At 38.4% G+C, this 144,179-nt stretch overlaps 1 protein-coding gene and 2 long non-coding RNA genes across 9 annotated transcripts; 1 reads left to right on the plus strand and 2 right to left on the minus strand.

Moving 5' to 3' along the window:
- The first annotated feature begins 6,516 nt into the window (after positions 1-6,516).
- On the plus strand, positions 6,517-120,911 carry cd2ap (CD2-associated protein). Of its 4 annotated transcripts, none has more exons than XM_057822500.1 (19): positions 6,517-6,861; positions 37,825-37,982; positions 58,205-58,373; positions 63,380-63,480; positions 67,246-67,372; positions 74,620-74,795; positions 81,656-81,743; positions 81,824-81,912; positions 83,354-83,452; positions 86,307-86,360; positions 88,537-88,582; positions 90,701-90,763; positions 92,463-92,595; positions 94,702-94,811; positions 103,596-103,711; positions 105,748-105,831; positions 108,380-108,576; positions 115,665-115,728; positions 120,504-120,911. In XM_057822500.1, the coding sequence occupies exons 1-19, from the start codon at positions 6,858-6,860 to the stop codon at positions 120,543-120,545; spliced, it is 1,920 nt and encodes a 639-aa protein (XP_057678483.1). In that variant the 5' UTR covers positions 6,517-6,857; the 3' UTR covers positions 120,546-120,911. The 4 variants fall into 4 exon arrangements, with proteins under 4 accessions (XP_057678483.1, XP_057678484.1, XP_057678482.1 ...); XM_057822501.1 differs by having other exon boundaries at positions 74,620-74,753; positions 105,733-105,831; XM_057822499.1 differs by having other exon boundaries at positions 67,246-67,365; positions 74,619-74,795; positions 105,733-105,831.
- LOC130907433 (uncharacterized) lies at positions 26,837-27,801 on the minus strand. 3 transcript variants are annotated; one of them, XR_009061473.1, is made up of 5 exons: positions 27,707-27,801; positions 27,548-27,619; positions 27,298-27,384; positions 27,086-27,197; positions 26,837-26,988 (listed from the first exon to the last, which is right to left on the minus strand). It is a non-coding gene; the product is annotated as an uncharacterized LOC130907433 (long non-coding RNA). The 3 variants fall into 3 exon arrangements; XR_009061472.1 differs by having other exon boundaries at positions 27,298-27,619; positions 27,707-27,785; XR_009061471.1 differs by having other exon boundaries at positions 27,298-27,790.
- On the minus strand, positions 29,342-32,361 carry LOC130907432 (uncharacterized). 2 transcript variants are annotated; one of them, XR_009061470.1, is made up of 7 exons: positions 31,868-32,361; positions 31,055-31,181; positions 30,763-30,900; positions 30,586-30,661; positions 30,204-30,307; positions 30,074-30,128; positions 29,342-29,919 (listed from the first exon to the last, which is right to left on the minus strand). It is a non-coding gene; the product is annotated as an uncharacterized LOC130907432 (long non-coding RNA). The 2 variants fall into 2 exon arrangements; XR_009061469.1 differs by having other exon boundaries at positions 29,342-29,956; positions 31,868-32,356.
- Positions 120,912-144,179: the final 23,268 nt, after the last annotated feature.

Below are 144,179 nucleotides of genomic sequence, written 5' to 3' on the forward strand. Positions count from 1 at the left end.
TTTACCCGTCACTTACATTTGTAAAATAATAATAATGACATATTCAATAGTATTTAGTTTTCATTCATTTTTAATTAATATTCTGTCCGAACAAGCTTAACAAGAGGCAAACAGACAACGGAGTGCACCAATCAGCGACCGGCAGAAGTGCCGTTAGCAAAGCGACGAGGGCAGGACGAGGGACTTGGGCGAGGAAGTAAACATACGAGGAGAACGGAGTTTATTCAACATGGCTAGCGCGAGATAGACTGTTGTCAATGACTCGTGTCGATGTGTTTTAGCTCATTTAAAACTGAATTTACCGCGGATTGGAACATATTCTCTGCTCTCCCGTTCGCCATCCGTGTTGTTATAGAGACGACTTTCGGCGCGCAAGAGTGACATTGCTCGTGAAGAACACGTCACGCAAATAAACAAATCTGATTTGTCGATTGATTTTGTACCTACTCGAGAGGCTGTGTCCCAGACTTTTCTCTCAGTGTTTGAAAAATACAGGGAGAAAGTCTGGCCGTGCCAGGCAAACACTCAGTTGCCTTGACATTTTTCCGAGTAAGGCCAACGACGTCATGCATCAAGAGAGACAATAGCTAATTAATATGCTCACTCGCCACCCTGTGGTCTGGGGTGTGAATTGCAACCTGTCAAAATGACAGATGGACTTCAGTTTTTTCCGTCACCGTTTTAAAAAACCGGTCAACGGCGGAAAATATTCGGTTAACGCGACCCCTGCTAGATAACAGTAACTAAAAGCATGCCATGTTGTTTTTTGTTTTAATACAATAATATTTGCCATGTTGTTTTTTGTTTTAATACAATAATATTTTGGCAAAACGCATACGTCTACATTTGAAAATTGAATCTATATGCACATTTTTCACTGGGCCATTAATGTGTTTAACCTGATGTCTTTTGTAAAAATGAGATCCTCATAAACCTAAGGGATCATTCTGTTTGTTACCTTCACTAGGGTGCATAATTGTGTGATTGCCACCTTGCATATTGTTATTATTTTGTTATTATTGAGTGACAGTTTTGCACTAATCATTAATTTATGTAAGTAAGACCAGAGAGAAATGTGACAGCACATCACCCTGAGCCTGGCTGCCTATCTACTTCACCTGACTGACTTGATTGATTGACTGACTGATTGGCAGGCAAGCTGATTGGGAGATTGAGTTACTGACAATTTGGTTTACAAGCTTACTGAGTGACTACCTTTTTACATGTTTGATTTTGTTTCAAATGGTATATGCACAGGGGTGAAAGTGGGCCAGAACGGTCAGGAACGCAGTTCCAGTATAAGATTCAGGGCCAGAACGCAGTTCCAGTATAAGATTCAGGGCCGGAATGCTGTTCCGGTACATGGTGCTTTGATTTAAAAAATATGACGGCAACTGTCAAAGCGCTATGTAAAAAAAAAACAAAAAAAACTAAGCTGCCACACATGCATTTCATCTCCAAGAAGGAAACAATCAACCAACGTCAGATTTACATACACAAATGTTAACAGCAAGCATAATAAAGTGCTTGTGTAGCGTAATCCGTTTCCACCAATATTTATTATTTATTTTATTCCACGGACGGCATCCAGGTTTCCCCAGCTGCTGCAGTTATCTGAGTCTGACGATGATGAGTCACTTCAATGTGCGAATTTACGCAGCAAAGCGAAACGCCTGTACTCATTCATCCGTTCAATTGGCTGACATACTGACATGTGATCAGCAGAGATAGTTAGCTCTGATTAGTTCAAATGTGCATGTTTTCTGGAGCAGCAGGAAAAAAAAGAAAAAAAGGTTGTTGAATTGATGCGACAAAAAAAGGGCAACGCAACATAAAATGGATCAAATTTTTAAAAGCAAGGAAAGACTTGAGGAGGCTTATTTATCATATTTACTTTTATTTGCTTTGATGGGGAGGTTCAGAACATCTTAGCTGTCAACGTGCACTTTGGACTTATATTTGTTCATTTATGTTAGGCTACTTATTCATTTCCTTTTGATTTAGAAAAGTCAATGTTTGCGCCACCTTCAAAATATATTCCATTTAACTCTGCATAATATACATCATTTGTACTTATCTTTTCTGAATGTATGTTACTTATACCTTAATTATTTAAAAAAAAAAAAAAAAAGTAAATGTTTACATTAACTTCAATTTTAATATACATCCTTTGTTCTCAATCTTAAGTAGTTAAAATTGAGATTTGGCATTTAGTATGTGAGGAAATGAAGGAAAATAAAAATTAGGAGATGGAGTTTGGGGTTATTGCTGTTTTTTTTTTTTTTTTAAATTTTGCAAATCATTGAAAAAATACAATTTTGAATGAAAATCAGTTTTTGTATGTGTTATACAAATAACTGTGCTAAAACAGTTTTCTTTGCATTTCAGTAGTTTAAGAGGTTTGACCCCCCCACCCAAAAAAAAAAAAGAAAAAAAAAGAAAAGAACATTTCTGGCTCCGTGGCGACCTTCGTGTCGGGGAGTTCCGGCAAGAAATTCTAGCCACTTTCACCCCTGTATATGCATCTTCATTATCGCTTTAATAAAGACCAGAGCTGGAGTCTGTTGAATAAATAAAATATATTCTCTTAATCAGTTAAATTCACTGGCACTTTCAGTTCTAATAAAGAAAAAGTAAGTTTAAATAGAAGACATTCTGAATACTTTATTTGTCATTATCTTTTATTTTGCCAAGAAATCGAAATTGATGTTGGAAAATCGGGTTTGAGAGAAATTAATTGGGATTTTCTTTTTTGGCAAAATTGAACAGCCGTACATTGATAAGCCGCTTGATTTTTTTTTCTGCGAAAACGTGCTGAATATTGCCAACAATCATCCCGCTTTGTCAGTGTTACATCAGTAAACCAGCGAGCACTCTTAGCATCATTAAGGTAGCATACCAAGTTGGTCAATGCAAAATAACTCCACATCATAGCAAAGGAGCTGATACTGCCTGCAGTTAAAATAAAAACTGTTCTTCTGTCCAATGATAACTGTTGTTTTTGGTCTATTCATTTTTGTTATTTCGGTCAAATTGTTTGGCATTTCGTCCACATGAGTTACAGTAATGTTGCTAATCAATTTGAATTTATTATTATTACTTATTGATTTCAATACATTTTATTTTTCGGTATTAAATGGTAATGCAATGTACCTTGAGTGTATATTTGCAGTTTGGATGTGTCTTATTTATTTATTTTTTTAATTCAGGCAAAGGGATGCACTATAAGTCTTTTCTGTTACACACAAAACAATGTCAATAAAATTATACTTTACTGTAAATTGATCCATTGACTTCATAATGATATTGACCGGATTAAAAGACTAATTTCCTATCATCTGCGCTTTGCCAAATTGTTGTATATAGTCGAATTGTCCCAAAATATGACTAATTCACATAATAATGCTATTTAAGACTTTATTTTATCCTGTCGTACGCACTTTAAAGTGCGTATGACACAAAAAAGCATGTTTATTTCATATTTTACGCAGTGTTTTATGCTCCTGAATGAAATTGACCGCTTGGATGTGTGTGGAAGCGATCATTTTATATATTCTATATAGTCTTTTGAATCCCGCGCCATGAAAATGAGTGACTTCCGGCTCCAGTCTCGGGTTTAGGACAAATTCGAATGTGACGTCGCCCGGGTCAGCATCTCACAATACAGCATTGCTTTATAGCACGCAGATGGACTGCGGATTCAGCTGATTTTGTGGATTAATTCGTTTATTTTTTGCATCACGCTAGCCAAACGACTGCAGGCTTTTGTGGCTGCACCAGGAAGAGGCGTGTGAGCCTTTTTGGGTTTCAAAAAAGTTCCCGTTCACCCCGAGATTGGCCAAAACAAGTGTGCGACAACTGTGGGACCATTGCACTTAAGAGGAAGTGAGTAAGCATCGTGTTTTGTATCATGTCAAATACTGGGATTATTTTAATATGGAGGTGGCTTGCATTTTGTGGCTGACATGCTCCTTGTCCACTCGGCTGATGACCGGCAGCTTGCCGCACATCCCTCCACTGGGAGAGCACGATACTCGGCTTATTGTCCTCCGTTTGCCCGGTGTTCTGTCAAATTTTCAACCCCGTCAGAAATTGCAACTTTGTGTTAAAAATGGCCACGAATACAGCGATTACAAAATAAACACTACAAACTTTCTTTAAATTAAGGACTATTTACTTAGGTTTGATTATGGATGGGCATGTAGAAAAGCTCTTCTCAGACACATTCTGCCATGTTAGCTGCACAAGAACTGCAGCCGCTCTCGTATGACTCTCTCGCTGTTTACGCCTTCGCAGTGTAGTAAAGCACTATTTTACGCCACATTTGTGTTGACCATGTGGCTACGTGCTCCTTCGACGTCGGCTGGTTTGTCCGGCGGTCATTGTCCAGCTGCTTCCCCCCAAACGAGCCCTCTGCCCTCAGCAGGCAAACGACGAGCTCTAACCTGTTCGCTGCCGGGCAGGTTGTCGATCGGCCAAGACAATCGACAACCCCGCCGCCGTGTGAAATTCTCCGGACTAGTTTTGTGTCATTTTTCGCTTCGAAGACTTTGAAACATCACTCGGTTCGGGTTAGCATGTCGGCAAGCTGTCACGCCTCTTGGCTTGTTTACATTCTTCGAAGCCGGGGCAGGGAAATGACAAAAGCCTGACTAACTACGGTGGCATAAAATATCGTTCGGAGGTGCGACAGTAAAGGTGAAGTCGACAGTTTTGACCATTATGGAGTAATTTTGCCGTGTCGTACTAGCACAACACTGTTATTTGTCATGACCATACCATTTATTCACTATTGGGGAAAAATACTTGGATAAAAAGAATATCCTGTAAAAATATTGGAGTAGAGAGACTGAAACAATGACAAATGCTCTCTTCGTCGCATTTTCCACATTCTGAATAATTCCCCCTAATTGGGCTGAATTCTAAATCAGTTGAAACTAGGGTTGTTCTGATCATGTTTTTTTGCTCCCGATCCGATCCCAATCGTTTTAGTTTGAGTATCTGCCGATCCCGATATTTCCCGATCCGATTGCTTTTTTTTGCTCCCGATTCAATTCCAATCATTCCCGATAATTTTTTCCGATCATATACATTTTGGCAATGCATTAAGAAAAAAATGAATAAAACTCGGATGAATATATACATTCAACATACAGTACATTCAATATACAGTACTGTATTTGTTTATTATGACAAAAAATCCTCAAGATGGCATTTACATTATTAACATTCTTTCTGTGAGAGGGATCCACGGATAGAAAGACTTGTGACTTTGTATATTGTGACTAAATATTGCCATCTAGTGTATTTGTTGAGCTTTCAGTAAATGATACTGTAGGCATGCCCAAATGCATGATGGGAAGTGGAACCATGACTGTGCGTAGTGCTACCAATGGATATATTTTCTCAGCGTTGGGAAATAACATAAGGTGTTAAGAAAAAGATCATTTGCTACCTTGCTTCCCCACATTGCTTCCCATGATATTTCTAATCGTAGGGAGAGGGATTGTAAGGCTCCAGCAAATTAAAAAAAGGCTCTAAAGGCTGCCAAAATTCACTCTACTCATTTTATGCTGCCTTTTGTCTCTCTATATAGGTAAAACGGCGCCATTACAGATGGAGCGCGCCAATGCGTGAGTGAGTCGTGCAACGCATGCATTAACTGCGTTACATTTATTAACGTGATACATTTTTAAAAACATTAATTACTGCCGTTATCGGGATAAATTTGATAACCCTACCTTAAGCCTTAAACTAAAGACTAACGTTACAGACATATTATGTCTGTAACGTTAAATACAATTAGAAAACGATTTAATTAAAAAAATACATATATATTAAAAAAAGGCATGGCCGATATTTTTTTGCCGATTCCGATACTTTGAAAATGACGTGATCTGACCCGATCGGGACATCTCTAGTTGAAACCATGACCCTGCCGACTTCATCCTCCTGTTGGGGACGCTAGAGGCTTATATTGGTAGGCGTGGCTAAACGGTGCATTAAAAAACTAATTTCTCGCCATCTGCGTTTTGCCAAATTGTAGTATATAGTCGAATCGTCTCAAAATATGATTCTAATTCACATAATAATCCTATTTAAGACTTTTTTTTAATCCTGTCGTACGCACTTTAAATTAATTTATAGGAAAGTCAATTATATGCAATGCAATTTTCAGCCACCAGGGCGGCAATGCCTAACCGCCCGCCCCCCCCCCCCCCCCCCCCCCCCCTCGATCTCCGCCTATGAGTAAGAGTAGTGTTTCTTCTTCATAAATCTACTCAAGTAAATGTAAAAGTATGGCTTGGTAGATCTACTCTTAGTAGTACATTTTTCTCATAAAGTTACTCAAGTAAATGTAACGCATTACTACCCACTTATGTGTGTTAGTTTTTCCACCATTGAAATATACCTGACATAGCAGACGCGCGGAGTGATGACTGGGTTAATATGCTCAGTGGACCAATAATATGGCAGGGATCAAAATTCCACCCATTCCTCTCGCGGGACTTTCCCCCAGCTTCGAAACATCGCGAAGTTTAGTACTGTTTTGTATTTTGGTGGCTGGGCAGCCGCTGTTAAATTACCCAATGGAGGCAAGTCCAAGAAAGGTGGAGACTCCTGTTCAACTTCCTGCACAATAGTCTTGAAGCACTGCCAGGGGAGAAGAAGGGAAGCTGCCGCATGGCAAAGCGAATGGATACACGGCTGTCAACTTCTCCTTAATTCCTACAACATAGCAGTTGTTAACTGTTTCTACGCCCACCGATTTGGTGTGTTGCTTTGCTTTTAAGCCGCAAGCTTGCCGAATCAGGAATTTGCAACGTTTGATCGCAAAGGCGGCGCGAAGGACAGGAATGGGTGAGTTTTCCATGATGTGGCGCTTGTGTTATGTTGGCTTTTAAGCGCCATACGTTTCTGTTCGCAACGACGTACGCAAGTCTACTTCACGTAAAGCATTCGAGCCTTATGTCGGTGTCTTAAATCATGCTGTGAGCGTTTGACGAAAGGTTAAAGACAACAATCCACTTAGGTTAGCTTAGCTTGACTAGCGAGCTAGCAAAGTCAACCTATTACACACCTCGTTTTTTGAAGCGGGGTATTTCTTAATATGTTTACACAACTAAACAATCTTAAAGCTATCGCCATTGAATCGAAATTACGTACTGCTATGAAAACATATCTTGTCCAAGTTCAGCACTCAATTGTGTGTGAAGTTGGCTGTTTGTGTGAGTCAAACTAACTCTAATAGACAGCTAATTTAAGTTAATTTCGTTGTGTTTAAAATCCAAAAATCTTACCTGGATTTGAATTTGAGATGTGCTGTGCTGAATTGTTGCGTTTCCACCCAAGCTGTTGTCAGATGGTGCGTTTTTAGTGTGACTATTTACATGTCGGCAAGCCAATCAGCCTGTCAAAGTAATCGCTCTGGTGAGTAAAGTGAAACAGTTCATTCACATGTAGTTATGTGTATAAACTTTAAAAGATGATTTGATATCCATGAGACCAGCGTACAAGACTGATTTGATTGTATTGCAGTGATATAAGTCTAACTTTCAAGTCTTAAGTTGTGACTCTTGAACTCATTTAGTGGCAGACGTGTGTTTACGCCTTTTACCTTTTTGACGGGACGGGTGCAGGAATGTCAGACTGGTCTACTGGGAATTACACGTTTGTAAACAAGTTTGACTTATTGGCTGTTATTGACAGCGATAGACGTCCAATCCATTTGAACTGGGAGAGCAGTGTGAAAATCAGTGTGAGTGTGAGAATCAATTTTTGGTCAACTTCTCAATGGGTGTAGAAGATAAGTATCGGGGTTTTGTGTATTACATCAGAGTTTGACTTTCATAATTGTCATCCTTTCAAAAGGTAGGTGTTATTAAATCGTGCAGAACATAGACAGCATACAGTATAATAATGATGAACCTAGGGTGACCATATTTTGATTTCCAAAAAAGAGGACACTCGGCCCGGCCTCGAGATATTTAAATTTTACTCTAAGTCCACTCAAAGATGCCTATATAACTTTAATACATTTAAAGTGTGCCTCGTCCGTCTGGTTAGAAAAAATCAGTTTTATTTAAAAAAAAAAAAAAAAAAAAAAAAACAGGCCTATTGCCATATAGTATATATTATACACTATATGGGAAAATTTTTTACTCAACAGGCTTTATTCTTCCTAAAAAAATTTTTTTAAAAATCAAACCTTAAAAAAACAAAAACAAATAATGATTAAAAAAAAAAAAAAAAAAAATAAAAAAAAAAATATATATATATATATATATAATGCAGACCCATGGAAATTTAGTCCAGTCAATACGCACACACAGTAGGCAATGTGCCAACTCAACATTTTTATAAATTACTATCACGACAATTGTCGTTGACAAATTGTTATTCCCACTCAATTTTTATTCTCATTCAGTGTTCTAGATTGTATGCAAACAATAATCGAAATAAACTGAGAAGCTATTCAACCAGCATGTTTCCAAACGCAGCAGTTCAAAACTACATTGCCCATAATGCCTAGCGCGGCTGAGCGTACTGATAGCTACCCTGTTAGCGAGTACCGGGCGAGGCAAAATATAACTTTGCTATAAAAGTTTACAATCATTGGCAGCGCAACGATGCGACACACAACAGGATTTTACAGATTACGCCAGTGCAAATCTCCGACAGAAGTCAACAGTTGCCAATATATACGTATTTAACGTAAAAAACTCTCAACTGGGCAGGTGCTCCTATTTAAAATATACTAACATTCAACCAAATACACGAACACAGAACACTTAATACAAGACTAATACAATATACTGCATCTCTGTTTACACATAGGCTATAACCCAATATTCAACACACGTGATCGACATTAACAGGAGAGAAACCTACAGAAAGGTGTATGGAGCCACGTCTTAAAACTCCTTGCTGTAGTCTGATTTCTTGCCAAACTGTCAACCGTCGTTAGATGGTGGTAATTCCACATGAAACAAAGGGTAAACTGCCAACAAAAAACCAAGAAGAAGATGTACTCCTTCTCCCGTCCCTACTAGTCGGAGCCACATCAACGCAGGCAGGCGCTGCCTCCTAGCGGCCGGAGGGATTCTCTTCAAATTGGTCCCGTGAAAAATCATAAAAACCGGACATTTTCATGAATTTATGAAACCCGGCCGGACCTTCCGAAGAGCACGTAATAAGAGGACATGTCCGGGCAAAAGAGGACGTTTGGTCACCCTAGATGAACCTCAAAGCCGATGGTCAAGAGCCAAGCAGTTTGCAGATGGCGGTCAGCTATTTTGTGTTTTGATTTGTGTCTCAATTGTAAAGCACAAAAATAAGAGGAACTGGAAGAAATGAAACACTTCACTAACATTTCATTGTTATTTTCAGTCAAAATTGGATTTCAATTGGATGTCGGACTTGTCAGTAGAAATACACATATGTCTAGCAGTGACGTGCGGTGAGGTTCATGGCTGGTGAGACACTGACTCGTTTTGTGTCAGATTTACAAATATATAAACCAAAAAGGGTAGCTTATTCAATTGGCTACTGGTTCTTTAATATCTCATCAACATTCTTCACACAACAAGAACACATGGTACATATTACAGATACGTAAAAACTAAGAAAATAATATGCATTTGCTCTACACCCTCCATGTGTTGGCCGTCGCAATTCTATAATTCATGCAACATAAATGAGAGTAAAAAGTGGTGTACAAAACCACAGATTTCAATTTTCACCTTTAGTGAAATATTCAGTTGTCTTTAAAACTTTTAATTCTGATACTTGAATCATTTTAAAACAGGTTTCTCAACAAAAAGCATGAAAAGAAGAACAAAGAATATTTTATATTAGGCCAAAATTTAGTTTTTAAATATTCTATTGTATTTTTCTTAATCTAATCTCTTTCTTATAAGATTGAAATGAAAACTGTGGTCTTACCTTTATTTGTAGATGAAGTCCATGCGCCTGTCCTTCGCCACAAAAACCTCCTTACTTTGTTTTAATAGTCCTCCTTATTTTCCTTTAGTTTTAAAAGTCTAGCTGCCTCAAAGGAGATGATTGCTTCAATTAGATCGTTCTGTATTCTGTAATCTTTCTCAGCAAAAGCATGTAATAGTTCTACATAATTGTCACGACTAGAAGAGCTTGCCCTCTCATCGTTACCACAAAATGCTAACTCCTGTTTAGCTAGGAAGCAGGTTGCATTAATGAGGTTTTTCAAAATCGTTCGGTTTTCCTTTACCTTAGCATTGTGGATGCTAACGTTGAGCCTCCGCTGTTCGTTCAAAGCCAAATAGATCCTTGAGCTTCCAATTTTTTTTTTTAAAGCAATCTGGCTTTGAATGTGAGTCAGTGTCTCATGTTTGCTGAGATTTCGTGGTAAATTTTTCATGTCACTATATCCCGTGTTAGTCCAGACATTGGCACAAGTTGAGAACAAAAAGCAGGGAAAGCAGTTAAGGCGATTTTTCGAAGAACAGCCACATAGCCAGTCTTTTCGGATGTTCCACTCTCCGTTGGAAAAGAGCGAGTTATCTTCTAGTTTGAAGCAAACCTTTTAGCTCTGGCGTTGGTCTTACCAGTGTTAATCACGTCCCCTTTTGACTGAAAGTCCAATTTTGAGAAACTTATAATCCTCTTCCATTTTGGGAGTCCGACGTAGCAAAATACAAAACGGCTCGCAGCAGTGCACTTGACGCGCCTGGCGCCAAGTACCCGATAGCTCACGTATGCCCCCCTTCAGTGCGGCAGAGTACGATCTGCCGCAACCTGAGCCTTTTCACTGCGGTTTTATCTCCCATCAGCAAAACTAAATACGTCACAAACAAACATTAAACTTTAAGGGTTAAAGACATTAGCCAGACTGTGGAAAATCAGGTCAAATAAACGTAGCTGCAAACATTATAATGGTGACATGCAGATATACGGCAACCCGCACGCTCCAATTGCATGTGTCAACCCAGTTTGTGATGGATTGCGCATTCAGAGGTAGAGGTGGGAATCTTTGGGCACCTAACGATTCGATTACGATTCAGAGGCTCCGATTCGATTATAAAACGATTATTGATGCACCCCCCCTCCTTTTTTTTTTTTTTTTTTTTTTTTTTTTTTTTTTTTTTTAAATGTTTTGTACATTAGTTCCAAAATTGTTCAAAAATACTCTCAGGCTAAACCAAACTACTATTTCAGTATCAAGTTAACATATAGCAGTAAACAAATATACAAAAATAACAGTAAATAAAAAACTCCAGTCCCCATTCTGTATCAGCAGCTTTAAACTACATTCAATTAATTTAATGTTTGAATCAACCGTTAAAGTTGTTAAAATTGCTCCCGTTATTCCATAATTTCCCTTTTGTCTACTTTCGACATGTGAAAGTTTTAAAACTATTTTAAAGATAGATTCAAGTCAATATTTTACCGATTTGGGAGTATTTTAGATAAAAAGTTAATTAGGTTCGCTTGGAAGGTTCGCTACAACAGCCTTGCAGGAAAGTGTACTGCTTTAAGATGGCGGCCGTTTACTAACGCCCGCATCTAGCTTTTTGTAGATGTGCTGCTAACGCTATTGAATCTATATTGCATCTAGTCCTATATAAATGATATCTACCGTAACATTATGCAGATGTACTTTGTAGCAGCTTTTCGGCAGCAGTCAGGTATGTTGTTGTGTTTTTTATCTCGTGGCATGAGTTGAGCTAGAGCCGTGAGTTGAGCATTGGCATTACCCGAGGGGCCGGGTAATGAGAAGCATGATGTTTAGCTACTCTCGCTTCGTTCTTCATTGTGCCGAAGACCGCGCGGCGCGCTGAGTGTGTTGTACTTTCGCTTTACTTGGCATATTTCAATAATCGGAATTTGGATGTTTGTGAATCGTTCTCGAATCTTCCACGGCCGAATCGCGAATAATCTAAGACTCGGAAATTTTGCACACCTCTATTCAGAGGTGAGGCTTTACTCGTTGCTGCCGCACCTCTTCTCTCATGTCTTTATTTGAACAGAAAATAGGCAAATTCAGCAATTTTGACTATAAAAAATGTTCAAAATTAGTCATACATAAAGATCAGTGGACAAATATTAATATAAATTTGATGTTATAATTATTTTTTGTCATGATAACAGCTCAGGTTCTGCCTCCCCTGACCGCACGTCACTGAGTCTAGGGCTGCAGCTAAATATATATATTTTAGTAAACGAGTAATCGACTGAAAATTCTCTCGATTAATTGAGTAATCAGATAAAGCATTTTTTTTTTAGGTAAACAGAAATTATAAATGAAAAAAAAGACATTTAATCCAATATTGAACCATTTTCAGTCAATCAATGTCTTTATTTTCGATGTACATTGTTGAAAACAGCCAACAATTGCATCTCAAATGTGACTAGAAAAATTCACTGCTTTCACTCTAAAAACTTCTAGATCTTATAAAAAAAAAATATTTCTTACCTAAAAATGTAATTACGCTTGATAACACACATCACTTGAAAGCTACGTGTTTTTCCCATTGAATTTCCATTTGTGTCGAGCTATTTTTAAGTTCTAGTTAAGTTTTAAGTTAGTCTAAACTGTAAGTACTGATAGGATTTTGAGTTTTTGCAATGTTCAAAATAAATGTATGATAGCTGCTGTATTGGAGCATATTAGGGACCAGTGCTACTTGGTGTTTTATTCAGCAATGACTACTGAGTTAAAACTGACAGTTAGCTTTATTATGTTTTGATTTTACACTCTCATCACTCTTCAGCACTTCGTTTTTAAAGATTAAATAAAGCCTGTATGTAAGACACGTTAGCCACGCATCGACAGTGGAAACCTAGCCGTCTGAAGGGCTAACGTTACGTGTGCGAGTGACAGTAACGTAATATTTATTAGCGCTGAGAAGTCTACTGCTTAAAGATGGCGGCTGTTTACTAACGCTGCCCAGACGCGGCCAAGTCTGTCATTTCGCATCTAGTTTTAAATGCATGCGATATCTATGAGATACATCGGACACTACCTGCTACTACACTAGCATCATGCGGGCGTAGTTTTTAGTAACGTCGGCGTAGTTTGTAGCGGCTGTCGTCTGCAGTAAGGTTTTTTTTTAGTGATGCACGATAATACATTTTTCAACCGATATCGATAACCGATAATTTCCTGCCCCTTCCACCCGATAACCGATAATGTCACGCCGATAATTTTATTCAAATATATAAGTAAAATTTTAAAGTATACAAAGATCAAATGTTACTGTGCAAAAATGTAATTTAGTGCTATTTTTTTCCACATCAAATGTGAACAAGTAGTAAATTCCAACATCTAAACAATGGCAATGACATTGTGTAATGGTAAGCTTTTGGCAACAATTACTTCGAGAGTAAACACCCAAGTTGCACAAAAATGCCTTAAAACTAAGCCATCCCTAACATATATCACATTACTACACTGCAAAAACATCTACTTAAAACTAGCAGAATTGGACAAAACTGTTGATTGCGCACATTTGGAGGCTAAATCAAATTGTTGCTCCTCTGGGGTTCAGAGGGGCAAATTAGGTGAACCAATTGGACTTGTAGTGTGACTGTGATGACAGAGTAGAGGACATGAGTTGAGCTACAAGCTGTTTTTACTCCACAGCAAAGGAAAAGTAATTTCTTTTACAAACATATATGTACACAACAGAAGTTAACAAAAGAAATGGCCTCCAAAAGTCCAAAAAGTCCAAATGGCCATTAAAAATTTCAACCATTAGCATACACATTTTTTAAATATATAAATACACAATAAAATGTGTACCTTGCTTTTAAATTCAACATATGAAGCATATTTATACATTGGAGAATGGATATTCTTAATACATCTGTATGTAACAACCATTTTTAACATGTACCGACTGGTTTCCGCTAGGGTATGCTACATCATCATCTTCCTACGCTAGGCCGTTAGCTCCGCAGGTTAGCATACAACACCATCCCGTTTGACTCCAAAACGCTCAACAAACATCGTTTTTTTTGCTTTTCACACCGTATATTATTATCCCAAACCCTTTCTAACATTAATAATATATGCTAAACAGATGGATGCAGAGTTTTAACCAACCTGTGATGACAGAGTAGAGGACATGAGTTGAGCTACAAGCTGTTTTTACTCCACAGCAAAGGAAAAGTAATTTCTTCCTCTGTGGCGCCTCCACTCTTCGCCGTCAGAACGCAACATGCGCCATCCGCAGGCCAAAGTAGGAATTACATTTAACTCAAAAGAGTTTATGTTAGAATCAATTAAAATATTTCAAAGTATATAATTATCGGATTGCATTATCGGTTGAATTTGGTTTTATCTGGATTCTCAGTGTGACGTCGTAATTGCCATTATCGGCCGATAATTATCGGTGACCGATATTATCGTGCATCTCTTTTTTTAAATTTTTTTTATTGCCTCTTCCTCTACGAACGTGACGTCAGCGCGTTGTCCCGCATTAAAAGTAGTACGGGCAAAACGTGATACTTAGAGCTGGCAAAATGAAACGATTCCTCGAGGTGAATAAAATTACTCGGATCAGTTTTTAAACCCGAGTTACTCGAGTTGCTCGAGTATTCATTTCAGCTCTACATATGTCGTTAGAGTATGGTTTCAGTGTTTTGTTAAAAGACTCCTCTGAATATCAGCCGGTGATGCACCTTATAACTAAAAAAATCTAATTTTGTGTTTTCTTTACTGGTGTATTGTGCTAGTTTTTTTCCATTAAAAAACATGTAAAAATTGATCAAGTTGAACATGACACAGAAGAAAGAAATATTGCGTTAAAACAAAAGCAAGAATGGGCTATAGACAGGGGTGCACATAATTTTTTTGCCCAGGTTCTCAGAGGAGGACCTGGAGATGTGACTTGGTCCTCATTGAGCTTGAGAGCCAACCCGCCTGATGCGATAAATTTATGACAAGCTTTACTTAGAGCCAATTAACTTTAATTAATTATATTAACAATTAATGCTTGTTTAACATCAACTGGCACAACAAAATTACCATTACTTTGAAATGTAAAGAAATAAAAAGCACCAATTCAAAATAAAGGGCATTATGCGGCTCCCACATTAACTCCAAGCCTTTTTAAAAGTGGGATGTCCTCCTCATAAGACCTTATTGAACGTGCATGTTTAGCTTTGTAAAATGCGAGCAAAAACACGTTTGTCAGTGCATGTCGCTGTTCATTACCTTTGTTCCGCCACTTGTCCATAGGGCGAGCGGGGTCCTGTTTGACATCGATAGTTTGCTTAATTGCCACATGCTCTCTGTTTTTTTTCGTGCTTTTCAAAGTTTGGATGGCTGAAATTCTTTGACCCTACATAAAATGCGCTGCTCTTATCGGCGACATTGGGATTCTCACAGCACATTTTGTACCGCATTTCCGTGCGAGCATCATTTGCTTCTAGCCATGGTACCTCCTACTTTTCAGCAAAAGTCCTTTTTTTTCGGTAGCTCCGGTGACGTCTCTGTCGTCTGTCTGTCTTTTGACGGGGGTGGGGGAACACGGAAGTAATTACTCAGTGTGGCCTGCCTCTTTGACATTTTGAGAAGTTTTTTTCTCGTGTCCGCCGCAAATACGGTGGTCAGCCATCGGTACGCAAAAGCGTATTGAAGTCGTTGAGGGCCAGCGCGTTTGTCTATGTCCGGTACGCATGCGCGCATGCGGACCACTTATGTGCACCCCTGGCTATAGATGAATATGTGGAGACGTTTTGACACTCGCTTTCATAAAAGATAACTGAATATCAAATGGCTTTCACGGGTCTGACTTCATTGGATTTTGTTCTGATCTCACTAGATATGCGACTGCTCTATCACCTCAGACCAGGGGTTGGTGACCTTAAAGACATTTTGACAGGTCTATCTACTATAGAAAGCAAGTTCATAATGAACTATGAATGCCTGGCACCCAGCTTTAATAACTCATCAGCTCAGAGACAGTAAAAGCACAACCTAAGAGCACTCATGCCTTCTATTGACTAACTCGGAAACTACTGGGAACATTAAGTCCACAATTCATATATTTAATCAGCCCTACTGATTAGAGGTCGACTGATATATGGACTATTGTCCAAGATGATTTTCCAAAAAAAAAAAAAAAAAAAAAACGATTGAAAAAGGACTTTGATCATGCATCTGTGTGGTAAACTGTGGCCGCCACTGACTGATTGCATGAGAGAATATGCAATGTTGCTTTACCATTTTAAGGTGTTTACTGAGTGATGCTTACACTCTAAATGTAACTCTTAGTGTTAGCGTAGCATTAGCATTAGCTTTAACGTGGAAAGCATCCTCTCAAACACACTCACTTGTTTACATCTTTTTGTGACGTCCCTATGGGTTTAATTAATTGAAAGTAATGTACTGTTTTTGCTAATTGCGTATAATCACTGAAAGAAGTGCTGCGTTTCTTGGTTTGGTAGCACTAGACCAAATTAATGTTTTAAGTCTCAGGTCGTCATTGTAAATTTGAATATGTTGAAGCAATTTTTAAAAAGAAAATTGCCTTTACGTGCTTTAAAAAAAGAATATCAGTTTACAAAATTGGTTATGGATACAGGCAATCGGCTGATTTAAAAAAAAAATAAATTAATTAATTTTTTATTTTATGATATTCGCATCGGTATTTAAAAATGCCATATCAGCCTCTGCGTACGATCAGTCCACCAATATTGGTGGAGTAGCAATTTTAAGTCAACAATTAAGTAAGCAAATTAATCAGCTTTGAGACAAAAAAAAAAAAAGATCTGAAGATCGATCTGTATACATCCTTAGAATGTACTTGCCAAATTTAATTCTAATCAGTCTACGAATAACTGAGGAAGAGCAATTCTAGTTGGTATCCGCCCAAAGAAGAAGGAAAACAACGAGAACAAAGCAAGAGTTTTTGAGACCTCCCTCTGGGTGGTCTACTAACCCAGAGAAAGACACAAAACCCATATGGCATTTAAAGAGGGGAGACCAATGCATTTTTTTTTTTTTTTGTATGCATATAAACAGATTGTTTTTTTTTTTCATGTTTTAAGCTGAATACTGGGAATACAATAAAACAATGAAAACAACAATTATGCTTGATCCAGAGAGGAGCTCGCTGAATGGCCACTACAGACACCTAGACAGAATTGGATACACATCCAATGTAGTTTTTTGATTATAATGTTACAAAAGCAGATCCTCCCTGAAGAGAGTTGTTGTCAAAGTATACTACAGTGTTACCTATACTTACGAAATGAATTGGTTCTGGAAGTTGTTTCGTAAACTGAAAATTCTGTAAGTAGAGACGCATTTTCCAAATAAATGCCCTAATCCGTTCCAAGACCCCATTATTCAGACATTAATCTTTTATAAAGTATAAAATGCATCATAACATGTAACAAATACATCCAACAATTAAATGGTTGCACAATAACCATAAAATGAGAGTTGTGCATGATGTAAAAAACAAGGAATAAAGAATAAAAGTTAATACAAACACATAAAGCTGTCGGAACACCTCATGTCGAATGAAGAGGACGCTTGGATACACATATATACATACAGTAGAGGTCCCTCTTAGCCAATTGGTTGTCAGGAAGATGCTAGGCAATAGCCAATGGAAGAGCAGCTATAAGTATGTTACGTTCAGTAAACTCTGGGAGCTGCATTTAGCAGCCTGTACTGCCTTTCAAATCCTGAAGTTTTTTTCGTAACAAGAGGCAATATTTTCCCGTCAAGGCGTGTCGTAAGCTGAAAATTTTGTATGTAGAGAAGTTCGTAAGTAGAGGTACCACTGTGTGTGTATTTTTTGTTTTTGAAATTAGGGAGGTCCAATCACATTATAGCATTTGATTACATTTAGAAGACTTCCCCTTGTCAAAATGGCCATACTGTTGTGTTTTCAAATTACATGAACACCCACTTAATTTGGTGGCTAGTAGATTTTCATGTAGTTTGTGGGTGAGTCTTCTGCACTGAATTATGCAACCGTCTTGCTGCATCTCTTGAGACGTGTACGTGTGGAGTTGTGCTTGTGTGCAGTGTAGGAACTTGCTATGCTGCAAAACAGGTTCTAAACGTGGCATGGTTGAAACAAGGTATTTTTAAGAGATTACTGCTCTTCGTGTATCTTCTTGCATAACTTGTAAAATAATTTACCATGATGAATATACACAGAGCCTTTTGAAATCAGTTTAAAAACTGCTCTGAAGAATTGTGGTATCATTTCCTGCTAATGTCCGGTGAAGAGTGTGGTGACACTTAGCTGTGGTCACAAAAGTCTAGATTTCTTCGAGGAAAAAAAATAGTGTTATGATTATTGCATTTTTCCCCCCTCAATCTTCTACTCCTCCTACTACGACATCAACTGCTATAGTCCCCCCCCCCCCAAATTAATTAATACATTTCTTTATCTTCATAGCATTCTTTCTCATTAGATACTACACTTATGTAAATTGCCTTTAAATACTTGGAACTAGGGATGGGCGATATGACCTTAAGTACGTATCACGGTAAATTGAGCAGATTTACCTCGATAACGATAAGTGACGATAAATTCGCCCAAGCGGACTGTTATATAATTTGAAAATCTGAATTAATGCATTAAATACAAATTTACCGTTTCTCGTTAATTTATTTACCTGCTTTCAATTTAACATGCAACTGTACATGCAGTCTAAACATTAAGTATACAGTGGGCAAATAGGTATTTAGTCAACCACTAATTGTGCAAGTTCTCCCACTTGAAAATATTAGAGAGGCCTGTAATTGTCAACATTGGTAAACCTCAACCATGAGAGACTGAATGTGGGCAAAAAAACAGAAAATCACATTGTTTAATTTTTAAAGACTTTATTTGCAAATCATGGTGGAAAATAAGTACTTGGTCAATACCAAAAGTTCATCTCAATACTTTGTTATGTACCCTTTGTTGGCAATAGCGGAGGCCAAACGTTTCCTGTAACTCTTCACAAGCTTTTCACACACTGTTGCTGGTATTTTGGCCCATTCCTCCATGCAGATCTCCTCTAGAGCAGTGATGTTTTGGGGCTGTCGTTGGGCAACATGGACTTTCAAATGCCCACACAGATTTTCTATGGGGTTGAGATCTGGAGACTGGGTAGGCCACTCCAGCACCTTGAAATGCTTCTTATGAAGCCACTCCTTTGTTGCCCTGGCTGTGTGTTTGAGATAATTGTCATGCTAAAAGACCCAGCCCACTCTCATCTTCAATGCCCTTGCTGATGGAAGGAGATTTCCACTCAAAATCTCTCAATACATGGCCCCATTCATTCTTTCCTTTACACAGATCAGTCGTCCTGGTCCCTTTGCAGAAAAACAGCCCCAAAGCATGAGGTTTCCACCCCCATGCTTCACAGTGGGTATAGTGTTGTTCGTATGCAATTCAGTATTCTTTCTCCTCCAAACACGAGAACCTGTGTTTCTACTAGGCCTGAACAATATATCGTTTAAACATCGCCATCGCGATGTGCGCATGCGCAATAGTCCCATCGCAAGGACGTGCGATAGTTTTTTCATTTCATTTTTTTAAATCCACAAACGTTTGTTTTGAGGAAGGAGCGCGAAGGAGAGCGCACAGCCTCTCATCTCATTCCCTCCAACTCGCAGTCATTGGCTCCTCCCCCTCCCCTGCTACAGCGGAGTGGAGGGAGGAGGGGCCGAACAGCAGAGCGGAGGGAGGAGGGGCCGTTTTCAAAGTGAAAGCAAGCAACACGTTGAATAGGGAAGACTGTCTCCAAAAGGAGTTTTGGAAGTATTTTGGCTATCGACAAGAATATAAGGAACAAAAAACAGCCCTGTTGACAGTGCCTCGCCATGGTTGCCTCAACAAGAAGTAATCCGTCGAACATGTGGGACCATTTAAAACGCAGGTATCTATGCATTCCTGCTACGAGCTTCCCATCAGAGGCTTTTTAGTACAGGTGGGAACATTGTTACGTGCCAACGTTTTTGTCTCAAGCCTGCAATGGTGGATAAACTAGTAGTTTTGGCCAAAAACCTATGAGACCCAGTTGAGAATTGCTGAGCAAGGAAGGTGGACGATATGCAGACAAATACATAACACAGCTGCAGGAATGTCTTTTCTTCTTTTTATTCATGTGACAGCTAACAGGAAGGCAGGAAATTTGGGAGTTAAAATGGTTCTGTTATTCATCAGTTATTTGCTGTTATTCAGTTCAATTATTTACAAGTTCAATTGAGTTTCTGTTTCTTTTATATTTAAATTCATTGTAAATCGTATTTTTCAAATAACTATAGTACAGCTGCACATAAAGTTTTGATACTTAATATTTTTTAAATATTTTTACAACTTTGTTGCAGTTTTGCAGTTTTATATTGTTATATTTTGTGTAAACAACTCAGTGGACTAATGCACTTGCACTTTTATTTGACAGATTTAATATTTAAGTTCAAATATGTTGACAACTTTATTGTTTTACTGAGGTTTTTATTTATTGTTATAGTTTGTGAACAACTCTTATTTGTCATATTTAATATTTTTGTTCAACTATGTTTACAACTTTGTTGTTATTTTACAGAAGTTTTTATTTATTGTTATATTTTGTCAAAAACTTAGGGGACGAATGCACCTGCTCTTTTATTTGTCATTTAATGTATTTGCTGCTGTTGAAGTGTCAAATATTGTGTTCAATAAATTATCTATTTTGTGCAGACATTGCTTCCTGGATCCCTTCATAATAATACAGCAATCTTAATCATTCACAAATGAAACGGTATTATATGAATACACTGTGGTCACGGTGTGTCATGCAAAGTATTTCCAAACAGCTATTCAAGTCATCTAGTGAAAATTTCTTTAAAAAAAAAAAAAAAATGTATATATATATATATATATATATATAATTTTTTTTTTTACTATCGCAATATAATATCGCAATATATTGCACACCTCAAAAAAATCGCAACAATAGTTTTTTCCAATATCGTTCAGGCCTAGTTTCTACCAAAGAGTTCTATCTTGGTTTCATCTGACCATAACACATTCTCCCAGTCCTCTTGTGGATCATCCAAGTGCTCTCTAGGGAACCGCAGACGGGCCTGGACATTTACTTTCTTCAGCTGGGGGGACACGTCTGGCAGTGCAGGATTTGAGTCCCTGGCGGCGCATTGTGTTACTGATAGTAGCCTTTGTTACTGTGGTCCCAGGTCTCTGTAGCTCATTCACTAGGTCCCCCCGTGTGGTTCTGGGCTTTTTGCTCACCATTCTTGTTATCATTTTGATGCCACGGGGTGAGATCTTGCCCCAGATAGAGGGAGATGTCTTCCATTTTCTAATAATTGCTCCCACAGTTGATTTCTTTACACCAAGTGTTTTACCTATTGCAGATTCACTCTTCCCAGCCTGGTGCAGGTCTACAATTTTGTCTCAGGTGTCCTTCGACAGCTCTTTGGTCTTGGCCAAAGTGGAGTTTGGAGTGTGACTGACTGAGTTTGTGGACAGGTGTCTTTTATAACGATAATGAGTTAATACAGGTGCCATTAATACAGGCAACGAGTGAAGCCTCGTTAGACCTCGTTAGAAGAAGTTAGACCTTTTTGACAGCCAGAAATCTTGCTTGTTTGTAGGTGACCAAATACATATTTGCCCCGCTGTATAAAAATTTCCTGTAAACAATAAGAATTCAAAGATGAACTTTTATAATAGCTTGCATGACTTGAACAATGTACAACATTATAAAAATCAATACGTCTGTGCAAACATGTCATTGTAACTCAAATGACTTACAGCTTGAACAGTACACTTCAAACGGACAACTTATTGTTAATGGCTGCTGTGACATAATTACTCAACACAAGTGTTTACATCAAGGTTTCAGTTTTTTTTCTTTCCCCAGATCATTTTTTAATACATGCACGCACTAATGCACCCCCCACACAGACACAACCAGATTAACGCTATATTGCTCTTATGCAAATGAAACCGTTACGATTTTATGATGGCATTAATAACACTGAAAAAAGCAAGCACATACATAAAAATAGCTGTGGCCATTAAACAGTCATATTATAGGCTTCACTGTTGGATTATACTTTATGCTGAATGCTTTACCATCATAAAAGCTATCAGAGAAATCACACACACAGAGATACAAAATAACACGACATACAGATTGCTAGATGCAGTCTGTGCCCAATCCACTCTTTAAGTTCAACCGTTTTGACAAGGTTAGAGCCGCTATGCGACTTCCATCACGTTCATTTGTAGCATTAGCCGCTAGCGTTAGCCTGTGGCCAGGCCACCAATCTGAAGCGCTGAAAAAAACTCTCCTGAAATCGTGAGAACCAGGGAGGACAGCGGGTGAAAGCCCGTCTGGAGGTCTCAAAGAGTCTACTTAATATCGGGTGAAAGTTTGGCGAAGCTCCCTTAAGCCCGACTTCATCACGTTTGCTTGTAGCGTTAGCCGCTAACGTTAGCCTACCGGCTTCTGTTTGTTTGATTTCCTGATAACAGAGTGACTTCATACGTAAGCACCCTGACTGCTTTCTTAAAGGGGAATGAACATAGCTGAACCAAAGAGTCAAAGCGGGATGAAAAGACTATATTTTCATGTTTTATTAAATTACCGAATTTGTCGACATAGTCAAAATTACATCAGTCATTGTGAAGAAGGCCAGTAACATTAAATTTTCGGTATTCCGCCCAGCTCTACTTGGAACTTTGTTTTCTCATATAAATAGACCAAGCCCTTCCTTGGCATTCCAAACCGCTACACTAATTCTCAGCCATGGACTGTTTTTACATCCTTTTTTTATTTTTTTTATTATTCCTTTTTTAATGCAACACACCAGTCTGGGAAGAGGCTGAGGAAAGCAGACACATAACAAGACATTACAACCCTCTCCTCTTTTTTAATGCATCGCACACACACTTAACAATAATTAAATCAATTAGAGATGCTCATTCATCAACCAAGCTCAATATTGTGTTCACTTATCTATTATATAATTATTCTGTCTTATCACTGTAATGTCATACTGCATAATACGAAAAGATAGATTTCTCCTTGCGTGAAAATTCTCACATTGGTTGAAGAAAAAATGGTGTTATTCCTAATGCTGCTCTATTTCAGTTCTTTTTCAGTGCGGCAAGCTTTGTCATCAAAAAGCATCTCCAATAGCAGACGGGTTGGCAAGGGGATACCTTGCTATGTTGGCGAATATACTGTATATTTAAAAGTCACGGTCGAGGAACGCTTTATAAATGCTTTTTCTTACTGAGCTTTGGGACACTTGAAAAGGGGCTTACAAACACCTCCCTTGTAAAGCTAAATGATATAGATATCATCATCAAAGATCGGATGTTTGATATGGTAAATGCAAAACGGAAACAATAATAAACTCTTGATGTTGTCACTGAAACTCGTTGAGCCTTGGGCTGGGAAAACTCATTGAAAAAAGTATAACACTTTTTACAGGCTGAAGGTGTCACTCAAGTAGTTGTTGTTCTTGTGGAATCTGTAGCTTTGAAGTTCTACTCCTTAGTCATTCGTTAGCTTATCATCTTTAAAGTTTGTAGCTATTTAGCATGGGTCTATATCTATTGATTCTCTGTGCCCAATATATTATTTCTTTGTATCAGAGCTGATTAATTACTTATTGGTACCTGTGTTGCCTGTCGGTTACGAGCTAGCCAGTAGAAGGAATGCTTACACACTCCTGCTTGGTTTTCCCTTATTGTATGATCTCGATTCTTTTCCCGTTTTTTTTTTTTTTTTTGTTCTTTATCAATATTATTATTAGGCCTGCACAATATATCACTTGAACATTGCCATCACAGTGTGAGCATACGCAATAGTATGGGGTCAGATTAGTCTCATAAGTAGGAGTGGGAACCTCAGGGCACCTCACGATACGATACGATTCGCGATACAAGGCTCACGATAACGATTATATCACGATACAGCGATTATCGATATATTGGTCAGAAATTGGATACATGAAATTCTACGATACAACTGTTGAAACGAAAAGAAAAAAAAAAAGATATTGGAAAATAGAAAAAAATACTGTTTAAGTCATTTATTAAAAAGTGACACCTTTTCTGTGCAACATTGCTGTAAAATATAAATCTACTGCAAATTGTGCCCCTGCACATATAGAGGAAACCAACCACGACCACTGATATCGCTTGGAGAGATCACGATGAATGGCACCCTTAATTTCTTTAAAGTTTTAAATCTTTAAAAAAATAAATAAATAAAAAGTGCCGTAGGTGTCAGCAGTTGAGCTTGGAGTGGGGCAATGATAAAATTGGTGGGTCTTTTCTTCGTATATGAACTTTGTTGCTTGGTTTGAGCACTTCCGCTATCTGCTTCAGCATTTAAGATGTCAGACTTGCTCAGTCACAGTCTTCCTCACCTTAAGAACAACAAAATAAAACAAAAAATATTAGCTACTTCATAGCGTTTGAGTTGAAATCCTGATTTTTTTTTGTTTTGTGTTGGAAGTATTGAATTAAAAAAAATATTAACTGAATGTATAGAAATTAAAAATTCAATAATTACCTATTTTTAATATGTAGGCTACATTAATTATCATGCACATCACTTTATATATCTTGGAACCTATTCAAACCATTTTTATAGCTTATTGTATCAAAATGACAGTAATAACAGTTTGTGTAGTAAACTGGATGGAAATTGGTTCTCAAATAAATCGGTAAATTCTTGTGGGCTTGTTCGATATTCATTTTCATCCAGTTTAGGGTCCTGGTTTATTTTATATCATTCAACACCAAATGTCATCAAAATAATACTTGTAAATTAAAAAGTCAATTACATTGCAAAACTTTCTTACCTCAAGTGATGAAAGCAAAGCTCACAAACTCCAGTGTCCACTACGTCACCAGCTCCCAGTGAAACTTATTTTTCTTAGACAATTCTTGCATACAGCAAAGTCCTTGTTCACCTTACTTCCTTTCTTGTTGGTGTAAAATCTAAAGTGTGTCCCCATGTGTGATTTGTAGCAATATTTTTCTCATTTTTTCCCTCCACCGTTCTCACAGAGCTTTTTTATTTTTTCAACCCACTTGGAGCTTCTCTTCTTCTCTAGACAACTTGTGCGCACTTTACCCTCACCGCCACTCCCGAGCGCCCCTAGTGGACCGCCAAGGAATTGCTCAACAAACATTGAGCAGTTTACAGCATCCATACTCCATTGTATGGCCAATATGTTAAATAAAAGTATCGATTCTTGGCGGGAGCATATCGATAACCCATCGGGTTGCAAAATATCGCGATATATCGCTGTATCGAGATATTGTCACACTCTTACTCATAAGTACTCGTACATACATTGTGGGATTTGTAAACACATAGCACGCGAAACACACACACATTGTGGGATTCGTACACACATAGCATGCGAACCACACGCAATTGTGGGATTCGTACACACATAGCACGCGAACCACACACATTGTGGGATTCGTAAACACATAGTACGCGAAACACACACACATCGTGGGATTCGTAAACACATAGCACGCGAAACACAAACACATTCACCAAATGTGTGTGTGAATTGTTTTACGCGCATTTGCAACGTGCTTCCAATTACAAATTCCCACTTACGAATACAAATTCCCACTTACTAATGTGTGGATCGTTTTGATACCCGTCATGCGCAACTGAGAAGAACACATGCATTTTTTTAACTGGAGCCCGTCTTCAGCCAATCAGACGTCTTCTTCTTAAACAGCCAATCACAAGGGCTGGGCTGTTTCGTTACGTCACTGCTGTGCGCCTTCAAGTCCGGTGTACTGAGTGACAAGTGACAAATGGGGAGCTTTTGTAAAAGTAGGAGCCCCGTTTTTGACAGCTCAACTCGACCGCGGGGACTATCGATGCAAGGTGTCCCGTCGAACAAATGTAGCGTACGTGTAGCATACGTTTAACGGTTTTGCCTTTCTCTGTCATTGACAGCTGAAGACGTCCCATCCATTTTGAGTGGGAGGACCTCCCATGCACTTCAAATGTATTGGATGTCAACTGGTGAAAAACTCATTGAACCGCTCAGCAGAGGGATGATGAGAGCAAGATTAGATGTCTAATACTGTACTATATGTGGCACATTTTTAACAGGCTTTTTTTCCGCTAAATAAGTCTTTTTAAGATTACTTTCTCCATTTCAAGCCCATTTGAGAGTCATACTTGGGAAAATTCAGACTTCTTAATGTATGATTGTGATGTCTATGCTTAAACCAATTTAAGACCATTTTAAAAGGAAAAAAATAGACATTATAAGCCTGTTAAAAATGCTACCTACAGTGACAGTATTTAAAGGATGGTAGTCTATTACGGATATAAAAAAATATATTTTTTGAAAGACTTGGAGCAACAGAGCTTTCTTGCCAAATGAATCACATTTGATACACTTAGGATTTAGAACTCTTTCCTCAAAAAAAAAAAAAAAAAAAAAAAAAAGGATGCAAGTCAACTCATGCATCTGCATGTTCCATGAGAAAAACAGGATTTAACAAGGAAAATAGATATTAGAGCGCTTATTACACATTTTTCTTTACAAATTTGGAAAAAAAAAGGTTTAAGACCTTATTTTTCACATTTTGTGATTCTCTGACAATTGCTTCATATTGCAGGCATTAAGGGGTTAAGACCTGCCACATGAATTTTACTACCTTTTTAAACACTTTTTTTTATTGCGACAAACCTAATAAGTGATCAATGATGGCAAGAGAGGATAAAGCGCAGCAGCAAATCCTCAGATCTGTTCTTTGGATGCCTTTGAAAGTAAATAGTGACATTGAGAGCAATCAGGAGTTCAATTATGTGAGGTGAGGAGACCAAGTAAGTTTTGAGACATTTTTTTAATTTAAATAGACATCTCAGACTCCCAGCCTGTAGGAGGGCACAGGCTAGATCTCCTCGAGCCTTCAGAACTTCGGGAAGGTGGGTCTGGTTGTGCCTGAGATCTCCATTGGCCATATACTCTTCCGCAAACTGAAATGGCATTTTAGGCATTCTGTTACATATCAGTGCTAAACAACAACAGCAGCAAAGTTTTACTGCAGAGACTCCGAAATCTTAAAATCATTACCTTTAATGTGAAAACCCCACAGCTACTGTTGTTCTGCTGCTTGTTATGGGCCACAGTTTTGGTAGTCCAAGTTTCTATTTGGAACTCACGGCCCGCCAACCTCAAGAAGTTCCTAATTATTGTTTTATAAGCAAAACAATGAAGATGAACATTGAACTATTAACTTCCATATTAACATAATACTAGGAATTTAAACTTTCTGAAGCGGTTACCTCCAATTCCGCAAGATTTTGCTCATATTTGTCCTCGTTACTCAAGGGATCGTTGATCACCAGTGTTCTCTTAGAAATGTGGACAATCTATAAAAGGTTAGTTCCTTTGTGTAATTCTGCACAATGACAGATTTATGTAGTTAACTTACTAATGAAATTTAACTTCTGTATGGCATCAGCTAAATTAATAGCTATATATAATACATTCCAGAATCGGTAGGTCTTAAGAAAATATAAGAAACCCACTAACCACTAAAATCCAATGAGCGCATACAGGACAGGACAGGACAAATACACTTTTTTTTTCAACAGGGAATTTCCTCTGAAGAACATACAATACCAAATTATTGTTATTTTGGGTTACTGGCGTTAAAATAATATAGCTAAATATTGGCATGAAATGGATTACCTTTCTAACAGGCTGAAATTTTCCCAAAAGCAGACTCCCAGCTACCACAGCAGAGAGTTGGTGAATGGGCTCCTGTTAAAGGGGATGTTTCGGCAAAGGGGGTGTGAGACATCAATAGAACCGTTATGCGCCAAGATAACAAATATTGATAAAGTTAACAAAAAAATCAATCACATTAATGAGCAATTATCGAAAATAGATCGAAAATGACGAACACTACCGAAAGTGTTCCGGAAACAGCCGAATGGGGCGGCGACGTCACGACAAGTGATTGAAAGTCGAGGCGGAGCTAGGTGCCATTGTTTTTTAACGACGAGAGAGTAGCGTTGGGGTTTGTTTGACCAAAACATCACAACAATGGTTCAAAACTGCTGTGCTATGTGGTGTACAAATAGTTGTTTATCGGAATATAGTATCCATGAGTTCCTGAACGCGAAAAAAAAAGCTGGACTACACAGAAAATGGGTAAAGTTCGTCCGTGCAAAGAGGGCTAATTTTCTAGACACAGCCTCCGGCACGCTTTTCTGTGGTGCGCATTTTCCAACTGAAAGCTTCTCGAACTATGGACAAGAGAAATCGGGTTTTGCTAAAAGATTGCTGCTCAAAGGAGATGCGGTGCCGACCATAGATGCACAGCCACCTAAATGTCCCGAGATATCAAGAGAGAGACGATGACTGCTAAAGGAGGCTAAAGCTACGCAAAGAAGGGAGCAGCCAAGCTTGAAATGGCCAGAGTGAGTACTCTTTTATAATTAATAAAAAAAAATGTCACGCCTTTGGATACAGGACTCGACACATGTATAAATGATCGTTCGTAAAATATATAGAACAAATCCTCTGATCCCGTTCATATTTGTGTCTGTTGGCAGAGCGAAAAGCTATGATAGCGCAATAAATTATAATTATTCTATGCATTCCTTTATTTTGCAGTCACGGTGTATCAGCTTCACAAAAAGAAATGCTAAACAAATCATTGGTGTTTCCCACACGATCTGCTGCCGATGTTTCATCAGTGTCATTGCTCCCCTCAATGACCGTTTCATTACGCTGCATTGGCGTTCGTTTGGGCTCAAATTGGTCACCTATAACACCGATTAAAGCTTTGCAACTCTCCTCGTCACCATTAGATGAACATTCGTTACGTCCTTCTACGTCGGATTCGTCGCTGAAACTAGAAACGAAATTGTCTGCCATCATCGCCGCCATTCAGTATTAAAGCACTGAGCCTTTTTCTTGTTGAAGAAACAGCCCTCACTGCCAACTCTGAATTCTCTTTTATTGACAACGAGCGGTGTTTCTTCATGAGGGAACCTGGAATATGTGCAGGACGAACACAATGCATCAGCATAAACAGCTCAAAACACCCCTAATCCTCCCCACACTAGAAGGAATTATATTGATGCAGACAGGCGCTGCCCCCCTAGTGGCCGGTGGCACTCTCTTCACTTGACGTGACGTCACGCACACAATCTGCCAGATCTCGGGCGCCGGTCGTTTTAGCTTGACAATCGAGCCAAATTTCTCTCATTTTCTTGTGTGTAATTACACGAAGTGGCATGATATGAATACAAAAGGCATGCGTTTATGGATAAATGATGGAATATCAAAATTTTCCCAGGGCGCTACATCCCCTTTAAAAAAAGGGGTAACAACATTACAACTATACTCCGGCAAAAAATAAATGCATTGAGAAAAACTATATCCAGCACTTGGCTGCTGCCTTTCAATGAGGATATGCATGTATGCATCAAATACTTGCATAGCAAAATAAAAAAATTGGCAAAAGGCAAGAATCTTTGTTATTTGCTAAACACTTATTGCTCCCACTGACTTCATCAGACAGCCAGCCGTTGCCTTTTAGCGTATGAAAAGATGTGTCGTATAATTTATACGGTCCAACGACAGCCTCCACCTTGCCTTGATCCTCTGCAGCCCACAGTAATTTAACTGAAAACACAACATTGTTAAATCAAAAAAGTTATTATTTACGGCACTTGACCAGATGACCATCCGGTCAAAATTATCTACTGAATAGGCCAAACCACCAAACAAATCCTGTCGGTCGTTCACCAATTTTGTAAGAGCTGTACGAAGTAGAAGGGTACAATTAGATATACATTTTAGAACACCAACAACAACTTGCCGTTTTATGTTTGCTATTTGTCCTCTCATCCAGCCCATTCGTCTTAGGATGATATGCAGCTGTAACACTCCTTTCAATGCACAGGAGGCACAAAGGTTATCGTTGAGCTGAAAAATTGATACATTGTAAATAAATCCAATTAAAAAAATAAAAAATAAATAAAAAAGGGGGAAAACAACAATGCCAAAATCCCACTGTGAAAATAATTTAATGCATTCAGATACCTAATTGACAAATTCTCTTCCTTGGTCGGACAGGATTCTTTGGGGGCATCTGTGTCTATAAACAATTGAGCAGATACGTTATGCCACTTCTGATGCTGTTTTGGTTTTTAAAGGAAAGGCCTCAACACACTTGGAAAAATAATCGGTGGCAGTAAGAATGTACTGAAAGCCATCCTTGGTTTTTGGGAGAGGCCCAGTCAGGTCTATCCCAACCAACTCCCAAACAGCAGACACCTGTGAAAGGCAAATCCAATATTGAACATATCTCTTACAGCTATTCCTACAAAATCTGAAGAGCACCATGTTTTATCTTTGAAGTTTTTAACTTAATCTGGGTAGATGGCTCCCACCTTGATATGAAGGGAACACATAAAAACCTAATTTTCACGCATGTCCAAATATTAAATACATGCGTGACATTAGACAAAGCTGTTTCCAATTTTTCACGCATGTAATAAAAACCAGAAATACATTTCTTTATTTGATTACACACGGTCACTATGAAAATATACCTTAATGCTTTGTAATGGCTGTGTCACACACAGCCAAAGAGTTACCAGTCCTCTGACATCCGTCGCATTCAGAGACCTTAAAACAAATCGTCATGAGAAACGGGTCAGGTTAATAAGATCTGAAATAGCTCACCAAAATTAGTTAGTGACAAAATGCAGAAATAAACCATCACATACCCATCAGTCAATGTCCACCGTCATGCCATCCCAATAATTTCTGGAGTACATTGAGGATCTGGTTTTAACAGTGCCTGTGTGTGCACCAATTGAAGCCGAGTGTACTTCATTAAACAGTGATCGTGCTTCTGTTTGGGACTGGATCACATATAAACACAAATACACACAAATAACAATTATATAGCTGTATACACACACACGCACACACACACACACACACACACACACACACACACACACATATATATATGTTATAAATAACAGCAACATCACAAATACTTTGCCTACTCACCCTTCAGTTTGAGCTTCTGCATATATCTTCTTAAAGCACATTTCTGAGATTCACTATAAATTAGGGAATTCACCCCTAGACATAAAATTGAAATCTCCTGGAACCTCTTCTCCATGTTGTACACCAACTGTAAAGCACATGCACAGAAAGACAAATTTGAAAAATGACTTCCAAATACTTTATACATACACTCCCGAAAACAATGATTAGCAGTTAAGCTTTTTTGAAAAATTTTAATATATATAGGACTTAGCCTTCTCAAAATATAATGGCTTAATTGGGTCACTAGCCATTTGTAGATATGGTTAATTTCTGTATGATTTCAAGCACGAAACTCCATTAAAACCCAGGTGACCCAAATGTTTAATGCTTATATCATACAATGCTAACTTCCGTACGCTGTTAACCGGCTATAATGTAAAAAAATCTCTCTTGAACAATAACCGAATCGCCATTAAAACTTTGGCGACCAACATGTTTACTGCTTAGACGTTAACTTCATTACGCTTTTGTCTTGCAATATCATCAATATTCCAATTCAGTCTTTCGTGTATATGTATTTGCTTACAGGGGTTAGCGGACAAAACGCACTATACAATGAATATACTTTAGAAATATTACTCCCTTCCAACGACAACAATAGAAGCAAGGAAGCTAGTGTTTACTCCTTATCATGAGACGTTAACTTCGTTACGCTTTCGTCTTGCAATATCAACAATATTCCAATTAAGTATTTCGTGTATATGTAATTGCTTACATAGGTTAGTGGTCAAAAGGCACTATAAAAAGAAAATACTTTAGAAATTTACTTACCCGCACGACAACCGCATGAACTGCGTTGTAGTCTAAAAGGAATCTCCAGCCGGACTTGAAGGCGCACAGCAGTGACGTAACGAAACAGCCCAGCCCTTGTGATTGGCTGTTTAAGAAGAAGACGTCTGATTGGCTGAAGACGGGCTCCAGTTAAAAAAATGCATGTGTTCTTCTCAGTTGCGCATGACGGGTATCAAAACGATCCACACATTCGTAAGTGGGAATTTGTATTCGTAAGTGGGAATTTGTAATTGGAAGCACGTTACAAATGCGCGTAAAACAATTCACACACACATTTGGTGAATGTGTTTGTGTTTCGCGTGCTATGTGTTTACGAATCCCACGATGTGTGTGTGTTTCGCGTGCTATGTGTTTACGAATCCCACAATGTGTGTGGTTCGCGTGCTATGTGTGTACGAATCCCACGATGTGTGTGTGTTTCGCGTGCTATGTGTTTACGAATCCCACAATGTGTGTACGAATCCCACAATGTGTGTGTGTTTCGCATGCTATGTGTTTATGAATCCCACAATGTGTGTACGAGTACTTATGAGACTAATCTGACCCCATACAATAGTCACATAGCAGGACGTGTAATTTTTTTTTTTTTCTTTTTTCTAAAGACATTTTTTGTTTATAAAAGCAGCAAGTGTGTAGATCCTGGACCCCTTTTATATGCAGCAAGCCCGGGTTAAATGGCATTACATTTAGGGATGTCCTCGATCCGATCACGTGATCGGAACTCAGGCCGATCGCACCATTTTTCAGAGGATTGGAATCGGGTGGAAAGGATCGGGTTTTTAATTAAGAAAATATATTCATGTTTTTCTGCTTCATGCTCATACAGCGCCACAGCCTCTCACCCGCCCTCCTGCTAAGCATTGCGACCAAACTGTTTTTCTTGGTCACCAGTGCAGCTGTCGTTTGGTACTTAATCTTAACGATGATTGACAGTTTTGTGGCTTTGATCTGGCCAGAGAAGACTCTGTAGCTGTACGATCAAGGCACAAATGTGTTAATCATCGTTAAACTTGCAGCCCAGTCAGAAGTGTGATGTGCCAACTCACCCATTGTATAAGTAAGATGCTGTTCTCGGCAGCGTGAGCGAGTTAAATTACTCAATGAAGCATTTAATATAGAAGCATTTTTCTTTTTTACGTTATTGTTGTTTGAAAATAATTCCGATTAGGGTTTCCCCTAAGATTTTTTCAAGCTGTGTTGCTGGGCTGGATCGGAGTTGGACAGCCTCACCATGTCGTGCTACGGTGAAATTGCGTCATATCATGACAAATGAGTTTTTGTTTTCACGTTTTTTTTTTTTCCCAAGAAGAACCATAACAAAGATCTATTTGAAATATTTCATTAGCCAGGTTGACATAGTAGCTTTCAGCTATGGTACTTATACGTAAAATGCGTAGCTGATTACAGCTACATTACCCTACGTAAGAATATGAGTTTTCTTCTTGTAGCAATTGTAAGACTTACATCTCGTAGCCCTTCTTTTTCTCTTTATTTGGCCCTAATACGTACTACATTACCACAACAATAATAGTCCTTCTGTTAAGCGACCCATTTCAAGGAGTATGGGTACATTCTAATAGCGTTGGAAAGAGTTTTACTAGTTGTGGTGAGAGGTGAATGTTTTTTTTGTTGTTATTCGTGAACTACATTTCCACATAAACGCACATCGAGATACCATTTAGCTTAGCAAGGAGAGGTATGAGAGTCATTTTTCGAGTGTCCCAGAGCTTGCGAAACGTGGAAAAAAAAAAAAAAAAAAAAAAAGCGCATTTTATCAAGGGTTCATAAGCCGCGATTGTGTCTGCCGAAACAACCTGATAGCACAGATATAAGTACGCCTGCCTCTCTGCTATTGGATGCGTTGTTGATGCGGGGCCCAAATTAATTCAAACTTGTCGTTCCGTCCAAGATGGCCATCCACTGTTCACTTTCGCCAAAAAGTCCGATCCAAAATACTGTAATGTCCCGGATGGGGCAAAGAAGGAGAGGAGTGGGTATTGGCTTACCCACTTTATTCTGGCAACAATAATAAAGAAAAACAATAACAAAACTAGAAAGGCTATCTCTCGCCATCTTGGCCATTCTCCCATTCTTCCTACTCGCTTCCCTCTACGTTACAACTCCCTAGTCCGATCGTCACTTAAGGGCAACGCGCTAAAGTTACGGACATTGCAATAAACAATTAATAGATTACCGCTGAGCCCTGCACACTAGACTGCCGGTAGTTTAAAACGACCTTTAAAAAATAACATCTCTTTTGCAAGGCATTGCGGCTTTTATTTTGGTATGGCAGTGTGCCACAATCTTAGATTGCCGCTGAGCCCTTCACACTAGCCTGCCGCTAGTTTAAAACGGCCTTAAAAAAATAACATCTCTTTTGTAAGGCATTGCGGCTTTTATTTTGGTTTGGCAGTGTGCCACAATCTTTTATTGGTAGGGGAAACCCTGCACATCATGACGGCGAACACGGCCTTCACAATGTGTCTTCGCTGGGAATTTTTTCAACCATATCCCAAATTACTGGCGTAGCATGCATATTATGACTTTGTCTTCAGTTGATATACTGGATTGTGTGTATCGATCTTTTTGACAAAGTCATTTGACAACAAAACAAAAACTTAGTCTTTTATTACCACACCTTTTTTTGAAAAATGTTTTGTTAGTTTTGTTAGTCCTTCATTGCCCTCTCGATTCTAGGGACTATATTTCTCACCAAGGTATGCCTTTCCACAGTTTACAAATGGCTGAGGGTACCTCTGCTGTGTTTGAACATGTCGGTGATGTGTGTGACTCCTTAGTATTCTGTTTTCTCTTTCGCTCTTGGTCTCTGAACTCTGTGGTGGCTGCATACCCTGTACTGATGAGTGATACAAAGTGAATGAAGCTGCTTTGTTGCAGTTAAAGGAACAATAGCTTTGAATCTGACTGGGAAAGCAATCATAACACTAGTTGTATGCGGGCCCCCTCAAGTGGTATGTGGAAAATAATGTATTTGTTTTGCTATGTGTAATTGCGATTTATAATTGTACCTTCAGAATGTATGAAGGATTTAGCGTAGGTTTTTGGCCAAGTTTAAGCTGTGCGGTTTGTATATTGTTCTCGTTCTGACAGATTATCGTGTGTGAAAACAGGAGCTGAAGACTTCTGGATTTGTTAAAGAAAGTACGTGTGCATGATCTGAGGTCCTGTTTGGTTCATGGTGCACATCTCATGCAGTTTTCAGTTTCCGTGTTCATGATGACGTGATAGAGCGGGAGAGATCACAGTGTTTGACTCACATGTGTTTCCCGGAACATTTCCACTGCGCTCTTCCTTCCTCCTTCCGAAATACTTGCGAAATTCTCATTCACATTGAGCACAAGTCAACAAAAAGTCAATACAACACTTTGAATGTAAAACTTTATTCACAGAAAGGTAGTTGCAGGTGATATTGCGTCATTCTATTTTCGCATACACCTTTACCTTTAAGATTATAGAATCGTTTTACAACTCATGCAAGTTCTGCAGGACATTAAGTGTATATGCGTTCACTGATCATATTTTTTTTTTTTTTTTTTAGCCGATCACTGATTTTTAAAAACCCTGACCTGCCGAACTTGATTTTTGCCATTCACGATTTTTTTTCATAAACGACAGCATGCAACTTTAATATTCCAATTAATCTTCTTTTGCAGTAAAACATTCCCTGTGAACCAAGACTTATTTCCACTGCACATGCAGTAGTGCTATAAAAACACAATTGAAAAGTTGTAAACTTTCTTTCCAAACTAATATATATGTATTTTTTATATTAATGTCTTTTAATGCTGAAACAGTTTGAATGTGAGCCCTGCATTCACTAAACCGGTATTATCGGACTGAATTCTCTCACAAAGGGAAGGAGTATTGAGGCCATGAAGCGGCCGCAAAACAATTACCACACAGTGACTATGTGGAACGTCAATACAAATTTCACCCCTTGTAGGCATGTGCCGGTATGAGATTGATAACCTTAAGCAAAAATGCCGCGGTTTCACGTTATCACAGTATTGCAATTATAGCTCTAAAATGTATTATTTTGAGATGAATGGGTAAAAAAAAAAATCAATTGAACAGAACATTGACATTTTTATTTTTCACAACATATTTGCAAATTGGAACATCAACATGAATATAATTTTAAAATGCATAAAAACAAAAACAAAAAAACACAATTATTTTAAATAAAATTGAAATAAATACAATTTATTGACTAAACCCACTGCCACTGCTCAAGTTGCTAAACATTAGAACAAAAATAATTATTTTCCATAAAAGTAAAAACGCCTCAAACTGTAATGGAAAAAAACAAAAACAAAAAAACCCTTACCCTGTATAATATATAATAGCAGGCACTTCACTGAATTTAAAGCTCTATCTCAACATTTTTGAAACTTACTTCTACATATTTCTCTCTCAGTCCAAGTTATGATGCAGGAATGTGACTATGTTCACCTTTTCTGGGTTAATATGCCACTACTATTATTAATTAGTTATTAGTATTAATTAGAGACGGAGCGCATGTGTATGACTCGTATCATTATTTACACATTATACACCCCCACACACACCTTCTCTCAACACAGAAAGTCACCAGAGAGAATAAATACCACAGGATGTATTATGAAAACATTATTTTGAACAGATGTTTACAATAGCGGGAGACTTTACAAAAGTAGGCTAATGGATGGAGCAGAAACTAGTTAGCCGTACTACGGTATGACGTAAAATTTTAGTGGTTTTGAAACCGTGACGTTTTCATCCCAAGGTAAACCTTGAAACCGTAACCGGCACATGCCTGACCCCTTGCCATATTATTGTAGCAGAGATCGACAGGTGTTACAAATTGCTACTCCTCCATTATTTGTGCACTGATTTCATTGACATTTGGTAGGTATATTTAAGGAATGTATCAAATCGCTTCTCAGAGCCCAGTTTTTTGTTTCAAAGCTGATTAATGACATTAATTTCGGAGTTAAGATTGCTACTCAGTTATTTGTGCAGGGTTTAGAATTATCGTCAACAATACTCGGAGCCCTATTTTAGTGTTTGTTGTTGTCTCAGGGCTGAATGATTACATTCATTAATTGCAGACTTATTGTTGCCTGTAGTTTCTGAGTTATGAAGTAGAGGGCGGTTGTAGTTCATTTTAAACTTGATTATTGCTGTTTAAAATATATATATCTAGGATATATTTTTTATTGATGCTGATTACATTTTTTCCACCGACCGCAAACTGTATGAGCTGTTAAATTGTGGCGAGTAATCCGTGATACTGCTGTCTTGTTTATAGCACAACGAGCTACGCCATGTGCTGTTTTTGGTATAGGCGACCTTGTTTCTACTCCCATTTCTGATTGGCTACCAAAGCCAGGACCGCGATGCTAGACTCTGATTGGCGAATAGATTTGACACTCAAGTCAGTCAAATGCGACAGTAGTTTATAAAAACAAAAACAAAAAACCCTCCAGCTTCATGAGGTTATATTTATCGCAGTCGTAAAAACCTCAGTGTCGATGCGATGTAGGTTAATTGTTCAACTCTTAATACAAAGGTATATGTCTGCACAAATTCAGTTGATGACCTGTCACTGTTTTATCAAATCTTATGTTCTGCCATAATATGATAGATGTCAACAGAAGTGCGCCAGTAAATAACACACGCATACACATGTATGACACTTGCAAGGTCTCAGCCATAGTGGTAGTGAAAATACTAATATACTAGTACATTTGGAACATTAGTAACATTATTTTGGAATGAAAATGCAAAAAAAAAAAAAAAAAAAAAAAAATCAGTATTTTATTTCGTTATGTCTGTTAAATCTTTTTTCTTCTTCTTTTCTCACCTTCTCTCTCTGCATACCGTCTACTTCTGTTTTCCTCTCTATGACCTTCCTGCTGTTGTGTCCGGAACAGAGGTTGTGGTGGAGTATGACTATGAAGCACTCCATGAAGATGAGCTGACCTTGCGAAAAGGAGATCTCATAAAGAATGTATGCTGCATACAAGAGGATGGCTGGATGGAGGGAGATCTCAACGGGAAAAGGGGTCTCTTCCCTGACAATTTTGTTAAGGTGAGCGTAGATGCATTCTTGTTTGAAATTAATTGATATGTTCTGCTTTATTTTTTTGATAAACCATAAAGTATGGTAACAAAACACAGTTTGAAGCCAAATTGAAATGAGGTATTAAGCAGCTGCAAAGGTGAGCTAGGCCTGTGTGCTTACCCTGTTGGGGCCATTGTTGAGGGCACACCACCTTTGGCTCTGTACCCAGCTCTACTGTGGTCCCTGACAGGCCTCTGACAACTGAAAAAACAATAGTTAAACACAATTTCATGCAGTGGTACCTCTACTTACAAAATTAATTGGTTCTGGAAGTAGTTTCGTAACCATTAGTAGAGACACGTTATCCATTTAAATGCCCTAACCTGTTCCAAGCCCCCAAAATTCAGACATAATCTTGTATAATGCATAGAAATGCAACAAAACATATAGGAAAACAATGGTGTGCATAATGTATAAAAAAACAAGAGTAAAGAATAAAAGTTAATACACTCACATTAGGGCTGGGCGATATGGCTTTAAGCACGTATCACGGTAAATTGAGCAGATTTACCGCGATAACGATAAATGACGATAAATTCGCCCAAGCGGACTGTTCTATAATTTGAAAATCTGAATCGATGCATGAAATACAGATTAACTGTTTCTCGTTGATTTATTTACCAGCTTTCAATTTAATATATTTTACAATTGTACACGCAGTGTAATCATTAAAAATGTATTGTAAACAATAAGAATCCAAGTATGAACATTTACAACAGCTTGTATGGCTTGAACAATGTACATTGACAAAATCAACATGCCTGTGCAAACACGTCATTGTAACACAAAAGACTTATAGCTTGAACAGTACACTTCAAAAAGACGACTTGTTATTAATAGCTGCTGTGGCATAATTACTCAGCACAAGTGTTTACTTCAAGGTTTCAGGTTTTTTCCCAGTGCATTTTTTAATACATGCACGCACACATTAAAGCTATATTGATCTTCTGCAAATGAAACATTTAAGATTTTATGATGGCACTAATGACACAAAATTAAGCACATACAGAAAAATGGCTGGGGTTAATGATCATATTATGAATTTCACTTTTGGATTGTACTTTATGCTGAATGCTTTACCATCACAAAAGCTATCAGAGAAATCACACACAGACAGAGATACAAAATAACGCGACATACCAATTGCTAGATGCAGTCCGTGCCCAATCCACTCATTAAGTTCAGCCGTTTCAACAACGTTAGAGCTGCTATCTGACTCCATCACGTTCATTTTTAGCGTTAGCCTGTGGACTGGCTACCAGTAAGCACTGAAAGCACCATCTCCGGAAAACGTGAGAACAAGGGAGGACAGCGGGTGAAAGCCCGTCTGGATGCCGCCAAGAGTCTACTTAATGTCCGGCGAAAGTTTGGCGAACCTCCCTTAAGCCACACTCCATCATGTTTGCTTGTAGCGTTAGCCACAAGCGTTAGCCTACTGGGCTTCTGTTTGTTTGGCTTCCTGATAACCACGTGACTCCATACGTAAGCACACCGACTGCTTTCTTAAAGGGGAATGAGCATAGCCGAACAACGCAGTCAAAGCGGGATGAAAAGACTATATTTTCTTGTTTTTTTAAATTACCGAATTTACCGACATGGTCAAAATTACGTCGGTCATCGTGAAGAATTTTGGTAACGGTAAATTTTCGGTTTACCGCCCTGCTCTAACTCACATAGCATGAATATAAAATGCATATGAGATAGTCCTACAATTCAGGCAGTGCAAATAATCAATGTAGTGTTACCAGGATATGAGCCTCCTCTTTCAACAATCACATTTTCGCCTTTTTCTATGCCTTGCGTTTTTTTGGTCAGCTTCCTTGACTTGTACAAGTCCCTGTTCCTCGCCTTCTCCTTACTTCCCTCAACTTTGCTCCGTTTCCTGCCAGTCGGCTACTCCAAGGCCTTGTTCTTTCTCGCTTCTGAAGTCACATCCTTGGAGAAGTTCACAGCAAAACAGTTAAAGAGGGACCGCCAGGAAATCACACAGGTGCTCATGTGCTTCCTGCACATCAGGGAGTCCCAAAGCGACATTCCAAAGGACGCTATGTGGGCACTTGAGGAACACCCGGCCCATCTCCAGCTCTCCCTTGTCCTCTGGAACATCTCCAGGCCGTGTCCCTGTGTTCCTGCTTGCCCGTGGTCATGGTGAGGAGCCTCAGCCCAGCGACCATGTTGGGGTTGACGACTGCCAGGATGAGCCCAATGCTCTGCTTCTCGATCGAAAAGCACGCCAGCACCTGGATCAACTTGTAGCCGGCCTCTTAGGCTCCTAAAAAAACAAGTTTGTTTTAGAAAGATAGGTGTTTTAATTAATCTTTTTTATTAAGTGAATAATGCTGGCCACTGACTTCAGGCCCAGGACACCTGGGCAGCACCATACAGTCGTTGTTGTGGAAGCTGCCGTAGATTTTCTTCCAAAGATTCACGGGGTCAAAGTAGACAAAGATCTGCTTATTGCCATCAGCGTAGGGGTTGGTGTAGAACCAGGTGCCCTCCGGGAGCTCAAGGTTGGTGTAGTAGCATTCTTGCGGATAAATGCTTAAATCCCTGAATGAAAAAAAGGTCAGTTAGCAGTTTTCTTTACATAAATATGACGAATGTGCAGCTAGTTTAGTCACTGTGGTCGCCCCTTAGTACAACTAAGAGCTTTTTGTATTGAAAATTCTTGTGAATAAATCCTTAAATCTCTGAATTCTTTGTAAATATGGAAGTAAAACTGTCTCGATTCTTCTAGATTCTTGTTCAAAAGCGCAAAAAAAAAAAAAAAAACGGCAGTTAAGTTTTTTTTACGTAAATATGTCGAGAAAGTGCTGCTAGTTTAGTCCCTGTGGTCGCCCCCTTCATAACACAGAGCTTTTTGCGTGGACAATTCTTGTAAATAAATGCTTAAATCCCTGAATTCCTTATAGATATGGATGTAAAACAGTTTCGATTATTGGTTAAAAGCAAAAAAAAGTGGGCAGTTAGCAGTTTTTTTTTTTTTTTTTTCCCCACATAAATGTCGAATGTGTAGCTAGTTTAGTCACTGTGGTTGCCCCTTAGTACAACAAAGCTTTTTGCACTGAAAATGATTGTGAATAAATCCTTAAATCTCTGAATTCTTTGTAGATATGTAAGTAAAACTGTCTCGATTCTTCTCGATTCTTGTTTAAAAGTGGAAAAAAAAAAAAAAAAAACGGCAGTTAAGTTTTTTTCACGTAAATATGTCGAGAAAGTGCTGCTAGTTTAGTACCTGTGGTCGCCCCCTTAATAACACAGAGCTTTTTGCGTGGACAATTCTTGTAAATAAATGCTTAAATCCCTGAATTTCTTATAGATATGGATGTAAAACAGTCTCGATTATTGGTTAAAAGCAAAAAAAAGTGGGCAGTTAGCAGTTTTTTTTTTTTTCCACATAAATGTCGAATGTGTAGCTAGTTTAGTCACTGTGGTTGCCCCTTAGTACAACAAAGCTTTTTGCACTGAAAATTATTGTGAATAAATCCTTAAATCTCTGAATTCTTTGTAGAGCTAAGTAAAACCGTCTCGATTCTTCTCGATTCTTGTTTAAAAGTGCAAAAAAAAAAAACCCAAAACGGCAGTTACAGTGCCTTGCAAAAGTATTTGGCCCCCTTGAATCTTGCAACCTTTCGCCACAGTTCAGGCTTCAAACATAAAGATATGAAATTTAATTTTTTTGTCAAGAATCAACAACAAGTGGGACACAACCGTGAAGTGGAACAACATTTATTGGATAATTTAAACTTTTTTAACAAATACAAAACTGAAAAGTGGGGCGTGCAATATTATTCGGCCCCTTTACTTTCAGTGCAGCAAACTCACTCCAGAAGTTCAGCGAGGATCTCTGAATGACCCAATGTTGTCCTAAATGACCGGTGATGATAAATAGAATCCATCTGTGTGTAATCAAGTCTCCGTATAAATGCACCTGCTTTGTGATAGTCTCAGGGTTCTGTTTAAAGTGCAGAGAGCATTATGAAAAGGAAGGAACACACCAGGCAGGTCCGAGATACTGTTGTGGAGAGGTTTAAAGCCGGATTTGGATACAAAAAGATTTCCCAAGTTTTAAACAGCTCAAGAAGCACTGTGCAAGCCAACATATTGAAATGGAAGGAGCATCAGACCACTGCAAATCTACCAAAACCCGGCCGTCCTTCCAAACTTTCTTCTCAAACAAGGAGAAAACTGATCAGAGATGCAGCCAAGAGGCCCATGATCACACTGGATGAACTGCAGGGATCTACAGCTGAGGTGGGAGAGTCTGTCCATAGGACAACAATCAGTCGTACACTGCACAAATCTGGCCTTTATGGAAGAGTGGCAAGAAGAAAGCCATTTCTCAAAGATATCCATAAAAAGTCTCGTTTAAAGTTTGCCACAAGCCACCTGGGAGACACACCAAACATGTGGAAGAAGGTGCTCTGGTCAGATGAAACCAAAATTGAACTTTTTGGCCACAATGCAAAATGATATGTTTGGCGTAAAAGCAACACAGCTCATCACCTTGAACACACCATCCCCACTGTCAAACATGGTGGTGGCAGCATCATGGTTTGGGCCTGCTTTTCTTCAGCAGGGACAGGGAAGATGGTTAAAATTGACGGGAAGATGGATGCAGCCAAATACAGGAACATTCTGGAAGAAAACCTGTTGGTATCTGCACAAGACCTGAGACTGTGACGGAGATTTATCTTCCAACAGGACAATGATCCAAAACATAAAGCCAAATCTACAATGGAATGGTTCAAAAATAAACGTATCCAGGTGTTAGAATGGCCAAGTCAAAGTCCAGACCTGAATCCAATCGAGAATCTGTGAAAAGAGCTGAAGACTGCTGTTCACAAACACTCTCCATCCAACCTCACTGAGCTCGAGCTGTTTTGCAAGGAAGAATGGGCAAGAATGTCAGTCTCTCGATGTGCAAAACTGATAGAAACATACCCCAAGCGACTTGCAGCTGTAATTGAAGGAAAAGGTGGCGCTACAAAGTATTAACGCAAGGGGGCCGAATAATATTGCACGCCCCACTTTTCAGTTTTTTATTTGTTAAAACAGTTTAAATTATCCAATAAATTTTGTTCCACTTCACGAATGTGTCCCACTTGTTGTTGATTCTTGACAAAAAATTAAAATGTTATATCTTTATGTTTGAAGCCTGAAATGTGGCGAAAGGTTGCAAGGTTCAAGGGGGCCGAATACTTTGGCAAGGCACTGTAAGTTTTTTTTACATAAATATGTCGAGAAAGTGCTGCTAGTTTAGTGACTGTGGTTGCCCCCCTTCATAACACAAAGAGCTTTTTGTGTGGAAAATTCGTGTAAATAAATGCTTAAATCCCTGAATTCCTTATAGATATGGATGTAAAACAGTCTCGATTCTTGGTTAAAAGCAAAAAAAGCGGGCAGTTAAGTTTTTTTACGTAATTATTGCGATGTATAATGCCAATGCTGTAGCGGCTAATTTCTCCCATTGTTTTTTTTTTCACAGTGTTTCAAAATGCATGCATGGTACGAAAAATATAATAATTCCCTTGAATCCTCGAACAAATCACCCATGAGACAATTATTCCTGTTTGTATGCGGTACAGCTTTCGTACTTTTTCAAAAATCAAAGCTTGGGCTCGCAGCGTGTTCTGTCTTCGACTGACTATTAGTAAATAAAGCAGACTTTGGTAAAGCCCCCTACGGGAAGGCGTGACGCAAAGAATGACGAAGTGTCAGGTCAATAGATTTTTTTTTTTTTTCTAGTCTCTATTTTAAGTCTACACTCATGTAAAGCTGTCGGAACACGTGGGGTGAATGAAGGGGACGCTGTTATACACACATACACATACATTACAGGTCCCTCTTAGCCAATTGGATGCCAAGAACGCTGAGCAATAACCAACTCTGGGAGCTGCCATGCCTTTCATATCTTGAAATTTCTTTTGTAACAAGAGGCAATATTTTCCCATTGAGGCGTGTCTCAACCTGAAAATTCTGTATGTAGCAATGTTTGTAAGTAGAGGTACCACTGTACTTCTAATGTGTCATCAACGCAATTGCAGTAAACACTAATGGACTCAAACACAGGGCGAATGATTATAGCGAAAGGCACACACTCTGAGTTACCGTATTTTTAGCACTATAAGGCGCACCTAAAGGCCTTCAATTTTACCAAATGCAGACAGTGCTTTTGCAAAAGCCAGTAGTGCACGTTAAATTCTGATGCACCATATATCTGGATAAGTATTGGTCAATCATGGCATGATACTCCCTTAGCGCAGCTTCATTTAGTAGATGCACAGTGAAACCCCAACAACTACTACTACTGCGCCTTATAATGTGGTGCCCCCTTATAGTGCGGAAAATATGTTACTCTACGCGTTTAATATGGTACTGCCTTATTTTCCTTCTTTGTTTTTTTTTTTAGCATATTCGATATACAAAACAAATATGACAGTAATGTCTTGTATGTATCAGAATTAGGGCTGCGGCTATCGATTATTTTAGTAGTCGATTAATCAATGAACTACCGTAATTTCCCGAATATAAGGTGCACCCGTGTATAATGCGCACCCCAAATTTACTGACTGGTGAAACACAGCACAAGCATAGCACATTGGTAGTTCAAAACATTACCATAAACTGACAATATTTACGGTAATAATATGATTTGACAACTTCTCCAACCTACCAGAATCTAGGAGAAAACAAAACAGATGTGACTTTTCTTTTAAAGGCTACTGTATAACTTGCTCGTTTCATCATGATGAATGAATGGATTGATACGGAAAAATTAAAGTGAGAACAAAAGTCGGAAATCCGTGAGAGCTCATCGCTGTCAACACGACAGTAACAATAGGAACTATTGCTATTTTGGTTTGAGTTTCCCAAGGGACCGATATAGTTGACGGACACAGGAAGTGTGTGTGCTTACGTTTGTTATTGTCCGAGTTGCGGAGCTGCAATAAACGTTGATTCAAATGAGTTCAACAAACTAAATTCTGTGCTTTATGAAGAATGAAAAAAGCAGAATTTAACACACACGAAATCATTCGGCCGATTAGTGAAGTATTACAAAAACAAAATGGTGACGTCACGTACCGTAATGGTCGGCAACGAGTCGCCACATACGTTTCTTCAACACAACGTGGCCGTGTCAATTAAAAAAAAAAAAAAAAATCGGTTATATATATATATATATATATATATATATATTTCTGTCTCCATCCATGTACCCGTTTATAATGCGCACCATGATTTTACAAGTTGATTTTCGGGGGAAAAAAGGGCGCGTTATATTCGGGAAATTACAGTACTTAGTTTGAATAATCGAGTAATCGGATAAAGAACATAAAAAAATTAAACTACTTTAGCTGAGCTTCAAACGGTATAAAAATAAATAAGGATCTATGTACAACAAAAGAACAGTTGGCTAACTTACATAGCAAAAGTACGCTAGGTTAAATGCTATAAAATGCCGACTTAAAAAAAAAAAAATAATGCTCTTAACAAAAGGTTCAGACACATATGGCCACCAAAATTGGCTAAATATACCTTTAAACTAAATTACGAATGCATTAAAGGAAACATTAGCTCAAACAAAAACCTAATAGGGAGCAGCTGGATTCAGCCATGTGAAATGAGACAGACTGGGAGTCTGTGTAACCACCCAAATCAATAAAACTAAATGCAAACACTCTCAAAACAAACCATCACAACGCCACTTTAAATAAATGAATACTCGAAGCAGTGAAATGTAATTCAAATCTTTTTTTGTAATCGAATACTCGAGTTAATCGATTTATCGTTGCAGCACTAGAATTATTTCTCTATATCTGCATGGGACAATGGGAATTACTGACGTCATGAGAAAGGGCAGAAAAAACGGAATCACTTGTGTTTGAGAAAATGTCTGCTCCTTCTACGAGCGGCCATTTGTGGAAAATCCTGGCATTAGTTCCATTTTATTTCAAAATTTCACATCAGAAAAAAAAAACTTTTTTTTTTTTCAATTTACTTAACAATATTCTTGATTCTTGATGATAAATGTGTTGTCTTTGTGTATTACTACAATCCTAGTGTTGCCTTGACATCTTGCAGGTGTATAGTTCAAAGTTCAAATATCAACAATCATTCGATGCACATTTTAAATGTCTACATTTGACTGCGTTGGGGACATTTTATGACTTAATTACCGGAGGTACTTGCTGTAAGATATCCTCTGTCAATGAACCATAAATATGTCTTATTCATCCGTCTCTGCAGTCCCTTTACTGCTTTTCTCGAGTCTGCAAATCCGGGATAGTAATACAGTATATGTACCGTATTTTTCGGACTATAAGTCACAGTTTTTTTCATAGTTTAGCTGGGGGTGTGACTTATACTCTGGAGCGACTTATGTGTGAAATTATTGTCACATTATAATATCATTTCACATGTTATTTTGGTGTTTTGGAGTGACACTGATGGTTTGGTAAACTTTTTAGCATGTTCTTTAAGCTATAGTTATCTGAATAACTCTTAATAGCTATGTTACGTTAACATACCAGCCACGTTCGCATTTCGTTGTTCATGCATCATGTAATATTGTCATACTGTGCACTTACTCATCATTTTGTCCTCTTTTGTATTTTCATTTTAAATTGCCTTTCAAGATGACATATCTGTTCTACGCGTCGGGATTTTATCAAGTATATTTCCCCCAAAAATGCGACTTATACTCCAGTGCGACTTATATATGATTTTTTTTCTTCTTCGTTGGGCATTTTATGGCTGGTGCGACTTATACTCAGGTGCGATTTATAGTCCGAAAAATACGGTAGTTAATCTGGTAAGAAGACTGGATCTGTCACTGCAGTTAGATGGTTAATCCGCTGAGAAACAGTGATTAGCGGTTCTTGAACTTTCGGTAGGCTACAGCTAAACGGTTGTTGTTCTCCCTTTTTAATTGATATTACTACGACGGCAAAGGGACAAGAGAATACTAAAATGTAGTAAAATGTAGTAAAAATACTACATTTTGACCCGCCATGCCCATGACCAGGATTACCATAATTATCTGACTAAAAACCAGTCAGTTTTCAGTTTTTTATCAAGTTTTTTTTCCCTCCATTTGAACCATGCGGTTTATTCTCATCAACAACTGGATTTATGGTGCAGAGGTTTGTCAGCAACAAAATATACGAGGCAATATGGATTCCTGTTCAGAGCTATATGAGAGGCTATTCGTTAGTTGGCACTAGACATGCCAATATTTTACAAACTTTTGCTTTTTGTGGATTCTAGGTTGTTTTTTTCCCCCTCATTTAAACTGTATATAGACCCTACTCACATGACGTCACAACCACGCCTCCGCGCCATATTGTCCGTCTACTCGTCGTGTTGACGCATTACCGCTACGTAAATTCCTCCCATTATGGCGTGTTTTTCTGCTCGTTAACATTAATAATCAAAATGGTGAAGGCGTCTGTGGCGGTTGGTTGCAATAACAGAGAAGATAGACGGGGAGACTTGAAGTTCTACCGTATTCCGAGAGACCCGGAGAGGAGAGCGAGATGGACTGCTGCAATTCGACGAGAAAACTGGGCTCCAAACGATTACCACAGATTATGTAGTAGTCATTTTATATCTGGTAAGATGCATTTAATATATATTTAGAGGGTTTTGGGCTGGCAACCACAATTAAGATCATTGCGAGGCTAATCGCCGACAACATACAGTTTCAAATTCAAGATGCTTATTTCTTCCACCATCATTACATTTTGAATAATATTTAGCTGGTACCAAGTGAAAGAAGCTGGCCTCGTCTACGGATCATCAGTTAAACAGGGGTGTCCAAACCTTTTGCAAAGGGGGCCAGATTTGGTGTGGTAAAAATGCGGGGACTACCTTGGCTGATTTACATAGAACAATATATTTAAACACATTTTAGCAAGCCCTTCTGTGTGTCACATTTGCTTTATTATTTTTTTTAAATTCATAATTTCAACAGTCTCGTCTTTGTGGCGTTCTCTTTCGACACTCGGGCTCTTGAGAAATACTGCTGCTGTGAAATTAAACTAGCTTCAAGTTGCTATAATTTCTCGCTGCGTATCTTCCCTGTAATGTTGTCGTACATGTCAGCGTGTCTTGTTCGGTAATATCATTATCGCGTCACATTGAACTCTTTGAAAACAGCGACTGTCTCTTTGCAAATGAGGCAGACACAGTTGTTGCGTGTTTTATTGAAGAAATAGTCCAATATCCACCTATCCTTGAAGCGTCAGCCATCGCAGTCAACTTTTTTTTTTATTGATTGTCACCATTTTAGAAAATTGGAAGGGTCACACGGTGTAATGTTGCTTAGAGTGCTGCTCTTAAAGTTTTTCAAACTTGCGTGAGAATAGGGTGATTTTGTGTGGACAAGATAGTTGTAGATATCAGGGCAGCAGATGTCAGGCAGAGAGGGCGAAGACAGCGGGTCGAAAAATATCGATTTAGGCATCAAATATGGATCTGGCGAATGGATAGACTGAAGCTTTTCCACATATCGCTTTTTATGCAACGCATCCAATAAGTTTACAGTGTCTGAAAGCACCGGGGCTTCCATGAATTGCACTATAAATTGCACGACAAATTGAAACCATTGAGAATACGGATAAACAAAGACGGACAATATGGCGGCCGGATACAGCGACACGTCATTCTGTGACGTTGGTGAGTAGGGTCTATAGCTGAGCTTTTAAACTCAATTCATCTAGGGACTGCTGGAGATAGATTTCTTGAGCACTGTGCTTTGTATAGTATGTAAGAGCCGTCACCCTGTCTCCAACTTTTCCTGAAATTGTCTGTTTCGATCTTAATAACAGGTTTTGACAAAGATGTGACTATGATGCAACAGGATATATTTTCATAGGTTTTCTTCTGGTTTGACTCCAAAATTACATTACAACTAAGTGACTTTGGTTGCTTACATCTAAAATGCATGAGCTGTGGTAGGTACAGTACAGTAAGTGATGATTAAATAAAAAACTGCCCAAGCCAAAGACTGCAAAAACATGCATGCTGCATGATTAATAAACTCTGATGTCAAGCAGATGCTGTAAAATTATGTCCTACAAGCCTCAATTGGCCCATGGACCTCAACTTAAGGACGACTGATATATACAGTAGTAGTGACAAAGATGGCAAACAAGCCTGCATGCACGGACACCCGCACGTACGTACTAACTAAACTTCCTTCAAAGTGCAAAGTCAGCGTGTGTAAACCAGGAAGCGGATGGTCAACCCAGTCATTGTTTAGCTAAATAGAATGTTGCTGCACTGACACTGTGGTTATCAGATTTGCCTTCTAATGGAAATATTTTTCCTGTATGGTCCATAAATTGATTGATAGAAAATTAGTACATGGTTAGAGGTTCTCTCATTTTAGCCTTTTTTTGCCCGCATCTTTATTCACCTAAAGTGCTTATGGTTTCAAGATTGAAGATAACCCATTTTCACTAAGAAACTCACTTTATGTATTTGTTGTATATTTAAATGAAAATGGCATCTAGGGCTGTTACTAACGGTTATCTTAACTTACGAATATTTTCTTATAATCAATTAATTGAACGATTAATCGGATAGATGTCACTTTTTTTCAATTACCTTACCAATTTAACCTAAAGTTGTTTTAGAAATATTGTAAGTAACAGAGAAGACAAAATGAATTTGTATTTTCCATCGATTTAAACAGTATAATGAAATGAATGGCTATCTGAATAGATCATCAAGTACAGTAAAATTGTAATCTCAGGAGCACCATGAATTAATGTTCAAATACAGTAATTTTTGGAATAGTGGCACTTCACTAGAAACCTTGACCACCAAATTTGATACAAAAACTTTGTTTATATTTAAGCCACACTGGACTATAACTCAGGCATGAAAATCTCTCACCTTTTGGCAAAATTCGCCGTTTTGAAGTAAAAAAGGGTGACCTACGTGAATTTTGTATATCCAAGGAGAATTTTTTTTAAGGGGGCTGGAGGTTTCGGGAGATTTTTTTTTTTTTTATTGTCGGACGCTTGGTATGTAAGTGGGGAAAGCGGCACAAAGCCAAAAAAGCACACAAATGGACAAAACATTAACTTATTTCAACGAAACAAAAGGAAGGTACACTGTTGTGTCCGGTCTCTCGATGACAAGCTTGGCTGCACGTCGGCCGTGAATGGACATCTAAAGTGCCGTCACTCAGTTGTAATTTTAGAAGACGACAGGAGACAATTACTGTACAAGCTGGCAGATTGTAAATACATTTAACTAACTAACTAACTAAAGACTAGTTTTATTGAAGTTGCTAAGCCTGTGGCGATATGTAATGAGGCAGTAATTTTCACGGCTGTTTTGTCGTCGCATGTGTGCATACATTTGTGCGTGTGTGTACACGTGCGTGTTCATAGCATATGAGACTCCAGTTCTTTTCACAGATGTTATTTGTTCATTAAAACGCCGTAGAATTAAAGTTCAGACATACAAAATAAGGACACACATCTATATTAAACACTTTAAACGTTAGCACTGCTACATTGAGTCTAATGGTAAAAAAAGACAACCTACTTTAGCCTGCTATAAAACATTGGCATTTTCCAAAACGCAAACTTGTGGTTAAAGGGTGACATTTCGAACTTGAAAAATCGCTGCTTAACAGCATTTGCAAATGAAAAAAACATTTGATTGACACCACATGCAATGACAAAAAGCTTTTTTTGTGGAGTGTAAAGCTTACGGTTAGCGGTTTAGCGAACGTACTTCCGGTGAACATTTCAAAATAGTAGCACGTCATGTTTGTCATATAAATAACGATTTCTGGAGTTAATCCCACATACTTCAGACTTCAGATTCTACACTAAGAGTAGCTTTAAAATGACACCCTTTATTAAAAATCTGATTGGCAATAAATAATTATGATAATACTATTATACACTCACCGGCCACATTATTAGGTACACCATGCTAGTAATGGGTTGGACCCCTTTTGCCTTCAGAACTGCTTCAATTCTTCGTGGCATAGATTCAACAAGGTGCTGGAAGCATTCCTCAGAGTTTGGTCTATATTAACGTGATGGCATCACACATTTGGTGCAGATTTGTCGGCTGCACATCCTTGATGCGAATCTCACGTTCCACCACATCCCAAAGATGCTCTATTGGATCGAGATCTGGTGACTGTGGAGGCCATTTGAGTACAGTGAACTCATTGTCATGTTCAGGAAACCAGTCTGAGATGATTCCAGCTTTATGACATGGCGCATTATCCTGCTGAAAGTAGCCATCAGAAGTTGGGTACATTGTAGTCATAAAGGGATGGACACGGTCAGCAACAATATTCAGGTAGGCTGTGGCGTTCCAACGATGCTCAATTGGTACCAAGGGGCCCAAAGAGTGCCAAGAAAATATTCCCCACACCATTACACCACCACCACCAGCCTGAACTGTTGATACAAGGCAGGATGGATCCATGCTTTCAAGTTTTTGACGCCAAATTCTGACCCTACCATCCAAATGTCGCAGCAGAAATCGAGACTCATCAGACCAGGCAACGTTTTTCCAATCTTCTAATGTCCAATTTCGATAAGCTTGTGTAAATTGTAGCCTCAGTTTCCTGTTCTTAGCTGAAAGGAGTGGCACCTGGCGTGGTCTTCTGCTGCTGTAGCCCATCTGCCTCAAAGTTCGATGTACTGTGCGTTCAGAGATGCTCTTCTGCCTACCTTGGTTGTAACGGGTGGTTATTTGAGTCACTGTTGCCTTTCAATCAGCTCAAACCAGTCTGGCCATTCTTCTCTGACCTCTGGCATCAACAAGGCATTTCCACCCACAGAACTGCCGCTCACCGGATATTTTTTCTTTTTCGGACCATTTTCTGTAAACCCTAGAGATGGTTATGCGTGAAAATCAAATCCCAGTAGATCAGGAGTTTCTGAAATACTCAGACGAGCACTTCTGGCACCAACAACCATGCCACGGTCAAAGTCACTCAAATCACCTTTCGTCCCCATACTGATGCTCTGTTTGAACTGCAGGAGATTGTCTTAAACCATGTCTACATGCCTAAATGCACTGAGCTGCCGCCATGTGATTGGCTGATTAAAAATTACCGTAAGTGTTAACGGGCAGTTGGACAGGTGTACCTAATAAAGTGGCCGGTGAGTATATAGTAGTATACTATAATATTTATGCTCGATATTTTTTTAAGAATTGTTTTGAATCATGTTGGAAAGGCGAAGTCAGTGTTCTGAATCTGTTTACACTCCATTCTTTTGCACTAGTGAATGCTATGAGCATTTGACCTCATTGTTTATTTGAGATTTTTTTGTTTTTATTTACGTGTTTATTTGTACTTAGATTAGTCGACTAATCGTAAAAAAGTCAGCTGACTAAACAGGAGAAAATTTGTCGTTTCGGACAGCCCTAGTTGTACCGTGTACCGGAACATATTTCCTCCACACCCTTCTCCCCCTTTTTTCCAATTTTTTTTTTTACCCCTGACCCATTTTCATGCCTGATACCTGCAGGAATGGCTACTTACACCAAAACAGATGAGCCTGTAAAAAAATCCAAAATAACTACTATATTACATTTGTATCATAATCAAAATAACATTCGCTTCATGTTTAATATATATTCATCTCAGCAAAACAAAAAATATGAATGAATGTAAAATAACAAAATGGTGATAAAATGAATAAAAGAATTAACAAAAATCATTCAAGTAAACAAAAGTACTTCTATCCTTACATGGATGGCTAAATGTCTCCCTTATAGTAGCTTGTTTGTTGTAATACTGTAGTGCTTCTAAATAATAGACATATTTCATGTGTATTTCTAATATACTTGGTCAGTAAAAATGTTTCTGAAACAGAAATTGCATATAAAAATCTATAAAGGGATTTAACCATTACAGCTTAATTTTTTGAATGTCAGAATCGGGGGGGGGGGGGGGCAGATTTGTATAATTATATATTTCCTCTATATATACAGTAAATATCTGGGGGAAATTAAAAACAGTACCTTGTTATTTTCACTTCTGGAGCCTTGGGTTTGCTGCTCAGAAAGGTCTTATGTCTTATTCCCATCTAGTGGCAGAAAGCTATATTGTAACTGCATTTTAACTGCCATGTATTTGGTAACAAGCTGTTGTGAAAAACCCCTGCTAGATTGGGTTTGGGCCATGGGCACACTGTTAAGAATCAATGTGCTAAGACATTGCGAATTTATGAAGTTGTCATTGATTAAAATACTGTGTAGAATTTTGCTAGCCAGCAGTCATTCTAAGTATTAAAGAAGCTTCTCTCCCACAAAGCAGTACAAATGGCAAAGAATCTGCACTTATCATTGTGGTTATGATCCCCTTTCTCGCGATGCACAAAGTGAAAAAAAATGGTAGAGTTGCTCACCCATCAAAAAGAGTTAGCGTTCAAGTGTCAATTGATTTTTTTTCTCAAACTATTTATACCGTGTAAAATTAACAGACCGTGAATAAGACCTCCATGCTTCCTAATTGGCAGTGACACTGCCATATTTCTGGCTTTGTGAACTACGTATATGGGAACATTAAAAAATCTGCTAAATCCCAATAGAAAATAAGCCTGTAACAAGGACTCGTTTAAGAGAATATTTTATTTATTCATTGTATTTATACACTGCTGGCCAAAACTATTGGCACACCTGCAATTTTGTCAGATAAGGCTCAACTTCTCCCAGAAAATGATTGCAATTGCAAATGCTTTGGTAGTAATATCTTTATTTATTTTGCTTGCAAAGGGAAAAACACAAATAAGAATTAAAAATAAATAAATAAATACATCATTATCATTTTACACAAACCTCCAAAAATGGGCCGGACAAAAGTATTGGCACCCTCAGCCTAATACTTGGTAGCACAACCTTTAGACAAAATAACTGCGAACAACTGCTTCCGGTATCCATCACTGAGTTTCTTACAATGCTCTGCTGAAAATTTTCTGGAATTCTTCTTTGGCCAACTGCTCCAGGTCTGAGATTTGAAGTGTGCCTTCTCCAAACTTTTTTTTTCAGATTCCTCCCCATGTGTTCTATGGGATTCAGGTCTGGACTCATTGCTGGCCTCTTTAGAAGTCTCCAGTGCTTTCTCTCAAACCATTTTCTAGTGCTTTTTGAAGTGTGTTTTGGGTCATTGTCCTGCTGGAAGACCCATGACCTCTGAGGGAAACCCAGCTTTCTCACACTGGGCCCTACATTATGCTGCAAAACTTGTTGGTAGTCTTCAGACTTCATAATGCCATGCAAGCAGTCCAGTGCCAGAGTTAGCAAAACAACCCCAAAACATCAGGGAACCTCCGCCATGTTTGACTGTTTTCTTTGAAGGCCTTGTTTTCCCCCCCGTAAACTCTTATGTTTATGCATTTTCCCAAAAAGCTACTTGCATGCTGTCTCATGTGACCAGAGAACATTCTTCCAAAACGTTCTTGGCATTCTCAGGTAAGTTTTGGCAAACTCCAGCCTGGCTTTTTTATGCCTCTGGGTCAGAAGTGGGGTCTTCCTGGGTGTCATACCATAGAGTCCCTTTTCATTCAGACGCCGACGGATAGTACGGGTTGACACTGTTGTACACTCTGACTGCAGGACAGCTTGAACTTGTTTGGATGTTAGTCGAGGTTCTTTATCCACCATCCGCACAATCTTTTGTTGAAATCTCGTCAATTTTTCTTTTCCGTCCACATCTAGGGAGGTCAGCCACAGTGCCATGGACTTTACACTTATTGATGACACTGCGCACGGTTGACACAGGAACATTCAGGTCTTTGGAGATGGACTTGTAGCCTTGAGATTGCCCATGCTCTTCTCTCTTTTCTCCATGCTCAATGCGTTACACACAACGACACAGGACAGAGGTTGAGTTAACTTTAATCCATTTTAACTGCCTGCAAGTGTGATTTAGTTATTGCCACCACCTGTTATGTACCACAGGTAAGTAATAGGTGTTGTTAATTACACAAATTAGAGAAGCATCACATGATTTTTCAAAGGGGGCCAATACTTTTGTTCGGCCCATTTTTGGAGTTTTGTGTAAAATGATAATGATTTTATTTTTTCCCCATTCTCTTTTGCGTTTTTTTTTTTCCATTTCAAGCAAAATAAATGAAGCTATTTTTACCAAAGCATTTGTAATTGCAATAATTTTGTGGGAGAAATTGAGCATTATCTGACTGAATTGCAGGGGTGCCAATAATTTTGGCCAAGAGTGTATATTTATTCTGGCTTTGTGAGCTATATTGGAGGATTCAGAAATCGGCAAAAACCCAATAAAAAATTAGCCTGTAATCAGGACTAGTTTGAGTGTATATTTTATTTATTTTAAAATGATAAGCAACTACCCCTGCAGAAAACTTGTAAAGCCTGGTGGTAGAGAAGCCCACTGGTCTCCCACTATATTATTGAAAATAAATTAATAAATAAATGAAATAAATAAATCGTTTTAGCAACAAGCAGAAACTATATTAAGACTATATTATAAATAGTAATAAATCACTGACTATAAATTATTTTTTGCCAGAACTTGTAGTAAAATACAGCAAAATTGATATGGTTACTCATATTGTCTGAACTGTATGTGCGTCTTCATTGATTATTCAATGTCAAGCAGAACCTGTTTAGATCAGAACTAGTCATGACATTTTTTTAGGGCTTTTTTTCCCCCCCTTGTGAGGTTTGAAGCACGCTTCACTTCCTGCGTGCATTAAAACTTGTTTACTCCAATAACAGCGCATACTATAATGTGGTATGAGTTAACAGGGTAATCTGAAATACAGTAATTGTATTTTATTGGCTAAAATAGGACTGACATTTAAAAAAACAATTAGTAGCTAACTAATAACTATTTTCCGTACTATAAGGCGCACCCTCCATGAATGGCCTATTTAAAACTTCTTTCATATATAAGGTGCACCGCATTATAAGGCACACCGCATTAAAAGGCGAAGTAGTAGTGGTGGTGGTTGTTTGGGTTGTGTTATGTATTCACTAGATGGAGCTGTGCCAAAGGGAATGCCATGCCATGGACAACAAATACTGATCCATATAAAAGGCGCATCAGATTATAAAGTGCACTGTCTGCTTTTGAGAAAATTGTAGTATTTTAGCTATGCCATATAGTACGGAAAAAACAGTACTTCCTGGAAATATTGGCATCTTCAGTGGTACCTCTACATACTAATTTAATTCATTCCAGGACCTAAATTGTAAATCAAAATGATTGCATGTTGAGCGGGATTATAATTTCATTAATTCGTTCCACAGCCCAAATACCTATGCAAAATCTCGCCAAGCGCTACTGGGGCTTCAACTGGGGCTGTGTGCTTTGGTCAGATGAGACCAAGATTGAGCTTTTTGGCAACAAACACTCTAAGTGGGTCTGGCGTGCCACAAAAGATGCACATGCTGAAAAGCACCTCATACCCACTGTGAAGTATGGGGGTGGGTCAGTGATGCTGTGGCGCTGTTTCACTTCCAAAAGCCCTGGGAACCTTGTTAGGGTGCATGGCATCATGAATGCTTTGAAATACCAGGACATTTTAATTCAAAATCTGTTGCCCTCTGCCCGAAAGCTGAAGATGGGTCGTCACTGGGTCTTTCAGCAAGACAATGACCCTAAACATATGGCCAAATCTACACAGAAATGGTTCACCAGACACAAAATCAAGCTTGTGAAACATTATAAGAGAAGATTAGGTGCTGTTTTGTTGGCAAAAGGGGGTTGTACAAAGTATTAACACCAGGGGTACTAATAACTGTGACACACATTATTTGATGTCAAATAATTATTTCTTTATGTGGCATTCTTTCACCACTGAATAAATGCACTTGTATTGAAGGTTGGATTTTTCTTTCTCTCTTTTTTTTTTTTTCCATTAAGGTCCCATATTATTTGAAAAATAAAAAAAATATTAGAAGCTAAAAATCACATCTTAACCAGGGGTGCCAATAATTATGGAGGGCACTGTGTAAACAAAAATAGTATGTCTTTCTTTTTTTATTGCAGATATTGATCGCAATAAAACATTTGGACAACATGATTCCTTTTCTTGTTTTATTTAAAACAATTGGTGCATGTACAAAACAGGTCAATAAATCACAATTTATAAAATTATTAGAAAAATCGCATACAAGAATGTGATATCAGACATCAGAGCTGCGGAGCGGCTTAAGGGAGCCTCGCCAAACTTTGACCCGACATTACATAGACTCTCGGCCGCCTCCAGACGGGCTTTCTCCCGCTGTCCTCGGTAATTCCAGCTCCAATAGCGTGTCTTAAAGTTGCTGCAGTCAAAAGCTCGTAGATGGATCTCTGGATTGTGCTGACGGTCAGCCGCGAGGCGAGCCACAGTCTGTCCCAGCCCCTGCCTCTCTTGGCCGGCCCCCGAAATCAAGCCTTCCAACATTAAAGTAGAACGCACGTAGTCTCGATATATGTCTATCAACTTACAGTAAGTGTTGTTGTGAGGCACATCAACTTGTCTTCCCTTGCTTAACAGCGTTTTCCACCTGTAAACAAACAAACACAAAAAACTTGTAACACTTGCATTTATGCGTTTACATAATTGTGCTGTCCTACACGTACAGATTAGCAAAGGGCTAGCAGCAGATAGCATGCTAGCATCGTGATAATAATATCAAAGGCAAAAAGGCGTTTTGTGCGCAAGATTTTACCTTTAGTATTTTTTGAGCACCGGACACATGAAAATGTAGGGATAGGAAGAAAATACCTTTCATATCGCAGCGGCAACATGGTTACAAAAACACCCAGTCTTTGTGGGGGCACGAGCTTGGTTCCACATCTGCTTTCATGAACATGTTGTCCTCCCATTTCCCGATGATGGCAGATGGATACGATATTTCCAAATTGTCTTTTTGAGGCATTTGATGAGTAATGTTACTCCAGCTCTACTGTTGTTTTGGATGGAGAAAGTGTAAAACAGTCGCGAGCAGAAATGCGGAAGTAATGTGGAAGTACATCGGAAACTTGTCTATCTTTTCACTTTATTGTACACATTTTTTCCGCTGGGATGCACATTATCAAGATCTTCTCTCATATTTTTTTGCAACACAGAACATACTTTTTACAATTTTTTCGGTAACAAATATGAAGGGAGCGTCATCCTTTATTATTCATTTATCATTTTCTGTTAATTCTGTTGTTTTCAAAGGAAGTAAAGCAGGAGGACAAGGAAGCAAGAAGTGAACCAAAAGAGGAATCTGCTCAGCCTCTGAAGAGAGAGAAGTCTGTAGGCAATGTTGCCAACTTGGTTCAGAGGATGAGTACTATTGGTATCCCCACCGGTGGATTCCAGCCACGACCATCAACTATCACAAAGAGTAAGAAAATATATTTGCATATGTATAAATATTTATCACTTGCATTTATATTTCAAAGAATTATCAGTAAAGCTACACCTGACTTTTCTCTTTGGAGTTTACTCTCCGTGCGTATGAATGTTGTATCAGCCATCTTACTGTATTTCTCGATCGCTAGAACACTTTAACCCTGTTGTCCGAACCAAATGCTCAATGGCCTGAACCCAGTGATTCAATCAGTCACTCCTTTGGTGAACCCATGAACTCTTTTCACCTGTTTCAACACAACCTGTCAACACATTTTGATTGTGATACACCCGTGTAGCGTAACTGTGAGCGCAGGTTCCAAAAGTAATTAACACACGTAACTGGTTGAACAACAACAACTCAAAATTGATCACACTTATGGCTAACGGTGTAACAGAACATATATGTCATTTCAGTTGGTGAGGCACTAAAAAGGATAACGTTGGGAGAGGACGTGTCTGTGTGAGAATTGGTCAAGGTGGTCAGCGATGACAAAGAACTGTTAATAGATTAAAAAAAAATCAGTTGTTGTCCATAGTCTGACCATGAAGGAGGGCAGAAAACGGGTACAAGGGAATGCCTGCAGATTCGCTATGTCCACTACAATACAAAGATTTAGAGAACACTTACCTTTTTTGACACATGGTATGTAAATATTGACAGCAATTACTTAATGACTATACTACCTAGGGATGCAACAATACTCGATTTTGTATTGAACCATTTGATACGCCCTCTTCGATTCAATACGTAAAAACATTCGATCCAAATTAAAGATGCACGATAATATCGGTTACCGATAATTATTGGCTGATAATGGCAATTATGACGTCACATAGATAATCACAGGCTTGAGCCTATATCATGGCGGCTCTGTCACTAGTGTGGGTTGACTTTTCCGAGTGTGAAACAAACGACACTCTCGCTATCTGCAAAACCTGCACTGCCGAAGTTCCACGAGGCGGAAAGAAAGCGTCCTCATTCAACCATCCGATCAGCCATTTAAAACTGCATCACAGAGGCTGCTACTAGCGTGAATGCTAAAGCTAAACACCTAAACTAAGAAACTATGGGGCTTGTGACAATGGAGTCGGGTTGTTTGGGAATGCAGCCCGGGGAGGGGGGGGGGGTAAACTCCATCTAAGGCTAAACACCGGCACGAGATCGATAGTCGACAAGTAGCAGTCTTCCGACGGAGCCTGCTGCTCTGGCCTGTCCAGCAGGCCGCAACCGCGTCGCCCTAGTTCCCTGGTGGCGGGACAGCCGGTGAACATCCCGGTTTCTCAAGCGATCCCCCATGGCGTGCGGGACGCGAGTCGCCCGCCTCCGTCCGGAGCAGAGCCAGGCCCCCAATACGCCGCGGCGAGCGGATATCTGCCCCGGATAAAAAAAATAAATAATGCAGTTTATACGGCCATCATTCTTCGTGAGAAACATGCCGATCACATCAGTTTCACCACGGACATTTGGACAAGTGATGTCAAGTTAGCATGTTTATCATGACGGCATAGTGGTTAGATGATAATTTGAACATGCACCCAACCACACTCACAAAGAAGTCAGTAAGTCAATAATGCATTCAGTACGCTGTAAATTTATGACGTCTTAATTGGATCATTCGTCTTAAATCTAATAATAATTTAAATAATTTTCCCCATCTTGTTTTGAGTGTTGAAGACTTGTTAACAAATGAATGTGCCAGATTATTCCACTTACTTGAAGTAAATATTGCCATTGTTCTTATTAAGCCCATTCATCTAAAAAAAAAAAATTGTCATTTTTCACCTAAATCAAGAAAAAATTGCTTTCAAATAATGTTTTGAACCATACCTTTTCTTGAATAAAGAACATTTCTGACAAGTTTTTTTTTTTAGGATTAAGTATAATAATTTATTGCTTAAAATAAGGCTTTTAAGCTTATTTTCAGCTGCGCAGGCAGATCATTTCACTTATTTCCAACAGATTTACACTAAAAACAAGGGAATTTAACTAGTTTTAAGGAGGTGTGTTTTTGCAGTGTAGTAATTTTGTATGTTAGGAATGGCTTACTTTTAAAGGCATTTTTGTGCAACTTAGGTATTTACTTTGTAAGTAATTGTTGCCCAAGGTTTACCATTACACAATGTCAGATAATCTGTCTTTATTGAGATGTTAGAATTTACTACTTTTTCCACATGTAATGTTGAAAAAAAGCAATAAATTATATTTTTGCACAGTAATATTTTCTCTTGTGTATACTTTAAAATTTTACATAAATCTTTTAATAGGCTTACCGGCTTGACATTATCGGTTATCGATTGGAAGGAGGAGGAAATTATCGGTATCGGTTGAAAAATGTATTATCGTGCTTTACTAATCCAAATGAAAAGCTCCAAAAATATATTTTCCGAACGTTTTCTTGTGTGCGCTCGCTACTGTACCTTGGGAAAAAAAAACTCGGAGAAAGCTCCTCCCCTCAAGCAGCTATTCTCTTCTCCTCCCCAAAACTGCCTCGAGGGCAGGATCAACCACGCTGCTTCTCTCCTTTTGTTTTTAACAGACAAGAGGATCATGGCTAGCGAGAAAAGACAAAAGTTTGATCAAGCGTCTTCAACGTCGTACAGATCCCCTGTGTGGCAGCATTTTGGGTTTGCTGTTCATTACAATGATCAGGGGGGAAAAAAAACTATTGTCTTACAACAATACCGTAGATCCCGGGCAACACGACCATTATGACCACTCATCTCCGCCGCCATCACCCAGACAGTCATCTGCAAGCGGGGCAGAGGACAAGCCGGTAACGCAACCCAAGTCTCATAGCAGCATAGTGGACGCATCTCAAAGGAATTACACTTTCACCTTCAATAACATAAGAAAATCACACGTGCTGTTCGAACATTTGTTGACAAACCTTTGCAGCCTTGTTCTGTGGTTGAAAATGATAGCTTTTCGTACCTTATCAAAACTGTTGAGCCACAATATGCTATCCCCTCTGGTACTTATTTCACAAAGTAAGTCTTTTCGGATATTTTCAACGAAGTCCGCCAAAACATTGTTACCGACTTAGCTGCTACGAACAACCTCGCTTTGACAACAGACAGCTGGACACCCGGGACACTGAGAGCTACCTCACGGTAAGGTTACATTACATGATGAACATTGAGTGGCAAATTAAGAGCGCTGTTCTTGAAACTCGTCCTGTTTATGAAGTCGATTGTCATATGCTGGTGTTGTGCAGTAATGAGCAGACGTGACTTCTGTGGCGTGTGTTAACTTTTTTAATGATCCGACAACACTCGCACACTTCATACTCGTTATCACCAAATAGCAACCTAGATGTGCTGCGTCAGAGCCCCACAAAGTTATGCCATTGGCTGCGTGAGCCCAGGGGCATACACATTTAAGAATCAGTGCTCATTTGTACAAATTGCGCCGAACCCGTGCAACTTGACAGTTATGTTATATGGTAAACCTAGCTGCTAAGAGAGCTAGCAATCAACAGTGTGGCCTGCCCCACTTTACAAACAGTAAAATTGTTCTCAGCATTTTTTTTACAAAATATCTTTATCAGTAAGAATTAAGCAAATAAATATTCTGCACTGAAATGCATGTTTATATCATGAAGTTATTTTTGCTTGTTAGAAGGAAAAAAAAAAAAAAAGAACTAGTATTTTTTGTGTCAGAGCATTAAATGTATTGAATCGAACCGAAAATCGTGTCCCTCATATCGAAAATCGTACCAAACTCTGACTTAACTGTATCCTACCACAGTATACTCCAAATGTGCTTCTGTGCATCGCCTGTACCTGTAGCAATTATATTTTCTTTCTAGCGTACTCCCCTTTCCTGAATCTCATTACACGATTTTTCCCCTTCATGGTGGTGGAAGGTATATGACCATGGATCCTACACCATGGCAATTCCTCTGTAAGCCGTGGCACTAGCGTGTGGTGACATAGGTGTTGAGAATTGCCAAACCTAGATATTGATGGGATTTTTCTTCCGTTGCCTGGCCAGACAAAAATTGGCCTGTGACGTGAAAGAAGTTCTTTAAGCCTGACCCAATATGAAGAGATTAATTTTGGTAATTTGTATTCATGTAAGTTTAAAATGTTAAATGCACAAGATTTCAGTTTTTTTGGTTTATTTTTACTTTGTATACTACAAGTGTTAATAATGCACTGCTAATCTGAAAACATAGTTCAGTGTTAAGCACAGATTAAACAGTTTTAGGTAAATGTTTGGCTTTGCGAGAGTCTATGGTTTTGTCAATGTGAAAATCAGGTTTTATATTCACAGTTGAGAGAAGATTTCCAGAAATGTCTTAGCAATCTAGAAGCACACTGCTTGCCAAATGTATTGGCACCCCTGCAATTACAAATGCTTTGGTAGTAATATCTTCATTTATTTGGCTTGCAATGAACGCAAGTAGAGCTTTTTGGGAAAAGGCATCAATAATTTACAGGAAAAAAAAACGAGGCCTTCAAAGAAAAGAACACGGTCCCCACAGTCAAACATGGCGGAGGTTCCCTGATGTTTTGGGGTTGCTTTGCTGCCTCTGGCGCTGGACTGCTTGACCATGTGCATGGCATTATGAAGTCTGAAGACTACCAACAATTTTGGAAGCATAATTAGGACCTATTGTGAGAAAACTGGGTCTCCCTCTGAGAATCATTTTTGGGAGAAATTGAGCATTATCTGACAGAATTGCAGGGGTGCCAATACTTTTGGACAGCAGTGTACAGTAGTGAGTCAGTGATTAGGATAGGCTTCTACCTACCTGAAGAATTTTCAGGTGTCTCCCACTACAACATCCCAGATATAATGTCAAGATTTTCTTGATAGTGCTTTGGCTTTCTATATTTTAAAATTAACACTACTTGCTTTCCCCTCCCTATTTAAATTTTTTTATTTTTAAATTTTTTTTATAATGGTAGAAGCCCTGCACGTATGAACATGTCAAAAGCACACAACTGAAGTGACACAGCCAGTTTGTTTACTGCCCTACCTTGTTTTTGCAGAGGCGAAGAAGCGACAAGTCAAAGTGTTCTTTGAGTATCAACCACAGAACGAAGATGAGCTGGAATTAAAAGTTGGAGATATTGTTGACGTCGTTGATGAGGTATTTTCAGCTGTCTTTATTCTTTTCACAGTTGTTTGCAGGTTATTCAACTCTACTCTGTTGTCTAATATATTTGTTAATGCTGAAAGCAGAATAACAAAGGACAAATATACTGTTGTCTAATATATTTGTTAATGCTGAAAGCAGAATAACAAAGGACAAATAGTGTTTCACTTGATGTACTGTTGAACTGTTTTCATGATCGTACGTTATAAAAGATTTTTATTTAAACTTAGTTGCGCAAAGGAACAAGGTGTGGAGTTAAAGAGCATACAAGTTGTTGACATAAGACTTGTGTATCATGTTTTCACTTTTTGAACAACAGGTTTCTTAAAGTTTGTACTACAGTGGTATGAAATAGTATCCGTACCTTTTGGAATTTCTCAATTTATACTACAGTGGTATGAAAAAGTATCTGAACCTTTTGTAATTTCTCACATTTCTGCATAAAGTCACAATCAGATGTGATCTGATCTTTGTCAAAATCACACAGATGAAAATACAGTGTCTGCTTTAACTAAAACCACCCAAACATTCAAAATTTTATATTTTAATGAGGATAGCATGCAAACAATGACAGAAGGGGGCAAAATAAGTAAGTGAACCCTCTGCCTAAGGAGACTTAAAGTGCATGTGACATGAAAAAGCATGTTTATTTCATAATACATGCGGTATTTTATGCCCCTGAATGATATGGACTGCTTGGATGTGTGTGGAAGCGATCGCTGTATTTATTTAGTTTTTTTAATCCCGCGCCATGAAAATGAGTGACTTCCGGCTTCGGTCTTTTATTGAGGAGGAGGGCGCTGTGACGTGTACGGTAGAAGACGTCCTCTTCACTATACAGTGTACTGTTGTGTATGAGGACGAAGGATTCAGCTGATTTCGTGGATTAATACATATATTTTTCGCATCACGCCAGCCAAACGGCTGCAGAAAAATCATTCTGTGTGCGGCAGAGGCGTATGCACCTTTTTGGAGTTTCAGTTTCAGTTTGCCGATCCACGAAGACAATCGACAACCGGGTCGTCATGTCAAATAATCCAGGCTAGTTATGTGTGATTTTACGCTTCGAAGACTTTGAAACATCATTCGGTTCGGGTTAGCATGTCGGCTAGCTGTCGCTCCTTCTGGTTTGTTTACATTCTCCGAAGCCGGGGAAGGGAAATGACATATGTCCGATTTAGGTGTCATAAAATATCGTTCGGGAGGTGCGACAGTAAAGGTGAAGTCGACAGTTTTGACCATTTATGGAGTAATTTTGCCATGTCGTCTTGAATAAATGGATTTTTCTTTTGTCATATTCCATTTAGCACAAGACTGTTATTTGTCATGACCATGCCATTTATTTAGCAATTGGGGAAAATACTTGGATTAAAAGGAATATCCTGTAAAAATATTGAAGTGAAGAGACAGAAACAATGACATTTTGCCGCTCTCTTCGTCGCATTTTCCTCGTTGTGAGTAGTTCCCCTTCGACTGGCTGACTGGTCCTTCTCAAGCCATTTATATAGCTGTTGGGGAAAAATACTTGGATAAAAAAAATATCCTGTAAAAATATTGGAGTAGCGAGACTGAAACAATGACATTTTGTGGCTCTCTTCGTCGTGTTTTCCTCGTTCTGAACAATTCCCCCTCAATGGACTGAATAGTAAAACCGATGAGCCCAGTCTACCGCTGACGTCATCCAACTGTTGGGGACGCTAAAGCCCTATAATGGTAGGCGTGGCTAACCGGCAGATTAAAAGACTAATTTCTCGTCATCTGCGCTTTGCTAAATTGTTGTATATAGTCGAATCGTTTCAAAATATGATTCTAATTCACATAATAATGCCATTTAAGACTTTTTTTCTCGTGTCGTATGCTCTTTAAAGAGCAATTGAAACCAATTTTACCCAACATTTTAAGTCAGGTGTTTGCTTAATCACTGATGAGTTGTTTAAAGCTGCCCTGCCCACTATAAAACACGCTTGGTAAGAAATGTATTGATGGGAAGTTTTGTCTGATGTGCATCATGGCTCTGTCAAGAGCTTGTCTGGAGACTTGCGATCAAGGATTGTTGATTTGTATAAAGCTGGGAAAGGATACAAAACCATCTGTAAAAGTCTGGATGTTCATCAATCGACAGTCAGAGAAGTTGTCTACAAATGGAGAGAGGTTGGCACTGTTGCCCGCCCTTGAAGAAGTGGCCGTTCACCAAAGATCACGCCAAGAGTTCAGTGCATAATACCTCGCATAATACTCAGAGAAGTAAAAAAAAAAAAAAAAAAACAAGGGTGTCTGCTAAAGACTTACAGAAATACCTGGCAGAGTCCAATATCTCTGTGCACATATCAACTATATGTAAAACTATGACCAAGAATGGTGTTCATGGGAGGAAGCCACTGCTTTCTTAAAAAAAAATAAATAAAATAAAAAAAAAAAATAAAAAAAAACATTGTTGCTCGTTTAATGTTTGCAGAAAGGCACTTGGACACTCCACAGAAGTTTTGGAATATTTTGTGGACTGATGACTTTGTGGAGGAAAAAAGGAACAGCTCACCAACTTCAACACCTCATCCTCACTGTGAAACATGTAAGAGGGAGCATCGTGATTTGGGACTGTTTTGCTGCCTCAGGGCCTGGACAACTTGCAAACATTAATGGAAGAATGAATTCAAAGTTTATCAGGATGTTTTGCAGGGAAACCTGAGGCCGTCTGTCAGACAGTTGAAGCCAAAAAGAGAATAGATGCTGCAACAAGACAATGCTCCAAAACACACAAGTAAATCAACTTCAGAATGGTTTCAGAAGAACAAAATACAAATCAAAGACTAGACTTGAACCACATGCTGTGGCATGACCTAAAGACAGCAATTCATGCCAGACATCCCAGGAATCTGACTGAACTACAGCAGTTTTGTAGAGAGGAATGGGCCAAGATTAGTCCTGATCGATGTGCCAGATGTTCTGCAGCTACAGGAAGTGTCTTGTCAAAGTTATTGCTACCAAAGAGGGGGCCGCAAAATATTAAATGTGATGGTTCACTTATTTATTTTTTACCCTTCTGTCTTTGTTTGCATACTATCCTCATTAAAATATGAAAACCTATAAATGTTTGGGTGGTTTTAGTTAAAGCAGTTTTTTTCATCTGTGTGATTTTGACAAAGATCAGATCACATTCGATGGTGATTTTATGCAGAAATGTGAGAAATTCCAAAAGGTTCAGATACTTTATCATACCACTAGTTTCAATAATATTGAGGACTCCATAAGAAAGACCTGCCGTCCACATATGTGCACATCACATGTCATGTCATTTAGGCCACAGTAATATAACTGTCTACATGACCCACTTGTGATGTTTATATATTTTCCTGAATAATCATTTTTTTTAAAAATAGTTTTTTAAAAATGAATAAAAATAATTATAAATGAAAAAAAGTTAAAAAAAACAAAAAACAAAAAGAATAAAAACAGAAATACACTGTGGTTATGGCTCCAAATAACTCAAGTCGGTTTATTTAATTATTTTTTATGTCGTAGTATTTAACTCATTGCCTGACATTGGATTTTCTAAATGGTAATGGGATTTACACTTGTATAGCTCTTAGTATTGCGCTATATACTTGTATGGACTATATACTTGTATTGACTCCCACCCAAAATCAATTGGATTTATAGCTGTGTCAATAGCAACCAACGAGTGCTCTATAAAGTGTTAATGAACAGAAGTTCAGCGATCTGAGTACGCAACATTCCTAATTTATCTGCCTGTTTGTGCAGGTTGAAGAGGGCTGGTGGAGTGGCATAATTAACGGCAAGTCAGGGCTATTCCCGTCCAACTTTGTCAAAGAAGTAGATACCACGAAAGAAGACGGAGACTCAAATGACACTACACCAGATGAGGCTGGTATGTATAGAAGAGGATTCAGGCCAAGGAAATATTGCCTCTGTCACACCCTAAACGCATGCTCACCAATCGCAGAACTAACTCTTATTGAAATTCATACACTTTCTAGGAAGGGCTATATATTTTATATTAGAGGTCGACAGACATGAGATTTTCAAAGGCCGATACCGATATCTAAAAAATTTTCAGCCGATTTTGTAAGCCAATACAGGGTGACCCAAAAAAAAGTTTACACTGCCATAATACAACTTAAATGCCATGTTTATTCATCTTAGAATTAGAATTTAATCACAAATTATACATTATTGTAAAGAACATGTACAGTACACTCTATTTTTCAATGTGTCCTCCCTTAAGTGTCCTCCAGAAGTTTGTGGCTTCTTACAGGCACTGTCCTCCACAGTTGCCCATATGCTATAATCCAGGGGATTGAGATCTGGACTCTGGGGTGGCCACATATCACCTTGTCAATCAACTTTTTGGTCCGCACAAATCGGCACTTCCAGACCCAGGTTTTCGTGAGGCTGTTCCAGTATCTTTCAGCTTCTTTTTAACTTTGTAGACTGCACATCTGGATATTCTCAGATTTGCTGCAATCTCAGTAGGTGTCAGACCGGCACGCAGCAATTCAGGTACAGCTAAAGTTTTCTTCATTTTCAGCAGAAGCACAGGAATTGTAGAGACTAGAGATTACCAGCTGCATTGAGTGACCTTAATGAATCACTTAAGCATGACAGCCTATTTAGATATGTTTCGATGGCTTTTAAACAAGCAGTCAACTGAGTATAAACTTTTTTTTGGGTCACCCTGTATTTGAGGTTGGATGTGCAGTTACGAGGGCTGTCCTAAATAATCACTCAGTAAACACCTTAAAGGGCAAAAGCAACATTGCATATTTTCTCATGCAAGATGATTAATGTCTTATGTTAGACTTCATAACCTATTGACATGACACGGGAAACGGGCCCGATTCGTAAGGGGCCTATTTTCAAAAATTTCAAATTCAAATATTTTCAAAATCAAAGCTGCTACCGACCTAAAACCAAAACAGGCACCTACCTTAGCCATATATGAGTCTCCATGAGCAGCGGCACCAAAATATTCGAAGTCGTTCCCTTATAAAAGGATAGTATATATATAAATAGTATATTTAAGTATAACACAACTTAAAATGGTTAGAAAAGTCTCAGATTTTACACTAGATGCACAAAAATTTCCAAATGCAGAGATGATCACCTATATTTTCAGGATCAATAGCAATATTTAACATCTAAGATTTTACCTAAAATAGCAACTTAATTTTTTTAATTTACTGCGAGTTTTCAACAGCTGATAGATAACTCAATTTAACATCAGAAACTTGATACTTGAGGAAAACGAGCAGAATCAATAAATAATATGTAAATAGATTATTAATAAATTTTACATACAATCACAATTTATTATAGAATAGAATAGCCCTTTATTATCATTATCCACTATATACTGTTAGCGAATGAGGCTATCAGCTGCCTGACCAAAACAGAGCTTTTCTGTGAAAATTCTTGTGAATAAATGCCTAAATTCCCGAATTCTTCATAGATTTGGACGTAAAACAGTCTCGATTCTTGGTTAAAAGCAAAGAAACCATGCAGATAGCGTTTATTTTACGCATATGTCGCAGTACAATGCTACTCTGTTAGCGAATTAGGCTAGCGGCCTCTTGACGTGCACAGAGCTTTTCTGGCAAAAATTCTTATGCATAAATCCCTAAATTCTTTATAGATGTGGACGTAAAAGTCTCCATTCTTGGTTAAAAGCAAAAACATGTGCAGGTAGTATTTATTTCGTGTAGATGTTGCCAACTATGAGGCTAGTCAGTTACCAAAGTTTGCCGCCTCCATGTGGAAACAAAGAAGAAAATTCCTGCAAATACAGTGGGGAAAATAAGTGCAAGTTCTCCCACTTGAAAATATTAGGCCTTTAATTGTCAACATGGGTAAACCTCAACCATGAGAGAATGTGGGGAAAAAAAAAAAACAGTAAATCACATTGTTTTATTTTTAAAGAATTTATTTGCAAATCGTGGTGGATAATAAGTATTTGGTCAATACCAAAGTTCATCTCAATACTTGGTTATGTACCCTTTGTTGGCAATAACGGAGGCCAAATGCTTCATGTAACCCTTCACAAGCTTTTCACACACTGTTGCTGGTATTTTGGCCCATTCCTCCATGCAGATCTCCTCTAGAGCAGTGATGTTTTGGGGCTGTCGTTGGGCAACACAGACTTCCAACTCCCCACACAGATTTTCTATGGGGTTGAGATCTGGAGACTGGCTAGGACCTTGAAATGCTTCTTACGAAGCCACTCCTTTGTTGCCCTGGCTGTGTGTTTCGGATCATTGTCATGCTGAAAGACCCAGCCACGTCTCATCTTCAATGCCCTTGCTGATGGAAGGAGATTTTCACTCAAAATCTCTCGATACATGGCCCCATTCATTCTTTTCCTTTACACAGATCAGTCGTCCTGGTCCCTTTGCAGAAAAACAGCCCCAAAGTTGTTTTTCCACCCCCATGCTTCACAGTGGGTATGTTGTTCTTTGGATGGAATTCAGTATTCTTTCTCCTCCAAACACGAGAACCTGTGTTTCTACCAAAAAGTTCTATTTTGGTTGCATCTGACCATAACACATTCTCCCAGTCCTCTTCTGGATCATCCAAATGCTCTATAGCGAACCGCAGACGGGCCTGGACATGTACTGGCTTCAGCAGGGGGAGACGTCTGGCAGTGCAAGATTTGAGTCCCTGGCGGCGCATTGTGTTATTGATAGTAGCCGTTGTTACTGTGGTCCCAGCTCTCTGTAGGTCATTCACTAGGTCCCCCCGTGTGGTTCTGGGATTTTTGCTCGCCGTTCTTGTTATCATTTTGACGCCACGGAGTGAGATCTTGCATGGAGCCCCAGATAGAGGGAAATTTTCCGTGGTCTTTTATGTCTTCCATTTTCTAATAATTGCTCCCACAGTTGATTTCTTTACACCAAGCGTTTCACCTATTGCAGATCCAGTCTTGCCAGCCTGGTGCAGGGCTACAAGTTTGTCTCTGGTGTCCCTCGACAGCTCTTTGGTCTTGGCCGTAGTGGAGTTTGGAGTGTGACTAAGTTGTGGACAGGTGTCTTTTATACCGATTATGATTAAAACAGGTGCCATTAATACAGGTAACGAGTGGAGCCTCGTTAGACCTCGTTAGAATAAGTTAGACCTCTTTGACAGCCAGAAATCTTGCTTGTTTGTAAGTGACCAAATACTTATATTCCACTGTAATTTGGAAATAAATTCTTTAAAAATCAAACAATGTGATTTTCAGTTTTTTTTCCCACATTCTATCTCTCATGTTTGAGGTTTACCCATGTTTACCCAATTGTCATGTTACCCATGACAATTACAGGCCTCTCTAATCTTTTCAAGTAGAACATGCACAATTGGTGGTTGACGAAATATTTATTAGCCCCTCTGTAAATGCTTCAATCACTGAATTATTTGAAGATATGGACGTAAAACTGTCTTTGTTAAAAAAACAGAAAATTGGGCATTTACGCATCTGTTTTATGTATATATGTCGGAGCATGACGCCAATGCCGTAGCGATTCCCATTCTCCTATTGATTTTTTTTCACGTTTCAAAAGGCATGCATGGTACGAAAAATATATTTACCTTGAATCCTCGAACAAACCACTCCTGAGACAATCCTTCCTGTTTGTATGCGGTACAGCTTTCATAGTTCTTCAAAAATCCAAGCTTGAATCCAGCTTAGACATGAGCGTGTGCCGTCTTCGCCTGACTACTAAATGAAGCTCGGCCCCCCTGATAATGCGTGACGCAAAGAATGACGAAGTGTCACGTCACTAGTTAATGAAGTCTATGGTCTTATAATATTTAGAAAATAAGAAAGCCTGAAGCTTACCTGGAGCAGCCTGCCTTCAAGCTGCTGCAGGGTCCTTTTGGGGTCCTTAAGTCAATAAGTGGCACCCGCAGGTGCCCATACAGATGCCTGATTGATGGCCTTTGTTATCGGCCGATGTTGGAAAAAAGTCAATTTATCGGCCCAATATATCGGTCGGCTGATATATCGGTCAACCTGTATTTGATATATTTGACAGGTTTTCTCTACATCTTTGCTCCTTTACAAAACAGTCATTGTTTAAAGAATGCACTTCAGGCATCTGCAAAAATATTGTCTTGACTGAGGCATTCAGAGGTAATATTTTCCCCCAAAAATCAACGGAAAAAACTCCATGTTCTGGTTAAAGGTAATACTGAATAACAGCCATGTCTTTGTCCACGCCAAAGTAAACAATGTACTTGTGTTATGTTGGGCTTTTGGTGTTATAGAGGATGCAGAAGATAAACATTTCTGTAAAAGGATGGAAGAAAAGAAAAACAGGCATGGTATGACACTAAATAAAGCTATTACATTTTTGCTTTATATACTGTATATACTCCGGCGCAGTGGTTCTCAAACATATTACAGTAAAAACCACCTAAAAGAATACTTGGCTCTCAGAGTACCACCATTAGGACCAACATTAAAATACGTTAGCGTAGTCTGCCCAAAGGTTTATTTTTAATTATTTTGATTAGGGTCCCCCATCATTGTTCAAAACGGTATGCTTTTTGAGGTACTTTATTTTCATGCCTGATGTACTTTTCAAGTAGAACACACCACAGTGTTAAAACACTTGTTTAAGAGCACATATCATTCAGTTACAAGCTGATTGTTTCTAAGTGAATTACTTGTACCTACTGTATCTTTAGGATATAAAATGTCAATATTTACACAAAACAAATTAATGCTGTACTTGATTAATGTTCAGCAAAATCTGTTGCTAGAATAAGATACAGTGGTACCTCTACTTACGAAATTAATTAGTTCTGGAAGTAGTTTCGTAACTTTGAAATTCTGTAAGTACAGACATGTTTTCCATGCCTTAATCTGTTCCAAGCCCCCCCAAATTCATACATGAATCTTATAAAATGCATAGAAATGCATCAAAACATGTAAACAAATGCATGTTATAATTAGATCATTGCACAATAAACAAAAAATCAGAGTTGTGCAAAATGTAAAAACCCATAGACTTCATAATGTCTTGACAGGACATGAGTTACGGGGCCGATAAATAAATAGGGGGCCCGCATTGTTGGCGAGGGCGTCAAAGCTGACAGTGTGGAAGCACAGCCAAAGAGAAAATTCTTATGAATAAATGCTTAAATCCCTGAATTCTTTATAGATATGGACGTTAAACAGTCTCGATTTTTGGTTAAAAGAAAAAAAAAAGTGCAATAAGCATTTATTTTACGTAAATATGTCAAAGTACAATGCTAGTCTGTTAGCGAATGTAGCTCGTGGCTGCCTTATGTAAACAGAGCTTTTCTGGTGAAAATTCTTGTGTTGCTTAAATCCCCGAATTCTTTATAGATCTGAACGTAAAACACTTGATTCTTGGTTAAAAGCAAAAAAAAAAAAAAAAAAAAAAAAACCTGCAGTTAGCATTTATTTAAGGTAAGTATTGCGAACTATAATGCCAATGCTGTAAAGTTTTCTCCCATTGATTTTTTTTTTTCACGTTTCAAAATGCATGCATGATATGAAAATATTATGAGTACTTTGAATCCTCGAACAAATCACTCCTGTGACAATCCTTTCCGTTTGTACACGGTACAGCTTTCGTACTTTTTCAACAGAAATCCGGTGTTAGATAGCTGCGTGCGTGTGTTTGTGAATAGCTCCTCTTGATGTGGCCCAGGCCCCCTACTTGAAGGCAAGGGCAGTCCAAGACCAATCTGACCCGTCAATACCATTATGAAGTCTTTGTAAAAATCCAATCATCAAGAATATAAGTTAATACACTCATGTGAATGAAGATTACTCTGGGATACATATATACACATACAGTAGAGGTTCCTCTTAGCCAATCGGATGCCAGGAATGCTAGGCAATAGCCAATGGCCGAGCAGCTACAACCCCTAGCAAAAAGTATGGAATCACCAGCCTTGGACGAGCACTCACTCAGACATTTTATCATGTAGAACAAACTCTGATAAAAAGCTTGACAAAATAATGAATTAGTTCAAAAGTGCAACTCTTTAGCATTCAGGAAAATTAAAAGAAATGAATAAAAAACATTTTGGTGGTCAGTAAATGTTACTTTTATAGAGCAAGTGCAGGGAAATATATATATGGAATCAATCCATTCTGAGGGGAAAAAAATTGAATCAAGAAAAACAAACAAAGAAATAACAATCAAAACACATCTCTAGTATTTAGTAGCACCACCTCTGGCTTTTATGACAGTTTGCAGTCTCTGAGGCATGGACTTGATGAGTATTCTTCATCAATTTGGTGCTAACTCTGTTTGATTGAAGCTGCCAGATCATCCTTGCAGGTCGGAGCCTTGCTGTGGACCATTTTTTTCAATTTCCACCACAGGTTTTCAATAGGGTTGAGATCTGGGCTATTTGCAGGCCATGACATTGACTGGATGAGTCTTTCTCCAAGGAATGCTTTAACAGTTTTAGCTATGTGGCATGATGCATTGTCATCTTGGAAAATGACAAACATATTTTCAATTGAAGGGGTAAGAAAGCTGTCTAAAATTTCAATCTAAACTTGCTTATTTATTGAAGATTTAACCACAGCTTTCTCCCCAGTGCCATTGCCTGACATGCAGCCCCATATCATCAAGGACTGAGGGAATTTTGATGTTTTCTTCAGGCAGTCATCTTTGTAAATCTCACTGGAACAGCACCAAACAAAAGTTCCAGCATCATCACCTTGTCCAGTGCAGTGTTTGGTGCTGTTCCAGTGATATTTATAAAGATGACTGCCTGAGGAAAACATTAAAAATCCCTCAGTCCTTGATGATTTGGGGCTGCTCTCCATTTTCCTGCACTTGCTCTATAAAAGTAACATTTACTGACCACCCCTATGTTTTTTATTCATTTCTTTTAATGTTTCTTTTGTAACAAGAGCAAATATTTTCCCGTTGAGGCGTGTCTTAACCTGAAAATTCTGTATGTAGAGACATTCGTAAGTAGAGGCGCCACTGTATATAGTGTTTGTCTTTTTATCTGGAGTCTGTCATTACATAAACGTACAACATGCATTATTAGGAGTGGTGTGCTTGTAACAGGAGGGAGAGCAGGATGATGCTGTTGTATGCTTGTTGACTAAATTTCCTGTTTTTCGTTTTTGCAATTCCTCCACAGATGGGCATGGTGTAGAAAATACAACCCCATCATCGCCCACACCTACTTCTGGCAATGGAGCTATTGTCCAGCCCAAAAAAATCCCCCGCATCGGTTTTGGGGATATTTTCAAAGAAGGATCCATAAAATCAAAGGTTCGAATTCCCAACTTGGATACTGAAGAAAAAAAGGAAAATGTGAGCTTGATTACACTTTTAATTGTTGTTATTATTATTTTTCATGAGACAAAAAGGAACCACAAACAAATACAAACAAACAGTTACCTCAACATTTTTGTGACGTTGTGTAATGGTTTTGGACAGTGACACAAGACAACAGATAAAATCCATAAAGAGCTGCTTCAGATCAATGAGTACTGCTACTGCTACTACAAAAGTACTCCTTTGAACCTTTAGGATTCACAATCTTAGAGTTTTATGTAACATTATGACCAACTTATATGTTTAATCACCATTTGGTTGGCGATCACTTTATAGCCAGATGTGATCTTTTACCTTGTTGTGTTGAAATTGAGTTTTACTAGTGTATGATATTCAAGTCCTCTCTTTCTTATCCAGTTAAAAAAAAAAAAAATCTTGACAAATATGGTGATCTGCTCATTGGAAGAAAAACTGAGTGGATTGTGCCTTTAGGTTTTGATAGCTGGTGGACATTGGAACAGTTCTTTGCGGTATTAAAAAATGGAACAGTCTTTGTTATTGTCAAAGTCAGAAGACTGATATAATCTCCCTAAACATTATATTAAAAACATCAATATTCAGAAAATTTAGTAATATATTATATGTTGTTCTGAAACTTTGCCCTTTTTTCCTTTTCTCTCTCTGCATAGCTCATACTTATCGCTATTGCTCTTGTCACATCTTTCAATCATAAACGCAGCTTCTACAGTTTTGTGCTACTCACATACTGCTCCCCACCCTTACCCTACTAGCACATATCGTTTGGTTTTGAGCCTCTCTTTTGACAGTTATATGATACAGGCTTGCCCCCCAGAAACAGGCCCCAAATTTTATTTCCAAGGTGTTAACGATAGGCTCCAGCACCTCCGCGACCCTCGTGAGGAATAAGCGGCATGGAAAATGAATGAATGAATAATTAATGAAAAAGAACAGACTGCAGCAAAAACTTGTTGATTTTGTTCAGAACATGATATTAAAAATGATATTCATTGGCCTCCTTTTAAAAAAAAAAAAAAAAAATGTTTTTTAATTCTAGTGTTGTTTTTGAAAGCTGTTTAAATTTTCATCTTAGTCTGTCTTTTGGATGATAATACTTATTAGTCTTAGTCATATTTTAGTTATCTGAGTTTGTCTTTGTAGTTTTTGTCGACGAAAATTCAACTGATTTCGTCTGCTTTTATTCGACGTTAACTAAAAATGTTCTCATCTGTAAAATATAAGATTTTTACTCAAAAAATAAATAAATAAAGGTTTCCAACTATTTCGAATGACCCTTGACAGACAAGTATATATTGTGTCTACAAGGACAATGTCAACTTGGTGATAATACACACAACAAGAAAATATGGCGGACCAGGAGTGCAAAAATTAAATAAATAAATAAATACACAATTAAATAAATAATTCTGTAAAAGTGTCATTAAAATGCTTGTATTTCAATATTTAGTTCAACATTTATTTTTTCCAATATTTATTTCAATTTATATTATTTCAATTTTTTATTTTTTTCATCTTTTATTTTAATTTCAATTTTTATTTCCATTTTTATTTATTTATTTCAACATTATTTATTGAAAATTTTATTTATTTCATTATGTCATCATTAATTTATTTCACTTTTTATTTATTTCATTCTTCCAGTCTTGTTCCCCGTGTGGCCGCATGACATAATTTTATCTGTCATTGGCTCATCAAACATGGTGGGCGGGTGTGAACTAGGCGGGGTTTGAGTTGAGCAAGTCAAGCTACATGGCTGTAGAGTCAAGACAGTGCTCCTTTCTTCTCAACTGGGCAGCATGGCAGTGAATTCTGAGGTTCTGCATGAGCTCTCTCGCACGATAAACCGCTGTGTTTTGTAAGCCACACGCTCAGGGTCAGAATTTCCTGAGTCAACGTGTTCTGCTAAGTTTAACATGTCCGTTAGTAAATCCCGAGAAAGCTAATGCAGAACCTCAGCAATCGTTGCCATGTTGGGAAGGAGCATTATCATGACTCCAGAGCCATGTAGCTTGAGTCGCTCAACTCAAACCCCACCTAGTTCACACCCGCCCACAGAGTTTGATGAGCCAATGACATAAATTTATTTCAGGCGGCCACACTCGGAACAAGAGTGTAAATATAAAATGAATAAAACGTGAAATAAATAAATGTTGAAATAAATAATAAAATAAAAAAAATAAAAAATTGAAATAAATATAATATATATTGGAATAAAAAATGTTGAAATAAATAAAAATGGAAATAAAAATTGAAATAAATAAAAACTGAAATAAATAGTGAAATAGAAGCATTTTAACAACACTTGTAACTATTTATTTGTTAGAGGTGCACGATAATTATCGGTCTGATAATTATCGATCCGATAATAGGAATTATGACGTCATCCCAATAAATCTGCCAACAATATGTTATCGGGCCTATTAATTACCGTAATTTCCCGAATTTAACGCGCACTTTTTTTCCCCTGAATCAACTTGTGAAATCATGGTGCGCATTATAAACAGGTACTTGGATGGAGACAGAAATATATATATATATAATATATATATATATTATATATATATATATATATATATAAAATGATTTTTTTTTTTTTTTTTTTTTTTTTTTTTTTTTTTTTGACACGGCCACATTGTGTTGAAGAAACGTATGTGGCGACCCGTTGCCGACCATTACGGTACGTGACGTCACCATTTTGTTTCGGTAATACTTCACTCTAATCGGCCGAATGAGTTCGTCTGTGTTAAACTCTGCTTTTTTCACTCTTCATAGAGCACAGAATTTAGTTTCTTGAACTCATTTGAGTCAACGTTTAATGCAGCTCCGCAACTCGGACCATAACAAACGTAAGCACACAGACTTCCTGTGTCCGTCAACTATATCTGTCCCTCGGGAAACTCAAACCCAAATAACAATAGTTCCTATTGTTACTGTCGTGTTGACAGTGATGAGCTCTCACGCATTTCCGACTTACGTTCTCACTTTCATTTTACCGTATCAATCCATGGAAGAAACATTTATTCATCATGATGAAACAAGTTATAAAGAACCCTTTAAAAGAAAAGTCACATCTGTTTTGTTTTCTCCTAGATTCTGGTAAGTTGGAGAAGTTGTCAAATAATATTATTACCGTAAATATTGTCAGTTTAATGTAATGTTTTGAACTACCAATGTGCTATGCTTGTGCTATGTTTCACCAGTCAGTAAAATGACATTTCTGTATTGTACTCTTCTATTTATTGGGGCTGAAATTAGGGTGCGCATTATAAACGGGTACAATAATTTTCCCTAGATTTTACAAGTAAATTTGGGGTGCGCATTATACACGGGTGCGCTTTCTTTTCGGGAAATTACGGTATGTTTTTGGCACAGTGTTGGATTGGGATGTGTGCGTTTGTTTCCACTCCTGTTTTGCAAAGTTTTGTTACTGTTCTAGAGGCCGTATTTTTCCATCACTGAGTTATAAACCTTACTATAGCAATTAGCAAATATTCGCATTTTACAGTGTTATGTTTATAAGTATCTTGAGAGGCCTTTTGGTTATTGATAGGCTTGCTGTTCTATAATTGTCAGGTTAAGAAAGTTGTTTCATGGACCAAGACAAAAGTCTCCTCTCCTGTTGCACCAAATGTTTTATCTGCTGAGTAAGCACAATACCTGTTGGGTTTATGTTTGTTTTAGATCAGTGCTCATTGTTCAGGGGAACACATCGTCAATCATACTGACTGATTTATTGTGATTGACTCAAATAATATTAATTTGAAAAATATAATATTGGCACTTTATTTGGTATCAAAACTGTTCTTGTCTTTGTTTTGTTCATTTTAATAATATTCATGTCATCATGAAAATTCTGGTTCGGTCAAAGGCAAATCTATGCTGAATCAAGAACTAGTATTTATGATAGGCCTGTCGCGATAACAAATTTTAGTGTGCGATAATTATTCTCATAAATTATTGCGATATGCAATATTATTGCGCCCCCCCCCCCCCCCCCAATTTTTTAAACCAATTTACAATAACACAGTGCGAATACAGTATATATTAATAGATGAAGTACACCCATTTAAACGCGATATTTACTCTTAAATTCAAATATACTTTTTAAGAAATCACAACTAAAAACAATAGACCATACCTCTTAAGTAAAAAACAACAGTATTGATACCACACAGAAACACAGAATAAATAAAATGTGTTTAGGAAAAAAAAAATGCACTTAACTTCAGCATTTAGAAAAATGAAAACTTTTCCCGTCATAGCTTCTGCAATGGTGTTCCATAGGGATGCAATGATACAGTTAAGTCATGGTTCGGTACGAATTTTGATACGAGGGACACGATTTTCGATCCGATTCAATACATTTAATGCTCTGTAAAAAATATAACAATTGTATTTTTTTTTTTTTGTGTTTTTTTTTTTTTTTTTTGCTAACGAGCAAAAATTAAATTGCCATCATATAAACATGCATTTTAGTGCATAATATTTATGTGCTTACTTCTTACTGATATGAAAAAAAATTGTATAAAAGTGCTGAGAACAATCTTTACTGTTTGTAAAGTGAGGCAGGGCACACCGTTGATTGCTACAGCTCTCTTAGTAGCTAGGTTTACTACATGAGCAAGACATCCTATTTATGGTCCGAATCCATTTGTGTCACGTACTGAATTAACAATATTTGCAACATTATCTATAGTCACTGGTATGGATTGATTTGGCCTTCTTAACCTCATGTGACAAATGACAGTTTAGAATTCATTGATGTAGTTAGTATATGGACTACATGTCCCATCATCACTCTGGGCTCACGTAGCCAATGGCATGGGATGTAGCACAACTAGTTTGCCATTTCATGATATCTAGTTTGCCATTTCATGGTATCTAGTGTGTGCGCGCAACCGCGCATTAAAAAAGTTAGCAAGCGCCGCTGAAGTCACGTCTGCTCATTTCTACACAACACCAGCATATGAGGGCTTTCATATACAGGACGAGTTTGAAGCACAGCGCTCTTACCGGTAATTTCATTCAGCTGTTCGTTGTCAAAGTGAGGTTATTCGTAGCAGCCAAGTCGGTAACAATGTTTTGGCGGACTTCGTTGTAAATATCCAGCGTTGTGCCGAAAAATAGCCGCCCCGTGTGAAATGTCACTCCTGACGGGAGCGCCCACACGTCAACAACACCGGCGCGCCATAGATGGTCCACAGTCACTCCGGAGCACTGACGCGGCCGGTATACGTTGAACAATAGGATATAATGGGAACAATTGGCTCCGGCGCTAGTTTTTGGCGGACCTGGAACGAAGATGCATTTTGCGCAGTTGGTAACTAACTTTTAACAGCACGTCTGCCGCACGCGCACACACACTTGCACGCGAGGCAATAAATCGCAGCGGAAAAGTTACCGCCTTCATTTTTATATATCGCGCGATAAATGGAATTATTGCATATTGCGACAGGCTTAATTTATGACATACAGATGTTCAAAAACTCAGGTGAATATACATTAAAAAATTATTTATAAATTATCGGTCATCATACCGGTATCTGCCTTGAGGAGCAGGAAGTTATCGATATCGGTTTCAAAAAATGGATATAGTGCACCCCTATTATTTGTGTATTTATATATTTAATTTTTGCACTCCTGGTCCTCCATAGGAAAACAGTACATTATTTTCAATTGATTATACCTACCTGAACGGCACGAACTGTATGTAAGTAGTCTTTAAGAGTTTAAGAGGACACTCGCAGCTAGCATTAGCCTAACGCTAACAGGAATGCTCTGCTAATGCTGCGAGTTACAGTTAGTGTGTGATGATCACTCAGCGCAGACCTATAAAGACTCTAGCAACATTGCATATTCTGTCTGGCCAAGATAAGGAAACAAATCTTACCGTGTTTGCGTGGGTTTAAGGCTTGCGACTGGAGAGCACACTACGCTGGTGAGTGGGCGGGCGCAGCACGTCACAAGTGACACAACCGGACACTGCAACAATGCAGGCTAACGGCACATGAAATGTCACACAAAGTGAAAGTGATGGAAACTATTGCGCATTTTCACCTCGTTCTCGTCTTGTCAGATGAAAACTGGCATTGGGCTCGTCATTTTTTAGTCTCCCAAAACACATTTTTAGCTAGTTATCATCTCGTCATAGTCATGGAAAAAGTGTTTTTTGATGAAATATTTTCGTTATCGTCATTTTTTTACCCCGGGAATAATAAGAGGCAGTTAAAGAGCTAGATAAATAAGATTGTTAAATCGGTTGTCAACGCAATCAGTTTTTGAATTCGTCAATCCATTGATTTGCTATACCAATCATCCCATCCATCACCTGATTTAATAGGTACATTTGGGACTGATCAAGACTTGACTGACACCTAGTGATTTCTTTTCTCAACATTATATTAAAAGAAACAAAAATGCAAAGATTCTCCAATTTATATTTTTCATTTCTAATGGCTATTTACTACCGTATCTTCAAACTCCTTTGCCATTATTCATCGTTTGTTGGTTAGTCATCATTTTGACATCTGTTACTGTAGCTGGTCCTGTGATAGACTTTAAAACGTTGCTCCCTTCACCAGTTGCTGAATTTATTGCAATTTATCGTATGGGTGTTAAAGTCCCCCAAATCCCCCCAAAATTAAGACCATACAGAAAACAGATGTATTTCTGCACAAACCAAACAACAAATGTGTGCTTCTTTTCCTCGAACAACTAATATTGTCTATTTTATATTTCACACAACAATCACAACACCATTTATTTTATATTACATTAAATTTCCCTTATAAAGTCCCTTGTCCATTCATCTCCTGTAAATCAGTTCCATCTGTCATGTTTTGTTTGCTTCATTTTAGCCAATCCCTGCATTACCATCAGCTGCAAAGCCTGCCTTTTCCAATATGACAGAAATGCAGAAAGGCGATGGAGATAGCAACTCCAAAGGTAAAATACATTCCGACCTTTTGTGTATGTACTATTTATACAGTTCCCCTTTCGAATAACCACAACCTTTTCTATTAAAGAATTATGTAAGGTCACATTTGCTTTTGTGGCTACAAATGACGATGAACTGACTTTGCATGAGGACGACATAATCACCATTATAAGCAAGGTAAGATTTAGCTAACGGTCTTATTGTAAAAGTATACAAATGACCTATGCATGTTGTTTGTCGTCATACAGTGGTATGAAAAGGTATCTGAACCTTTTGGAATTGATCACATTTCTGCATGAAATGACCATCAAAATTGATCTGCTCTTGGTCAGAATCACATACGTAGATGTAAAAACAATGTCTTCTTTAACTACCCTTCCAAACATTTATACTGTAGGTTGTGGTATTTTAATGAGGATAGCATGCAAACAATGACAGAAGTACAGGTAAAGGTAAGTAACAGGTGCTGTTAAATACACAAATTACGGAAGCATCACATGATTTTTCAAAGGGTGCCAATACCTTTGTCCGGCCCATTTTCGGAGTTTTTGTGTAAAATGAGATTGATTTAATTTTTTTTTCCATTCTCTTTTGTGTTTTTTTCATTGCAAGCCAAATAATTGAAGAGATTACTACCAAAGCATTTGTAATTGCAGTCATTTTCTGGGATACATTGAGCATCATCTGGCAGCATCGCAAGGGTGCCAATACTTTTGACCAAGAGTGTATGCTAGCTATGACTTTAGTTCTAACTGTTGGGCTTTGATGCCTCTTTGTATGTTTGCAGGACATTTTTTTTTTTTTTAATTATTATTATTATTATTATTTTATTATTTTATTTTTTTTTTACAAAAATCTTTCTTTTGTCCTTAGGAACTAGCATGTTAATTAAATTGGACAAGCACCAAATTTGGCACAGAAACTTAGGACATACTGAGGAACAGTTTATTGGAAATTCAGTCAAAAATACAGACTTAAATGTGTATTATTTCCCTTTTAAAAATCATTCCGTAACATGTCATGAAGTAGTTCCATTCACATTTCTCTTTTAGTTGACTTGATTAATGCTTTGAGTTGTGCACATGCTTTAGAGTACTATGTACTTGCATTTCCACACAAGGACCTTAATGTGGCACACTGTCAGAAAACCCAAAGATCTGAGTTCAACTCCACTGCCCTTGACATATGACTTTTATTTCTCGGGTTTTGTGTGCTTAATAGGCAGTGGGTCGCTTCAAAGTCATTGCTAAGAATTTGTGTGTGAAAGTGCTGCCACCATGTGGAGCATTTTCACATGGCTCATTGCAGCAACAGTATTTTTTTTTCTTTCTTTTATACCTGCTCTGAATAGATTTGTACAATTTGAAAATTCTTTTTCACAATCACAAACTTTTCACTGGCATGAATTTGATCTAGGAAAAGGTCATACAGCATCTTCAAACAGGTGACGCCAGTGTCAAAGAATTTCAGTCCAAAAAGTTGTTTACCAAAAATGAATACTAGATGAAAGCGGTGGACCCAGAAAGTATTATGTGAATTTTCATTGCTTACAGATTTGTCATTGAGAGGAATGTCAATGTTGTGACATTTCCATCCACTCTCTGGTTGTCTCTAATAGGACACGGGAGAGCCTGGATGGTGGCGAGGGGAGGTTGGGGGCAAAGAAGGTGTCTTTCCTGACAACTTTGTAGAAATGATTTCTGATACAGAAAAAGAGGTAAGGTCAGATCTTAGTGCATTGTCGATGTTTTTTTCTTTTTAGAAAGACATTTTCAACAGTTCTGATTCAGTTCTGGACACAATATTTACTTGGTCACATGTGACCAAAAAAAGCTGTCTGTGAAAGCCTTGCTTGTTCAACACTGCTGAAAGCAATCCAACATGTGATTTACTTTTTTAAAACAAGATCCATGCATGCATGCATGCATCCATGTACAGGGCTCCAGACTGCCCCCAAATGGTTGCATTTTGCGATTAAAATTGGAGCCAGTGCGAGTATTTTTTTTTTTTTTTTTCATCTACTCACACATGCGCGACCAGTAAGATTGCGTTTTTTTGTTGTTGTTTTTTTGTTTGTTTGTTTGTTTGTTTTTGCTGACAAAGTCCTTCACAGTTAAATAGACTAGTTTGCAGTAATGTAATGAGCTGGTTTGCCAAGGGAAATACAACAGAAGAAAAAAGACTTCCGGGCCACTTCCAGGAGAGAGCGATACTCACTGAACGGCCTCTCCGAGAGGCTCCGCCTGCCTCGGCCACATTTACGAACATGTCCTCCTGGTCATCCCCAGTTTGGGTTCGCGCTTCGAGGAAATATACGCGGCGCCACACCATCTTTCTATTTGATATTTTCCAAGTGTTGAGTGCGATAGTAACATCCTACGTAACGATGTTAGACTTCGTTTTCTCAAGATTTATTTGAATCGCAACTCTGTGACTGCTTGTAATGGCAGCGCATAACTACGCTCTTCCTACCGTGTGATGCATGATGAAAGTTTATTTTTGTATTGATCCTTTAGCCTATCAAATAATTAGATTCATATTGGTGAGAAATGTAGCCCTGATCCCCGTTCACCTAATCTGTTTGGTTTTATTCATGTCCCGTCCCCAGCAAAAAGTGTACATGCAGGTTATGCTGTTATATTGTCTCTACCAATATTGAGAACAAACCTGCGCCCTTGTAATAGACCCATTTCAAGGAGTAGGAGGAAATTCTAATTGCCGTGTAAAGTGTTTTACTAGTTTCGGTGAGAAGGTGAATAGTTTTTTTTGTTGCTGTTCGTGAACTACATTTCCACACAAACGCACATTGAGGTACCAATTATCTCAGCAAGGAGAAGTATGAGAATCATTTTTCGAGTGTCCTAGAGCTAGCTAAACTTGGTTTAAAAAAATCGCTTTTATCAAGGTTTTGTCAGCCGTGACTGCGTGTATCCGTCTGCCGAAACAGCCTGATAGCACAGATATATGTACGCCTGCCCCTCTGCTATTGAGTGCTAGACATTAGTGCGGCGGCGCTCTGCCTGCCTCTCAGCGCAATTTCATTCAAACTTGCCGTTCCATCCAAGACGGCCGTCCACCGCTCACTTTAGCCGAAAAGTCGATCCAAAATACTGTAATGCCCCGGATGGGGGGAAGAAGTTTAGGAGTCTGTATTGGCTTACCCAATTTATTGTGCCAACAATAATAAAGAAAAAGAATAACAAAATAACAGTGGGCTTCCGCGACATACGACCGCTATCTCGCCCGTTCTCCTTCTCGCTTCCTTCTACGTTACAGCTCCCCGTCCGATCGTCTCTTAATGGGGGCTCGCATAGTTACGGACATTGCAATACACAGTGAATAGGTTGCTGCTGAACTTTTCACACTAGGCTGCCGCTAGTTTAAAAAAACGGCCTTTAAAAAAATAAATAAAAACGGCCTTTAAAAAAAAAAAAAATCTCTTTTGCACGGCGTGGCGGCTTTTATTTTGGTGTGGCGGTGCGCCACAATAATTAATTTGTAGGGGAAACCCTGGTTTATTGTAAAGAGGGGTGCAAGAGCAGAAACAGCTTTTCAGCGTTGTCTGTGTTTTCCGCCAAATATATTTATTCTTTGTCATGAATAGGACACTCTGCATCCATGTTACAGCAGGGTCTCCCTAAGAAAAAAATCCCATTTTCACCTAATTTGTAAGCAGTATACTGGTTGATGACAAAACTGATGGAGAATAAAATACAGATTCATAAGTTTGTAGTTTTATGCATTTATTATGAAAGTGTTTATCGGTTAAACAGTGAAAATTAGAGGAAAACTTAGCATGTCGATTTACAGTGTGCACCCCTGAATCATCTGATTGCGCCCCTAAAATTTTAAGTTAGGAGCCACTGTGCCCCTAGTAAAAAATGTTTGTCTGGAGCCCTGACTACCGGTAATTGTGTTTCAAGTAAATTGACGCTAAACGAACTAAACTTAGCAATAGCACCTCAATTTAGAAAGGTGCTTAAAAAATATGTATTGCATGGCTGTAGGAAAACATTGCAGACACTACAATATGCCAGCAATCCTATCCCATTAGTGATAAAGAAGCAGTTGCTAGTGTTAGTCTGAACATTTTTATTTACTCATGTAAAAAAATAAGTAACATTGGCGTCTCTATCAAACTTAGTGTGAAATTGGATTTTATTATCCAAAACCGGTTTGATGTCAAGTGTTCAAAGAACCCACTGCACATCATTCAATCAATGTTTGTTAAAAGCTCCATAGTCAAGACTGCGTGTGAAGGAAAAGTTGAAAAACAACACACATATATATAACAATTTTTCTCGTTCAATATTCCTACAGATAACAGGCAGGACCATTAAAACTGCATGTTAAATGCAACACGGTTGAAAATTTAGGTCCTCATAATTTTTGTGCTGGTCACCCAAAAAATAAAGTGCAACCTGTTAAAAAAAAACTTACCACCAACTATTTAAATTGATCACAAGTCGTAAAGGTCTTCTGTTAATCAATATGTATTGAAAATTTTTATTATTGCCTTTATTGTCAGAATTGTGTATTATACAACATTGATTTCACATAAATTTTTGCAGGTTTTCATTTCGAGAGGGTCACGTAAAACATCACAGAAACAAGACCCCGAGGAGGTAAGATTTCAGAAAAATATTAATAAACACATTGCTGAGCGAGTAACAGTATCTAAATACATTGTTAGAACAAATACCTAAAAGCATTTCCATACGGACCTTTCACACTAGGGCGCAAGTCTAGGCCAGCATGACCAAATATGGAATTGCTGACATAACAGTACAGGTAGTCCCCGAGTTACTAATGAGTTCCGTTCCTACGCTGGCAATGTAACCCGAATTTCCGCGTAAGTCTTAATTAATCCTTTAGGTACCCCTAAATCTCAAAATAACTATTCAAAAACATGTATTATGTCATTGTACTGTCCTCGCCAAGACGTTGGAGCTAAGTCCTTGCTAAACAGCTAAGCTCCGAAATAGGAGTGGGAACCTCACGATACGATACAATTCGCGATACAAGGCTCACGATAATGATTGTCACGATATCACGATACACCAATTATCGATATATTGGTCAGAAATTTGAAACATGATATTCTACGATACAACTGTTGATACGAGAAAAAAAATGTTTCAAAATAGAAATAAATATTGTTTAAGTCATTTATTAAACAGTGACACCTTTTCTGTGCAACATTGCTGTAAAATATAAATCTACTGCAACTTGTGTACCTGCACATATAGAGGAAACAAACCACGACCACTGATATCTCTTGGAGAGATCATGATGATAGCACCCTTAATTTCTTAAGTTTTAAATCATTAAAAAAAAAAAAAAATAACAGTGCTGTAGGTGTCAGTCAGCAGTGGGGCAATGATAAAATTGGTGGGACTTTCCTTCGTATATGACCTTTGTTGCCAAAAGCATTGGTTTGAGCACTTCCACCATCTGCTTCAGCATTTGAGATGTCGGACTCAGTCAGTCACATTCTTCCTCACCTTAAAAAAATAAATAAATAAAACAAAACATATTAGCCACTTAATAGCTTTTGAGTTGAAATCCTGATTTTTTTTTTTTTTTGTGTTGGAAGTATTGAGTGAATTAAAAAAAAAAAAAAAAAGAATGTATAGAAATGAAAAATGCAATAATTCCTATTTTTAATATGTAGGCTACATTAATTATCATGCACATCACCTTATGTATGTCTTGGAATCTATTCAATCCATTTTTATATTTTATAGCTTATTGTATCAAAATGGCAGTAGTAACAGTTAGTAAACTAGATGGAAAGTGGTTCTCAAATAATATCAAATAAATCAGTAAATTCGTGTTGGCTTGTTCAAAATTAATTTTCATCCAGTAAACAGTTTGCTGAAGACATGTCAACAAAGCACATGGATTAGTGGAACCATGTCCTATGGTCTGATGAGACGGACGGGCTTTCTTGTGTACCGTCTTCAGAAGAGGCATGACAGCCATGCACACCAATTTGATGTAGAGTGTGGCGTATGGTCTGAGCACTAACAGGCTGACCCCCCACCTCTTCAATTTCTGCAGCAATGCTGACAGCACTCCTGTAACAAGTCACATGACATTTTGGAGGGAAAATGACAAGCAGGACTCAATTTGGATATTTAGGGATGTACGTTGTTTCTATACGGTGTACTCTTGTTGCCAGGCCCCAGGGGTTTATATATTAATGGCTATTTTTTGAGTTATTTTGAGGGGAAAATAAATAACTTGTATTATATAAGCTACACATAAACTACTTTTAATTGTGTCAAAGTGTCATTTTGTCAGTGTTGTCCCATGAGAAGATATAAATATATGCAGAAATGTGAGGGGTGTACTCACTTTTGTGATACACTGTATGTGGTGGGAAAAAAATAACAGCTTAAAACCAAACTATATATTAACAATGGCATAAAAAAACTGAGGTTTGACTATGATGTGATTTCACAATTCAACGATGTCTTTCCAACATTGACTTTCCACGCGTTAATTTCCCTCAGAAATTTCCTTACTTCACTGATCAGGCACTTGAGGGTCCAGTTCATCCACGCTTGTTTTGACCCATGTTTTTTTCCACCGTGAACGATGCTGTAAAGTAAAACATTAAATTAGATTGCCCTTATTTAGACCAAATCTAATTTGATGTTCCTATCTACTGTACATGTTACTGCAATGGGATGTCTGTTTTTCTCGTAAGAATCTATCACTCTTAAAGAGTAACGGTACACTTTACACACAAAGGCCTACTTTTTTTTTTTTTTTTTAAACTAATTCTCATTTCAGAAACTAACGAAGCCACCTCCACCGTCAAAAGACTCAAAACACATAGGTAAGGACCTCTGACCTCTCATGACTCTTTAAAGTATCTCCTGGAGCAATATTCTACAATTTGAAAACTAGATAGTAGGGCTGTTTGATGAAAGGAGCTGCCAGCTTGCCTCCAGGAAGCTTCCACTTCCTATCCTTTTTCTTCTTTTACTGCTACTTCCTTTTGGCCAGTAGGTGGTGCATAATCACAAGTAACAAACATTGAAGATAACCTATTATGTCAGGTTTTTTTTTTTTTTTTGCTATTGAACAATGGCTGATCTTGAATTTTAAAAAAGTCCATATATCGACTTGATATATAGGCCAGCTGATATATCGGTCGATCTTTAGTATTTAGTACATAGTATTATGGCACAAATCTCAGCGACATTCAGTTGAAGTTGGCACACTGCCAAATGCAGTCATCCAAAGAGCCAAATCTGGCTCGCGAGATACAGGTTCACGAGCCCTGGTTTAAAGGAAGTTTTTTTTTTTTAAAATAAAAATACCCTTTTCATTAACAACACTTTATGTTGCCTGGAGGGAATACAAGGTGTGTTGACGTGTGTTTATTTTACTTTTTCAAAATTCCACAAATATATATAGCATTGGTTGAGGTAGGTATTGCAATTGGAGATTAACTAAAATTGAGGTAGGTCAATTCATCATGATTTTGATATTCACTAGTCACAACCTAAAGATAGGGCAAAGACCCCCCCCATTTCCTGACCCGGGAGTAAATGTAAGTGATTTTCCGTTCGTTACTTTGTTCCCACACACTTGTGTTGTGCTGAAGATCAGAAATCGCAGAGAACTAGACTTTTGCGATTCTAGACCAAGACAAAAACTTTTGGAAGTCAAAACCCAAGACCCTTAAAATATGGACTCGAGGCAAAGACCATGCTTGGAAGTTACAATAACACCACACACACACACAAAAACACCAATACTGTACATGCAATTTTTGTTTGTGAAAGTTTTTTTTTTTCTTCTCTCGCTTCCGTGGTATAGTGTAAAAATCAGTTGCATATAGTGTATATAAGCAGTGTTGTTTTTGGCATATTTTAGACATTTCAAAATGTGTTCGTCTTCGTCTAGTTTTAGTTGACGAAGTCTCATACAAATTTCGTCTAGTTTTCGTAGACAGTTACTGACAATGTTTTTAAAGTCTGTGAATTCAAAAGTTTTATTTCGAAAATAAAGGTTTCCAACAATTTCAAATGAGCATAGACAAACGAGCAAATACCGTACTGTAGTGTTAACAAGGACAACACCAACTAGGTGATGATAATACACACTCAGCAGGAAAAGTAGTACATCATTTTTAATTAAACCGGCCTGGAATAACCTGAAAATGTTGTCCAACATTTAACACTGGGAAGTCGTTTTTCTTAAGAGTCTGGTAATTCACAGTAATTGCTTATTTACCAAATAAAACGTCTAAAGTGGGCTATTAGCTAAATGCAGTTTCGCCAACTAGCTCTCCTCTAGATTTAATGACCAGAAAAGCCAAGTGGCTCTGCTATAGACTGGCCAGTGTTTTAAGAGGTCATTCACCATTCTGAAACTAGTGCTAACTTGAATGCTGCGCTAACGCTAGGATTTACAACCTTTGCGTCTGACGATCACTCAGCACAGACCTTTAAAGGCTAAAGCAGCATTACATATTCTCTTTTGACAAGAGAAGAAAACAAATCTTACCGTGTTTTCAAGCGAGCAAGATGGAGCGGAGCCTAGCTTTATCTTAAACTCCTGTGAAGAGAGTGAGGGAGAGACTCAGCACATCTCACATGAGTGACACGACCCAAGCAATGCTATGATGCAAGCTGACGTACTCCACGTACAATATGAAAGTGTCACACATTGTGAACATATGACAAAAACTGTCACATTTTCGTCTCGTTGTCGTCTCGTCAGACGAAAACTGGCATTTGTCACGTTATTTTCTAGTCTCCTAAGCCACTTTTTTAGCTGATCATCATCATGAAAAAATTGTTCGTTGATGAAATACTTCTTATCATCATTGTTGATGAAAACTACCCTGTTTATAAATCGTTTTTTTTTTTTCTGAATGGATTTGTGCTGTTGCGTCTTATGCTGCACTAAACAGGTATACTTTGACTTTATGATTTTTGAACAGCTCTTAAACCAGAAGTTCCCAGTGCTGACAAGAAGCCTCATGCCACCAGGCCAGATGACAAAGGTAAATTCTCTTCATTGACTTCATATTATTTGTCTAATAAGGTTCCCTATGACTGTTAATGCAATTGCTATGTTGGTGTCTGTAACTATGACAGTAATGAAAGGTGATGAAACATTGTGTGCTGTTGAATAATGAGTTGTTTTGTGGCGTCATTGTCCTTTTAATTAGCTGGAGACAATTATTATTAGTGCTGTGGCTGAAAATAATCATTGCGTCAAAAGGTGGTGCATCAAGCCATATTGTTAAGGGTTGCATCATGTTCTTGAGGCCAAATTCTTGTTGTGGTTGTTTTTTTCCCATTACTGTTTGACTACAAAAAGGGCAAATACTTAGTATTTATATAGTAATTGTTTTAGTTGCCATTATGACATTTTTTTCCCCTCGAAAACACAAGGAAAATAACAATAATATGTAGGTGTGTGATGTTCGGACTATAAGCTGCTACTTTTTACCCTCAATTTGAATCCTGCAGTTTATAGTCCAGTGTGGCTTATTTGTTGATTTATTTTTCGTTAATAGGAAACATTTTATTTGACACAAGACTGTCATAAGACCGTAATAATAATGAAATGACACTATCATGGGCATTACTGAATGCTTATGACAGGTGTCATTAAGTGACATCTGGCAAATTATGGCACTAGCTCCATTTATGTCCAGCTCAGATCTTTTATATCCATTCAAAAGTGAGCTCATTTGCCTGATGACACTAAATGACATCTGTTATTCATTATTGCTCATGACAGTGTCATGTCATGGTTATGATTCTCATATGACAGTCTTACGTCACCACTGTCAAATAGTCTTACCAAATACCAGAACTAGCAATTAATGAAACAAATGGAACAGTAACTGAAGAAATAATTAGCACTGAAGATGAATTTTGATCGTTATTTACATCTGTAGCGCTGCAGTGCATGCTAGGAGGCATGTTGAACGACAACAGTGTTGACAGCAGGTGGCAGCAGTGGTTGACGTCTCCCCCAATGGAGCAGTGATGGCCAAATGAAGCTTTGCATCCAATTGGTTCAAAGCTTCATGGTGGTTCATTTGGTTTTATGAAAGTCTTATGATGCCGCTGTCAAATAAAGTGTTACTGGTTCCATATCTTTTTGTGTAAATATTCCATAATACAGTGAGGACAGCTGCGGCTTCTAGTCCACTGCGGCTTATCTATGAACAAATGGCGTCTAAATTTAACTGCTGGCGGCTTATAGTCAGATGCGCCTTATAGTCCGAAAATTACGGTATTTGGAAATTAAAACTGGTTAAAACTTACTCTGTTTGAGTAAGGCATATATCTCCCAAATGATTACTTTAGGTTTTGGTCTGAATGTTTGATAAATGAGAGTAGACATACAGTGGGGAGAACAAGTATTTGATACACTGCCTTATAGGTTTTCCCATAGGCAGTGTATCAAATACTTGTTCTCCCCACTGTATGTTGGTTTCATATGATCAGGGTTTTATAATTACAGTTTTAAAATATAACATTTTAAAATGTTTGGGTAATTAATCTTCATTTATTAACATCAAATATGCTGCCATGAAACTTAATAGGTTTGTCTTTTACTGTCAGAAAACTGCTAACACTGAAGTAAGCTATTTATTTCAAACCTCATCTGACTCTGTATCTTTGCTCTTTCAGTATAATTTTCCTTTATTTAATACTTCTCCAACTTTCTTTGCTCCATCGCAGTTGATTCAAAACCAACCAAGCCAGGGGCACCTGTCCCACCCAAAAAACCAGCCCAACTTCCAGGCAAAGGCAAACAAGGAAGCCTCCCACCAAAGAGGCCAGACAAGCCTCTTACTCCATCACCAAATTTGAGGTATTTCTGATGCAGACTTTCATACTGCCCCAAAAGAATTTCACACAGTGCCAGTACATTTTTCATCTACTTGTGCATATGCGGCCCTGGAATTTGCAGTTTTTGAAGATTTGTTATTATTTTACTTTTATTTTAATATTCAACATTTCTTGTTGCTTTCAACTTGTTTTCACTTGTTAGCAGAATTTATCTCTTTAAATTATTCATCAGTATTCTAGTGAAAATCAGTGGAAATGTGAAGATGTACTTACAAGTCTAAATTTTTTCCTTGTGCCTGTATAAAGTAGGTTTTCTGCTAGGGACTTCCCGTTTAGACAACATGAAGTGCGGTTGAAGTAAGCAGTGTGTAGACAAAGCTAAAACTGCAAAATCAAACCTGAGGAATCCACAGAATCTCACGACGGATTCAGCATGACGTTGTAGATGAGGCTCCGGAACTTTCTGTGTTGTGCGTTTGTTCTTATCACTTCTGTCAGGGAAATTCAATTTTGAACTCCAAGACAAGTGTTACCTCAATAGCTCGATTAGAGAAATGAATACGACCCCAACCATGGATTGCTTTGCTTCGAAGGCTTTATAAACAAAAGCTCTCGGGTACAAAATGATGTGACCCAGCCAGGAGCTGTGATCACCCAGAATGTACGAAGAAGTACAATAGAGGCTGGACATTTATACTGTTGAAAGGGCGGTGCCGAAGCCCACCGTGAAATGAAACTTACTAAGAAACGAAACTCATCATCTCACAAACTTGGGTATTTTTCCATACAAAAACATCTTTGAGCTGAGGCCTTGAACACCGGTCCCTGCTAGAACGATGATAAGAAACCACAGTCCTCCCTTGTAATCATTCAGGGCATATTGAAAAACATAGGAACATAACAGTCCACATTTGGGCATATGGTGATACAGTCTACAATCGTCAAGGCCATGGGAAGGCACACTCAAACAGATTAACAATGACGCTCTTTGCTACAATGTTCATGACAAAGCATAACAAAATATGATGTGTAATGGTTGTGTTTTAAGCATAAATAAAATTCTCTCACAACTTCTTTGATCGTTCATGGACACAATTCTAACAATCCTTGCAGCCTGTGTTAAAATGAGTTATAGATTGATACGCCAGCCACTTGAGTGACCAAAATGCGGCAAAATTACAAATAATATTACAGAATGCAGAAGGGCTGACACAGATTTTGTTGCTACAATGAAATACTACAAGGTATTATTCACCTAGTTACATTATAGTTATGGTATTATGTAGGGCTGTCAAACGATTTGGGTTCTAATGTGGCGGTTGTGTTTTGCATACTGTTCCTGAACGCACCGTGTGACTGACGAGAGAGAATGAGATGTGCGGAAAAGTGGGAAGTTTTTAAGTTCTCGTTTCATTTCATGTTGTTTTTGTAGGTGTTGGCTACGGTGGACAGTAGCCGAGTTGTGTTGCACAAGTTCTGAAATAAATGATTAAAAATTTGTAAAAGCTGGCATCTTCCTTCCCGTTGAACGGAGGTCAGAGGAGGGCCGTCGAGATTGTAGACATATTCTGGCTGTATTGTTGAGCCAGTTCACTGACGCAAACAACACACTCATATTTTTCTATCATTTCCATCTTAATTTCAATGGTAAGCGTCACCTTTTTTCACCACCTGCACTAACCTTCTTGGAACCCATATTGATTTCTCCCACAAGACAATCTGCCTTGCTGCCATTTCGCGAAAAACAATGAAATTGCGACGCTGTTGTAAATCGGCCAATTTCGAGCATGTCGTCATATGGCGAGTCAAATTTTACGTCTGATGTCAAAAGGGTTGTATGTGGACGTGTTTATATGTCGAGATACTAGTGTATGCTGTATACTAGTATGTAACAAGACTATAAGTAGCACTATTTTGTAGTCAGGACTTCATTTACTCTTTGGAAGATGTACACCAATAGGGGAGAAAGACAAGGAAGGCAGGGCAAATGGGCAAGATTGGGAATCTGTCAATGTCTCGTGACATTACACCATGCTTCCTTTCCAAAGACAGTTGCAGGCCAATGGACTTTGGGGCATCTTGTTCCAAGCTTCTGAATCATAAATGTATTCATTTGTTTTTTCTCCAGACATAATGGAGAAGTGCATGCATCCCGTCCAAAGCCTGATTTGGACCATGTGCTTCCCCCGAAACCCAAAACACCTTCAGCGGAGACAGGGGACAAATCCATGGAACCATGTATGTATGATTTTGTTTTTATATATATACTAGTATATATACTGTATATCGTACACATGTTAAGGTTGGAGCAGTTCACATAATCCCAGGCGTTGAGAAATCCATTATCCGTTTCACTTTTTCTCACAAGTCTATCCCAGATGACTCGAAGCAGTACAAAATATATGTTCTGGCCAGTGTTGTTTTTGGCAGCTCTTTTAATTTTCGTCTTAGTCTTTTGGACGAGAATACGCATTGTTTTAATCATATTTTAGTCATCTTAAAATGTGTTTGTCTTGGTCTAGTTTTAGTTGCCGTGTACTAAAACTGTTTTTGTCTGTTAAATTAAACCATTTCACTCCATAAATAAATTAAAGGAAGGAGCACATATACAAGGACAAGGCCAACTTGGTGATGATACACACTCAGCAGGAAAACAGTAAATTATTTTCAATGAATTACACCCACCTGTATACTACGAACTGTAGGTTTAAAAAATAAAAATAAAAAAAAAAGTCAGAAGGCAATTAGCCTAAAGCGAATGCTGTGCTAACGCTACCAGTTACATTTATTGTGTGATGATCACTCAGCACAGACCTTTAAAGGCAAAAACAATATTGAATATTCTCTCTGGCCAAGATAAGAAAACAAACCTTACCGTTCAAGCTGGAGTGAATGGAGATGACAGTGGTGACTCGCGGTGGGCGCAACACGTCACGAGTGGCACAACCAGACACTGCTACGATGTTGGCTAACTACACAAAAGAATGTTACACAATGTGAACATGTGATGGAAACTATCGCACATTTTCATCTCATACTCGTCACATTAGACGAAAACTGGCATTTGTCTCGTTACGTTTTAGTCTTCGAAAACACATTGTTAGCTTGTTATTGTCTCGCCATTGTCATGAAAAAAGTGTTCGTCGAGGAAATATTTTCATTATCGTCATCGTTGACGAAAACAACAATGGTACTGGCAAAGTTAGAATAAACCTGTGTATCTCCACGTTGCTATCGGCTCTGTGTTTAACTGGAAAAACCCATATCTCACACTGAGTAAGTAAATAAATGGCCACAATATTTTTTTTCTTAGTGTGCGTACTTGTTTACGCTGACATTTTTCTCATGAAAAATACTAGGAGCCTTAGCTCCAAAAATGATCGAAAATATAAAATACCTAATCATTTCTCTCCTAAATAAAAGCTTCGGTTATTGAAAATATTTTGTATGATGTAAATAAACCGAGGTTTTTTTTTTTTTTTTTTTAAATTGAGGTAAATTCATATCCAATAGGGGTTGCGGAGTGATTATTAACTCATTGCCTGCCACTGACAACAATAGACATCCTACAGTGTATCACAAAAGTGAGTACACCCCTGCATTTCTGCAGGTATTTAGGTATATCTTTTCACGGGACAACACTGACAAAATGACAGTTTGACACAATGAAAAGTAGTCTGTGTGCAGCTTATATCATAGATTTCCCCTCAAAATAAAGCCATTAATATCTAAACCCCTGGCAACAAAAGTGAGTACACCCCTTAGAAACTACATCCCTAAATGTCCAAATTGAGTACTGCTTGTCATTTTCCCTCCAAAATGTCACGTGACTCGTTAGTGTTACTAGGTCCAGGTGTGCATAGGGACCAGGTGTCTTCAAATTTGTAGTGGAGCTCTCACACTCTCATACTGGTCACTGAAAGTTCCAACATGGCAAAAAACTCTCTGAGGATCTTAAAAGTTGCTACTTGAAGATGGCCAAGGATACAAGAGGATTGCCAACACCATGAAACTGAGCTGCAGCACAGTGGCTAAGATCATCCAGCGTTTTAAAAGAGCAGGGTCCACTCAGAACAGGCCTCGGGTTGGTCGACCAAAGTAGCTGAGCACAGGCAAAATATTGACAGTTGACATGTTGTATGTAAATATTGACAACTTTCACTAAGGAGTGTACTCACTTTTTTTGCCTGGGGTTTAGATATTAATGGCTATATTTTGTGTGGCGTATGGTCTGAGCACTAACAGGCTGACCCCCACCTCTTCAATCTCTGCAGCAATGCTGACAGCACTCCTGTAACAAGTCACATGACATTTTGGAGGGAAAATGACAAGCAGTACTCAATTTGGACATTTAGGGATGTACATAGTTTCTATACGGTGTACTCTTGTTGCCATGGGTTTATATATTAATGGCTATATTTTGAGTTATTTTTTAACTCTATTATCATTTACCATAAGCTGCACACATACTACTTTGCATTGTGTCAAAGTGTTATTTTGTCAGTGTTGTACCATTAAAAGATGTACTGAAATATCTGCAGAAATGCAAGGGGTGTACTCACTTTTGTGATACACTGTATTCATTTAAACAAGGAGGGTTGGTTGTGAATGTTCAGATTTCAATGTCATTGATGGACTAGACCCCCAATCCATTTTGACTGGGAGTCAGTCAAAATGGATTGAACGTCTAGCGCAGTCAGTGGCAGCCAATGAGTTAATTGTATGAAATTATAAATTATAATAAATAAGGCATAAATAACATCAGTAGCATGGAAACTGAAGTATAACCAAATGTATAGCATGAGGTATTGAAAACGCGCCAATAAGTTTAACCTCACCAATATACTGTATGTACAAATGGTAACCGGCAATATTCACTTGCCTTTTTTAATAATCAACAATGATAATTTTCAGGATTGGAGTGTGCAAACTCAGATTCTCTTTTTCACTCAGAAGCCAGGTCATGTCACCACAGAGTCATGCGCATGCGTATGTACTAGGAGTGCAATGGTTTGCAGTTCAAAGCCGAACCGTACGGTTCACCCTGTACGGTTCGATACGCTTTTATGAACCGCACCTTTTCGGTTTTGCAATTTATTTATTCCGAACGCTTGTGGAATGAATTGGTCGAGCTCTGTATGCGACGTGAAGCACAGCTGTGGAAAAATTCCCGCCCCGCCGCAAGTAAATGTCCGATTGCTGTTAAGCACCTGTGAAATAGAAGCCGAGTAACGCCCTCTCTCGCTTACGAGCGAAGTGAAAGTGAAACAAGAAAGAAAACAAAAAGCTATGGCGAGCGGAGAGGAGTGGAGAGACCGAATTTTGAGGAAACACTGGCTTCTTTCAAATCAGCGGTGTGGCAACATTTCGGTTTCCCCGTGGACTACAATGCGGTGGGAGAGAAAATAGGAGGGAGCGAAAATATTGGGGAAAAAGAAAAAATTTGCAAGCATTGCTCAGCGCTTGTTCCCTATGATAATGGCAACACTTATAACATAACTCCAGCACCTTAGCCGGCATCACCCACAGATATCACTTTCTCAGAGCAGGACAACCCCGGAGATGACACCAGTGAAAACACACGGCGGGCTTCGTTAATTTATTTGCAACGCTTGACCCGCGTTACGTTGTTCCCTCGCGGACATATTTCTCCAACAACGTATTCCCCGACATTTATGAAATGGCACGCAAAGCCATCGAAGATGACTTCGCTAAAGCACATAGTTTCGCCGTGACCACTGATAGTTGGACGTCCCGTGCGACAGAGTGCTACTACCTAACTGTGACGTTCCACTATAATTCATACCTGTCAAGTTGTACGGTCTCGGCGTAATTTGTGCAAGTGAGATTTTTAAATGTGCACGCCGTACGTTACGTTCAAATTCTGTACGTTTTTCGTGCATTACGTTTTTTTCCCCCCGTTTGTTAATACGTTGTTTGAATGACGCGACAAAAGTCAGAGGCACGGAGAGGGAAGAGTGTTTGTTGCGACGCTGTAGCAAACGCGATGCTAGGCTAGGTGGCTCCAATATTTCCTGGCTGTAGCAGACAGCCTACAACCTACGCCTAGATATCTCATGCATATAGAACTACATGCGAAATGACAGACTCGGTAGCGTTAGTAAACAGCCGCCATTTTAGAGCAGTAAACTTCTCAGAAAGGCTCTGTTGTAGTGAACCTTCCTAGTGAACCTAAGTAACTTTTTATCTAAAATACTCCTAAATTGGCAAAATCTTGACTTGAGTCTCTTTGATGAAACAGTTTTAAAATGTTCACGTCAAGAGTAGACAGAAGGGAACTAATGCAAAAACGGGAGCAATTTTATCAACTTTAGCGGTTGATTCAGAACATTAAATGACCTCCAAACATAGCAAAGGTTACTATATTTTTTTTGTTTTATTTTAACATGAAAGGTAACACAAGTTATTTTGCCAACTTTTTTACTACTGTGTGTGTATTTCAGTAGTCAGTCACTAAACTAGCCAAAGAGCTAAGAGGCATTTTAACAGTCGAACATGTTTACATTTTAAGTGTTTATTTCATTTTCCTAAAAGCAAAATAAAGGCAGATTAAAAAAAAAAAAAAAAAAGCGAAACGAACCGAAACGGTGATCCCAAAACCGAGGTTCAAACCGAACCGTGGGCTAACTGAACCGTTGCCCCCCTAGTATGTACGGTATATTCGGGTAGAATGGGTTACAAAATCGGTTCATATCCATTTATTAGTCCTGATTTGTGATTCTATTCGGTATGCGATTACTTTCCGGGAAAAAAAAAAAAAAAAATCTTTCGTGTAGTGTACGTGGGTTAAAAGTGAAAGTGTATGTTATTGTTCACAGCATTATTATGAATTTGTGCTATTTTATCTTTGGATGGGGGTGTGTGTTAACATGCCAGTGGTTTAGTGCTTGGCAAAACAATTTAATTGGATGGCAAAATCAGAAAGGTTCTGCTGTATTTGTTGTATATGGTTACTGGTTATCCTGGATCCAAAACCATCACGTTTTATTTCTTAGCAGGGAAACTGTATCCACATGTGTTGCCCTACATACAATAACAGAATCTTCAGGGGCTTGCATGAACTCTAGAAACTGTCTACACAAGTTCAAACCCATCTCTACTTAAGTGGAGAATGATGTTATTGTGAAACCCATTGAGATTGATTTAATGAGTTGGCCTGCTGTTCTCTATTGCCGGTTTTAGTGTTGGTGACACATGGTGGCAACGAGCTGCTAAAACTCCCCTCTGCTCAGCAAAAGCTTGTCTGACACATTGTCATGATACAAGAAAATGCAATCTTTTCTTCAGTTGCCACCATTAGAGCACCTAACTAAAGCAGTTTAGTGCGATGTAGGTGCAAAGTACTATTGCACAACAGTCACCCAAGTTTCATGTGTGGATGAGTCATTCTTTCCCCTGTTCTTAGTTGGGCTTATAACTACTTAACTGTGAAAAAATGACATTTCGTATCATTTTCGGGTCCAGCCAAAATACATACTTTAAATCCCATTTGCCTGCCATTTTACAACAACAAGCAGGCTGACAGCTGTGCATGAATGTCCTCTACTGGCTAACCGGTAACCTACCTGCAACAAAGGCACCAAAGAGCCAGCAATTAATTAATCTGCTCTGATACAAAATTTCAAATATCGGGCTTGAGGATCAGTTCACGAACGCTGCAGGAGTAGTAGTTCAAAATTAGATTCCTCAAGAGTTTCACGACTTAAATGTTGCCTTGACAGGCGTCCAGCCTGTAACACGCACGATTGTGCCACAACAAACTACTGGGAAAGGCTGTGTACACATGCGCTCGTTCTGGCTGACTTGTAACCTTTAGGCAAATCACGCACCATTAAGTCAGTAATTAATCACTCAGCCCTGATACAAAAAAATCTAAAGTTGTGCTCCGAGGATCGATGTACAGTATATATACCCTCCTGTGCTACAAAGTTTCAAGTTTTACGAATGACAGAGTAATAGGACGTTAAAATTGGATTCCACTAGAACAACAGCAAAAACAACTGGCGGCCATGGGGCCAAAGTCCAATGTTTAAACTTCTAGATGCCCTTATTATGAAGGTACGTCACCTGAATTAGTGCTGTAAAACATGATGTACTGACACCTGATGTATAAAACAGATAACTGACAGCTTGTTGACTAATCCGAGCAAAATGACCAGAAGTACCCCGTCCGCCATTGCTGAGGTGTGTCACCCGCAGTACACAGTAAACAGCAGCTAATGTTACTGTTTACATTGACTGACACATGGCTGCTATACAGTGGCATGTAAAAGTATCTTTTTGAAATTTCTCACATTTCTGCATAAAATCACCATCAAATGTGATCTGATCTTAGTCAAAATCACACAGATCTAAAAACACTGCTTTAACTAAAACTACCCAAATATTTGTAGGTTTTCAGATTTTAATGAGGATAACATGCAAACAATGACAGAAGGGGGAAATATAAGTAAGTGAACCGTCTGCCTAAGGATACCTAAAGAGCAATTGAAACCCATTTTTACCAAACAGTTTAAGCTAGGTGTGTGCCCAATCACTGATGAGTGGTTTAAACCTGCCCTTCCCACTATAAAACACACATTGGGTAAGAATTGTCTTAATGAGAAGCATTGTCTGATGTGCATCATGGCTCGGTCCAAACAGCTGTCTGAAGACCTGCGATCAAGGATTGTTGATTTGAATAAAGCTGGGAAAGGAATATTAAATGTAATGGTTCATTTACTTATTTTCCCGCCTTTTGTCATTGTTTGCATACTATCCTCATTAAAATATGAAAACCTATAAATGTTTTGGTGGTTTTAGTTAAAGCAGACATTGTTTTTTCATCCGTGTGATGTTGACAACGATCAGATCACATTCGATGGTCATTTTGAAATGTTGAAATTTGAGAAATTCCAAAAGGTTCAGATACTTTTTCATACCAGTGTAGGTGTTCAAACACCCCAGTAATGGTGGCCAACCACTAGAGGGCAACAGAACTGCTAAATGTGTAACTCGTATCAATTAGCGACTTGAACGTTGAAAATGTTCAGTGTGATTGACTCCTTTATTATGAGGCTCATTGTCCTATGTAAAAACAATGTGGAATACAAATTAGTCTCACCCAGGAAATTTCCAGCATTGCCTCCTTCGTGTATTCTAAAATAATTTGGTCAGGCTTCTTGCTTTGGTTTTGACAACATACTTTAGAGCAGGGGTCAGCAACCCTTTTGGTGTGGAGTGCCACTTTCAAATTTTCTTGTCAATCATTGTGCCACACCAAGATTAATGACGCACATCCAAATTTTTATATCCAACAGAGCTGTAATTTTACTCCAAGCAAAACAACATGGACATACATTGAAATCGTACAAATACCATTCTTCTTTATCAGTTAACTAAAAAATAAATGCATATTGTAGAAAATATCAAAACTTGAAAAAAAGTGCAACAGTAATAACAGCTGTACAGCGGCATCATTTTATGTAAACATATTGCGCACAAACACACCCCAGCAGGAAAAGGGGAACAGCTGTGATTCTCAGTGCAGGTCACAGTACAGAGTGGGCTGTTTTAACCGTCAAAGTCAGAACAGCCGACTCTTACATTTTGTCTTGTTCAGCAACTTAAAACAGTGAATTATATGCACAATTTTAGATTTCATATTACAAATATAAAGGCTGCCTACCTTAATGTAATCCCTTGCCCTGTTTTCCATGAATTTTCACGTTTTGTCTAGTTGTGGCGTTTGACACTTGTTGTGCAACACACAACGCACAAACAGAGCTAGGGGAAGTAACGAGCCAAACAGTTGTTACCGGCATCCCCAAGGGGCCGCTATCCCCAACAAAATGACCGGCTGACTAGCTAAGCGTAGAAGAAGTAGGCGTGTGGGTGAGGAAAAGGGAGAAAGTGAAGCAAGGTGTTGAGACTGAGAGAGTTGCGCGGAGAGCGCCGTGAAAAGTGGCTGTGTCCTCTGCTGGTTTTTGTTTTGCTAATAAAAGTCTCAAGCAAAAAGCCATCCAACGCGTCACTGTGTTTTTATACACATCACCACCTCTCCGAAGTAAGCACCGGATGAATCGACGACGAGCCACATTAATCGCCGGTCCACTCCACTCAACGGCGCGGAGATGAAAGCACCGCAATTACCAGAAGTGCAGATTGGTAACACAGTGTACTTCCGCCAGCTCTCTGGTTGGTTGGCTTCGTGACACGTTAGTAGCCTGTGCTGAATTGAGCGCGTGGAGAAAAAAGAACGCGGAGCGCAGAGTTGAGAAATTGAGGGCTGGAGGTGTGCTCGAACTCCATTATTGCTCATATATAACGCCATAGGCAGAGGGAGTCAGAGGGGTGCTCCTGTAAAGCCCCTAAGTAACAGGGCGCGCAACTGAAAATGTCTTAATTTCAGGTAAAAAGGGTTCCTTTCTTTAAAATTTTGCCATGCACTCATGTGCCACTGGTTAACCCTTCGCGTGCCAGTGCTGATACGCGTGTCATAGGTTGTCGACCCCTGCTTTAGAGCATGTTGCTACTCCAAAACAATTCAAAGAAACTGACAAGACTTCTGATTGCGCCTTAGTCGTCAGTGTTAACAGTGACAAATTAGCTAAAGCCTTGAGTGGACATTTGTCAACAACATCAAATATCTGCAAATAACAATTTCACAAATTCGAAAATGGCATAAGCGCAAGTTGATACAAATTTACTGACACTGGTTTAAATTTTAGAAGTGGAATTTGACTGTAAAAGGGCAGCCTGGAGCACAGGTACTCAGTAATCATGCTGTTTACTGGGTGTCTTGATTTACCACATCTTTGAGGTTGATGGATTATCTTTTACCTATAGAGAAACATGCTTTTCGTGTGTATTGATAAAGACAGAGAGCTTCGAGGTTCAGTAATGGAAAATAGGAGGAAAAACAAAACATTGTCCCCTGTATGGAACTACACATAAATTGCCCTAACATTGCTCTCTTGTTATAGTTTGATCTTTTTCACTTTAGTCTTACTTTCTCAACAGCTCTAATCAGTTTTGATGAGGTCTCATCAAGCCCAGAAAAGCTGTCTCATCCCACGGCTAACAGACCAAAGATCACCGGCCGTAGGTTGCCTGCCCAATTTGCTGGAGGACAATCGGTAAGCACTGAGTACCAGCTATTGATTGTTTGTAATTGTTTTAAAAACTTTATATGATGTATATGTTTTGCTGGTGCAGTTTGTACATGCTCCAGGGGTGTACAGTATCTCTCATTACACGGACCTACAATTATCACATTGACATTCAGTCTTGCCCCCATGTGGTGAAACACATTTAATTGTGGTCATCTGTCCTGCTGAGGACACCCACCAGTTTTCTCCTCTCCAATAATCGTTCAGAGCTGATGCTTGTGTCAAGACATTTGTGGACTGTTTGATTTTAGTTTGCAGATAAAGTATATCTGGCAACATTTGGTCATAACACATCTTAGTTTTAATATGTATATACAGTGGGGCAAATAAGTATTTAGTCAACCACTAATTGTGCAAGTTCTCCCGTTTGAAAATATTAGAGAGGCCTGTAATTGTCAATAAGGGTAAACCTCAACCATGAGAGACAGAATGTGGAAAAAAAAAACAACACAGAATCACATTGTTTGATTGTTGAAGAATTTATTTGCAAATCAAGGTGGGAAATAATTATTTGGTCAATACCAAAAGTTCACCCCAATACTTTGTTATGTACACTTTGTTGGAAATAACGGAGGCCAAACATTTTCTCTAAATCTTTACAAGCTTTTCACACACTGTTGCTGGTATTTTGGCCCATTCCTCCATGCAGATCTCCTCTAGAGCACTGATGTTTTGGGGCTGTCGTTGGGCAACACGGACTTTCAACTCCCCACACAGATTTTCTATGGGGTTGAGATCTGGAGAGTGGCTACGCCACTCCAGGACCTTGAAATGCTTCTTACGAAGCCACTCCTTTGTTGCCCTGGCTGTGTGTTTGGGATCATTGTCATGCTGAAAGACCCAGCCACGTCTCATCTTCAATCCCCTTGCTGATGGAAGGAAATTTTCACGCACAATCTCTCGATACATGGCCCCATTCATTCTTTCCTTTACACAGATTAGTCGTCCTGGTCCCTTTGCAGAAAAACAGTCCCAAAGCATGATGTTTCCACCCCCATGCTTCACAGTGGGTATGGTGTTCTTCGGATGCAATTCAGTATTCTTTCTCCTCCAAACACGAGAACCTGTGTTTCTACCAAAAAGTTCTATTTTGGTTTCATCTGACCATAACACATTCTCCCAGTCCTCTTCTGGATCATCCAAATGCTCTCTAGCGAACCGCAGACGGGCCTGGACGTGTACTTTCTTCAGCAGGGGAACAATTCTGGCAGTGCAGGATTTGAGTCCCTGGCGGCGCATTGTGTTACTGATAATAGCCTTTGTTACTGTGGTCCCAGCTATCTGTAGGTCATTCGCTAGGTCCACCCGTGTGGTTTTGGGATTTTTGCTCACCGTTCTTGTTATCATTTTGACGCCACGGGGTGAGATCTTGCATGGAGACCCAGATCGAGGGAGATTATCAGTGGTCTTGTATGTCTTCCATTTTCTAATAATTGCTCCCACAGTTGATTTCTTTACACCAAGCGTTTTACTTATTGCAGATTCAGTCTTCCCAGCCTGGTGCAGGTCAACAATTATGTCTCTGGTGTCGTTTGACAGCTCTTTGGTCTTGGCCATAGTGGAGTTTGGAGTGTGACTGACTGAGGTTGTGGACAGGTGTATTTTATAGCGATAATGAGTTAAAACGGGTGCCATTAATACAGGTAACTAGTGGAGTCTCGTTAGACCTCGTTAGAAGAAGTTAGACCTCTTTGACAGCCAGAAATCTTGCTTGTTTGTAGGTGACCAAATACTTATTTTGCACTCTAATTTGGAAATAAAATCTTTAAAAATCAAACAATGTGATTTTCTGTTATTTTTTTTCCACATTCAGTGTCTCATGGTTGAGGTTTACCCATGTTGACAATTACAGGCCTCTCTAATCTTTTCAAATAGGAGAACTTGCAAAATTGGTGGTTGACTAAATACTTATTTGCCCCATTGTATATGTATACTTTCTTTTATTCATAGTAGTAATGACTGTAGTGTTGTTTTTCATTTTTAATCAGAAACCTCCGTTGCAGCCCAACAAGGACAGTCTTGTGGAGAAATCCTTCAAGATGGATGAGGAGGATGGTGCTAAACTAAAGCCAGTAGAACTAAGAAAGGTAATTTTATATTGTGTTTATCTGGTCTAATGCTTCAAAATACGTCACAGTAATGTTATTTATGTCACTAGCTAATGTTGCTCTGTCTTGTCAGTCCTAATTTAATTTGTGGAAGTAGGGCAGATTGGGACTGCAATGAAGTCACTTGCTTAGATTGTTATCTACCCCTTACCATGTTCACTAGATCACTTTGTGTTATTTCATGGTACTGACTTTATCAAATAATCAAAGGGGCAATTTTTCTGACATTTGTCACTGCTGAAAGGCATGCCTCGTCCGTGACAGATGCTCCCTGATGGTAAAAAGGCAAGTTATAGCTGTTGTTTTTCATTATTGCCCACCAGTAGTTGTCAAGTTTGTTCATATCAGCGTTAGTATAAATGTTTCTCAGGGCATTGTTGACCGGGTTTAGGTGTAAACCTTATCTACGTTAATAGAAATGTAATTTTTGATTAAATGCTTGGGTTAGCCTGCTATAATTTTGCTCTCACGATGTACATAAAATACTGTTTTTATATTTTTTAAAGAAAAATGGCAAACAATACCTGTTACCAAAGGAGTTCAAATAAGTCATGAACCACGCATGTCTGCTTCCATGGACTGTTTTGCACCAAAATAAAATCAGCTATTACATCACTGTATATGTTGAATGGGCTTTTACTTTTAAAGTTTTTTTCTACTGTCAGGGTTCTCAAAGCAGTGTAACACTCGTTAAGTTTACATGCAGCCATTTTTCGGGTTCAGGTTGGTATCTTTTTAATTAAATTCTCACTTTTGTTTTTCAAGCGAAAGCCAGAATGCCTACTTGTTGCGTACATAATTTCCAAGGATTGTTTTTGTATGTGGGTGTGTGTGTGTGTGTGTGTGTGTGGGGGGGGGGGGGGGGGGGATTTGTTGAGATTTAGGAGGACCACCTGCTGTAAAGCTAGTGGACATTTTATTAATTGGCCAAGATAATAATCTTATATGAATTAGTCACGGTTAACCGCAATTAATTACTTTCACACCCAGACTGCCTGCAGTTAAAGTAATGAGAAGACCACCGTATGTTGTAATTTCAGCAGCAATGCACTAACTGTGCGCCAGAAGTCATGGATCAGCCCGAGCCTTAAGCCTGAGTTATGCTCCCGCGTTGCGGTGACGGCGCAGCGACTACGGCATCATTCGATGGTTCTCCGGCCAGGTGACGCGTTGCTCTGTAATTCACCGCCAAGCCACTAGAGGGGTGTTGTGTTATGTTTGTACGCTTTTGAGGCATGCTTGTTGACTTCCTCTTGTCTAGTTTAACGGGGAAAAAAATAAACAGTGCAAAATGGAACGCTTGAATTTGGATCTTCAGCATTGAATAAATGTTTATCATACAAATATTGAGGTGCAGGCGACGCAGAAGACTGTTTCGAGGCAGTCCGTCCAACTTTTGATGCCGCATAGATTTCTTCTAGCCTTGGGTGAAAACCAGCTAGCTGTGGCAGCTAGCTTTCAAACTGGCGTCGAGCACTGTGTCCAGTGTTTTGTCCGAGGTCTGCAAAGCCCTCCAGCCCGATTTGTTTGCCGTATCCCAAAACCAGCCAGTGGGAAGCCAAAGCAGATTTCTGGCGTCTATGGAACTTCCCAAACTGCGTTGGAAGCCTTGATGTTAACGTTATCATAAAAATCACCAAGGCACTCTCAATCAGTGATGATGTATCATGTGTGAACTGTCTGTTATTGAAAATTAACTCTTTTGACACCAAACCTGTGCTTTATTCTTCATATACTTGAAGTGTGACATGTAAATCAGTCACAGACTCACAGCAAACATATGTACACAATAAATGATGAAGTGCATCAACCAAAGATACAACATAAAGTGATAAAAAGCTGGCAGTTTTTGCCCGACTGGGTCACCGCTTCGTGTGGCCACTCAATTCCGAACACACACGTCTTGGTGGTTCTTCCATTTTTTTATTCAAGCGCTGACCTTGCCATTTGGCAAACTTTATGATGTCTTGACGAGACTTGCTCTTACTCCCGTCGGCTTGGTCCATTTTTGCGTCTAGAAAAATAATGTTTTAGAATGGCAGTGATTTCGTGGTGAACCAGAATAAACAGTCTGGGCGAACCAATCAGTCCATTTCCGCCACGTCATATGCGTTGACGTGACGCTAGGGTTTGAAAAATCAATAGGACCGCGTCAGGCTACGGCGCAGGGTCGTAAATCGGGTCTTCCTTGACGGCGCAGGTCTGACTTGGCCTTTAATGTTAACAGGTTTACAGTTTCATTCATACAGTGTTTCATACAGACTGGGAACAAAATGCAAAGCAATAAAACAGCTAATGTGTCAAACAAACAAATTTTATATCCGTCTCCCTTAAAAATGAAACTGCTGAGCGCAAGGTGGCTTTGACTGTTTTTTCCCTTTAATCATTGTTTAGAAACTTTATTTTATGATTATTATTATCATTGTTGTTTTCAAACAGAAGTGGGGGGGGGGGAATCAGAATGGCGAATATATTTTTTTTCACGTCACTGTAAATAACGTACATTTCTTGTGTCCGTTTCCCACAGCCTTCTACACATAACCTATCCCCTTCGCCATCATTCCATAAACCCAGTGACGAGGCCAAGCCCAGCCCAGCAGTTCCAAACTCAAACTCGGACAGCAGTTCTCTTGGAACAGATGATCCCAAATCCCAGATGGAAGAGCTCAGAAATCAGATGAAGGATCTCTTGCTGTCAGTGGAGCTGTTCAAGGCCCAACAAATGTAATTATTACACAATTTAAGAACACAAAACTACTGAGCATGTTGAAATAATTTACCAAATGTAGATATAAATTTTTCTTTTATATGTATTGCAAGAGTTTAGGGCTGCAGCTATCGAATATTTTAGTCATTGAGTATTCGACTGAAAATTCTATTGATTAATCGAGTAATCGGATAAAACATTTTTTTTTAGGTAAAGAGCAATTATAAATCCGAGTCCTTCTAAAAATATTAGCGTATTGTGATAAAGTTCATTATTTTCTGTAATGCACTGATTAATATTAGACTTTCATATATTTTCGATTCATTACACACAACTGAATTAGTTCAAGCCTTTTAATATTGATGATTTTGGCAAAAAAGTTAAAAAATATTTTAAAAATCCTTATCTCAAAAAATTTGCATATTTCATCCGACTAATACAAAAAAGTGTTTTTTTAATACAAAAAAGTCAACCTTCAATTAACTATATCAGCTATGCACTCAATACTTGGTCGGGAATCCTTTTGCAGAAATGACTGCTTCAATGCGGCGTGGCATGGAGGCAATCAGCCTGTGGCAGTGCTGAGGTGTTATGGAGGCCCAGGATGCTTCGACAGCGGCCTTAAGCTCATCCAGCTAGAGACCTCGTTAATGCGCGTGCCACTGCCATGTTGCATGCATTGACCGTTATTCTCGTTCCTTAACACATCGTGGATTACCATATTACCACTCATTTACAAGCCCCATTTTGGCGGCGTAAATAACCGGTTATCTGACAACTTGCATCGCTCAGTATGACAAACAAAACAACACAGAAGAAGCGACCAGATCTGTCACCTCGGTACCAACGATTCTTCGGCTGTTGCAGAAAAGGCAGTACGGTCAAATTTTCAGAATCTGAATTGTGCCATTTTTCACAGGATCTCAACTGGGTGAAAAGAATTGTTTTTAATTAAAAAAAAAAAAAAATTTTAAACGTTAAAAAGCAACAAAATAATCCAGAAATACAATGGCATTGCCAAAAGAAACAAAAATATACAGTGATCCCTTGTTTTTCGCAGGCACCATAACCTGCCGCGATAAGTGAAAAACCACGAAGTAGCGCCCCCCTCCCCCAAAACAAAACAAAAAAAGTGTGTTCAATGTATTTATTCAGATTTAGCACTGGAAAGTGATATATATATATATATATATATATATATATATATATGACATGTTTTTTCACTTTTTTCCCCAAAGTATAATTTAAAAAATAAAAAGTTTTATGTATATATTTTAATTATTTTTTTTTTAAACATGATAAAACATGTTCCTGTCCCACCGAATTATTTCTAAGCAAGAATAGATCAGAAGAATGCTTGGCTTTATTGATTGCTCCATTGAGTTAGTCCACTCAAATCTGCTCAAGCTGCTCACTTACACACAGCGTTGTCACAGCAACTGTTTAACAAGTTAAACGATGATTTACGCATGCGGCGCTTTGAAGCTCGCTTCCCTGGCAACATCAAACATCAGCGTCTGTCAATCATTGTTAACTTTAATAAGCAACTGACCAACAAAGAGCAGGGAGAGGGAGGGAGGGAGACTACGCAATCGGCTCGGGACAGCTCATCCGTTTTTTGAAGAAAAAAAAGAAAAAAAAATCTGCGATGGACTGAGGGCGTTAAGTAACGAGGGATCAATGTATATGTTTTATACTCAGCAACACTCCCAGTAAAAGCGGAAGTACTATAAACATCCCTAATAGCAGAACGTTCTAGAAGTTACCAGGGGAACTTAATGGGTAGCTGCCAGAGTAGTAATATCTGCTGTGTGGAAATATTTTGCCATCAAACAGAGAGATATTGCAGCAGCGACTTGCAATGTGTGCAAAGTGGGCATTTTGCATGGTGGAAAGGATACACATTCATTTCGGGCAGGGATGTCCAAGTCCAGTCCTTGAGAGCCCCTATCTAGCTTGTTTTCCATGTGTCCCTCCTCCAATATACCTGAATCAAATAATCAGGATCGTTATCAGGTTTCCTGCAGCGCTTGCTAATGAGTTGATCATTTGATTCTGGTGTGTTAAAGGAGGGAGACATTAAAAACAAATAGAATAGGGGCTCTCGAGGACCAGACTTATGAAACTAATTGGTCCTGAAAGTAGTTTCGTAAACTGAAAAATCCGTAAGTAAAGACTCGTTTTCCATGTAAATGCCCTAATCTGTTCCAAGTCCCCCCCCCAAATTCAGACAAAAATCTTTTATAAAGCATAAAAAGGCTTCAAAACAGGTAACAAATACATGTTCCAATTATGTTATTGCACATTAAAATTACAATCTGAGGAGTAGTGCACAATATTAAAAAAAACTCACGTAAAGCTGTTAGAACACCTCATGGCCCAAGGAGCGAATGAAGAGGAGGCTGGGATACACACGTACACATGCAGTAGATGCAGACTTGGCCAATTGGATGCTAGGAAGATGCTTAGTAAAAGCCAGTGTTAGGGCAGCTATAGATATGTTACGTTCAGTAAACTCTGGTAGCAGCCCATAATGAATTTTTGCCTTTCCTATCCTAAGATTCCTTTCTTAACAAGAGGGAATATTTTCCCGTTGAGCCATGTCGTAACCTGAAAAATCCGTATGCAGAGACGTTCATAAGTAAATGCACCGCTGTATAGGGCGGGGGTCAGCAACCTGCGGCTCTAGAGCCACATGTGGTTTTCTTAGCGCTTCCCTAATTGCTCCCTAGTGTTTTTTCAAAGATGTTTGAAAATGAAAAAGATGGTGGACGGAAATATATTTTTTGTTTTGATATGGTTTCTGTCGGAGGACAATCACGACATAAATGTTGTTGTTCTTCCTCTGGCCTTCTAAATCATTAATATTGTAGTGAAGTTAAACCTGAGGCGGCATCATCTACGGTATGAAATTCTGACTATATGATAACCTTAACACTAGCAGTACCGTGGGGTTGTGGTGCTCCCTAATATTACCAAGTGTATTATTCTAAAAGCTGATGACCAGTATTATCTACTCTCAATGTGCTTTCGTCAGTCAGAAAAACAATAGTTAAAAAAGATTAATCACGATAAAAAGTGCACTAATTAGGGGTGTAATAAATAAAAAATTGACACCACTAATTGTAATGTTAATTTAATGTTCTTGTGTTTCTTCATTTGTATACATTTTGTTTTGTTTTTCAGTTTTGCTAAACGGACAAGTGCACTTAGTGCACTTTTTATCGTTGCTTTTGTTTACGTAACAACTGGCCGAACAGACTTATGACGTACGTGAGTGTAAAGAGGGGTCCCAATTCGTAGGGCTGACGTTTCAAGCCCTACTCCTTATTGCTTCATTTGAAGGGCCAAGGGGTTGGGGAAGAAAAATAGAAATGGGATGCGGCCGGTGGTGCATAAGTAATGGCCCCATTTATAAAACAAAGGCTAGGCTCGGCTTGGGGGTGGATCCCAAGGTGTCCCAAAATAGGACACCTTTGGGGATGAACCCAGGTACTTCTAGTGTTAAGCCCAAATATCAGTTTCACGGTATCACGGTATTGCAACTGCAGCTCTGTTACTTATATCTGGGTTCAAAAAAATCCATTGAACAGGATTTTTATTTTTCAAAACATATTAGCAAATTGGAGCATAAGTACAATATAAGTTAAAATAAAAATTAAAAAAAAAAATAATAATAAATGAAATATTCTAAATAAAATAAAATAAATGCAGTGCTTTAGGTGAGCCTAAACTCGTAGCAACATCTCAATATTATCACCATCAGAGAAAAATAATTGAGTTATCTTCCATAAAACGCACGTGTGTATGACTTGTATCCTGTTTACATTATACACACACACTCTTTCTCAACAGTGTTGCCAGAGAGCAAAAAAAAAAAAAAAACACATTTTACCACCGCTAGACACACTAAACACGCTGGAGTTAACTCTTGTAGCTGGTGGGAAACATTCATAACATTGTTTACTAGCCTTTAGTTTTGTATAAATGCAAAATCATATTGGGGGTATTGCCTCCTGGGGGCCCACCCTCAACAAACATGTTTTACATGTCAGTGGGCCCTCCTCCTCTAAGCCACAGCCGTCTGTAACTTTTCTGTTGCCGAAGTATTCCCAAACCAGCTATTTCGATTTCTTTGTTGGGGGAAAAAGTTCAGGAGTTTCACCTCCTCCAGCCATCGTGTAGCACAGCTGACTCATTGAAATTGAGTAACTACCGTGGGGGAGGGTTGAGCCTTGCAGCTGCAAGGGAGGGATTCATTAAGGCTCATTATGTATTTGTAGCAAACTTAGTCATTTTGATAGTAGACTTATACAGCTAATATAGATACAGTGGGGCAAATAAGTATTTAGTCAACCACCAATTGTGCAAGTTCTCCTACTTGAAAAGATTAGAGAGGCCTGTAATTATCAACATGGGTAAACCTCAACCATGAGAGACAGAATATGGAGGAAAAAAAAAAACAGAAAATCACATTGTTTGATTTTTTAAAAAAATTGTTTCCAAATTAGAGTGGAAAATAAGTATTTGGTCACAGACAAACAAGCAAGATTTCTGGCTGTCAAAGAGGTCTAACTTCTTCTAACGAGGTCTAACGAGGCTCCACTCGTTACCTGTATCAATAGCACCTGTTTTAATTCATTATCAGTATAAAAGACACCTGTCCACAACCTCAGTCAGTCGCACTCCAAACTCCACTATGGCCAAGACCAAAGAGCTGTCGAAGGACACCAGAGACAAAATTGTAGACCTGCACCAGGCTGGAAAGATTGAACCTGCAATAGCTAAAGCGCTTGGTGTAGAGAAATCAACTGTGGGAGCAATTATTAGAAAATGGAAGACATACAAGACTACTGATCATCTCCCTCGATCTGGGGCTCCATGCAAGATCTCACGCCGTGGCGTCAAAATGATAACAAGAACGGTGAGCAAAAATCCCAGAACCACACAGGGGGACCTAGTGAATGACCTACAGGGAGCTGGGACCACAGTAACAAAGGGTACTAACAGTAACACAATGCGCCGCCATGGACTCAAATCCTACACTGCCAGACGTGTCCCCCTGCTGAAGCCAGTACACGTCCAGGCCCGTCTGCGGTTCGCTAGAGAGCATTTGGATGATCCAGAAGAGGACTGGGAGAATGTGTTGTGGTCAGATGAAACCAAAATAGTTTTTGGTAGAAACACATGTTCTCGTGTTTGAAGGAGAAAGAATACCGAATTGCATCCGAACAACACCATACCCACTGTGAAGCATGAGGGTGCAAACATCATGCTTTAGGGCGGTTTTCTGCAAAGGGACCAGGACGACTGATCTGTGTAAAGGAAAGTATGAATGGGGCCATGTATCGAGAGATTTTGAGTGAAAATCTCCCTCCATCAGCAAGGGCATTGAAGATGAGACGTGGCTGGGTCTTTCAGCATGACAATGATCCCAAACACACAGCCAGGGCAACAAATGAGTGGCTAAGTAAGAAGCCTTTAAAGGTCCTGGACTGGCCTAGTCAGTCTCCAGATCTCAACCGCATAGAAAATCTGTGGAGGGAGTTGAAAGTCCGTGTTGCCCAACGACCACCTCAAAACATCACTGCTCTTGATGTGGGAAAATATTACTATTATTATTATGCTTTTGTGATGTATGATTGCTTCTGTGACATCGATTGTAACAACTTCTATTTTCACTTTGTTCCCATAGTTAGGAGACACGCTTGAGAATCTCACGAGATAACTTGTTTTCCACCATAGTATTGTTTTACTACACGCCTGGGTCCCATAGTTACACGCCTGGGTCCCATAGAGATAACTTGTTTTGCACTCATAATGTTTACCATTTGTTGGCATCTGTTGCAGCACAGCTCATTTGTCCCATGTGAAAAGCCCTGAAAAGAGTTTTCAAGGGGGCTGAACTAAAAGTAGCTTAAATGTTTCGCCGCTCGCGGGTGGAAGTTGGCCTCTCCACCTCCGAGGAGTGCGTCCTTACAAACCGGACATTTCCAGGCGACCCGTGATGTCCACCAGCGGGTCACGTACAGATCGCCTGGCTTTTGTCCTTTTGACGCTTTACTGGAGTGTTGTTGGCTTCCCACTCGTTTGTCACGGTAAGCGATTTTCATTTCTAAGGGACAACTCATTGTGCTGTAACGTAACACGGGGATTCTGAGATTGACAAACCCAAATCTAGCATCACGTTACCATTTGTTTGCTTGTTTTTGATATGTTTGCTTGCTTTTGTGGGATTGTAATCAATAAATCTCATTTATTCTGCATTTTCTAACCAATAAACATCGTCTATTGAGCAAAAGTGTGTTTGTTACTGATTCACCGTGAACCTAGAAATTTCGGAAAACAACTCTAGAGGAGATCTGCAAGGAGGAATGGGCCAAAATACCAGCACGGTGTGTGAAAAGCTTGTGAAGAGTTACAGAAAACATTTGGCCTCCATTATTGCCAACAATGGGTACATAACAAAGTATTGAGATGAACTTTTGGTATTGACCAAATACTTATTTTCCACCATGATTTGCAAATACATTCTTTAAAAATCAAACAATGTGATTTTCTCTTTTTTTTTTCCCCCACATTCTGTCTCATGGTTGAGGTTCACCCATGTTGACAATTACAGGCCTCTCTAATATTTTCAAGTGGGAGAACTTGCACAATTAGTGGTTGACAAAATACTTATTTGCCCCACTGTACATACAGAAAGTGTTGCCTTCATTATAAGGCTTATATTAGGCTTTTAATTTTTTGCGGTTCCAGACATTTTTGTTATTTTGGTCCTATTTGTCTGTTTCAACATTTTGGGTTGCCGACCCCTTGTATAGGGCAAAAAAGATTTTTTATGCCGTATCATATATATAACAAATCAGGTGACTCTGGTGCAATGATATGCGATCAGGACATCCCTAATTTTTACATATACTTAGCAATGTTATTTATTAACTAAAATTTGGCAGGTTTGTTCACAAGACTGTTCGTTGGCCTAATCAATTTTTGATTTTCCATTTTACAAAGTAATTCTGAGTCTCATTAATTCATCAATCTACAAGTTTGAAAACTCAGCTAGTGTGTTCATTTGCTAAATGATGTTTGTGCATCTTTTTAGGAAAGAAATAACAGAGCTGCGTGGCGAGCTTGATGAAGAAAGACTTAAGCGTGTGGCGCTGCAGGTAATATTGATCCCCATAACAACACATGCTGAGTTGTCTACATTCATTAAGCGCTTGAGCTCAAGCCAAATATTGATGCATTCTTTAACATACACACATTATATGAACCTGATTAAACTTGTTTAGCTATCAATGTGTTCAAACATAACAAGCAGTAGGTCACTCCTTGTTTTCATCGTTCTTCTCCTCTCTCTCCTTCCCCTACAAAATACCCCTAAAATTATCCCCTAAAATTAAGTAGAGGCAGATTCCTTCAAATTTCAGATACAGGATGCAGCTCTTAGATTTCGCTTTTCTTTGGGTACGTTGTCATGTCCCATGAATGTGTCGTTTGAGTTTAGCTCACATTGACTGGAAATATGAAATGATGGAGGGAGGGATATGTTAATTGTCAATGGCAAGGCCCTAACCTGCAGATAAGCTGGAAACCGCAATCAGGGAAGTGGAAGCCACATTGATGAAAAACATTGTTCATCCCTGGAAAAATCCGTGCTTCACAGGCTTTTAGAAAAGCTAAAGGTGGTACTTCAATGTACTAGTGGTTGATTGGGTTTTTCCAATTATTTTTTTTACAGGAATTGGTGATTTCATATTTTTTGCACTTTATCAAACAAGTTCAAAAAAACTAATACTGCCTGATGAAACGCATTCCAGCTAATGCTACGTGATCCGCGCACTAATATGTCACAAGGTGTACATCACCCAACTTCCGTCCCACGCGACGGTTGTAAAATAAAAAATGGGGCTCAGAGCATCCATACACATTCTGTAATACGTAGAATGTTCCAACTGAGTTTTATTCCGATCCGCCCAGGACAAATGGAGGAGTAGGAAGTTTTGGTACTGTTCTCAAGAGTACAAAGAATGTGACCTTTTGATTCCCCCGGGCGGTCTAAAAACATGTGCCTGACTACAACAATTTTCTTAAGGCCTTTATAAACGAGTGGTAGCAGTGCGCAGTTTGCCGCAGACAAATTCATTGTGATGTTAGTGTCTTGTGCGTAGCCGGCTCAAAGGATCTTTGGTCGGGTCTGGGTCACTCAAGCACATTCAGAGTTGTCCTGAAGAAACTCCTTTGTTGTTGGCTTGTGTGGGTCTGTGTAGCATGTTTGTCAGCTAATATGTACATTGTACATACAGTACAGGCCAAAAGTTTGGACACACGTCATTCATTGCAACACAAATGAAGGCCCTAACACCGTGGATAAAGAAATAAATTCCACTAATTAACCCTGAAAAGCATACCTGTGAAGTCAAGAACCATATTAGGTGACTCGCTCTTGAAACTCACCAAGAGAATGGCAAGAGTGTGCCAAAAAGTAATCAGAGCAAAGGGTTGTTACTTTGAAAATACTAGAATATTACACGTTTATAGTTATTTCACCCTTTTTTGCTGAGTACATAATTCCACATGTGTTCATTCATAGTTTTATTTCCTTCAGTGAGAATTTTCAATGTAAATAGTCATGAAAATAAAGAAAATGCACGAATGAGAAGGCGTGTCCAAACCCTTGGCCTGTACTGTACAGTGGTATGAAAAAGTATCTTTTGGAATTTCTCACATTTCTGCATAAAATCACCATCAAATGTTATCTGATCTTTGTCAAAATCACACAGATGAAAAAAGTGTCTAAGTTAAACCACCCAAACATTTAAAGGTTTTCATATTTTAATGAGGATAGTATACAAAAAATGACAGAAGGGGAAAAAATAAGTAAGTGACCATCGCATTTAATATTTGCGCCCCCCCCCCCTTTTTTTTTTTTTTTTTTTTTTTTTCTTCCAGCAGTAATTTCAACCAGACGCTACCTGCAGCTGCAGATCAGTCTGGCACATCGCTCAGGACTAGTCTTGGCCCGTTCTTCTCACAAAACTGCTGTCGTTCAGTCAGATTGCGGGTTGTCTGGCATGAATTGTTGTCTTTAGGTCATGCCACAGCATCTCAATGGGGTTCAAGTCTGGACTTTGACTTGGCCACTCCAGAACGTGTATTTTGTTCTTCTGAAACCATTCTGAAGTTGATTTACTTCTGTATTTTGGATCATTGTTTTGTTGAAGCATCCAACCTCTTTTTAGCTTCAACTGTCTGACAGATGGCCTCAGGTTTTCCTGCAAAAAAATCCTGATAAACTTTAGAATTCATTCTTCAACAGTCAGAGAAGTTGTCTACAAATGAAGAGAGTTTGGCACTGTTGCTTCTCTCCCAAGGAGTGGCCGTCCACCAAAGATGACGCCAAGGGTTCAGCGCAGAATGCTCAGAGAGGTGCAAAAAGAACCCTAGAGCATCTGCTAAAGACAGAAATCACTGGCACAGTCCAATATCTCTGTACACACATCAACTATATGGAAAACTATGGCCAAGAATTGTGTTCATAGGAGGACTCCATGGAAGAAGCCACTGCTGTCTAAAAAAAAAAAAAACATTGTTGCTAATTTAATGTTTGCGTAAAACACACTTGGACACTCCGCAGACGTTTTGGCAAAATATTTTGTGGACTGATGAAACCAAACTTAGTTGAATTGTTTGGGAGTAACACACGTCAATTGTGGAGGTAAAATGGAACAGCTCACCAACATCAACAACTTATTTCCACCGTGAAGCATGGTGGAGGGAGCATCATGATTTGGCATTCTGAGACAGCAAAACATTCTCAGGGCCTGGACAGCTTGCAAATAATAATGGAAGAATGAATTTAAAAGTTTAACAGGATGTTTTGCAGGAAAACCTGAGGCAGTCTGTCAGAAAGTTGAAGCTAAAAAAGAGGATGGATGCTGCAGCAAGACAATGATCCAAAACACAGAAGTAAATCAACTTCAGAATGGTGTCAGAAGAACAAAATACACGTTCTGGAGTGGCCAAGTCAAAGTGACCCCATTTGAACTTGAACCCCATTGAGATGTGGCATGACCTAAAGACAGCGATTCATGCCAGACATCCCAGGAATCTGACTGAACTATAGCAGTTTTGTAAAGAAGAATGGGCCAAGATTAGTCCTGATCAATGTGCCAGACTGATCTGCAGCTACTGGAAGCATCTGGTTGAAGTCATTGCTGCCAAAAGGGGGGCTACAAAATATTAAAGGCGATGTTTCACCCATTTATTTTTCCCCCTTTTGTCAGTGTTTGCATGCTATCCTCATTAAAATATGAAAACCTATAGATGTTTGGATGTTTTTGGTTAAAGCAGAGACTTTTGTTTCATCTGTGTGATTTTGACAAAGATCAGATCACATTTGATGGTGATTTTATGCAGAAATCTGAGAAATTCCAAAAGGTTCAGATACTTTTTCATTCCACTGTATGTTAAGTCCACGACAGCGTAATCAGTATCGGTGTGATATCGGTATCGGATTTTTTGAGTTGGTCAATATCAGGGCATCAGTTATCGGTTAAAAAGTAATGATCAGCCCAAAAAACAATATAACTCTTGACACGTTGTAATACTATTGATTTAGCAACCCAACAGAAGCAGCATTTGCAGCAGTGAACTCTCTCTCTCATCACTGGTTCACGCGGAGCGTCATTTTACACACAAGCAAGGACCCAAATGGGACATAACTGCCAGCAAAAATAGATTATGAAATTAGTGTGCAACTAATTAATTAATCAAATGAATTTAATCAATTTAATTACCGTATTTTTCGGACTATAAGTCGCGGTTTTTTTCATATTTTGGCTGGGGGTGCGACTTATACTCAGGAGCGACTTATGTGTGGAATTATTAACACATTATAATATAATTTCACATGTTATTTTGGTGTTTTGCAGTGACACTGATGGTTTTGTAAAGTTGTTAGCATGTTCTTATGCTATAGTTATCTAAATAACTTTTTATAGCTATGGCCACGTTCGTGTTCTGCCTTTGGCTGTGTATGTTCAATTGTATTATTGACTTTTTTATCTTGAAATGGATGCATTTAGTTTGTGGCGCTTTCACGCCCACGTGAGGGCGCACTCGCGCTTGTTTACGTGACACGCCAGAAGAAGACGGACAGCTACGTAGCTCTGAGTGAGTTGAGTGGGCGAGTTAGCTAGAGAGAATAGACGGCTGCGAACCTACTTTCATTGTTTATGCTTTTAAATCATCTCTACAGAGGCAACGCCTGCGTGTATCATCTTTTCTGTTGTTGTTGTGTGTTTTCCACCCGTGATCGGACACTTAGAGCCAGTTGTGTGGTTGTTTGAATGATGTGCTAATGATAGCGAACGCATGCTAACCTGTTACTTATTACTAATAGTACCTAATTATCATTTATTTACGTTGATGCGAACCTGTTTTCTATCGAGGACCAAATTGATTCAGCAAATTATACGGACGTCCAGCATTGTCTTTTGGGAGTTCGCTGTATAGCCACGACCGAGCCTTAACGTAGGACAGTATATTCACATTTCGTTGTTCATACACTACACTGTACATTTATTTAGCATGTTGTTCTCTATTGTATTTTTATATTAAATTGCCTTTCAAGATGACATGTCTGTTCTATGTGTTGGATTTTATCAAGTAAATTTCCCCCAAAAAATCGACTTATACTCCGGTGCGACTTGTATATGTTTTTTTTCTCTTCGTTGGGCATTTTATGGCTGGATCGACTTATACTCAGGAGCGACTTGTAGTCCGAAAAATACGGTAATTAGTTGTTGCAGCCTTAATGTGAAGCACTGTGAAAACTTTCCAGATGTGCTGTAATTTGAAAACCAATTAATTGTATGCAATAAATTAAGTTTTGGTGTAACCTTAGATCTCCATTTTTTTTTTTATTCTGTCCTGTCAGATGGAGCTAGATAAACTAAAGATGGCTGTCCAATCAACGTGAAGCTGAGTCCAGGACATCAATCTATGTCTAGCTGCTAGCCTGGCATCGAACTTGAGAGCCAGTTTGGGTGATGACTGCAGCAGAGGACAACCAACAGACAGTTGAATGGGTGCAAAGAGGGTGCAATTATTTCTACATCTACAATTTAACTCCCCATAATTTTAAGATTTTAATTTTTGCACATTTTATTTTCAGGCTTGATGTAATTAAATTACAGATGTATATGATTTTTTTTTTTTTTTTTTGCCAACACAAAAACGAGGCCTTACTTCAAACTACTGTTATAATTTGCATGTCATTGTCTCACTCACTTCCCTTCATTCTTGCGCTCATCAAACGCTTCACGCCAGAGAGTCGCTCTCATTACTACTGACTATATACAAAGGGGATATACAGGAGATTCTTGTTTGTTCAGCTAATTTTCTCGCTCATGTTTTAAGCACAACTTTTACCTTTTTTTCAATTTTTGACTTATTTTGCAAAAATAATTCCCTTTCCTCTTAACAAGGCGTCCACTGCAGCTGTAATTTAATATTTCCTATGCTCATTCTTTGTATTTTTCTGCTCTTTTTGTATACATTTTCTACCATTCCTATCCAGGGAAACACTACTGTGCCTGTCAAAAAAGTTCTATTAATTGTTGTTATGGGAGCTTAACATTTAACACAATGGTGTCTGAAAATATTGCATTTCGATATTGTGTATCTTATCTATAGTATATTTTTCAACTCTACTGACATACTCTTAAGGGCCTCATCCATGTTGTGAACATTCTCTGAAATTTAACTGCAACCAGCATGAAAATCTAAAGCGACAATAACAGAACAATATATTCCATGTTTCAATTTCAAAAGCATGTTTTGAAGAAAGCCAGACTCCGCAGCTTGCTTATTGTTCTACTCAAGCGACCATATAATTCCAGGTAGTCGATTCTACCTCTTCCTATTATCTATGCCATGTTTGTGTTTCAAAGTGAGAAACAAAATGGACGTCTCGCTGTTTTTGTGGTGATGCGTAAAGCCTGTTCATTGCTTATCAATTACTCTTTTTATACAAAAGATGGGACCACATTGAAAAAAATTATAAGGAAACAAATCGCCTTTTTGTAAACTTGATAGAATCAAATCATTTGAATGAATTTGAAGACTTTTAAAATATTGATTGAAGACAAAAAAAAAAAAAAACTACGTGTTGATTATTAACTTTCTTCAAAGCTCTCCTGTGATGATTATACAAAATTAAACCAAAACATTCTCTCACCGATTTTTGCTAACTTAAAGTGATGTCCTTAACAGCCACGCAGTCTTTATAGTTGTAACATTGTAAGTTTATTCCCATCGAAATGTGACAAATCGTCTGTGTAAGTATAGATGTATATTCTCGTGTAACCACCTGCCCCACACCAGAGTTCACATTCCAAGTTTATGTAAAAAAAACAACACACACAAAGAACTCAAGAACACAGCAGTAACTAGCAATAACATTGGAAACATTACTTTTCTCTGGTAAATTTCCATTAGTTTTATGCCATTTGTACTATTTTGGTAAAGACAATCCTTCCACATTGGCTTTCCAATTTGAAGTAACAAATCAGCCGGTTGTTTGCTGTGCGCACCACCGATCTGGAGTGTAAACAATGATTCAGATGTACGTGCATGGCCTTACGTATAGAAATCCTGTCCTGTTGCTCCTCATAAAACATGAGCTAACAAATTTTTTCCAAAATTACGTTCGTACTGTTCTGAAAATTTGGAAGCCAACAATGTTTCCTGTGTTTGACATTCCATCGGTAAATTCCAAAGTCAGAATGATTTGCCTCTGATTGTTCTGAACATGTTAGCAAGCTGCCTCTTAGCCACATTGGAATCTACGCTAAGCTATAAGCTAATGAAGCTGGGCACTAATAAAAGGAAGATCAGTAGCACGATGGCACTCTGCACCTCTTGCAAATGTTTAAACCACATGCAAGTCCTGATTACTATCTTTATTATTCCTGTTTATGCTAAAAATCTCACCAGTGTCTTAAAAAAGTTAATACAAATCATCCTCATGCTTTTTTTTTTTGTCTGATCAGCTTGCACACTTAAAAGGGCGTAAACAATATTAATTTTTGTTTTCATCTGAATGCTTTGACAAGGTGGTCAGTGTCTGTCTGACCTTTGAAAATGACAGTCGCGCATTGTTCCTGTGCCTGAATTTTTTATAAAATCCCTCCCTTTTAGCCTTTAGACGACATGGCTGCTCTATTTAATAATCATTTTGTGGGGAAAGGGATCAGGGATAGCTGTTGATGTAATAGCTGTACTGTGGCTTTACTTTTATACTGTACATTCCAGAGATTGACACCAAGAAAAAAAATCTGCACATTTATGATATTAATTTCTAAATTTTGTTTACAAGAGTTGTATCCTTGCATGAGCTGAGATTCTTTAAAAAAATAAATATTTACTGTCAAACACGTATTGCTTTTGTATTTATAGAACCATGAAATGTAATCTACATTCTTCCATTCACAACCGCAAAACAATGCTGGCATGCCTGTCTCATGCTTGAGTTTTTACTTGAAATATTGACCGGAAAATATTAATGTGGCGGAGACATCATTTCTGAGGAAATGCAGGAGACCATATTATATTCCAGTGACTGACTCAAGTTTGTGTAGGCTTGGGTGATGAGGTATTTCCAAATCAGTTTAGATTCTACATGATTAAATATCAATTGGCGTGACAGCTGATTAATATCTTAATCTGTGTGAAATACATTTTAGAATTGCAGTTGCCAGTGCAGTTGGATCATATTCAGGAAATGGCTTCTTTTACTTGGCGTGCCACAAAAGCACTGAGGTCGTGGATTTCTCCTGTTTTGTTATGACTAGAGGTGGGTAGAGTAGCCAAAATGTTTACTCAAGTAAGAGTAGCGTTACTTCAAAATAGTATTACCATAATTTTCAGACTATAAGGCGCACCTGACTACCGCTACCCACCGAATTTGGCACGAAAATGGCATTTGTTCATAGATAAGCCGCACCGGACTATAAGCCGCAGCTGTCCTCACTGTATTATGGGATATTTGCATCAAAAGATATTAACCGGTAACGCTTTATTTAACAGCGGCACTATAAGAATGTCATAAAACTGTCATGACAGGACACTGTCGTGAGCATTAATGAATGCGTATGACATGTCATTTAGTGTCATCCGGCAAATTATCTCTTTTGAATGGATGTAAAAGAGCCGAGCTGGACATTAATGGAGTAAGTGACAAAATTTGCCGGATGACACTTAAGGGATCCACGGATAGAAAGACAAGTAGTTCCTAAAAGATAAATGTTAGCACAAGTTATAATAACTTTATATTAAAACTAGGGCTAAATTATCGTGTTAATGGGCGGTAATTAATTTTTTAAATTAATCACGTTAAAATATTTGACGCAATTAAAGCACATGCCCCGCTCAAACAGATTAAAATGACAGCACAGTGTCATGCCCACTTGTTACTTGTGTTTTTTGTCTCCCTCTGCTGGTGCTTTGGTGCGATTGATTTTATGGGTTTAAGCACCGTGAGCATCGTGTATTTAATGACATCAACAATGGCGAGCTACTAGTTTATTTTTTGATTTTATTAAAACGAAAACACTAAGAGGGGTTTTAATATAAAATTTCTATAACTTGTACTAACATTTATCTTTTAAGAACAAGTCTTTCTATCCATGGATCGCCTTAACAGAATGTTAATGTTAATGCCATCTTGTTGATTTGTTATAATTAACAAATACAGTACTTATGTTCAGTATGTTGAATGTATATATCAGTCTTGTCTTTCCATTTCAACAATAATTTACAGAAAAATATGGCATATTTTATAGATGGTTTGAATTGATTAATTACGATTAATTTTTAAGCTGTGATTAACTCGATTAAAATTTTTAATCGTTTGACAGTCCTAATTAAAACCCCTCTTAATGTTTTTGTTTCAATAATTGTAAAATTATTTTTACTAATACGTCGCCATTGTTGTTGACGTCACTGTGCGCTTCAATCTGTATTAATGAGGCCCTAATATCACACAGTTAAACAACAATGCAAAGAACTGGCATTCATAAATTCACAATCAAAATATATATGCATAATATGCATAAAACCTACTCAGATTTCGGTCAAATTCTATTTTAACATTTTAGTAACTCGTTTAGCTCAACAAATACACTGGATGGCAATATTTAGTCACATTATACAAACTGATGCTGGGAGCGATTGTCAGACGTCTTGTTTGTTGTGACTGACTCTACTACGGTGTCTGTCAAGGGACAAAATGCACTCATTGTCTTGAGCTCTTATTAATTTAAAACTCGCCAATGACACCTTGTGGTTTATTTAAATCACTACCTTACATAGTTAAAGAGTGACATTGTGAAGTATGGTAGCGTGGCCATGTGAAGTCACTGGCGTGCGACGTCAACAACAATGGCGAGCAACTAGTTTATTTTTTTTTTAATTTTATTAAAAGGTTTAAGGTTTAAGCTTTAAAGGTACCCTTTAAAGACATCTGTCATAAGCATTCATTAATACCCATGACAGTGTAATGTCTTAATTATGACTGTCTTATGACGCCGCTATTAAATAGTGTTACCTATTAACCCAAATAAATCAACAAATTAGCCGCAGGATTCAAAATAAAAGGGAAAAGTCCGAAAAAGTAAAGTAGCCATCCCAAAATATTACCGTATTGGCCTGAATATAAGACTGTGTCTTTTGCATTGCAATAAGCCTGAAAAAAGTGGGGGTTGTCTTATATTTGCAGTCTAGACATTATACCCATTCATGTGTCTTTTGCATTGCAATAAGCCTGAAAAAAGTGGGGGTTGTCTTATATTTGCAGTCTAGACATTATACCCATTCACGATGCTAGATGGCGCCAGATATCATTGAAGCGATGATCTGTCGTGACAAATCTCAGCTACTAGTTCAACCAGTTTGCATTATTTTATTGCAATTCATTTCCTTATTCAGATTTGTTTCAAGACTACAGTTACAGTTAGACTTCACTTTAATGGTTAATGCAGTTATTGCAATTTTGTTGTTTTATCACAATAGATTGGTTTATTTACAATTCAAAAACCAGAAGCCATTCATTTACGAATGTGATTGCACTTTAGTTTACATATTTAAATGTTCAAATATTAAGATTTGAATGAGGCAAAATAACATGCTTTTTTCTTAAATATATGATTATAATCATTTGTTTCAGATGTGCTGTAATTGTTTTCTGTATAAAAAATAATTTGGTGTTCAAAAAGTCTTTTTAATAATCAGGGCTGTCTTATATTCAGGCCAATTCGGTACTCAAGTCCAAGTATAAAAAGAAGAGGAAAAAGAATACTCAAATAATGAGTAACTTGTTACAATGGCTGATATTCACTCACCGTCCACTTTATTAGGTACACCTGTCCAACTGCTTGTTAACACTTTAATTTTAATCAGCCAATCACATGGCGGCAACTCAGCGCATTTAGGCATGTAGACATGGTTTAAGACAATCTCCTCCAGTTCAAACCAAGCATCAGTATGGGAAGAAGGGTGATTTGAGTGACTTTGAACGTGGCAAGGTTGTTGGTGCCAGAAGGGCTGGTCTGAGTATTTCAGAAACTGCTGATCTCCTGGGATTTTCACGCACAACCCTCTCTAGGGTTTACAGAGAATGGTCCGAAAAAGAAAAAATATACAGTGAGCGGCAGTTCTGTGGGCGGAAATGCCTTGTTGATGCCAGAGGTCAGAGGAGAATGGCCAGACTGGTTCGAGCTGATAGAGAGGCAACAATGACTCAAATAACCACCCGTTACAACCAAGGTAGGCAGAAGAGCATATCTGAACGCACAGTACGTCGAACTTTGAGGCAGATAGGCTACAGCAGCAGAAGACCACGCCGGGTGCCACTCCTTTCAGCTAAGAACAGGAAACTCAGGCTACAATTTGCACAAGCTCATTGAAATTGGACAATAAAGGATTGGAAAAACGTTGCCTGGTCTGATGAGTCTCGATTTCTGCTGCGACATTCGGATGGTAGTGTCAGAATTTGGCGTCAACAACATAAAACCATGGATCCATCCTGCCTTGTATCAACAGTTCAGGCTGGTGATGGTGGTGTAATGGTGTGGGGAATATTTTTTGGGCATTCTTTGGGCCCCTTGGTACCAATTGAGCATCGTTGAAACGCCACAGCCTACCTGGTTATTGTTGCTGAACATGTCCATCCCTTTAAGACCACAATGTACCCAACTTCCGATGGCTATTTTCAGCAGGATAATGCGCCATGTCATAAAGCTGGAATCATCTCAGATTGGTTTCATGACAATGAGTTCACTGTACTCAAATGGCCTCCACAGTCACAAGATCTCAATCCAATAGAGCATGTTTGGGATGTGGTGGAACGGGAGATTCGCATCATGGATGTGCAGCTGACAAATCTGCAACATCTGTGTGATGCCATCATGTCAATATGGACCAATCTCTCTGAGGAATGCTTCGAGCACCTGGTTGAATATATGCCACGAAGAATTGAGGCAGTTCTCGAGGCAAAAGGGGGTCCAACCCGTTACTCGCATGGTGTACCTAATAAAGTGGCCGGTGAGTGTTTACATATTTTTTATAGTATTTTTTTCTCAGCACTTCATCTCTATGAACTGATAGGTTATAGTCGGGGTGCACATAATTTTTTTGCACAGGTTCTCAGAGGAGGACCTGGAGATGTGACTTGGTCCTCATTGAGCTTGAGAGCCTACCCGCCTGATGCGATAAATTTATGACAAGCTTTACTTAGAGCCAATTAACTTTAATTAATTATATTAACAATTAATGCTTGATTAACATCAACTGTCACAACAAAATTGCCATTACTTTGAAGTGAAATGTAAAGAAATAAGAAGCACCAATTCAAAATAAAGGGCATTATGTGGCTCCCACATTAACTCCAAGCCTTTTTAAAAGTGGGATATCCTCCTCATAAGACCTCATTGAACGTGCATGTTTCGCTTTGTAAAATGCGAGCAAAAACACGTTTGTCAGTGCATGTCGCTGTTCATTACCTTTATTCCGCCACTTGTCCATAGGGCGAGTGGGGTCCTGTTTGACATCGATAGTTTGCTTAATTGCCACATGCTCTCTGTTTTTTTCGTGCTTTTCAAAGTTTGGATGGCTGAAATTCTTTGACCCTACATAAAATGCGCTGCTCTTATCGGCGACATTGGGATTCTCACGGCACATTTTGTACCGCATTTCCGTGCGAGCATCATTTGCTTCTAGCCATGGTACCTACTGTAGCCACTTTTTAGCAAAAGTCCTTTTTTTCGGTAGCTCCGGTGACGTCTCTGTCGTCTGTCTGTCTTTTGACGGGGGTGGGGGAAGACGGAAGTAATTTAGTGATGGCCAAATGAAGCCTCATGAAGCAATGAAGCTTTGCAGCCAATTGGTTTGCACATGTAGCAAAGCTTCATGGTGCTTCATTTACCCTATGGCGCCATCAAGTGGTCTAGAAGCCCAAGAGGTCAACATTGTTAAGAATTCAATGGCTATTTGCTTAAGACAAAGATATGAATGTGCTTGTGTTAGTAATTTAGTATGTGAACAAAATACAACAAGTGCTAAGGGTAATTTGTTATCCATTTTTATTTAGAAATAATAGCTTTCCCACAGTGGCTGGCTTTAAACAGTTTCTTTTTTTTTGGAAAATATTTCACCAGCTTTAGAAAATATTCTTTCACAAGGCACAGATGAAGCTGGGGTGCAGAAAAATGTGAGTGCCAGTTTATATAAATTTGGGTAGGTATTCTTTTGTGCCTCCCAGTACACTAATGGATTGTTCATTCTGTTGATGTTTGGTTCAGATAGGTACACACACACACACTCACATTTATATTAAAGTAGTTTTTCTCCCTTACCTTATTGAAAGCAATCAAATCAAAATGTTCCCATACAGGGGAGGATCGCTCTTTTCGCGCAGGTTCCATCACAAGCAAAGGACAAGGCTCGAAAAAAGGATTGCGCTGGTTGCACTGTTGCGCACAGATGTAACAAGTACAGGAGCCTGAAATCCACAAAATGTGAGATAACAGGCGATCGCCATCGCGTTTTGCAACCAATTTATACCGTAGTCTGTCCTGTTTTTGCAATGTGCGCCAAACGTTGGATCACTTCCGAAGCACTCACGAGATTCAACCGGCCGCCGGCGAGGCTTCCCACATCATCATTTCCGGGTTTTGACGAAATGAAGCGCGCCTCGCTACAAGCTTCGTGGAAACCCCCCTCCCATTACTCGACACAAGCTTCGGAACCTCGGCTCATTTCGTCCCATCACTAAAGTAATTACTCAGTGTGGCCTGCCTCTTCAAAATTTTGAGAAGTTATTTTCTCGTGTCCGCCGCAAATACAGTGGTCAGCCATCGGTACGCAAAAGCGTATGGAAGCCGTTGAGGGCCAGCGCATTTGTCTACGTCCAGTACGCATGCGCGCATGCGGACCACTTATGTGCACCCCTGGTTATAGTATAGTATAGGATAGTATTACATGAGGGTATAGTGTAGTATAGAATAATATTACATGACCATACTAGGCCAAAATAATCTTCAGAAATAAAACATTTCTTGTCCAAAGAGCATGAGTGCCCTCTAGTAGAGAAAACATATTTCCTACCATGATATTCAAATAATTATATCTCCGGTTGTTGGTGGTCTATTGGTGCTAAATAAAAACGGAGAGTGGTTGAAATCCACACTTTTGAGTAACGTTGATTTTATGTCACATACTGTAGGTTATTTTTTACGGTGCTTTAAAGACCCCTGATTGAACAGGCAGGCATAATCATAGGACTTCCGACTGCATTGTTATATCTGATTGGTCTAATGGAGTCATGTGATTATTGTTGCAATGTCTTATTGGTGAAACTGGGACAGCCGCTGTCTGCATATCTGGCAAAAACAAAGTAAAATCTTATCCAGTGGTGATTCCTCAATTATTACGTGTAAAGTGAAAAACCACAAATTATTGTCACCCACCCCCCACCCCCCATTTTAAACATTTTTGGTGTATATACAGTGGCTTGCAAAAGTATTCGGCCCCCTTGAACCTTGCAACCTTTCGCCACATTTCAGGCTTCAAACATAAAGATATAAAATTTTAATTTTTTGTCAAGAATCAACAACAAGTGGGACACAATCGTGAAGTGGAACAAAATTTATTGGATAATTTAAACTTTTTTAACAAATAAAAAACTGAAAAGTGGGGCGTGCAATATTATTTGGCCCCCTTGCGTTAATACTTTGTAGCGCCACCTTTTGCTCCAATTACAGCTGCAAGTCGCTTGGGGTATGTTTCTATCAGTTTTGCACATTGAGAGACTGACATTCTTGCCCATTCTTCCTTGCAAAACAGCTCGAGCTCAGTGAGGTTGGATGGAGAGTGTTTGTGAACAGCAGTCTTCAGCTCTTTCCACAGATTCTCGATTGGATTCAGGTCTGGACTTTGACTTGGCCATTCTAACACCTGGATACGTTTATTTTTGAACCATTCCATTGTAGATTTGGCTTTATGTTTTGGATCATTGTCCTGTTGGAAGATAAATCTCCGTCCCAGTCTCAGGTCTTGTGCAGATACCAACAGCTTTTCTTCCAGAATGTTCCTGTATTTGGCTGCATCCATCTTCCCGTCAATTTTAACCATCTTCCCTGTCCCTGCTGAAGAAAAGCAGGCCCAAACCATGATGCTGCCACCACCATGTTTGACAGTGGGGATGGTGTGTTCAGGGTGATGAGCCATGTTGCTTTTACGCCAAACATATCGCTTTGCATTGTGGCCAAAAAGTTCAATTTTGGTTTCATCTGACGAGAGCACCTTCTTCCACATGTTTGGTGTGTCTCCCAGGTGGCTTGTGGCAAACTTTAAACAAGACTTTTTATGGATATATTTGAGAAATGGCTTTCTTCTTGCCACTCTTCCATAAAGGCCAGATTTGTGCAGTGTACGACTGATTGTTGTCCTATGGACAGACTCTCCCACCTCAGCTGTAGATCTCTGCAGTTCATCCAGAGTGATCATGGGCCTCTTGGCTGCATCTCTGATCAGTTTTCTCCTTGTTTGAGAAGAAAGTTTGGAAGGACGGCCGGGTCTTGGTAGATTTGCAGTGGTCTGATGCTCTTTCCATTTCAATATGATGGCTTGCACAGTGCTCCTTGAGATGTTTAAAGCTTGGGAAATTTTTTTGTATCCAAATCCGGCTTTAAACTTCTCCACAACAGTATCTCGGACCTGCCTGGTGTGTTCCTTGGTTTTCATAATGCTCTCTGCACTTTAAACAGAACCCTGAGACTATCACAGAGCAGGTGCATTTATACGGAGACTTGATTACACACAGGTGGATTCTATTTATCATCATCGGTCATTTAGGACAACATTGGATCATTCAGAGATCCTCACTGAACTTCTGGAGTGAGTTTGCTGCACTGAAAGTAAAGGGGCCGAATAATATTGCACGCCCCACTTTTCAGTTTTTTATTTGTTAAAAAAGTTTAAATTATCCAATAAATGTTGTTCCACTTCACGATTGTGTCCCACTTGTTGTTGATTCTTGACAAAAAATTAAATTTCATATCTTTATGTTTGAAGCCTGAAATGTGGCGAAAGGTTGCAAGATTCAAAGGGGCCGAATACTTTTGCAAGGCACTGTATAATATCAATAAATGAATACAGAACCCTATAAATGGATATGTTATCATTATAGCATTAAAGAATAGTTTTGAACATGGACACAAAATACAAATAACATACAAGAAATAATGTATAATATAAATAATACGAACTGTACACTCATAAGATGTGTGAGTGTGGGAGTGTACATACATACATGCAGTAGATGTAAATAAAGTGTACATAAATGTTTTAAAAACTCTTTTAAATATTCTTATAACAAGATTTTTCACGCAAATCCGTGATGCAAAAAGGGTGCAAAAGTTGAGCCGCAAAGTAGCGACGGACGGATCAGTGGATGTAGAATATCGGGGGAAATGCATAAGCGGAGTTTAAGGGGGGGGCAGGTCCCCCCTGGTGGCCGAAGAGTATCATTGCATGTAATTGACTTTCCTATATATACAAGTATAAAAGTTGTAAAGCAATAAAACAAACAACAACAATGAATGAAATGGACAAAAAAAGATTTTTATAATTGGTCAAAATGATTTTTCGAACAGATCATGTGATGAGCATGTGACGAGCACCTTAGACGGTCATTTGCTTTGCATATTATTTAAAAAAATAATAATAATAAATTAGGGGAGGGCAATTTTATTTTTTAAATGATTTTTTTCTTTGTTTGAAAATATTTTTTTTGATTGAAGCAACTTTTTGGGGGATTGAATAATTTAGACACAAATGTCACACAAAAAGGACTGCTAAAATAAAAGAAAACTTTTTAAATGAAAAATTCAGTGTTCAAATGCAAATATATGAGTCTCAAAAAAATTTCGCATTCAAACTTTTATCTATGATTGAAATTTTTCATTTTTTTGTAGAAGTGATTTTTCTTTAGAAAATATATATTTTTTGTTAGAAGCAACTATTTTTTGATTGAATAATAAAGACCGAAATGTCCTGGCCAAAATGTGGCTGTGGCCCAAACGCAAAACAACATCACTTCAATCAAAAAAGTTGCTTCAACCAAATAAAATTGATTTCAATCAAAACAAAACAAAAAAAAAATTCAATGAAGTGAGTTTTTTTTTTATTGAAAATATATATTTTGATTGAAGCAACTTTTTTTTATTTTTGATTGAAGCAACTTTCTTTTTTGGATCAAATAATAAAGACACAAATTTATAACCATATGGCTCCGCCCGGCGGATACAATTTTTGACTGGGGTAACCACATAGACATGACACCGGCGGGCGAACTATATTCAATGGATGACAATCTTGGCGAAAAGTATAGCTGTCCTAAGCAGCCTGATTTAGAATTCCCACTCAAGAATGATGGGAAACAAAAAAATGCTCATTTTCAACTTATTATTATAAATATTCTTGTAAGTTAATTTTTTTGCTGACACCGCGTTTTGGGGTCATCAACATGTTGTGCCTGCCCTGCCCCAAAAGTCAAACTCCGCCTATGGGAAAATGTAACAGTTCTATTGTAGCCCAAAGTAGCAGAGTAAGAGTAGCGTTTCTATTTCACAAATCTACTCAGGTAAAAGTAAAAAGTATGGTGTGGTAAAACTTCTATTCGACCCATGTAATTGTAACGTGTTACTATCCACCTCTGATTATATCTGGTTACTCTGCTTCTTACATTCGCAAACATGCTTCCTCAGCAGTAGCGGTTTATGGCATTTGCAATATCTGCAACACATGTTAATATACAGTGTGGAGAAGAAGTATTTCCATCGCTTGTGATTTTGCAGAAAATACTTAGAAAATAGGTAAAGGTCAAAGATGCATTTCCCCTACTAGATACAGTGGGGAGAACAAGCATTTGATACACTGTCAATGGGAAAACCCATTGGCAGTGTATCAAATACTTGTTCTCCCCACTGTATATAATCTAAAAAAAAATCCGCAACTCACATTGTATGATTAAAAAAAAAAAAAAAGTTATTTACTGGAGTTCACAAGTATTTGTACCCCTGAGAAGCAGCAATTATTATGACACTAAAAAAGTTGTCAATCTACCTTTAAAAAAAGTCAACTTTTACCCCATGAGTAACCACCCACCCACCACCTGTTTGAGCTCATTATTTGTGCACCCCAAAGTCAGTCATAATCCAACTGCTACCATGGCAAGACCAGAGAGCTTTTGAAAGACACCAGAGAAAAAATTGTTGAGCTCCACAAAGCTGGAAAATGCGATGGGACAACTGGAAAGCAGCTTGATGTGAATAAATTAAAAGTTGCGGCAATTGTTAGAGAATGGAAAAGGCTAAACATGACTGATAATCTACCTCGGACTGGGGCTCGATGTAAAATCTCTTTCATAGGGCATTACTCATGATAAGAAAAGTCAGGGCTCAGCCTCGAACTATGCGGCAGGAGCTGGTCAATGACCTGAAGAGATTGGATGCACAGTTTCAAAGGCTACTCTCAGTAGAACACTACAGTGCAATGGTGTAAAATCATGCATTACTCAGAAGGTTCCCCTGTTGAAGCCAGAACATGTGAAGGCCCTTCTGAAGTTCGCCTGGGACCATCTGAATGATGCAGAGGGGTCATGGGAGAAAGTCACGTGGTCAAATGAGACCAAAATACAACTTTTTGGTGCAAACTTTACTCGCCGTGCGTGGAAAAAGAAGGATGAGTACATTCCCAACAACCCCATCCCCATTGTGAAGTACGGGGGTGGAAACCTGCTTTTCGGCAAAGGGGACAAGACAACTGTACTGTATAAAGCAGAGGATGAATGGTGAAATGTATCGCCAGATTTTGAGCCACAACGTCCTTCCCTCAGTCAGGGACTTGAAGATGAGTCATGGCTGGATCTTCCAACATGACAATGATCCAAAGCACACAACCAAGCTGACCAAGGAGTGGCTGTGTAAAAAGCATATCAAGGTTCTGGAGTGGCCTAAACAGTCTCCAGACCTTAGTCCTATAGAAAATCTTTGGATGGAACTGAAAATTTGTGTTTCTCAACGCCATCCCCAAAACCTGACAGATCTAGAGAAGATTTGTGTGGAGGAATGGGCCAAAATCCCCGTTTCCATATGTGAAAACCTGGTGAAGAACTACAGAAAGCGTCTGACCTCTGTAATTGCAAACAAAGGCTTCTGCACTTAATATTAGCACTGATTTTCTCATGGGTACGAATACTTATGAACCCCAGTAAATTACAAATAAATTCATACAATGTAAATTCCGGAGTTTTATTTTTTTATTTTTTAAGATTATGTCTATCTGTATAAGTGGAAATGCATCTATGATTGAAATTTCAGACCTCTACCTATTTTGTAAGTGGGTGAACTTATAAAATCAAAAGGGCTGCAAATACTTCTGTTCCTCACTATATACTAGTCCTTCTAAAAAAATAGCATATTGTGATAAAGTTCATTATTTTCTGTAATTTACTGATAAACATTAGACTTTCATATATTTTAGATTCATTACACACAACTGAAGTAGTTCAAGCCTTTTATTGTTTTAATATTGATGATTTTGGCAAAAAAGTCAAGAGAAAACAAAAATCCCTATCTCAAAAAATTTGCATATTTCATCCGACCAATACAAAAAAAGTGTTTTTTTTATACAAAAAGTCAACCTTCAATTAAATATATCAGCTATGCACTCAATACTTGGTTAGGGAATCCTTTTGCAGAAATGACTGCTTCAATGCGGCGTGGCATGGAGGCAATCAGCCTGTGGGACTGTTGAGGTGTTATGGAGGCCCAGGATGCTTCGATAGCGGCCTTAAGCTCATCCACAGTGTTGGGTCTGGTGTCTCTCAACTTCCTCTTCACAATATCCCACAGATTTTCTATGGGGTTCAGGTCAGGAGAGTTGGTAGGCCAATTGAGCACAGTAATGCCATGGTCACCAGTCACCATTTACCAGTGGTTTTGGCACTGTGAGCAGGTGCCAGGTCGTGCTGAAAAATGAAATCTTCATCTTCTTCATCTGCTTCTCTGTAGCCCAGGTCAGGCGCTTCTGCCGCAGTTTCAGGTTCAAAAGTGGCCTGACCTGGGGAATGTGGCACTTGTAGCCCATTTCCAGCGCACGCCTGTGCACGGTGGCTCTGGATGTTTCTACTCCAGACTCAGTCCACTGTTTCTGCAGGTCCCCCAAGGTCTGGAATTGGCCCTTGTCCACAATATTTCTTAGGGTGCGGTCACCTCTTCTGGTTGTGCAGAGTTTCCTGCCACACTTTTTCCTTCCCACAGACTTCCCACTGAGGTGCCTTGATACAGCACTCTAGGAACAGCCTATTCGCTCAGAAATTTCTTTCTGTGTCTTAACCTCTTGCTTGAGGGTGTCAATGATGGCCTTCTGGACAGCAGTCAGGTCGGCAGTCTTGCTCATGATTGCGGTTTTGAGTAATGAACCAGACTGGGAGTTTTTAAAAGCCTCAGGAATCTTTCGCAGGGGTTTTGAGTTAATTTGTTGATTCAGATGATTAGGTTAGTAGCTTCCTTAGAGTACCTTTTCATGATATGCACATTTTTTGAGATAGGGATTTTTGGGTTTTCTTGACTTTTTTTGCCAAAATCATCAATATTAAAACAATAAAAGGCTTGAACTACTTCAGTTGTGTGTAATGAATCTAAAATATATGAAAGCCTAATGTTTATCAGTACATTACAGAAAATAATGAACTTTATCACAATATGCAAATTTTTTGAGAGGGACTATTATATTATTAGATATATTTCATATAGTGGCAACATGTCATCATGGACTGACAGGTTTAGGGGAATAATGGAAAATGTAATTGCACTTTAAAATAGAAATGACTTGAAAGGCGAACTGGAACCCCCTGACTATAGATCATGCTATCAATCAAGCTAAATAGAAAACTACATATTGCGCATGAGAAACAGAAAATGTGCTGTCAAAGTTATTGACAAGTGTATAAACAGAAAAAAATCATTTGTATAGCGTGTACTATTAGAGTGTGGGGTCATTTTGTGCAGAAGGCAGTGATCCCTCATTTTTCGCGGTTAATGGGGAGTTACCCGCGATAATCCATGAAGTCTAGGCGGCGCTTATTTATATATACATATATATATATATATATTTGGGATGTGTTCAATATATTCATTGAGTTTTAACAGCATTACAAAGCGATACATACTGTTTAAGACATGTTTTTTTCCCTAAAAAAAAAAAAAACCCATATCAAGATGCAGTGGTGTTACCAGGATGCAAGGTGTAGGTGGGCATTAGTTTACCTTTTGGGTCATAGGGCTACTGCACCTTAAAACATGTTTTGTTTTCTCCTTGAGATAACTGTTGTTGTGATTTGGTCTAAACAAATAAAAGTTTATTTGATTTGATTTGACTTAGAACACATCCATAACTGAACAGTATGGACATGCAGGTGACAATGTTTTTTTAGGCAACCTATTGTGGTTCCTCGGTTTTATTATTATTATTCTAGATATTCTTTGTTCCGCAGCCCCTTTGAGCTCAATTTGACCCCCTTAGAATGCTTCAAAATGCACCAAAATCAGCAGGCAGGTCAAGACAGGTGCAATCTTTGATACCGTGTAAAGATAAATTCCAAAATACACTGTATTTTTTTTTCCCGCCGACGCTTTGAGCCCTACTTTCACCACGTCAGAATGCTTCAAAACTCAGCAAACTCAACAGCCAGGTGAACACTGGTGAAAACTTTGATAAACTGTATAAAAAATAAAAAAAAAATAAAAATATGCGTAAATCTGTGTAGCGCTCCCTAGGAACAAAACCAACATTTCATTTCATTTTTTTTTCTTTAAGGTGAAAGAGGAGGGAAACAACACAAAGGTTAGAACTTAGAACACATCAGTACTACATGAATGGGAAACCATACACAGTGCCCAGGCTGCCATTAGTACTACATCCAGTTTTGTTAGGGTGGGCAGCGCGTGTCCGTGGCTGGGCACGTAATTCGTCAAATGCAATATCAATGGTTTTGAATTTGGTTGCACATACAACAGATTTATTTCACTTTTGAACATTACAAAACAAGTACAGCGAGCATTGGGCAAAATAAATATTGCCCAGCTATAGAAGACTTGAGGCTGAAATGTAGGCAGATTTTGTATGAGGTCAGAGATGAGTAGTAACGCGTTACATGTACTGCGTTATATTTACTTGAGTAACTTTTTGAGAAAAATTTACTTCTAAGAGTAGCTTTACAAAGCTATACTTTTTACTTTTGTAGATTTGTGAAGAGAAAACGTTACTCTTACTCAGCTACTTTGGTGCTATACAAGAGTCGTTACATTTTTCCTCTTTATTCTACATATCAGATTTATTATTATTTTTTGGCCGGGTCGCCAATAGTAGAGACGTGCCTGGTGTATTACCAGTGTAGTTCTACCGATTTCACCAATGAGACGTCGCAAAAATAATCACATGACTCCTTTACACCAATAAGACGCAAGCTTGCCGTTCTAACTTCATGTCAGCCTGTTTAATCATGCGGTGTTTTTAAATCACCATAAAAAATGGAAGTGTGACTCTAAAGAGCGAACTTTAACCTCCCTCCCAGTTATTTTGCACCGATTGACCACGGAAAACCAGAGATATGATCCTTTTAATGTCAAAATAGTAATAATTATTAAGAAACTCTTCAAATGATTATAACAATATATTCAAGAGAAAAAACATGTTATTTTGCCTCATTCAAATCTTAATATCTGAACATTTATATATGTAAACTAAAGTGCAATCACATTCTTAAATGAATGGCTTCTGGTTTTTTAAATGTAAATAAACCAATCTATTGCGATAAAACAACAAAATTACAGTAACTGCATTACCCATCAAAGTGAAGTCTACCTGTAACTGTAGTCTTGAAACAAATCTGAATAAGAAAACGCATTGCAATAAAATAATGCGAACTGCTTAAACTAAAAAGAGTAGCTGAAATCTGTCATGACTAGGGTTGCAGCTATCGATTATTTTAGTAGTCGATTATTCGATGAACTAGTTAGTTCGAATAATCGAGTAATCGGATAAGGAACATAAAAATTAAAATACCTTAGCTAAACCTCAAACTAAGCCTGAACGATATATTGTTTAAACATCGCCATCGCGATGTGCACGTGCGCGATAGTCCCATCGCAAGGTTATGCGATAGTTTTTTGGTTGTTTTTTTACTCCACATACGCCTTGCTTTCTGCTCTGCACAGCCTCATTCCCTCCCTTTCCCAGTTCTTTGAACTTCACAGTCACTGCAGCAGTTGCTTATTGAAGTTAACGATGCTGGTTGTCTTTGATCTTGCCAAAGAAGCGGACATCACAGCGCAGCAAGTGTCAATCATTGTTTAACTTGTTAAACAGGAAGGAAGCCACTTTGGAATGAATGCCGGTGTGTGGAGACGTTGGAGACATAAAATAAATGCCAGAAGTGATCATGAGGAGTTTGTAATTTCTACATGTCACAGCTAAGGTAGATAAACAGAAGTATTTAATAAAGCCAAGCATTTTTCTACTACAGTATTTTATTCTTGTTCAAAAATGATTTGGTCGGACAGATATTTTTAAAACTGATCAAAAATATTACATTTGAAGTGCTTAAACCCATTTATTACTAATATATATACCTATATATATATATATATATATATATATACATATATATACACACACACACACACACTTTTTAAAATCATACTTTGGGGAAAAAGTGAGAAAAAAACATGTCTTATATGTATCTCTTTCCAATGCTAAATCCGAATAAAGGCATTGAGCACACACACACAAAAAATAAAATCTGGCGGACGGGGTGCGCAACATCGCGGTTTTTCACTTATCGCGGCGGGTTCTGGCCCCCATTAACCGCGAAAAACGAGGGATCACTCACTGTACACTGTGGTCACGGTGAGTCATCCAAAGTCTTTCCAAACAGCTATTCAAGTCATCTAGTGAAAATTAAAAAAAAAAAAAAATATATATATATATATATATATATATATATAGGCATTGAGCACACACACACACACACAAAAAATATATATATATATATATATATATATATTTATACTAGGGCTGTCAAAATTATCGCGTTAACGGGCGTTAATTAATTTTTTAAATCAATCACGTTAAAATATTTGACGCAATTAACGCACTAGGCCCGCTCAGAGAGATTTAAATGTCAGTACAGTGAAAGGCCAACTTGTTAATTGTGTTTTATGGAGTTTTTCCGCCCTCTGCTGGCGCTTGGGTGTGACTTGCATATGTTATGTGGCGTAATGTCGCCCTCTGCTGGCGATTCAGTGCAACTGATTATTTGGGTTTCGGCGCGCTTTTCTGACGTGATTATATGTCGACGCGAACTCACACTAATAGACAGTGCTATTCAGACCAGCTAACGTCCGCATCCAGTATTTAGTGGCAGTTCTCATAGCCCCATCACACTGTTTGTGTCTAATACATGCATCGCTTGTGAGTTATATTCTTCCTTTGTTTATATTCATGAGCATTAGATAGTTATTGATGATGTGTATTTGAATTTGTTCACATATATGGTGAAATGCAGTTACATTGTTAGATGCTTGTGAGCTAATTGGCTAGTGCTACTGCTAAAATTGACACGTGTGTGTACATTTTATGTTATTTTGTGATTTATGCAAGTTATTGACACATTGCCTTGTTATTTTCAGTTTTACAAAAATACAAGAAACGTGCTCCTGTCAAAAAGAGATGACTTCAGTAAAGCCCATGCAACTTTGCCACACCGTCTGATTTCTTTTTGGAACTTATGTTCGCTATCTGTCAATTTGTGCACTCACACACATTGAGGACAGAATAGGGCTACTAGTTTATTTTTTGATTGAAAATTTTACAAATTTTATTAAAACGAAAACATTAAGAGGCGTTTTAATATAACATTTCTATAACTTGTACTAATATTCATCTTTTAAGAACTACAAGTCTTTCTATTCATGGATCACTTTAACAGAATGTTAATAATGTTAATGCCATCTTGTTGATTTATTGTTATAATAAACAAATACAGTCCTTATGTACCGTATGTTGAATGTATATATCCATCTTGTCTTATCTTTCCATTCCAACAATAATTTACAGTAAAATATGGCATATTTTATAGATGGTTTGAATTGCGATTAATTGCGATTAATTGCGATTAATTAATTTTTAAGCTGTAATTAACTCAATTAAAAATTTTAATCGTTTGACAGCCCTAATTTATACATATTTTTTTAATATCGCAATATAATATCGCAAACCCCCAAAAAGTCGCAGCAATAGTTTTTTCCAATATCGTTCAGGCCTACCTCAAACGGTGTAAAAAAAAAAAAAAAGGATTCATGTAAAACAAAAGAATAATGGCTAAATTACACAGCAAAAGTCCGCTAGCTTAAATGCTATAAAACGCTAACGTTTTTTTTTTTTTTTTTCTACAGTGTTCTTAACAAATGGTTTGGACACATATTCCCACAAAAAATGGCTAAATATACCTATAAACTAAATTACGAATGCATTAAAAAAAACATTAGCTCATTTAGCTCATACAAAAACTTGGCTTATGTTGGTCTTAACATGGAACAGCTGGATTCAGCCATGTGAAATGAGGCAGACTAGAGGGCAGTGTATCCACCCAAATCAATAAAACTTAAGGCAAACACTTTTAAAATAAACCATTACAACGCCACTTTATTAAACAAATACTCGAAGCAGCAAAATTTAATTCGAATACTCGAGTTAATCGATTAATCGTTGCAGCACTAGTCATGACAGAACATCGCTTCAATGATATCTGGCGCCATCTAGCGTCGTGAATGGGTATAATGTCTAGACCGCGAATATAAGACGACCCCCTCTTTTTCAGTCTTATTTCAATGCAAAAAACACCGTCTATACCGCAAATACGGTATTTTGTATTTCTTTGGCTTAACGTGGTTATCTAATTGTTTATTGTACAGTATCATTATAACAACAGTACATATACAGTATATAACTTTGTGCTCAGAAAAAAATACCATTGTTTAGAAAATGTAAAAACTCATTACTTGAGTTTCTTTTCACCAAATACTTTTTTAGTTGTACTTGAGTACATTTTTTTGGACAAGTAATTTTACTTTTATTTGAGTAATATCATTTTGAAGTAATTCTACTCTAACTTGAATAAAAATGTTGGCTACCCCACCCACCTCTGTATAGGGTCTACATACAGTACTTCCACTCGCTCATACATTTTCCAGTCCATCCATTCATTGTCTACTGCTACTCCGGGGTCACATCCCTCAAACATGAGCTGAACAAACCCAATTTCGCAAAAATGGAAATTATAATGGATAATGTATAGGCCTTTCACACAGTTCACCAGTCAGGAGACATTAATACAGAAACAGATCTGTACACTTATCATAAATGAAGTACCGGTATATATTATGGTCATAAGCACACTTTACTTAAAGAAAAAGACGAGGTTTAGTATAAAGGATCTTCATGTGGAAAAATAGTTGCTCAAAGAATCTAAATATGCAAATTACGAATTTCTTAGAACTACCACAAGGGAGAAAATGCTTAAATGCTGCCATTCTGGGTTGCAAATGTGACATCAGTTATAGCCACGCTTCTTTGTGCTGGAGGTAACTTATGACCTGCCAGCCAGGATGTGTTTGAATGTCAGAGAAGGCTGCAAGGCAAAATAACATGGCAGATGAAGTTAAAAAAAAAAAAGACTGCTTTTGTCTACAAGCACAGCTAAACGCAACAAAAATTGACAACTTTTTAGGCCGTAGGCTGTAAATAAAAATATTTTAAAGAATGTAGAAATTAAATAAATACATCTTAAATACATTGGGGCAAATAAGTATTTCGTAAACCACCAATTGTGCAAGTTCTCCTTGAAAAGATTAGAGAGGCCTTTAATTGTCAACATGGGTAAACCTCAACCATGAGAGACAGAATGTGGAAAAACAACAGAAAATCACAGTTTGATTTTTAAAGAATATATTTCCAAATTAGAGTGGAAAATAAGTATTTGGTCACCTACAAAAAAGCAAGATTTCTGGCTGTCAAAGAGGTCTAACTTCTTCTAACGAAGTCTAACGAGGTTCTACTCGTTACCTGTTTTAATGGCACCTGTTTTAACTCATTATCGGTATAAAACACACCTGTCCACAATCTCAGTCAGTCGCACTCCAAACTCCACTATGGCCAAGACCAAAGAGCTGTCCAAGGATACCAGAGACAAAATTTTAGACCTGCACCAGGCTGGGAAGACTGAATCTGCAATAGGTAAAATGGTTGGTGTAAAGAAATCAACTGTGGGAGCAATTATTAGAAAATGGAAGACATACAAGACCACTGATAATCTCCCTTGATATGGGGCTTTATGCAAGATCTTAGCCGGTGGCGTCAAAAAAAAAAAAAAAAACGAACGGTGACCAAAAATCCCAGAACCACACGGGGGGATCTAGTGAATGACCTACAGATAGCTGGGACCACAGTAACAAAAGGCTACTATCAGTACTACAATGCGCCACCAGGGACTCAAATCCTGCATTGCCAGATGTGTCCCCCAGCTGAAGAAAGTACACGTCCAGGCCCGTCTGCGGTTTGCTAGTGAGCATTTGGATGATCCAGAAGAGGACTAGGAGAATGTGTTATGGGCAGATGCAACCAAAATATAACTTTTTGGTAGAAACACAGGTTCTCGTGTTTGGAGGAGAATGAATACTGAATTGCATCCGAAGAACACCATACCCACTGTGAAGCATGGGGGTGGAAACCTCATGCTTTGGGGCTGTTTTTCTGCAAAGGGACCAGGACGACTGAGCTGTGTATAGGAAAGAATGAATGGGCCATGTATCGAGAGATTTTGAGTGAAAATCTCCCTCCATCAGCAAGGGCATTGAAGATGAGACGTGGCTGGGTCTTTCAGCATGACAATGATCCCAAACACACAACCAGGGCAACAAAGGAGTGGCTTCGTAAGAAGCATTTCAAGGTCCTGGAGTGGCCTAGCCAGTCTCCAGATGTCAACCCCATAGAAAATCTGTGGAGGGAGTTGAAAGTGCGTGTTGCCCAACGACAGCCCGAAAACATCACTGCTCTAGAGGAGATCTGCAAGGAGGAATGGGCCAAAATACCAGCAACAGTGTGTGAAAAGCTTGTGAACAGTTACAGAAATCGTTTGGCCTCTGTTATTGCCAACAAAGGGTACATAACAAAGTATTGAGATGAACTTTTGGTATTGACCAAATACTTATTTTCCACCATGATTTGCAAATAAATTCTTTAAAAAATAAACAATGTGATTTTCTTTTTTTCCCCCAGATTCTGTCTCTCATGGTTGAGGTTTACCCATGTTGACAATTACAGGCCTCTCTACTATTTTCAAGTGGCTTGCACTTTTACTCTTCTTCACTTGCACAATTAGTGGTTGACTAAATACTTATTTGACCCACTGTAAATGAGAGTCATCAGCCAATCAAACGTGCGATTGAGGGGAAAAATTGGACCGGCACATTCAAAAAGTCAAAAGGGGTAAACGTAAGTCTTAATGAAAATAATTCACTTGATATTTCAGTTCTATTCTTACAACATATAGGAAGACAATCTAAATTACCTACTGTATATAACTGAACTCTGAAGTATATAATGGATATAAGGTTGCTTAAAATTTGGTGGGGACAATTTGAGGAACCTGAAAAGTTGGTAATCCCAGAGGAAAATTTTATTGCTCAAAGCTTGCTCTTCTATAGCTCGGGAGATAAATTTGAGATTCTCATCTTTGCCTCATTGCAGTTTCTATTTTGTCTTAACTGTTTCTCAGATGTTTCTCCTAAAATTCACTAGGAGAAATAGGTGAGACAATAAATTAGAGGGAATCATACTTGAGACTTAAGGGAGATACCTTGCTAATCTCAATTCAGTGTTTTTAATGGCTCCTTTTTCTCCTTTGAAAAAGAAAATGAGCATTATTGGAGCT

This window comes from Corythoichthys intestinalis, chromosome 19, assembly GCF_030265065.1.
Source record: "Corythoichthys intestinalis isolate RoL2023-P3 chromosome 19, ASM3026506v1, whole genome shotgun sequence".
NCBI classification, from domain to species: domain Eukaryota; kingdom Metazoa; phylum Chordata; class Actinopteri; order Syngnathiformes; family Syngnathidae; genus Corythoichthys; species Corythoichthys intestinalis.

Excerpts from the sequence above, each read along its gene's own strand:
- cd2ap (XM_057822498.1), top strand. Across the intron at positions 58,374-63,379 it reads ACCATCAACTATCACAAAGA|AGGCGAAGAAGCGACAAGTC; the intron begins GTAAGAAAATAT and ends TTGTTTTTGCAG. Across the intron at positions 103,712-105,732 it reads AATTTGCTGGAGGACAATCG|AAACCTCCGTTGCAGCCCAA; the intron begins GTAAGCACTGAG and ends ATTTTTAATCAG.